Source organism: Poecile atricapillus, chromosome 15 (assembly GCF_030490865.1).
Source record: "Poecile atricapillus isolate bPoeAtr1 chromosome 15, bPoeAtr1.hap1, whole genome shotgun sequence".
NCBI lineage: Eukaryota > Metazoa > Chordata > Aves > Passeriformes > Paridae > Poecile > Poecile atricapillus.
The window spans coordinates 8,322,351-8,428,877 of NC_081263.1; the positions used below are offsets into that span (position 1 = coordinate 8,322,351).

General features: G+C 53.0%; 1 protein-coding gene across 3 annotated transcripts; it reads right to left on the reverse strand.

Annotated features, from left to right (window-relative positions):
* Positions 1 to 14,992: 14,992 nt before the first annotated feature.
* On the reverse strand, positions 14,993 to 91,623 carry CDH22 (cadherin 22). Of its 3 annotated transcripts, none has more exons than XM_058850788.1 (12): positions 91,493 to 91,623; positions 66,437 to 67,397; positions 62,265 to 62,559; positions 52,567 to 52,686; positions 43,338 to 43,505; positions 42,207 to 42,394; positions 41,126 to 41,379; positions 33,978 to 34,114; positions 26,863 to 26,984; positions 26,469 to 26,586; positions 19,283 to 19,534; positions 14,993 to 17,916 (listed from the first exon to the last, which is right to left on the reverse strand). In XM_058850788.1, the coding sequence occupies exons 2-12, from the start codon at positions 66,659 to 66,661 to the stop codon at positions 17,378 to 17,380; spliced, it is 2,418 nt and encodes an 805-aa protein (XP_058706771.1). In that variant the 5' UTR covers positions 66,662 to 67,397; positions 91,493 to 91,623; the 3' UTR covers positions 14,993 to 17,377. The 3 variants fall into 3 exon arrangements, with proteins under 3 accessions (XP_058706771.1, XP_058706772.1, XP_058706773.1); XM_058850789.1 differs by lacking the exon at positions 91,493 to 91,623 and adding an exon at positions 90,956 to 91,069; XM_058850790.1 differs by lacking the exon at positions 19,283 to 19,534.
* Positions 91,624 to 106,527: the final 14,904 nt, after the last annotated feature.

Consider the following 106,527-nt stretch of genomic DNA (forward strand, 5'->3'; position numbering starts at 1 on the left):
GGCTCTTAATTCAGAGCATTTACAGCCTCCCCTGTACCATGGCACAACATCCCTGCAGGGACAGGGTCACTCAGTCTCTCTGGAGGCACCAGCAGCAGCTGCACACCAGGACAGCTGGGCTGGCCCTGGGCCCGGTGAGCCGTGTTCCAGCCCTGCCAGTCTCCTGACCCCATTGCAGTCAGACTGGTGGGTGCTGGATGAGCCAGCTCTGCCTCCTGCATCCCCTGTGCAACTCTGGCACCTCTCACTGCCCCAGCAGTGGTGCAGGAGTGTTCTGATGGCCTTGTCAGGCTATCATGTCCCGTAGATTAAAACAGATTTATATAAAGTCCTTTTCACCCCATTAGATTACTCTGGATTAACCTTGATCTCAGTAATAGATGCTATAAATGTAAGTCCCGCTCAGGGGGATTTTATCCATATGTTCTTGGAAGGCAGAAAGTAGATAAATTCTTAGAGAAGGTCTTACTGAGCGATTAGAAAGATTTAACCTCTTCAGAGTCAGCTGGAGCCTCTGCAGGGCGAGTACTCAGCCCCAGGCAGTGTCCCCCAGATCCAGCTCCCCCAGACCGGAGCTGGGACACATCCTGTGCTGTCTCTCAGGGCTGGGGACACAGCGTGTTGTGCTGTGTGACCTGACACCCTGCTGCTGTGTGGGGCTGCCCTGTAAAGCCTGGACTCTGCACCCACCTGAGAGTCCCACTGCAGTCACCTGGAGGGGCTGGTGGCCACCAGCACCTGAGCTGTGCTCATGAGCCCTGCACGGCCCCGTCAGAGCCAAGGGCTGCCTGATGCTGCTGCTGCCCTTGATTTATGGCCAGTGCTTTCCTTGAGAGCTTTGTCCTTCTCCATCAGCAGAAGGGCCAAGCCTGTTGGGCAGAACCAGCTGCAGCCCTTCAGTGCCTTGTGGCTGAGAAACAGTTAATGCAAGGAGGGATGAAGGCAGGACAAGGAAATTCAAGCAGCTGTTCCAGCAGAGGAAGGGGGGAGCCAGCACATTGCACTATCCAGCACACGTAGGTGTGGCCTGAAGGGGTGGCAGCAACCAAAATTAATTCCCCATCCCCTCCTGCTGCTGATATTAAATTGCTCTAAGCGCAGGCTGGAGACAGAGCCAAGCTCAGCTCTTCCAGGAGGGTCTGACCAGCAAGTTGTCTTCTGCTTGCTGATCAGAGAAGCACCTAATGGAGGAAGAAGAATTTGGCACTGGGCTGGGCTGCAGAGAACTGGCCCTGCTGGAAGCCACTGCTGCGATCATGCAGCCCGTGCAGGAGAGAGGAACAGGCTGTTGACAGCAGGCACAGGAAAGAAGAGGAGTCAGCTCTGTGGAGCAGGGCAGTGCTGAGGAGCCACAACATTCAGGGTGGTCTGTGGGGTTCCCTGGTGGGAGCTGCAGCGCTGCTGCAGAGCACTCTGAGGCTGGAGCTGGTGGAAGGGTTTGACTTCAGTGTTAATCATTGACTGCCTATCAGGCTCCTGGCAGAGCTGGACAGTGGCAAGAAGGGGCTGCAGTTTCACCTGTTCACTCCAAAGCCAAGGTGCTTTGCCTTGCTGGGGCATGGGAGACAGCCCTGATAGACACAGCCCTCTCAGTGCTGCCCACCCTGTGGGTTGCATGACCAGCCTGGACTGCGAACCTGTACTGCAAGGGCACCACTCCCTGGGCTGGGGGGAGGCAGGGAGGTTACCCAGACCTGCCTGCAGCACAGGAGCACCAGGGGGATCATGCCATCCCTCTGCTCATGCCCCCAGCCAGGCACCTCTGCACACCTGGTGGAAGTGCAGGAAGATCTGCACTGTTAGCAAAGCTTGGTGTGTGTGGTTGCACCTGATGAGCTGTGGCACAGGGACAAGCCAATCCAGCTGGCATGAGCAGAGCTCTCTCTGAGGCAGCAGGCACAGGGGATGCAGAGTCAAAACTTCAGCCCCTGTCCTCAAGGGCCAGGGTGTTCATTACTGCAATGACCTTGCTGCCTTCCTCCTGCCAGTGGCCACAGCCACACATACCCCCAGGGAGGGGAAGCTCCTTGTCCCTTGGATCAGCCAGGACCCCACACTCCATCCTGGCTCTGCACCTCTTGCAGCAGGAGACATTTCCTGTGCTGGCTCTGCAGGGCCATGTCCATCCCACATACCTCAGGGGTCCTGAGCGGGTACAAGGCAGTTTTTGAACAATGACTTGTGCCTCAGGAAGAAGCACCAGCAAGAAGTGACTGGTCCTCATAACCATTGGTGGGACCCAGGCTGATGGCAGCAGCTGTGGAAGGCATCACTCCCAAGTCTGCCCTGACCTGCTGCACAGCACTGCAGCACTGGTCCTGCCTTAGTGCTGCTGCCACTGGCAATCTGCAGAGCACCTGTATGCAGCCCAGCAGGCACCCTGCTCCCTGTCCAAGTTCCATCTCTCTTCCTTGCTGACCCAGCTACTTTACATGCTCAGCTGAGCCTCCCACACCCCTTGCACCACCGGCCTGCCCAGACTCCTGTTCTCCCTGCCTCAGGAACCTCCTTCACACTGCCCTTTGCAGGGCCTCTCCTCAGAATGTGGCTGCCACGGCCATCACCAAAGGGCTGGGGAGTGCCAGCTCTGGTGTGGAGCTGGTGGGAGCCCCCAGTGCTCTCGAGACACCCCAATGCACTGGTGCTGACACAGCGGGGTGGCTGCAGGCAGCACAGGCACTACCTGCATGCTCCAGCTCGCAGGGAGCAGCTGGAGCAGAACAAGCAGCAGCCTCCTTCCTGCACCTCCACTGGGTCACCAGCCACGGGGAGCACGGGGAGCCCTGGCCACGCACACCATGCTCCCAGCCTGCGCTGTCCCCAGCCACTGCCGCGAGGTGCCGGGGTTTGTCCTGCTGTGCCCCCCCTCCCAGGGGGCCAGGAGGTCTTACCGAGACGTACAGAAATTCTGCCTGCTGCCATGAGCTGTCACCTCCGATTCTGCTGAATATTTAAAAACCGCCTGAATCTGAAGTGACAAATCCATCATTGACCATCTGCCACTCTGCACGGTCACCCTGCAGCAGTCCCTGACATTTCCAGCTCTGCCCTGACACGAGCCAGTAACTCAGAGATGGAAGGCATCAGCCTCAGCAGGCTGACAGGCGCTGCCCCCCGCCTGCCCCAGGCCCCTCGGCAGCCCACGCACAGGGACAGCCGGGCTAAGGGGCCCCTCCTGCCCCTCCCTGCCACAGACTCGGTGTCCGTCTGCTGCTGCTGCCGCCGAGCACGCGGCTCCGCGCACACCGACCCCACTGCCAGCACAGTCTGGGGACAGAGCCAACGGGACACCCTGCTGAGGGCACGGCCATCCCCAAAGCTGGCTGTGAGCATCCCCCTGCCATCCCTCAGAGGAGTGTTGTCCTGGGGAACAGGGATTGCTGCAAGCCCCACAGGCACCACTGAGTCCTCCTGCACCTGTGCCAGAGGTTTCCTCAGCACAGCTGAGTGAGTGGGGCTCCACTATGGGCCCCTAGAAGCCTGTCCCTCCCTCGGACTGCACAGGAGTCCTGCCACGTCTCCATGGCCAGCTGGAGCAGCCAGGCTGCCTCATACTCTGCACAAGGGTTAGGGTGGGTGACTGCTTGGACATAGAAACAGCCTGTTCTGGGGTCCCTTCCTATTCCTTGACAGTGCCTGTCCTGCACACCAGGCAGGACAGCATGGATGGTGCAGGGAACAGGCTGCTTTGAGGCAGTCATTGCCAAGAGAAGTGCATGTGCTCATTGCCACACATCCCCGTGGCAGCACAACTGCACTCACTGCTTGGCTGTAGGTGGTTGTCCTGCAAGCTGAGCCCATGCTCAGCCACCCTCCCTGCCCCACAGGGACAGGTCTGGGGGTCTCCCTCTGAGAGGTGGTCTCCCCTGTGGCTGCTCCCCACACAGGATGCAAGAGGAGTGTTACAACTACCCACTTTCCAGCAAGGCTCCTGCACCCTGCACACCTGCTCTGGGGACACATGGGTGGCACTGCTCATTTGGGCTCCGAGCCAGTGGCAGTCCAGGCTCCAGCATGGAGCAGGGGAGGCCCAGGAGCTCTTCTGGAGCAAGGGATGCTCTGGGAAGGCAGCATGGCTCTTATACCCTGTGGCCCCAAGAAGGGCCAACAGCTCCTCTCTGCAGAGCTCCTCCTGGCAGCTCTCCGTAGAAGAGCTGCACTAGCAAGGCCACAGGGCTGCTCAGCAGCTCTCCTGTGTCTGCAGCAGCTCGAGGGGGAGGCTGTGGGGCCAGGTGCCAGGAGACCCCCACAGGGGATGCTGTGGGCTGTGACCCTACACCTCCTGCTTGGCTCAGACCCGAGCAGAGACAGCCGGGCTGACAGAGAGCTCCCGCCAGCCATTCGCTCCGAACTTGTAGCTGGCACAGAGCTGCAATTTACAATCAACCTGCTGTTTGAGCTAATTGTGCTGTAATTGCTGAGCTGTGCTCCCTCCTGTTCCACCAGCGAGAGGCGGTTCTCACACATCTCTTGGCAAGCTGGCACATCCATGGTCAGCCCCGGCGCTCAGCTTGCGTGCTTCCACCCCAGCCATGCCCCAGGCAGAGGCAGTTTTCCTCTCACTCCTCTGCCAGCAAACACCACCCCGTGCTTGGCAGCTGCTGGTCTCTCTGCAAGCCCTCATTGGAAGAGCTGCTGGAGGCCACAGGATGACCAGGACCACGATGCCACGTACACATGGATGGGCAGGCTCTGGGCACTTCACCGAGATGCCTCTGCCCCCTGGGAAGGCATCTTGCCAATGTTTCCTTTATATTGGATAAAATGTGGGCAATTGGAGAAGCAGAACAGGCTGTGCCTGGGTTCAGGGAGCGACTGGGTAGGGCCTGGGGTCCTATTGTCCTGCTGCGAGGCAATGAGCTGATGAGCACTAGGGAAGGCAGATGCCAGGTCATCAATTGTAATTAAAGGACACTGTCACTGCCGGGGTTGGGCTGGTTCCCAGCAGCTCCTGTCACTCCCCCGTGCTGACACGGCAAAACTCGTACATCCTCTGTGCTATTTAAAAATCCCATCTTTAATAACTTCGAGACATCAGGAACCTGCATGACAGGCACTGGGGGATGTCAGACACCAAGGGGACAAGCCCAAGGGGAAGCGACTCCCTGGGGAGCAGGGGGTGCTGCAGGTGGTCCCAGCCCCATGTCAACAGGCAGGCGGCCCCCAGGCTCGGTGTCCCCTCCAGGCTCGGTGTCCCCTCCAGGCTCAGAGCCCCCGGGCTTGGTGCCCTCGGCTGTGCCCTGGGGTGGGGCTGGTGCGGGGTGGCGGTGGGGCAGAGCTGCGGGCAGCCCCGCAGGCAGCACCGCCAGCTCCCGCCGCTGCAGGCGGCGTGTGCGCAATCAGCGCTAATCAGGTCGCTCACTAATTGCGGGGCCTCCCGCAGGGTGGTGAGGGCTGGGGGGCGCAGAGGGGGGTGGCACTGCCTTCCCCATCCTCTCTCCTGTCCAGGGCAGGTGTCACATCTCTTGTCAAAGGCATCTATGGAGAGTGGGCGTTAAAACACTCACAAAGGCGCTGGGATTCTTTCAAGTGAGAAGGGTTTGAAAAGTCAATTTTCCTGAGAAAATTTGTCCCTCTTCACACCCCAGCAGTTTTCTCCAAGGACACTGTACCACTGTGTTTTTCCCACAAAGAGTCACTTCTGATCCCAGTAGTGGGCAGCCTCATCCTGTCTGCCTGGTGCCCATCCTGCCTGCCTGGTGTCCATCCTGCCTGCCTGGTGTCCATCCTCACTGCCTGGTGTCCACCCTCACTGCCTGGTGTCCACCCTCACTGCCTGGCATCCATCCTCACTGCCTGGCATCCATCCTCACTGCCTGGTGTCCATCCTCACTGCCTGGTGTCCATCCTCACTGCCTGGTGTCCATCCTGTCTGCCTGGTGTCCACCCTCACTGCCTGGTGCCCATCCTGCCTGCCTGGTGTCCATCCTCACTGCCTGGTGTCCATCCTCACTGCCTGGTGTCCATCCTGCCTACCTGTTGTTCCCACGGGATTCCCAGCTGGGAGGCAGAGGAGATTGGCTGGGCACTGACCCTCCTGGCACGGACTCCTGCCCAGCACATCTGGCTTGTCAGGAAATCTGCAGCATGTCCTCATCATGGATTTGTGCTTTCAATCCCATCCCCATCTGACAGGCTGAGGCCTATGTGAATTCCCACCATAGTCACACTGAGAGCTATCAAACTATCTAATTTAATTTCTTTGTGAAAATAAATAGCTAAAGTGGCCCTAGGTACATGCATAAATACTTCAGCTTTATGTTGGGCCTGTTATTACTTCTCCCAGCTCGTGCAGTTGTAATGCACACTTAATAAGTACATATTTATTGCATGTCTCGTCCTGGTGGAAGAGTAAGGAATTTTTGCTGAATAAGCAGGAAAACAGCTTAGTCTGTAATAAAAAAGGGAGGGAGTTAAACAAAAATATGCTGGGTAATTAATGATTGAGCTTTGAATGGCCGTAATTTTTTATTAAGCAAGTATGCAAATATGGCATAAGTGGCTGTGTTAGTATTCAATGGCTTTTTTTCAAATATTGATGGCTGATCTCTGGTAAGACTATCTCTCTTTCTTCATGCCTGTATGCACGATGATGAGCTAACGTGAGCACTCCTGTGTGTCCATGTGGGAAGCTGGGAGCATGTACCCAGGGAGGTGTGCTGCTCCTGTGCAGCCCTGGCCAGCATCCCTGGTCCACACACCCCCTCATCTCCCTCCTGCCTGCTGCCAGCCGCTGGCTCTGTCTCTGCTGCTTTCTTTGCCTCCCCGATCCGTTTGTTGCACGCTTCATTAATCCTGATAAATGTGTGGGTTAGTGCTGGGAGAAGCAGCTCCAGGGATGCTGCCACCATGGAGCTCCCTGTGCTCCGCTCCCGCTCCGTCGGGTCGGTGCTGGCACCCTCAGGCAGCCCCTCGGGCAGCCCTGGGACAGTGTCCTGCTGTGCAGCTGGCACGTGTGGCTGTGGGGCAGGGAGAGCTGGGGACAGGCACAGAGAGAGGGAAAATGAGCCCCAGCCCTGTGGAGCAGAGATGTGCCATGCACAGCTGCCCTGTCCCCAAGCACCAGCCCCACAGCCATGCCAGCCAGGATGGGCATGCAGGTGACAAAAAGTTACTGAGCTGTGGCCAAACCATCACTCCACTAGGTACCAGCAACTGCTGTACCCTGTGCAGACCCTGGGTCACAGCATGAGGGGTGACACAGACCCCATGGCTGCCCCTTCTGCAAGAGGAGGGTCCCCAGGGTGTGTGTGGCTGTCCTGGGGCTGCAGAGATGGGAGAGGATATGGCAGCACTGTGGGTGTCCCAGCCACAGGGGCCAGTCGAGCTTTTGGCACTGCTGCTGCTGTGACACAAAGGAGCCCTGGAGATCCTGGGGGGTGCCCATGGACAGCACCTGGAGGCTCTGCTCCCCAAATGAGTCCTGCTGCTGTGTGGTCAGAGAAGTTGGCTTGGTGGAATGGTTTTTGACATGCCACACGAGCTCCAGACGGAGCAGACCCCGAGTCCCTCTTCCCATCAGAGCAGCAAGGCAGGGAAAGGCACCAGCCAGTGAGGACATCCAGGCTGCAGGAGTGACAGGGCCATGGCAATGCACACAGCAACGCTGGCAAACAGCAAGCTGATCTTCCCATTAGCCCTCATTAGCACGTGGCTGAAAGACAACACGAGTTTAAATTAAGAAGACATCACAATGGTCCCAACTGTGTTACTGCTGTGCTCGGGAAGAGCCCGACAGCTGCTGTTTAATACACCTTCATGATCTGTCAGGGCACACACGCTGCACAGCACAGCATCTGCCTCAGCACACACATGCTTCTGCATGGCTGCACACCTCCATACGCACACAGCACCTGCCTTGGCACGTGCCCAGTGCCCTGCACATGTGTGTGCAGGGGCAGGACAGCCATGCTCAGCCCAGGATGTGTCCCTGGGGCAGGAGGTGGTTCCTCCATCACCAGAACACCTTGCTGTGGCTCCACGTGTGCTGTGCTGGCGATAGATGAGCCTTCGTGTGAGGCCACGACACAGCTCTCTCGCACTGTGCTCTCCTGAACCCAGGGAGCCAGAAGGAGCCTGTGGATCTAAAGAACATCCAGAGTCAGACTGATGGGTGGGAGCTGCCAGGGGAACAGCGTCAGTCTGGGGTTGGTGCTCCCAGCACGGCAAAGTGGGATATCAGTGCTCCATATTTACACTGCGCGTTGCCAGCGTGATGCCTGCTAATGACTCCCACTGGTACGGGGGAGCTGGTGGCTGTCATGAGAAGGAAGGAAAGAAAAAACCTGTTTGTGGGCATGAAGGGAGACAGAACCATGTGATGGGAGGTGTAGGGAGCTGGTGCTGAAGGTGTGAGCTTGCCCTTCTCAACAGGGACAGAGCAACCTGCTGATATCCCTCACAGGTGTTCCACATGGGTGTCCCACAAAAGGAAGCCTTGCCTGTAAGCTCATCTGCCATTCCACAGCTCATACCTGATGGCCTGCAGGAGCCCCGATCAAGCACTGCACTTGTCCTTTGTGCCAGGACTTGCAGAAGGGCTGGAGGGGTCTGACTGGTGAACAGAAGGGGTGGCAGGTACTACACCGTGGTGGGACTCACAAGGGACAGGATGCTCCCACCAGTCTTGGCCAGGTGAGTGGGGAAAGCTGAGTTCAGGGATAGGTTATGCTTCCAAGGCCATGGCAGCAAGCAGCATTCTCAGCCATGGATTGTGAATTTCCCACACATTTAGTGACAGTATTGGAAATGCATCTGAGTCCATTAAACTCTTTCAGATAGCATTAACTATGTGGGCCATGTGTTGGCACAGGGAGACCTGCAGGTGCTGCCCTGTGCAGCTCTGGAAACTTCAACAGATTGGGAAGTGGTGGGCACTGACAGCCGGGAACTGCTCCCGACTCACTGAGATCACTGGGCTCCTCTACCCACCTGCCAGGTTCTGCCCACACATCCACATGTGGCAGTGCCCCAGGCAGGAGCCAGGCACTGCTCATGGCCCATAAAGCCAAGGTCTGGAGCCCAATGGTCTGCACTCACCTCCCTGCAGGGAGCAGCCCAGATCCCAGCCCTGGGAGCATGGCCTGCCAATGTCTCAGAGAAATTAGTGTGGGGTGAGTGTCTGGTGCCCCTTCATGTCTGAGAGGGCGAGTGGGAGAAGGAGAGGTCATCTCCCCAGGCCAGCTCACTGGAGGAGCAGAAAGCTGCAGCACAGTGCAGACCTGCTGTCTCAATTATTTATAGGTACCATGGGTAGAACATGTTTTAATGACATTTGTGCTGGAGCTCAGCAGTGCGGATCCGCACCGAGCCAAAAGGAATATGTCAGAGGCTTTACGGCCAGCAAAAGCAGTGTGTCAATCACAGTGGCATGCTCACCTCAGCCCCTGGATCCGCTCCCCCTGCCCTGCGGAGAGCTGCTGCTGCCGTGATGGATTGATGGGCAAACCCACAGACACACCGGCATAAGTCACCGGGCCTTTTTATGGGTAAATCACAAGTAATAAGCTTTCTCAGTAGAATTAGAATGACATCCTGGAAAATTATGCTCTGGTTTTACAGTTTATGACGGAAAGGCAATGGACTCTTTGGAAGGGGATGCCTGTCCTACCATCAGGCAGCCATGGCTCGAGGCTGGGCACAGATGAAGCAAGCGCTGGTTGGCGCAAACTTGAGCAGGAGATGAAGGGGATAGGACAGACCTGGGAATGTGATCTGCACTGGACTGCACTAGCTCTGTGCACAGGACCCATCCCAGGCCCCAGAGGCTCTGGGTGATGGCTGGGTGCTGCTGTGCATGGGCAGTGCTGGCTGTGTGCAGCCCTGGATGGGACAGCCTGGAAGGAGCACGGCTGCCTCCGGATCCCAGCAACGTCTGCAGTGACAGGAGAGGGATGTGTCTCTGCACAACCTTGTAATCTTGCAGCCAACTTCTTTGTGCAGCTGATGGGCTAGGGGTCCACAGGCCAGGGCCTTGGCAGCCAGACCTGAAAGCAGATGAGACTCCAAATCAAGCCATCTGGACACAACACGCTCCAGCACCTCCAGCAGCTTCCCAGAGAAGAACCTAGGACACAGAGCTGTGAAGCTGAAACACCTCCAGCTCACCAGTGTGTCTGACAGCATGCCTTGTGCTGGGATTCAAAGACAATTGGCCCTTGTGTCTTTATGCATTTCTGCTTGCAGAGTGTAATTTTCTTCAGAAAATGCTCTTTTGCAATTACTGTGAATTACACATGAAAAGCAAGTGACCACATATTGATTGGAGCCCAAGAAAAGCACCAGAGCCATTTAGAGTAGATTAACTTTTTCTGGAAAACGGCTTCACAGTTATTTAAAGAGATTAATCAGTTCCTTTTAGGTCATTTACTATTGTTTCCATGGCCTAGCCTGGAATATCCCCCTCTCCGTTGTGGACAGAGCTGAGACCTTCTCAAGAGGAGGAGTGCCAGGAGGAGGAAGGAGGGGTACAAGCAGATGGTGCTGCTCTCTGGGTCTCTGTGGAGACTGTACCACAGCTGCCTCAGGGCAGGGCACAGGGGAACCCTCCTCAGCCAACCCAAATACCTGCCTGCTCCATGCCAGGTGCAGCCAAAGAACAGGAGAGCAGCATTCCTGGGATACATCCTGGGACATCGCTTGTGCACCCTCACTCTCCTCCTGCCAGCTTGCTGCAGGCAGAGCAGGCGCCTGCCCTCCAGTATTTCAAAGCATTTTTTTCTTCAGGAAGAAAGCATTGAAGTCAAATAGCTCCTGTGGTGGAATACTTCCCAAATGTCAACACAATCTGTGCTACATTACGGGTAAATGTGATAATCTTAACGCCTGGCTTCTTAATGTCAGTGGCACTGAAGTCTGATGGATTGACAGACAGCCAGAATGACACGCAGTCGTAGCTGATAAGGGCTCTCTCCGGGGAAATCACAGCTTTTTAAAGATGTTGGCAGCTACTAGCAAGTACCTTTTTATTTAAAAGGATTACAAGCATTGATTGCACTTCCTGTTTTCTTTTTATCACATTCCTGCACCAAGTGAAGCTTGTGCTTCGAGCTGAGCTTTTCAGACAATTATTCTGGAATAATGAAGGCGTGTCATGTTGCCTGTAATGAGTGTTTTCAATGCCTAATTTGCGTGCAGTGTGAAGGGATTTCAACAGCTGCCTGGCTCCTGGCTAAAGGTGAGTGACTCCTGACCGCCGTGGAGGCTGCCGTGGGCTGCCTCTGCCAGGGTGGATGGCAACGCGTGCTTCCCTCAGCAGAAGAGGGATTTAAACTCCACGAATTACCGTGGTTAAAACACAAGCTAAGGGGATCTGTTCTGCTTAGAAATGGCTGGTGGCTGTTCCTCCAGTGAAAAGCTGGACCAATTCGTGCTCACCTGAGCAGCTCCTCCACAGCAGCGAAGGAGATGAAAAATGGATGTCTATAAAGCTGCAGTGTAGCTGGACAGGGCAGTTAACAACCCCGAGCCACAAACACTTGCTGGCACTGACTACAGATGAGGGATGTCTAAGAATCAGCACTTGGCCTCCCAGCCACGGCCGATGGCACACGCAGCAGCAGAAGGGGTGGCTGGATGGTGTGGCTCACTCTGCAGCCTAGGGGAGACAAACACCAGGGCACTGGGCTCCTGCTCCTGCTTTTACCTTTTCTTTCTTGCCCAATGTCACGCTGGTAAGTGCCAGATTTGACCCCTCACAAGGGTGGGATGGACCATGGGAAGGCCAGGGCTGTGTGATTGCTGCATGGGGAACCCTGGCTGTGCTTTGCTGCGTATCCCAACTACTTCAGACTCTGCCCATCCATGCTGGATTCAGCTTTGCAAAGCCCAAGGTACTTCCATAAAAATCTGAAGAACAGTCATTAAATCCACACTCATCTGGAAAGGGATTGTGAGGCTGGAGAAAGCCCAGGCTGGGATGTGTGAGTGACAGATGATGGCCAGCCTGGCTGCTGCACCAGCATCCCAAGAGGACAGCCCCACTGGCAGCAGGAGCACCAGCTCTCCACCACACCGCCCTGGCTGCTCAGCAAGGTGAGGGGTGGTCTCAGCCCCACTGGCTGCACAGAAGCACCATTCCAGGACCAAGTGAAATTCAATGATTTTGTTTCTCTCCAGCTTCTCTGGCTGTAGTGACAGAGCTGTGACAGCTGTCTGGAAACACAGCTCCATTCCCAGCAGTGAGAGGGGAGCAAGAACTGCTGCTGCCAAGCACCAAGCCAGGTCATCTCCAGATACTGGAACACTCCTGGGATGGGCTGGGAGGCAGCAGAGCCACAGCAAGCAGAGAGCACAAACCAGAGATCTGTGGCACAGAAAGAGAGCCCTGACAAGACAGAGCACCAAGCACAGGGCATAGAGGTAAAACAGAGATTTTGCTGAGCAGGGAGAGTCTGACACCAACCCTGAAAGGAGCTCAAGGGCTTGGTAAATGAAAGAACGTAGCGGGCTGGGATATTAGCCGTGGTGGAGGTGGTTAAAGGAGTCAGCTTTCTGGTGATAAAGCAGCTTCCTCAGAGGATATAGGGGGAGAAGGGATCACCTTCCAGAGCAAGATATTGCCACTGGGAACGAGAGGTAGAGGTTGACACAGCCTTGCTACATTCAGTTACCAGAGATAGATTTTCCTCCTGGGGGTGAAGGTATCACTGCCCTTTTTTCACTTCCCCTTAATGATCCCAGCAGATCACATCCATCTTTTGCAAATACCTCTCTAGAGGAGACCTGGACACCTTGCCTTCTGGAGCTTGCCATGGCTCAGTGCAGGCATTGGAGGTGACTGATGCAGTTTCCCTGTGCTGGGGATGAAAAGGGGCTGCAGAAGCCCGTGGCTGATGGGACACAGCAGCACCAGCCCTGTAGGACCCGTTCAGAATGTGACAGTGGCAAGTGCCACTCGGCCAGCACTGCCAGTAGACAGCCACAGGTCACGTCCCATGTGGTGAGAGCCATCATCTGCAGAGCAGGACTGGCTTCCCCTCCTGCCCTTACCCTGCTCTGCAACAAGGCTGTTGTGCAACTGCTGGAGAGAGAGAAGCTGCTATAGGAAAATTTCCTCAGAAGGAGCTGTGTTGAGGAGGCATGGAGCTATTCAAGCATCTTCACAGATGCTTCTGCAATCAAAGCTCTCAATAATTCTCCTCTTTTGTAGTGAAGGGTCTGGTTCTGACTGGCAATTTGTTGCTTTGAGCTCTCTCCATTTCCCACAATATACAAGAAGCAAATCCTCCTGCACAGCGCAGGCTCACACTCAATGCCAGGCACTTGTCACCTCCACTGCAATGAGCACAGTGACTGCAGACACCTCCTCCTCCTCCTCAACGTGGAGCTCCCAGAACACTCCAGGCCCCAGCCTCTAGAGTCCCAAAGTGTTTGGGTGCCTGAAGTAGGACAGCAGGACTTGAAGAGCTGCAGCTGGATGAAAGTTCTTGTTGCCAAGGACCTGGGCTGGAAACCTGGGTACAAACACTCATCAGTGCTCAACTCTCTGCAAACAGCAATGGGCCAAGTGTCCAGACCTGCCAGAGCAGGCAGCTGTGACCACAGCACTGACAGACTTGCTGTGAGGGGGCAATTAATGTGATGCTGGCAGAAAGTCTTTCTCAAGGCTGGCAGCTGTAGAGGGACTCACTGTAAGTGTGAGAAGGAAAACCGTGTGGACACTGAGGTCGGACAGCACACCTTGTGCCTCTGGAAAACCCTCCGGCCTCAAGACTTCCCCCTTCTGTCACAGCATCCCACTAACTGCTGTCATCAAAGGTCACCAGATGCTTCTGCCATAACATTTAGTGAATAATCAAGGGAGCAGGATGGTGTGGAGGCAGGGGGATGGTGAAGGATAAGGAAACACTCAAAGACCTGGGGGAACAATAATCCTGTTTTGGAGCCAGGACTGCAAGATGCTGTTTAAATGACTGTTGCCTTATGGAGCAGTTTAAAGTCTGCCTGTTCTATGTGCTGACCTACACTGAGGCCACCACCGTGCTCAGCTGTGTCCCCTCTCTCTGTGCCTGCTCAATCCCTCCATGGTGTGTCCTTGTCACACTGATGGCTGCTGGAGCATTTGCAGCCACCTCAGTGAGGTTTCCCAGGCCTTCTTTGCCATGAGCACCTTGATCCTTCCCCAGCCCCTGGCCAGCAAGGGAATCACCAGCAATTGATTTAGCTGTGGTCAGGCCAGAATGTAATTTATTTGCATAATTTCAGTATTAAAACTGAGTTTGAAGGAGGGTTTTTTAGCTGCTGCCAGTAAATGAACACTGCTGTAACACACGACATCACCAAAATGAGAATGGGTCAGGTTCCAAAACTGTTGACAATGCTCAGCTGCACTGAATCTATGAAGAATTAGAGAATCATAGAATAGTTTGAGCTGCTCAAAGCACAACCCAACTGTCTCCTGAAAGGATGGAGAAAACCAAGGGCATTATTTTTCATTGTTCATTTTCATTTCCTTCAAGTTCAGGAGAAAAAAATTGACCCTTCTCTTGAAGAAGCTTTTTCTGATGAGCATTTCATGAGAAATGAGAAGAAGCCAGAGATACAGCATCCTGCCAGTGGGAACATGCTGCATCCTGTCAGCCACCCAGCCCCTCGTGGAAGCCACCAAAGGGACCACAATGACAGGGCAACGTAAGGAAAGAAAAAAAGACAAAAAAAAGCACATAAGACTCAGGCTAGACGACAAGGAAATAATTTATTTCCAGGTCCCAGAAAGACCTTGAAAAAATAACAAGGGTGAGGAAATCAACCTTCTAATTTCATCTGGGTAGAGAAACAAAACCAAAGTGACTCCATCAGACATGGTGGCAGCTGCCAGCTCCTCCTGCGGGGGCGGGCAGGGGGCGCGGGCAGCGCGGCGGGGCCGGATCCCTCGGTACCGGATCCCTCGGTACCGGATCGTTCAGCACCGGATCTATCGGCACCAGACCACTCAGTATCAGATCCCTTGGTACCGGACCACTCGGTACTGGATCCCTCAGTACTGGATCGTTTGGCACCGGATCCCTTGGTACCGGATCCCTCGGTACTGGACCACTCGGTACCACGCTCCTCCTGTATTTACACGTGGGATAGAAAGTAAAACGCAAGCGTGCGTGCATGCGCGCCGGGGAGCACGGGCTGGGCAGGGGTGGTCAGGGATGGGGAGAACCCGCTGGGAGGGTTGCTAAACACGTACCCTGTCAGACCCCATCTCCTAGGACAGAGCCCTGCTATTGCACAACACTTGGCTAGAGGAAGGGCCAGTGCCAGAGGGGCTCAGGCACAGCTCTGCAGCCCAGAGGGAAAACACGAACACATTCCTGAGGAAAGAGAGGGCTTTCTCTGTTCTCCTGCTGGGAGGTGCGGGGTGCCACGTGCTTGAGACGGTGTGGCCAGAGCTGGCACTCGAGGGCCCTGCTGCCTCCCCAGCATCATCACAGTGAACCAGCAACACGCTGGGCACAGGTGCCAGCCACAGCACCATCGCCTCCTCAGAGGGACCCTGGTCCCTCCAGGGGCTCCTGGTCCCAGTATGAGCCAAGCTGGGGCTTTGCACAGGGGCTGTGGTGGCAGTGGGCAGGAGCAGCTGAGGGCAGGCACCGTGGCAAAGACAGGTCCTGTCCCTCTCCGCTGCCGGGTCTCGTGCTGCAGCCAAAGGACCAACGCCAGCAGCCGGGAAGCAACACGCGGTAAAAAAATGGACACGCATGTACATTTACAGTTAAACCTTCTCCAAGGAGAGAAAACAGTGTCTGTGGTTAAACTAAAAAGGACAAACCCAATGACAAGCCCAGGATGTGTCAGGCCTTGGGAGACTGTATCAGTTACCTATCAATGATATAATTGATTTTTTCCCAACATGAACAGATAAAGAGCTGCACCAGCCAGGATGGCCTGAGGTGCTGTGCAAGGACATCACTCTACAGGCTGTTCAGTTTTCCCTGTGGTAGTTGGCAGGCTGGGAAGGCACTGGGCACCCAGTGCTTTTCTCCAGCATCATCTGCAGCCTGAAGAGCAATGGCACATCCCACTGGCATCCTCATCACCTACCTCCCAAACCCAGGAATTGCATGCAAAAGCAGTCCCGCTGGGAACTCATGCTGGTTTGCTGTGGGATACTGTGCTGGGGTGGGGACACCCTGGGTACCCCGTGGTGTCACAGACGTGCTGCCCAACCTGCAGCCAGCTTGGCCCCAGAGCTGTGCCAGCAGGTTCTGGCCTCACAAACATCTCCTGGGGATGACTGTTCTGTTGCTAATGGTGATGCTCTGCTGTCAGCTAGGTGCAAGCAGGAATTATTCTTCCCAGCCAGGGGTCCAGGGTTCTCCCTCACCCTGCAGCAAAGTCCTCCATGGGATGCAGCTCTCCCCCAGCCACTGTGGGCCAGGGAGCACTGATGCCCTGCCTGCTGCCCTGTGCAGCTCACACCATTTGGTGACAGCCAGTGCCTGGCTGGGAGCCCTGCAAACCCCAGGTCCTGTGTGAGGGGCTGGCAGAGCCCACCTGGGGGTGCTGCTCTGGGCCCCTCCGATGGCATTCCCCAGCAGCACAGCTGCTCCGTGGCCCAGGCCATGTTGAGCCTCGGTGACAGGTGGGACATTCCTGTCTGTCACTGGGCCGTGGGGCACACCAGGACTTCACAGACACTGTCTGCTGTGCAGGGAGTGTTGGGGATCCCCTTCACATCACCAGCACCTCTGTGACCACAATACAGGGGTGAAGTGATTGCAGCGATTGAAGGGAAACCTGGTTTGAGGAGAGCAGCCGTTCTGTGCAGGATGTGATCCCAGCCTGGCATCCTCCCTCCAACACCATGCCCGCAGCCAGGGGCTACTGAGAGGCCCACGGGGAGCAGCGAGAAGGAAGACTTCAAAAAGCACGTAAACTTAGGAGGGAAAAATCTGAACAGAAGTTAAAAGCTTGTTTCCCTCAGCAAGGAAAGCTCTTAAAGAAATCAAAGCTCTTTAAATGCTCTGACTCAAGTGACAAAAACAATTTAGACAACAAAAGGCTCCCGGTTTGCTCTTCCTCTCCTGGATAGGGATCACTGAACAGATCTATTTAAATTATAATTTGTGGGGGAGAAACCCTCTCCAAACCCTCTTGAATTAGATTTTCTCCTTCTTAAGTCAATGCGTAGTGCTTTAATGGAGACTGGCTTTGAGGAGATGAGGATAGCCCGGTGGCTCCTCTGGGCTCCCCAGCCTCCCCACGTGAGTGTGGAGCCCACTCGAGCCAAAGGCAGCTGCAGAGGAGCAGTGGCCCGGTGGCCGTGGTGCAGCCTCTGGCCGGCAGCCGTGGAGTCCAGCCAGGAGCACACGATTCCCGTGTGGCACCTCACAGCCTGGAGCCCCAGTCCAGGAGGTGTCCGGAGCCCACAGGGTTGGAGGGGCAGCTAGGACTCCTCGCCGTCCTCCTCGCCCCTGCGCCCCGCGTACAGCGCTGCCAGCTGCCGGAATCGTGGCCCCCAGCCCCCCAGGTAGGAGAAGTCCTGCTCCGAGCCGCTGGACCAGGTGTTGATGGAGCTCAGGGAGGGCACTGGGGAGTCCGAGCCCTCGAAGGCATAGGTCTGGAATGAGTCATAGGGCGGCACAGAGAGGTCCTCATCTGCCTGCTCCACCTTCCTGCAGATATAGTCTCTGAACACAGAGAAGTCCAGGTCTGGGCTCTGCACCCACTGTGGGAGGGCATGGAGCTCCGAGGCTGGGTTTCTGCCTGGGCCCCCCTCTCCTGGCCCCCCACCTCCATCACCAGCTTTGATCTCACTGAAGTCGTAGAGGCTGCGCAGGGCTGACATGTCATAGGCCTCTGTGTCCTGCTCACCACCCCCTTCATCGTTGTATTTGATGACATTGTCCCTCATGTCCTCGTCATCCTCAGAGGTCAGGTGGCTTTTGTGGTGTCGCTTCAGCGTGAGGATCAGAAGGACCAGCACTGGGAAAGGAAGAGACAGTCAGATGGGCGCAGAGTCTCGGGAACGCCGTGCTCCTGCAGGGTGAGGATGACTCCTGCTTGGTGGCAGGTGTGGAGGCACAGCACCCCCGGCACAGGGAGCCCTGCCGGCATGCCAGACGGCTCCCATCAGCCAGGCTCATCAAGCAGCAGCCGTGCTGTGTACTGGCTTGGAGAGAGGCTTGCCCAAGCTCCAGGGCAGACTGGGAGCTTCCTTTGCCATGCAGCGTGACCACCGAGACAGGAGGGAGCGATGGATAAACACACAGCTGGACAGACAAACGGATGGGTTCTGCAGATGAGTAGGAAAACGGGGTGCATGATTCACAGTAGCAGGCAAATGTTGGGTGGGTGAATGTGGAGCAGATGGCACAGAGCCCGAGCAGCGAGCCACAGCTGTGTCCTGGATCATCATCCATTCAGCCCATCACCTTTAAAGCACCGATTTGCACTTTATTCATTTGGGCAATTAGGCAGAAATTTGTTTGCACTGCGTTGGAAAATGAAACCAGTGTAAAGTGCACCCTGTGGGAAAGGGTTTTCTGAACGGAGATGCTGCAGGAGACACGGAGTGGAGCCATGCCAAGGAGAGGAGACCTCACCAAACAACGTGCTGCCTCCCACAGGTGTCTGAACAGCCCCTGGAGCCAGTCAGGAGCCAGCTTTGGGGCCAGAGAGGGCTTTCAGCAGCTGCATCCATCAACTGTCCTGTGCTAAACCTGATGGCACTCCAACATCCCTTGTTCAGAGCCCCTTCCCACAGGCACAGAAGCACACACTCCCCATGCCCAGCACAGCTTGTGCCAGTGTGCCCCTGGCAGGCAGCAGCACTCTGGGGTACAGGTCCTGACCTAGGCAGCACATTGGTTTGACCACAGCCCAGCTCTGCATCCTGCCCACACACTCACACACGCTCTAATACTGACCTTCTCAGGTAAGGACACACCTGTGTGCCCCACACCTGCCAAGCCTTCCCACATGCTGGGAGCACACACCCCATCTGCTTTGAGATGCCTGCTGTGGGCACAGCATGACAGCTGGCAAGCAGCTCTTGGCTCCTGCCTGTCCTGGCAGGGAGTGAGCCAGCAGCTCTCCAGGCTCTGCTGGGCAGCATCACACACTCTGCTCTGGCTGCCTTGTGGAGCCCCAGCATGCCTGAGCTGGTCCCCCCATCAGGGGCTGAGGGCCATGCCCCCCATGCTGCAGCTACCAGGGAGGAGACAGATGCAGAGAAGCCTGCTCTGTGCCCACAGCACCTGCCTGCACACATTCACGTGATGCTGATGGAGTGGAGCTGGGACAGGACAGGACAGGACAGGAAGGACACAGGGGACAGGCAGGCACTCACCAACCAGAATGAGGACACAGACCAGCAGCGCGATGAGGGCGCCGGGGCTCAGCGTGGCTGACACGACGTAGGCTGTGCTGTTGCAGGACTGGATGGCCCCGTTGCTGTCACAGCCGCAGACACGGATGGTCAGAGTCCCCGTGCTGCTCAGGGCTGGGGGGCCGCTGTCCACCACCAGGATGGGGAGCAAGTACACATCCTGCTCCTGGCGATTGAAGCCCACTCTCTGTGTGTGCACCGCTGCCGTGTTGTCTGCAGGGAACAAGAGAAGCCACAGCCAAGTCACCCCCACATCACAGCCTGCAGGACCTGCCAGGAGCTGCTCCATGCTCTGGAGCTATTCCTGCACCACCTCCAGCAGCCATCCTGAGAGAGCCTGGGGCCTCCCCCTCCTCCATCACATAGACTCAGCTCATGGACCCTGGCACTGCAGCCCCCTGCAGCCTGAGTGTCTGAACATGGCCAGCTCCATTCCAGCACGTTCCCCTTTGCCAGCAGCACCTCAGGGCTAGCCTGGCATCTCCTTTGTCACCACACCTGGGAATGAGCCTGGCACAGAAGCAGCAGCACATGAGTCTCTGAACCAAGCTGACAAACAATGTAGGTGGCACAGAGAGAGGGGAAAAACTTCTCAAAGACCCTGTGGCACAGAGTGAGAATCAGGATAAAAATCAATCAATGACATGTACACAAGAACAGAAAAGATCTGCAGGTGGCAATGAGGCTGCAAGAGCAGACACTGCTTCTTCCAAAGCCAAGAGCCATGAGTGAATGGTCCTGCCTCAGCCAGAGGGCCAGATACCCCTGTGATCCTCTGTAACTCCTGAAGGAGTAGGTAGAGCTTCTTCCAAGCCTCTCAGCCAAGTCAGGCATCCTCCTCCCCATCTGCTTCCACCCTGCTGCTTCAGGGGCTCAGCTGGCACAGCACAACTCATTAAGATCCCATTAACACAGCCACTTCACGGGACCCTCCAGGGCCCTGGTGCCAGCAATGAACCCAAGGAGCAGCTGCTGCCGACCAGGAGCAGGCAGGGAGGGCAGGGACAGGGACTGACACTGGGATTGACTCCCTGCTCAGGGGTGCTGCAGGCTGCCAGCCAGCAGCAGTATGGGCAGGATGGGGCTGAACAGCAGGTGACAATTGCAGCCAGGTGTCACAAGCTGCTGCTGACTGTCTGAAATCTTCATCTAATAAACCATAGATTGGCCCACTCATGGCAAGGTGCTGCTGTCTACAGACTCTCTTCATTGGACCTGATTTATGCCACACCATCCCATTTCTCTGTGAATCAGCTCTTCCATTGGAAAAGACATCTACTGTAACTCTGGCCCTTGGGCTGCTGCCATCACGGAAATTGCTGTATGGATTGGGTGCTGCATGAGAGCACACAGGGCATGGTGGGGACAGGAGGTGAGCCAGGATGGAAGATCTACTGGTCAGCCAGGAAGCAGGTCCCAAAGGCTCTGTCTGGCAGCCAGGGCACTGCAGAGCACAGACTCCTGTCCTGTGGGACACCTGCCACTGTGTCTGAGACTGCTGGAGCAGCATGTGGCAGCAGCACCATGGCAACTGGGCAGAGGTGTAGGGAGGAACAGGGGAGCACTGGCCCCTGGGTGCAAGGAGGCTGAACCAAGTGTGGTGGCAGCAACATCTGAGAGCTGCCTGTGGCCTACCAGGGATGAGCTAGGGAAAAAAAAATATTGTTATGCTAATCGTTTGCACAAAGGTAATGAGATCTCATTTGGTGCTGGTCCCCCCTCCTTGCTGTAGTGTATTATTATTATTAACATAAATAATGTTAATGGCACCATCACAAGAAGCCAGGACTAGCTCCTAGCTAGCCCAGCTAAAAGTAAGCCACAGACACCTGGATTGAGTGGAGATAAAACCACAGGACAAAAAGGACAGACCAAAGCGCTGTAAGAGAGCGAGGCTCTGGCCACAGCCCAGGAAGGCCACCTTTGCTGTCACTGTCACATCAGTCAGATCACCAGCCTGGGGTTGGGGTCAGATCCTGGTTCAGAGGATCCCTGAGCACACAGTCCTGCCCCTCCACTGCAGCTCAGCCCAACTCTTACACAGGGCTGATGGAACATAGTGCTTGGGAACTCCCCCAGCTGCTCTTCAGCCCTGTGTAAACACAGGGGTAGCACCAAACCTCTCTGGAAATGCAGCAGGAGGCTGGCAACTCCCTTCTGTTTACAGCCAGCTCCAGCTCCTGTTAGGGACCTGCGACAAGGCGTGCTGTATTTTTAGAAACAGTCTCTAGAAACCAAGGGGAACTAAACATGCAAGTGGCAGAGGGGCAGGCACCAACCTCAGCTCAGCCCAGACAGTTTAGGCAACCTGGCACCACTGAAAAAGAAATATTGCCACCCACCAAGTCAAAATAAAGAAGCTGATACTTAAATCTAACAGCAGCATGACACACAGCTCTGCTCAGAGAAATCTTGCCTCAGGAAGGGGATGAAGGTTTGCCCTGTGACCCAAAACTTGATGCAAGGGAGCAACAAAAACCACAACTACAAACACTATTTTAAACATCATGAAACTGTATTTTATCTCCTGAACAGGGTGACAGGCACCCTTCATCCCAGGAGGGAGATCCACAGAAATTTCACGTGTACACCAATGAAACTGCTCACCAAGGCTCGACAGCCAGAGCCCAGCCTGGCAGGGATCACCTGCCTCCAGCACTGAAATGGCTCCACCACCTGCCCACTACCCCCTGCTCCCCACCACCATGAGCTGCTGGGTGTTTGCACTCACAAACTTCTGTCTTCCCCTCTGAGATACTCCAAAAAAAGCAGTGCTTGGCCATATGACTGTAGTCCTTTTGATCACAGATCTGGGAAAATTTCGCCCAGATCTTGGAACGTGTATCCTGGAAAATGCATCCAAAGCAACCTCCTACAAAACAATTGACATTTCTCTTGGTGCAGTTGTTTCTTTACGTGTAGCTGACCCACAGCAGCTGCTTTGGGATGTGTCTTGGTGCAGATTTGTTTGCATTGGCACAGCCCAGGCAGCCCTGGCCTCGCAGCCCTCGTGTCTCTTCCTCCGCAGCAGCTTCCTGCCAAATCCATTTCTGGGGTGATGAGCTGAGGAGCAGTGCATCTCAGGAGCAGCACTGGAATGTGAGCAGACGTTAATCCACAGCTTTCCTGAACAGACGAGTCTGGGTCTCCACACTTGGTTTCGTGCCCAGTCCCCACAAAGCTGCACCTTCTGCTGCGGCTGTGCTGAGTGTCCTCTGATGCCCCAACAAAAACCTTTTATTATCACTGCTTTCTTGCTGCACAAATTGACATTTTCTTCATAGGTTTCTAGTGCCACCCTCTCTCTGATCACGCAGTGACATTATTCTGTGCTACATCACATCACCTTGTGTGACAGGGCAGGAGAAGGCCCCTCTGTCCACCTGAGGAGCAGGACACCGGACAAGGCAGGAACTGACATGAGCTGAACACACAGGGACTCATCAATACTGCCCTAAGAGGAAAGTTTGGAAATGCAATATACTCTGGTGGTAGCTTAACGTCACTAGGAATAATAAAATAATTAAGTCTCCCAGACTCCCTCTCCAAAGAGGCTCTTGGCAGCCTCAAAGACCGAACTGATAAATCCTTCTCATAACTCAATCTCAAACAGCGCTAGGAGAGATTTTGATGTCCCTTCCCTCTCCCACACTCACAGGGCCCTGTGAGCATCAGTCTCCCCCTTCTCCAGCAGCTGCTGTGCCGTACCAGAGCCTGGGAACACGGGCTCTGGGGAGGAGCACCCGGCTGGGCCTGCGGGCACACTGCTGCCAGAGCTGCCCCGAGGGAGCAGACCTCCTCCAGCCCCAGATGGTGCAGCTGGTAGAAGAAACATCCTGTTTTTCCCTTCTGCCTCTTCCTTCTCTCGAGTTCTCTGGATACCAGGCCACAGCACCACTGCTGCTCTGCTGTTTGCTCAGCCCTGAGGAGGTTTGATGCTCTTTTACACACACACCCCATCCCCGGTCAAACGAGCATCTGCGCTGCTTGTGCTGAGAGGGGCATCCCTGCGGGGCTGGAGGAGGCTTCCTCTATCCTCAGGCAATCCTCAAATCCTAACATTTTGCTTTTGATTGTTAGGATTTTCAGATCTTCTATCACCCATTACATGCTCTTAATGAGACCTGCAGAGAGTTCAGACATCTGCTTGCTGAGCCCTTGAGCCCTGGAGTCAGTAGCTCCATGTGTCACTCCATATTACCTGGCATTCCTTCCAGGTTGCCGGGCTTGGATGCTTGTTACCATCCCTTCCAACACAATTAGCATTTCTTGGAGAACACGATTTCAGGCTTTAATTGCCTTTGATCCTGCTGTAATCAATTTTCTCAGGCCAGAAAGACCCAGCAAAAGGCAAGTTAGGAAACAGAGGATGGTGAATGTCTTTGGAATGGTACCAGTTGGATCTTAACACGGTCAGCTTCTCTAATTCCATCTCTTCCTTTAGTCACTCCTTATGATGGGTATCTTCTTCCTGGATGGGTGCTGTTGTTACCACAGGTGACATTTACTCCTTGTCTGATGGATCAGGAAGTGTGTGAGCACTCCCTCAGACAGAGCAAAAGCACGGAAAGAGAGACACCAGTAGGCAATGGCGCTGTTTCCAAAGCCCAGCTCTTGCCAACCACCCATAACTCAGCTGTGTGGTCACCTGCAGGGACACCCTTGGTTTTTGCATCTCCAACCCGGAGCACTGGAGTCAGCAGCTCTGTGTGCCACAGCCAGGACCCCAGAGGGAGCCCAAATACTGCTGCCAGCTCACAGCCCCACAGGCTCTCCCACCATTCCAGGTGCTCCTGCCCTGCCTGACTGCAACAGGAGTGCTCTGAGCCAGTGCTGGTCCCCACCCTGCTGAGAAGTCGCCTCCCAAGGTGGCTTTCTGGTGCCACGAAGGAGCCAAGTGAAGTAGGTGCAAAGCAAAAGAGAGGATTTAAGCAAGAGCTTAGAGAATCCATCTGTGCTGACATCCATCAGTGTCACTCCTTGGCTGCAAAAGCAATATTTATAAATCACGTTTCAAAACTGGCTACAAATTTGTACAAAGAAACAGATGGGCTGGTGGTAGCAGTTTGTCACCACTGATATTTATACGGGGGAGTAGAGACAAGTGCAAGAGGGGTGAATGCAGGAGAGGGAAGCAAAGGGGGAACACAAGGGAGGATGCAAGGACACCTACGAGAGCAGGGGCAAAGGTGAGTGTACCCAGGGCAGTCGATGGACTGGAGAAGGGGGCAGAAATCAAAGGGAGGGAGATGGCACCAAGGCACTCTCTTAGAAATGAGGAGTGCCTCCATCTGCCACAGGCAGCCATCTCCACTTGCTGTAGAAGACAGTACTGTTCAGCAATTGGGAGGGTCTCCAAACACTCTGGGAATAACCCTGCAGCAACAACATTTGTTTTCCCAAGAGCAGGAGGCGGGAGGTGATGCCAGCTTTTACTCATTTTATGCAGTGTTACACCACACAAAAACTCGAGGGATCATTTAGCACAAAGAATTACCCTGTGCCACAAGAGCCTCGTCCCACTCAAGAGAGCAGCAGCTCCGGAGGGGATGGTGGCACACACATCCTGCATCTACTGTAATGCCAGCTCTTAGGCCACTGCTGTGGATCCCCACACAGAGCCAGGGAGCCAAGCAGCCCCTGCTAAGCTCCATACACCCCCAGCCACGTGTCCTGCCAGACGAGCAGAACAGTGGTGGTGGCTCTGGGATGGCAACCTGGCCATGGCAGACACCCTGGCCCAGAGCTCAGAGCCTCATGAGGGTCTGGGCAGGGATGGATACCCGGGTGTAGCTCAGTGTGTCTGAGCACATTTTTATAAGATCCTTCAAAGAAAGTGAGGGAAGTTAATCGCTGGGTGTGGGGAAAAATCTTGCTGAGGATTAAAGCCTGTTTACATGATAAGAAGCAAAGGTCTTCCGAACAGCTGCCCTTGAGCAGAGGGGGAGGGACTCAAGTCAGGGACATCTGTGCTACTCAGGACACAAAGCAATATCCAGCTGTGCTACCACCACATTTGAAGCTTTTCCATTTTGACTGTCCCTAATAACGCTGAACCAAACTGAGCAAGCAGGATCTTACGTCAGCACAGGGCTCCTATGATAAGCTCAGAACAAACTAAACCAGGCTTTTGACAGATAAAGCTGCAAAAGCAGAAAAGAAAATGGTTTTAAAAGAAAACCCAACCAAAACCAAAGAAGAATTTCAATGTGGTCTGCTGGCCCCTGTGACAAGCACATGCACATATGGCTGTAGAAGGTCCCAGTATCTGCAGGGGACCCTGCTGTACCTACTGCTACAATCAACACCTAAATTCACCCTAAACACCAGCCAAAAATAGGAAGCATCTAGTAACTACCGGTAACTACTTTTCTGGATTGTTACTGTCCACACAAATGCAGCCTGCAAAGTCCAACAGCAGCCAGGCTCAGCCAGCAGAGCCTGCATAGCACCCCATCACTCACAGCAGCATCACGTCACCCAGGATGAGCTCCTGAGCTCAGGGATGCAGAGAGCCTCAGAGCTGCCCAGAGGAACAGACAGTTCTGCCTGGCTGCATGTCCCAAAAGAGAGGATGAGCCTCAGGAAACAGAGGAACTCCACACTCCAGAGCCACCACACCACAGGGACTCAGGCTCTGCATGCTGTGTCCCAGAGAACCCATTGTGGCTATGGGCTGGCTACAGTGTGGCCCCACTGCCTCTCAGGGCTCTGGAGCTGGTCCCCTTCACTGGGGGCACAGGGCTGGCCACCACATGGCAGCCGCAAAACAACCCATGCTCCAGGATTTACCTTGGAGAGGGATCAATCATAACGTTTAAAATGGGAGTGTGTTCATCTATAAATCCATATACTCTCCTTGCCTGCAGGCAGGTTGGAGATTTCCCATCAAGAAAGGGAATGAGAGCCCTGAAAATACCAAAGACTTAACCAGACAGCATGAGAGGAGCTTTGTAGCTGCTTGCAGCAAGGGATAAAGCTCGCAGAGCCTCCTTGAGGAAATCCAAGCTGTTAGCTGACCAGTCCCACCATTTCAGGTTGACAAGAAGCTCGGCAGCATGCCCGAATCACCCAGAGCTGGCACAGAGAGACCATAACCCACATCCCTCTCCATGGCCAGAGGTGCTGCTCAGCATGAAGGACTTACCCTGGATATCCAGCAGAGAGAAGTGGTGGTTGTTGGTGGCTTCAGGTGCCAAAGTGAAGTAGAAACGGTGGCCGCTCTGAGGCTCATCCCGGTCCACAACGCTGATTGTCTGGATCAGCTGTGGGGAGAAGGCAGAGGTGAGCACCAGTGCTGCTTCCACAGCCTCTCCTTGGGTCCCACATGCAGGGTCCAGCCAGCAGCAGTGCTGGCTTGAAGCCAGAGAGGGACAAGCCTTCAGCCCTGCAGACAGGCTCAGTGGGACCAGCAGAGTGACTCCCACTGCCACGGGGGCTGCACAGGAAGGCTCTCAGGCAGAAGGGGACAGACGGGAAAGCTGGCACTGGTCCAGATTGCTGCCTGCAGCCTGAGACCAGGGCTGGGGGACTCTCGCTACCTGGCCTGGCTTGGCATCCTCACACACAGAGGCTTCATAGGGGGTGGCAAGCTCAGGTGGATTGTCATTGACATCCAGGATCCGGATCCGGAGAGAGGCCCTCGACACCTGGGAATGGTTATCTGAAACAGAAAAAGAAGCAGAGCTTCAGGACAAAGGACCAACTGTTGCTATCAGGGAGCAAACACCCTCCTCCCCATCTGTCCAGAGGCCATTGTGGCTGCTGCCAGTGCTGCACCTCTGCCCACCTGTAGGACAGCAGCACCTCTAGAGCATGCTTCAGCCTCACTGCACCCTGCAAAAGAAGCCCTTCCAAAACTGCTGAAGCCTGAGGCTCATGCTCACCACTGGACTGTGTGCCAAGGACTCCTGAAACACCACCTGATCTACCCCTGGAAAATGGGAACAGGCCAAAGCTAGTCCCAGCCATAAGGGTCAGCCATCCAGTGGTGAGGATCTGTGCTGCAGCAAAACAGCACCCAGATGGAACAGAAAACTTGAATGTGAGATCACCCTCTGACCTGGATCCTGATCCATAGGCGCTTGAGACTGGCAGCAACACCTGAGGGCTGAACAATGGAGCTGGGATGTGAAACAGCTGCGATCAACTGAGGGCACAGGTTGGTGGTGAGATGTGTCCATCCATCTCTGCCGTGCCCAGGTGACCTGGGGCCAAATGTACCCCATTGAGGCATGAGGCTCTTGCCCAGGGACTCAGGCCTCTTGTGCTGACACGGTTTTTGTTGCCAGTGCAGCTTAAACACAGCAACATCCACCAGCTGGCATGAGGGGCTCACACAGTAAAACTGAGGGCAGCCCTCTCACCCTGGCACTTCCCAGCCCAGCCTCACACAGGCAGTGGTCCTGGGGACCCCCCCTCCCTTGGGGTTCACTCTGCACGTGGGGTGGGGCAGCATTTACACCTCCACTCACTGCAACATCACTGAGCTGCACACACACTGCCGAGGGACACTGAGCCTGTGCCATAGGATTATAAATCACTCTGGAGGGCCTGATGTTTGCTGAAGCACCTCATATATCTCCAGAAATGAGAACTCCCTCTTACTCCATCTCCTTTGTTTTACCCAGAGGCTGCACCTGTGACAGAACTAATGCTTCTCTCCACGCTCAGGCAGGAGTTCTGCTGCCTGTTTGTCTATAACATTAATACTGGCCCCAACAGATCAGGTGGGGGAGGACCCAGGGGAGAGGAGATTTAGCGCTGCTCCATAATTAGCCAGGAATCTAAGCCCCCTCCCCAGAGCTGCCTTCACCCGGTTCTCATGTTATCACTCCCTCTCACCCAGACCAGCTGCTCTGGTGATTAGATAGTTGTTTTTGGGGGAGGGAGGCTGAAGTCGTGACTGAAAGCCTAGAACTATGTGTTATTTTAAAAGGCATATTGGTGCAGTGAAATAAACTGCAATTGCTTGCAGGAAGAAAGAAAGGGGGAGGTAACGGGGTGAGAAGGGAGCCTGGGGAGACAGCGGGGTGTGTGCTTGATGCCCACAAATGAGCAGGAAGAAAAAGGGTTCAGTTCCTGCAAGAAGCAGGATGACAGCATTTCATCACCCCCTCCTCAACCCACAGGAAGATGGATAACCATCCCCGCTGCTCAGCTCTGGAGCAGGCTGGGATTGCTGAAAGATGAGGAAAAGCAAAAAGAGAGGAAAGGAAGTAGATCCTAAAAGGAGGAAGAATCCAGGACCCCAGCTCTCCCCCTTCTTAACTGTAACCCAGAGGAGGAGCTCCTCCCTTAGTGCCCCACAGTGTGGGAGCCAGCTGTGAGCAGGAGCCAAACCCAGCGCTGCCGAACCCTCCCCAGGACCTGTTGGGATCCTGCGTGCCAGGTCTGCACATCCAGGTGATCCTGAGCAAAGCAGCTTCTCTTGCAGAGCATCTTCCCCAGCCCCTGAGGAGGGATGTGTGTGCCAGAGCCGGGCAGAAGCACAGGGCCATGCTGGTCCAGCTCCAGCTGCAGAGCCAGGAGCGCTTGGAGCCGCACATGGGAGCGGGGTCACGGCCGCTCCTCGGATCAGAGCTGAGCACCTGCAGCCATCCCCTCCTGAGCCAGGGGTGCGTCCTGCATCCCTGGGCACGGCTCTGAGACAGTGACCTTTCTAAATGCACCCTGTCATATTAAAGCTCTCCTTCTGCCCTTCTAAAACTGCTGAAGCCTGAGGCTCATGCTTACTCCTGGCTCAGTGACGGGGTCAAAATTTGACGTGTCCAGGAACATCAAGGTTAGAAAGGCAACTGCTGCACTCTTGTCTACCTTTCCAGTGAGGCACACATCAGCTTCTTTTATTTTTTTTTTTTATTTTGGCTGTAGAATGTATATTTGAAGGTTTCTTAATGCTTTATCAACTTTCTCCTTCCTTTGAGCCAGTACCTGGGTTTACAGGTGGAAAAAATGAAAAATGGTTGGATGTATTTGAAAGAAGTTATCTTCAAAACTTCTGAAATATGTTTTTTGTAACAGTGGCATAAACTGATATTATGATGGTCGGAAGTGAGATTAAGATTGTTGGAGCACATTTGTGATGAAAGGCACAAAGCACTCAGCTAACACAGGACTCACATCTGTGAGGTCAGAAACTCTGGCCTGTGCTTTCTCTACCTGTGTGCATGCACCCAAAATGCCCCAGCACAGCAGCAAAGGCTCAGCAGGCAGGTCCCAGTGCCAGGAAGAGAAGCAGAGGGTGGATGAGGCTGTAGCATGGGTGCTGCAGGCACCTGCCCTCACAGAGCTGTGTGAGGAGCACCTGGCCCATGATTGAGGCGAGGGCAGCACGTGCTGGCTGAGGGCAACTGGAAGGGAAAAAGCCATCTTCCATTTCAGCGTCTCTCCTCGGTATTCCAGCTCAGCTGACTGACATGCAAATTAGTTTAATTATTTCTTCTTCTAAAATAAATTATATTTTGCAGTGGCTGCAATATGTTGTGTCAGGCAAAATTACATTCAATATTTTTAAACTAATTGATGTCAGCCTTGAGAAAACCTGATTGACAGCAGCGAGAAAACTAGGCTGCTACCTAAACGCTTTCCTAAATTAAAATTAAACATGCCGTTTTTCTGCATTTCCTTCAGGAGTTGGAATGCTATTAATCTGAAAAGACTGAGGAAAGAGACATGGAAAATACACAGAACAAGAGGGAGATGCTGGAAGCACAGCCGTGCAGTATGGGAGCTCCAGGCTGGTGACTGGCAGCTGCCTTTGCCAACATGGGAGGAATTATTTCAGAGCCACTGGAGCTGCCGTGCGTGGGGGACAGAGCTGTGCCCGGTGCTTCCACGCTGCTGCTCTGTGCCTGCCTTAACACAGCCACCAGCGTGGCTCAGGGCGTGCCACCCCTGCCCAGGTGCCATGTAGCAGAACAGGCTGCACTGGGACAGGACTGGCAGGGATGGGACAGGCAGTGCCAGGATTCTGGAGCGTGAGATGGTCACAGTCCTGCTGCATGGCAATCATCAGGCCAGGAGTCAAATGCTTCAGGGGAATCTTCATCCACATCCCAGAGTATTTCCTTATTTAATTAATCATGTAAGTAAGTAATCTGAACAGTACAATATTCTCCTCTTAAATATTCAGATGCAAAACACCAACTTGCCCTCTCCCTGAGCTGCAGACAGCTGAGTGCTCACAGGACTGACACTGAACAGCTCTGGGCAACTGCTCAGCAATTCTGTAGCTCTGCAGCAGCTCCCAGGGATGGGAAGGGATTGACAGTGCTTGGTCACCCCTGCTGTGGCAGGAAAGGAGAGGACTTGTGGTTTCTGCGGTGCCAGGATCCAGCCCTTACTTCTCCAGACCCTCACATGATTTCCCAATAAAACACTTTACATTTTTACACTCAAACCTCTCCTGTGGAGCTCCAAATCCAGCAAATGCCATTTTGCCTCCTCCCCACACACACCCAAAAGTGCTCAGCAGCTTCCCTAGGTCTGAGGAGAGCACAGGGGACCATGGGCTGCCATGTGCAGCTGCAGTACCTGGAGTAGACCAGCTCAGGGACACTGCTGGGCACAGCATCCAACCTGCTCTTCTGTGTCAAGACCAAATTGGTACAATACTGAATTCCAAATTTTTACATTAGTAAGGAAGTCAGAAGAGGCAGGAGTGGAATTTACTCCTCACTATCTCATCAAATTGGGTGAACAAAGTGCAGACCAGAAGACTGGGATGTGCCACTCTGCTCCCCAGCCCTGATGCCACGGCTCTGGGGCACAGGGTGGGTTTGTAGCTGTCAGTACAAGTCCTGCCTACAGACCAGAATGCTGATGCCAAGGACAGAGCAGGGGCATGCCAGGGATATGACTCGTCTGACAGGTGGCTATATCAGAGGCTGGAGCTGAAAACGTGGCTCCCAGCTGAGGGGAAGCAAAGTGGAAGCAGCAGTTAAGCCAAGTAACATATAAATGGCTCTCACCTCTCCTGAGTCCTGACCAAACTGAGCAGCATGAGAGTCATTAAATTGCATCCAAACACAATGCTCTGATTAAAGCCAGTCTCCAGCAGGAAGATTTATCATCTCAATTACCAGCAGTGGACACAGCAGTCAAGGCCTCATCATTTTACATGAGCAAAGAGGAAAACAGGAAGAGAATCACTAATATTAGCCCAAGGAAGGTAAACAGCTTGCGAGGGAGATGAAGATTTATCTGTGGAAACGCTTGGCCTGGTCCCAGGCCAGATTAGCTGAACAGCCCCCATGCTTCCTGCTGGCTGCCTTGCTGCGAGGCCAAACACTCTGCTGGTGCCTGGCTGGCCAAGGCAGCTCCTGCTGGGGTGCCTGGATGGGGGGACAGAGCTGCCCTTGCTCCTCATGGCAGCACTGGGAAGCCCAGACAGCTCATGGGCACAGTTGGGCACCTTCTGCAGCTTTTCTGACTGCTTTCAGAGAAAAATACACTCTGGTATCCGCAGGTGGGAAATAACCTGGACACGGTCTCTGCTGCAGCGGGTGCCAGACAGGGCTCTCCAGGGTGGGGGCACAGCTCCTGTTGGGAGCCCCACAGGCTGCCCGTGGGAACAAGTGCTGTCCTTCAGCCTGCAGCAGTCAAACCCTGCCCAGGACAGCCCCGGCAGCAGACCAGGAGGGCAGCTCAAGGAGGTCACAGGAATGCAGCATCTTGCTGCAGCACACTCCAGGCTGTGTGACTGGTGCCATGGGAATCTAGCGGGCCCTGGCACCATGGGAATACAGTGGGCACAGTTTCCCACCAGCCCCAATGAGCTGATGCACCAGGCACAATCTTGGGTAGCAGGACTCCCACTGGGTTTGTTCCATTCCTCCTGCCAAGTTTACATCTCACTGAGGAAAGAGAATGTACGACCACTTGCCTTTGGTGGAGCTGGTGATTTCCAGCCTTGTGGCATCCAGCTGCACCCCACATGCCCGTGGTGAGCACCACAGAGCCCTGCCAGCACCCCTGGCCCCAGAGAGCTGTGTGCCAGGAACTGGAACTGCACTGCTGGATGTGCTGCTGCCAGCCTGGAGGCTCCCAGCTGCCCTGCATTCCCTGTTCCCACTGCCATGGCTGATCCCACTGCGCCAGGCACAGCCTGACAGCTGCTGCACAGCCCCGCTCCCAAACCCCTCCATCACTCAGAAGGCTGTACCTTTACAACTGCCCTTTCCGCCAGAGGATTCAGACATAAATTGTACTTTAAATTCAATATCAGTCATTAATATTTCATGATTACAAAACGTTAAGGATAATGTCACTGGGAAGAATGTCTGGGCAGCTAAAATGGATGAGTCAGAGCTCACCATGGGAGAAGTCAGAGCACTGAAGAGTCTCCCTGGCTTTTGAAGCGATCCAGCCTGACAGGCTTCCCTGCCAGAGGGGAGCTGCAGCATTTACTGACTTGTTCTGAAATCCTAGCCACAGCGTGTAAATATTGTCCTTCTGATTCTTGTCACCTCACGTTTCCTCTGGATGCTGAGTTGTGCTGCAATGCCACCATCCCCTCCTCCCTGCAGAGCCTCCCCATGGAGCCCCCAGTACAGGCCACAGCCAGAGAGTGCAGAGGTCACTCCCATCACCGAGCATTGGCACAGAGAGAGACTGGGATGCACCACGGAGACAGGGATATCCCCTCGGGGCAGTGGGGGTCATGCCAGGCCCACTGACCCCTCCTCTCCCAGGGCCATGGGGCCTGTGCCCTTGCCTGGCCAGAGCGGGTGGCAGGATCTGACCTCTGGGACCTAAGTCAGGCCTTGAGCTGGATCCTTGAACATGAACAGCAGCTTCAGCTCTCAAGAATGAGCAAAGAAACACTCAGAGTGAAGCCTGGGGAAGGCTCCTGCCCACAGACAGACAGGCCTTGGCACATGTCAGCAGGGATAAGGAGGTGCTCTGCAGCCACAGCAGCTCCCTGGTACCCACTGCAGGGCAGAGGCAAAGCACAGCGGGGCCCAGGCTACCCTGGTGACTTGCACATCCAAAATATGGAAAACTTTGAAGAATACGGCAACACCTTTCTGTTTCCCAGCACGGTGCCTGGGACATTCTGCTCCCACAGTCCCTTTCCACTGCTACAGCCCCAGGACCTCCCATCTGTGCCAAGCCTGCACCACCCCAAGCACACAGGAGGCATCCAGAGCTACAAACCCTGGTGCAGGTACAGTCTGTGAATCTCAAACACTGGGAGCTGTGGCAGAATCAAGTGCTGATGGTCCCGCAGTGCCACAGGGCTCCAGCTGACGGGACATCCACACACAGCACGTGACTGATCGGGGGGAGGCAGGTGATGTGAGCACAGCCCCCCGGGAGCCCCCGGTGCTGCTCAGCAGGTGTGAGCACAGGCAGCAAGCTGTGCAGGGATGACTGGCAGAGATGGTGCAGAGATAACACAAATTTGATTAGTGTTCATCAAATATACTATTCGACCATGCTCCCTTATTAATGCTCAACTCAGGAAGAGTATTTTTAGGTTGTCTAGGGAGATGTCAAACTCAGCGCCGCTGCATTTATTTTTCTTTTTTACTTCAGTGTTGATTAACACTCATGTTTTGGCCACCCCTGCAATGACAGCACCCATATTCCTCCTCCTGCCCCAGTCCACTTCTGCTCAGACTCTGCTCTGCACAGCATTCCTCCATCTCACCTGCTTCCATTGCCAGGACAGTGATGTTGTGCCACCCTGCTGTCTCCCGGTCCAGCACCTTTCCTGTCACAATAGCCCCTGTTTTGGCGTCGATGTCAAAGATCCTCTCGGCATCTGTGCTGCGGTCGATGGCGTACCTGTGACCAGGCAAAAGGGGAAACCATGAGCAGCTGGATGTGCCAAGCCCACCCTTACCACCAGCCCCAGGAGTACTGGAATCTAACACCACAGGCCCTGTATCACTGCTCTCCTCATCCTGTGTTGCAGCACGGTACAGGGATGCCATGTTTCTACCAGGCTGCAAGCTCAGAGCCTTCAACTAAAATTACAGTGTGGCTTTTGGTGCATAAAGTGGAACTGTGCACAGACTTTGGGCAAGGGGAAAAACCTGCTGTGAGGGGAACCTTATGTTCTGGATAGACAGAGCAATACAGAAATTTTAGGCTGTAACTTCACTTGTGACTCTGGGAAGCTTCAGTGCTGTAGCTTCAGGAAAAGCATAAACCAAACTGAAGGTGGGCACCCCTGCTCGAGGAACCCATCTCACCTACTGCCCTCTCTCCTGCTCCTGCATCCACCCAAGTGAGACACCCAGAGGGCAGCACACAGCAGGCTGTAAGCCAGATCTGCAGACACCTCAACTGCAGCTACAGCTGGCACAAAGCACAGGGACTGAACACGTGCAACTGGTGCAGCAATCCTGCCAGCAGAGCAGTGGGCAGCAGCCAGCTCCCCCCCATCAACACAGCACATCATGCCAGCAGCTCCAAGATTTGCCCTATTTTGAGCTTCCCAGTCCCAAAAGGAACAGGCTGATATGCTCCTCCAGCTCTGGCTGTGTCCAGCTGCTCAGCAGAGACCCATCACAGGTGGCTCTCACTCTGCTCATTCAGCTGCTTCAGCGCTGCCCCAAGCAGCCCCTCCTGAGGGTGGAACCCACGTACTCCCTGGGCTACCTCCAGAGAGCACGGTTCCACTTCTCCCCAAGGGCAACCCCACAGCTCACAAGGAGTCACACACCAGGTGTAGCCCTGAGCCTTCACCAGGACACCACAAATCCATGCATGTCCCAGTGGCATGTCCTGCATTTCCAACCATTACACGTGGAATGGAGCAAGCCAACATTAAATCAGGGCACAATGAGATGTGAGCTCCTGAAGAAAAGGGCTGGAAGGGAAGTCTGATCCAGCTGAGGCCCTCGAGCACAGCCATAGCACAAATAACACAAACCACCACTGCAATCAGAATTAGAAATCCAGAAGGCCTGCAAATCACAAACAATACAGCATAATGTTATTGTGTACAGCATCTTTCACACACACTGAATCCCAGAGTGCTTCACAGAATTAAATAATACAAGACAGCAAAGAGTACAAAGGATAAATTACCAGAAGGAGGGCTGTGAATAAATTAAAGCCTTCAGTCACATGTCCAACCACAGAAGGAAGATAAATGTAGAGACAAAGCAAACTGGAAAGCTGGTGAGGTAGGACTGAGAGGCCACATTGGACAGGAGCAGAGCAGGACAGGCTCCAGGCTAGAAGTATGTTCAGGACTGGGGAAGTGCTCCATGTGCTGCAGAGCAGTTTTCCAGCTGTGGGTCCATGATCCACATGGCTCACAGCCAAGGAACATCAGCTCACCTTCATGCACAGGTGACCATAGATGGCCCTGTGCTGTTCTGCCCCGTGCCCTGGGATGGGACCAGCTGCAGATGGGAGTGCCTCTGGCAGAGCCCCTGTCCACCCACACAGCTCCATCTCTGATGGAGGCACACAAAAAGGCATTCCTACACTGTTTAAGATGTTATACAGTATCAGATTACATTCCCTAGCTCTCTCCCTTTCAGACAGATGGGGAGATGAGAGTAAATACAACAGCACTCGCTTGTAGCCAAATAAAAACATTAAAAAGTCACTAAATTCACTTGCACCCAGCCACCATCTAGTACTTATGTAGCTGAATTCCTCTTCCCCCCTTGCATCTAGAGGTGATTGACATTTCTCACAGAAAGCCAGGTGCAAGCTCATGTATCTCAGCACCAGCTACTAGGGACTGCCTGCATTTTCTGCCCCAACTCCCAGCTGGCAGCAGAGCTTTTACAGGCACACAGCCAGCTCCAAAAGGGACAGTGACACTGTCTTGGCATGTACTGCAGCCTCTCATCCACTCTGTTCACTCACTGCAAAGGAAAAGGAGAGGTATGGCCACTCTGAATTGTACAAATCAGTCCAATGTTCTGTTGGAAAGAGGAACAGACACTGGGATGACAACACCCAATACCTTTCCAGTAGCATAACTAATTCTACATAACTGCTTCCATTGTTCTCCCACATTACCTGACCTTGAACATGTCCTGCCTTCCACTCTATTCTTTCATGCTGTTAAGTTCAAGATGGTACTTCACCCTCCCCACAGCTTCCCTGCCTCTTGGATAAGCACATGCCTGTTTTGATCACACTTCTGTCACTGTTGCATAAACAGAGACATCTGCAAAAAAAAATAATCTACAGAGAAAAAGCCAGCTAGTGATGGTAGACACCCCCAAGCCTGGACACATCTGACAGGGCTGCCTGCCCGGCCAGAGGGCAGGAGGATGGCAGGGAGTGTTCAGTGTAATGCCACTGGGAACCTGTTCTTATGCTTTTCCTTGCTTTGCTGCTGAGCTTGTCTTCTGCCCCTTCTGAATGGTCTGTGAAGGACATGCTGACTGTACTCCATGGCCAGGCACAAACCAAACCACAAGTCTGACTCCTTTGTCACAACTGCTACAGAGAACTGTCACCTTCTCAGTACTGCCCCAGGGAAGGAGACAGAGCTCAGCACACTGCCTTGGCAGGGCTGACCCTGCTGCCACTCACTGTGACTGTGGAGGTGGCCAGTCCAGGTGGGTCTGCAGCTCTCTGCAGGTGCCAAAGGCCATGGATGCTCTGGAGCACTCGGTTGGCGTGGGAACTGGGGACTGGGAGGGTGGCACAGGGATGTCCATCCACCCCTGAAAGCCACAGCCATAACCTGCTCAGAGCTGCAGATCCCACAACAGACCTCACCTTCCAACAGCTTCCATCTCATCCCACTCTGGAGTGAGCAACGCTTTGCTGTGCTCACTCACATCATTTTATGCAATACAACCTTTACCACCAGCCTCTCCACCTCTACTCCAGCTTCATATTCATCCATCCCACTGAAGTCAAACAGTGCTTCTCACCTGGGAAGAGGCAGCATTTAATCCCTCGTCCTCCAGGTACTCAGAGACAGGACCTATGCTCATCTCTCCTGCAGCTGGCTGGTGCTCCGTATCTGGAACCGCAGTCCCCAGCTCTGATTGGGATGCGGACCTTGTACTCCATTTCCCTCTCTTCCTGCTGGCACTGCCTGTTGGTTTGGATGTTACAAGTGACTGTTTAATTTTGACAGCTTTCTTGGTGCTCATCTTTCCCATCAATGCATTTTTCAAGCAGTTTGTTTCACTTCTCCCCCAACACAACAAGAAGCACATTTTATGCCATGTGTTTTGTTAATAGGGAGCTTTTCAAACACTGTATGAAAAGCTTTTTGTTGTGTTTGTTTTTTCCTCCTCTCCCTTTTGTATTGAAGCAGGTTGTAGTTCTTGCTGTGCTGTTGGAGTCTATAAAATGCCCATGTCCAACACGTGTCTCTGGATTTTGTGAATGCCAAACAAGAATATCTCTGAGAACCTTAAATCCCAAGCAACATCTTCCCAGTGCTGATAAAGCCTGGAATGCACACAATCAGAGCACAGGCTCCCACTGCAGAGAGAGAAACAAAAGGCTCCCATACAAACAGCCTCATACACACAGACAGTCTATCACTGTATTACTTCATACAATGCCTCAGCTGAGAAAAACTGCACTACGCCCAGAAAACACACAGCTAAAGCCAAAAAGCCAACTGGAAACTAATTTTTTTTTTTCTGAGAAGGAACAGTTCCAGCCTTTGATAGGCAAAAAACCAAGGATGGAATAAAATTAAAAGGAGCAGACCTTTAGGGGGGCATTTCCCACACTGGTACCACAGAAGGTTTTGTGCCCCGCAGAGGGTTCATACAGCTGCCTGGCCATGCTGAGCTCAGCACAGCACCCTGCTCATGCACTGGTGTCACTGGGAAGGTGTCCTTCTCTGAGAAACAGGGTGATGTCCAGGTGCCTCCTCACAGCCAAGGCAAGCAGCTGTCAGGGGCTCTGCAGCCGATGTGCAGCTGGAGTGAGGCAGTGAGGAGGTGCCGCAGGGACACCCCTTCAATCCTCACGTCTTTGGAACAGGTCACTGTGACCCAGTCCAGCTTGTGGGAAGGATTTATTCTCAGACCAAGTCGCTGCATCCTGTGGGGCACATGGATCACCAGGAGGGCAGGGGAACATCAGGCTGGGATGTGCCTCTAGCAGCTGTTTTGGGCATTGCAGCAGGAGTCGCAGAGAATTGTTCGTGCTGGCCTGGGGCTGAAAACAAAAAGCCAAGGGCACCTCCCTTCCCATTTGGCTAAAAATATCTCCCAAACCTCGTTACTGGCAGTCCGGCGTCAGCAGGACCTGGAAACCCTGACAGAGCTGATTTCTGCTCTGCTGTCTCTGGCAATCCTTGTTCTTTCCCACCTCAAGGGGAGAGTGCATCTCGACATGATGGGAAGCGGTGGCTCTCCCCTGTGCCCAGGCAGAGCCAGCACACAGACCCGAGTCCAGGAGAGCAGCCACTGCAGAAGCACAGCCGTGCCTCTGCTCCCACCTCTGGCAGATGAGGAGCAGGAAGTTAAAGGGATCCACTGAACTGCAGCAACTTCAAAGGATTCTTACCAGCTTCAAGGCGACGAGGATCAAATGCTGGTCATGCCGTCAGGACCAGGTGCTCTCTAATGTATCAGAGGTGAAGTACAAGTGCTGGCTTCTTGTGACTGTACTTCCGAGCAGCACACTTGAAAGGAGAGGTGACTTGCTGCCGTCTCCTGCTGACGGGTTAGTGTCACATCCTGCTGCTGCAGGGTGCTGGCATTAATGTCTGTGCACTGCTTTGAAGCTGTTAACAGCTGCCTACGCAGCAAAGAATTTTATTAAATTACCTGGCTAGCCAGAGGACAGGGAAGCAGGAGGGATCCAACTGTACTTTCCTCTTGCATTGGTGCTGCATCAGCACGACCAATATCGAACTGCAGGTCCACTTGGTACATGTCAAAATGTCTGTGAAGGCTCACCCAGCTGCACTGTCACTGCCCATGACAGCAGGGACTGAGCACAGAGGGAGTGAAGGATGGACCAAGTCCCACAGGGCAGCGTGGGGGACACAGGATGAGCTACCTGCCTGGGGATAGCTAGAGGCAGGACACGTCTTTGAATGCATCAAGCCTGACAAGGGAAAACACATGGCAATTCCCAAGCTGCAGCAGATGCCTGGGAGTCCTGTTGGCTGAGTCCCTGTCTCTGAGCATGAGGCACTGCCTTGCCAGCACTGAGCTCACTGTAGGAGAGACTCCCAAAGTGAAGTTAGGGCTCCCACCATCTCTCTCCTGCCCAGTACTTGAATCTGCTTCTCTCTGGTCCAAGTCTCCATCACCTTCTGTATAGCATGAAGAGACTCCTTCCTTTGCTTTCTTTTTGGTCTGTATGCAAACAGTGCAGCAAGCTCCACAGGGAAGCAGCACAAAGAACAAGAAAGAACAAGAAAAAGAATAGTTCTGTCCCTTCTGTCCCCAGGGTCCTTTTTCTACAATTACAGATCAGAAAATAAAATCTATGTTCTGCAGCACTGCTGGAAACAGTCAAGTGAAAAAGCACATGCACCTGTGCAGACACACAGGTATGTGGACACACCACTCTTCTGTCTGTCTCCCTGGCAGATATGTGCTCAAGGACAACAAAGAAAGAAATCAGACAGGTAGCCTGACTGGAGAGGGACTGAAGAGTCACAGGACAACGTGAGCAGATGTTGAGAACACATTCAGCACCCACTAGTGCAAGCGGTGCAGCACTCACATACACAGTTCCTGGCACACCAAGGCTGATTTCATTCACATTCCCCCCCAAGTCAACTCCGAGCATCCAGCTTTGTGACACAGTACTCTCTGCTAGCTGCCAGGCATCTGTAGATGGCAGCTTTCCATGTGTAAATGCATTTCTGAGCTTTCTAACCATCACAGTGTTTGTTTCCATGAGGATCAGGAGATCTCCTCACCCCACCACAAAACAGAAACCCATGGCTGCACAGCACCGAGCAGGGTGCCCCAAACGGGCATTGGAGGACATCACTGAATGCAACCACGTGCTGTAACCAAGCCCTGTCCCCCTCCACCCCACATCCCTATCCCTGTCCTTCCCAGTCTGTTGCTGTGGGGCTGACTCCCTGCAGAGCTCTCAGCCAAAGCCCGTGCTGCTCCCTGGAAGTGAGCGGCTCCACAGGCGCCTGCAGCCCCGCTGGCACCTGGCACCAGAACACACATTTCAAGGAAATTTTCCACACATTGAGGATGTTTTCTGAACACCAGATTTTCAACCCAACTGCTCATGACTCAGGCCAGTTGGCAGGGGCAGAAGGCTGCTTTGTGCCTTAGGTAATAACAATTTAACAAGGTAACAATCTCTTTAGCCACAAATTAAATGGAAATGGGAAATGTCCTGTGCAGATAAGCTGCTGCCTGGATTATGTCCCCTGCCCAAATATAAACTCCTCTGATCTTTGATCCTATGCACACATGCACGCACACACAGACAGGCTGTGGCTCTGCACCTCCCAAGCCTCACCTCATTTATCACCCTTCACCACTGTCCTCCTGCCACTCCCGGTGTCTAGCCTGTGTCAGGTACCACTGCAGATACCTTGCTGTCAGCAGCAAGGACACACAGGCATCCCCCAGCCACCTTCCCTGACACTCCCTTGCACTCACAAAGCCATCACCTGCCAGTGACGTATCTGCCACCGAGACCGCTGCGCTTGCTCGTGCACAGGCTGCCACTCACCTGCCAGCTGCCTGTCCCACGAGACACTCACACACATGCAGCACCTGCCACTTTTACCTGCACTCTCCCACCTCCTCTGTCCCTGCCATGGCCACAAGCCCTCCCAGGCCACATGTTCCTTGCAGATGACCCCGTGCCCACTGCTGGAAGGGGGATGATGTCAGGTTTGGACGGCTGCTTTACCGGACAGGGTGGTTTGCTGTGTCCGGGTCCAGGGCAGTGACCACCCCCACGATAGATCCAACATGTGCATCCTCCTGGACCTCCATCAGGTTGGAGGGGGGCCGGAACTCGGGGGGCTCATCGACGTCCAGCACTGAGACTCGAACAATGGTCTGGTCCCGAAAGGTGCCCAGGTCCACGAACCGTGGGTCCACGAACTTGTTGAGGGCCTCCACCACGACAGTGTGCACTCTTTTTGACTCGTAGTCAAGAGGCTGGGACAAGGGAAGAGGGTAAGCCACAGCCAGCCAAAGGAGCCCCTCTGCTTCCCCTTCTTTCACCAGAGACATCAGGGCAGCACTAGAGCCACTAAAGCCAGCTGCTCTCAAGTAGTGCCCTTGTAGTAGCCTGGGAGCTTTTGCTTTGTCCTTCTGCCAGCAGCACCCAAACCAAGGGAGCAGGAGGAAGCAGAAACCCTCAGTCCACTCCCCTCAGGGCCCCTAACAGGGTGCCTGGGCTGTGAGCAGCCAGGATTCACTGGGAAGACAGCACAGTGTGTGCTGCACATGAGCGAGTTTTCATCATTAATCACCCCACTCTTATTTCTACAAGGGAGGCAAGCTGCATACAGTGGCCTTGAAGAACAATCATTCTTTTCTGCCTGCACCAAGTATTTGCTTGATTGTTTTTGCCACCAAAAGCAGATATAGTTAAAGTGCTTCTGGTCAGGTACAGGAATTAGGTGGGCATTTTTCTCCTGTAACAGGTGCTATCAATAACAGCTGTAAGCATTCCTCTTTATAGTCCTATGCATGGTGTCTCCTCTGCACAGCTCACTGCTTCACTGCCACCCCCAAGCCACCCTGGGGGACTCCAGCAGGCACTCTGTGCTGCTCCTTCTCAGTCTTTCCTCCCTGTGTTTTGCCATGCAGGCAGAGCAGAGACAGGTCTCTCCCTGCATCAGCAGGGACAAAAAAGCAACTGCTGCTGCTAGAACAGCACTCAGAGCATTTTCTTCAATTCAGATTCAACAGTAGCAGTCCCCACAGGAAAGGGTCCTCCTAGGGACCTGTGCCCTCCCTACTCAATCAAGACTTCTCACCTTCTGTACCGTGATGACAGCCTCTTGGGTATTGCTGTCCGTGGTGACTTTGAACATCTCCACCCCCTCCTCATCCTTCACTTGATATGTCATGTCCGTGTTCTCTCCGACGTCGGAGTCCTCTGCCTTCACCCTCCCGATGGCAGTGCCCACGGGGGCCGTCTCAACAATGCTGAACTGATACATCTCTGGAGGAGAAATGGGTACCAGGGTCACTTCTTCTGCCTTTGAACCAGCCCCAGCCTTCACAAACTTCCCTGGGGCACCTTCTGGCTGTGAGGGTTGCTCAAATCCCACTGTGTCCACAGTCCAGAATGCCCCAACAAAAGAAGTAAATACACCAGCCAAAAACAAGGGCTGAGGGAAGATAACTGAGGAGCACTGACATTCCAGGTGCTGTGTGAAGGGCTAATTTCTCTGCATGGACACTGCCCTGCAATCAGTGCTCTCTGATTCCTTGCAAAGATTCCTTTGCAATTTCTGATTTCTAGGAGATGCAGCCCAAGAGCTGAGCCTCCTCCAGCTGCAGCCCCTTCCCTGGCCTGCCAGCCTGGAGAGGCCAGGCCACAGCTGAAGTGCACGGCAGAGCCCTCACAGCCCACTCCTTGCAGCAGGATCACCCTGCACCTTGTCTGGGGAGGGTCCCAGACCAGACACCAGCACCAGCCACAGGCTGTTAGCAGCAGGTTGGAAAACAGAGCTGTGCTGTGACAAGGCTGCTGTCCCTCAGCAGTGTCACTGTCCTTGCACTCTCACATTCTCACACAGCAGCCAGGAGGGGCTAGGCCAGCAGCCAAGTTCCAGCCCAAGCTCCCAGAGGGGACAGCAGCATGGTGGACCTTGCTGGCTTCCAGCTGCTTGGAAGGGCTCAGGAAAGGGCTGGCCAGGCTCTCCTACCACACAAGCCATGCTTGCTTCCAGGACCTGCACTGGAGCATTGATCTGGCACCCACTGTGCTGCCAGCCAGGGACAAATTCACACCCAGGCCAGGAGCTGCCGTTGCCCTTTGGTATTGTCACCCCGCCAGCAGCTGGAGTGGCCAGGCTGGCTCAGCCTGCAGGTTCCATCCCACCACCCACGGGGAACCAGGACATGCTCCAGCACTCGCCCCCACGGCCAGCAGGACTTACTCTGAGGGAAGCGTGGTGGGTTGTCGTTGACATCAGTGACCACGATGGTGACCGTGGTGGAGCCAGACAGGCCACCCAGCTGTCCTGCCATGTCTGTTGCACGGATCACCACCTCATAGCGGTCCTGTGTCTCGCGGTCCAGGTCTGCCACGGCTGTCCGGATCACACCTAGAAACCAGCAGGACAGCTGAGCACAGGCAGGTCACAAGAGCCACAGACAGGGTGAGGCTGGAAGGGGTCACTGGAGATTACTCTGGACAAGATCCAGACCTAAAGAGGATCAGCTGAATCTCCCTCTTCACACAGGGCAGTTCCTCCAGTATTTCACCAGCCTTCATGGCTCTTCCCTGGACTCACTCTGGTATGTCCACAGAATCATATTTGGTGTCAGATACGGCACTTGCATCTCAGCAGTGCACAATAGAAGGGACTGTCACCTCCCCTGACTGCTGGGGACACTCTCCCCAAGCACAGCCCTAGTTCTGCTGGCTGCCTCTGCCACAGGAACTCACTGCTGGCCACAAACAGTATCTGCTCGACCCCTTTGCAAGAGGTCACATCAGCATAAGCCAGCTAAGGGGAGACAAGGCCACTGGGGAGAAGAACAAGACCAGGGGGTTGTCAGCCAGCCAGAAACATCCCAAAAATCCTCCTGAAGCCCAGGAATGGCCACAGGCCCAACCTGCTCCCAGCAAGTCTCCTCATGAAGCGTGAAAGAGTCCCAACTGCTGCTTTTCCTGTGGGCTACTTGCAGCTCCCACTGGGTTAAACCCTGGCACAGAGGAGGTTTGTGCTTTGAGGGTGACCGTGAGGTGGGTGAAAGATCTGCTCAGAGGATTGGTGGGGGCAGGAGTCACAGGAAGAGAGGACTCATCCTCACCCCCATCCAAATGCAGGGGCTGTGCTGGGGCCAGCCTCAAGGTCCACTCTGTAAAAACCCAGGCTGAGTCACAAATCCCCTTTGGCACAGATCTGCAACAGCCCACTTATCCTGATCTGCTGAGAGGGGTCAGGCTTGCTGCAGCACCCCTTACAGAACAGGGGTGCCCCTGCCCAGGCTCCATCTACCAGGCACATCTCGGGGGGACTTGTGTGATTTGGAGAATGGGGGAAGCACATTTCTAAAAGTCTGTCTGCACAAAACCCCTCATTTTCAAGTGTCCTTCTAAGTTAAGGAGACAAGAGACGACAAAACACATGCTCTGTGTCAGAGAATGCACTAGAGCTTAACAAAATGAATGGTATGGTAGTACTTCTTACACAAGTAAGTCTCTTAAAAACAATGTTTATAGGTCTCCAGTATTCATCTGGGATTGGGGAAATGACCAGGACTAAAATATCAAGGTTTGTAAAACAAGAAACAAAGAGCAGTAAAAGCCTGAAACCTCTGTGAAATGCAGAAATTACCAGTTACCCACAACTGTTTAATTTATAGGGAAACAAAGTAGGGAAGAAAAATTTTGAGGACGAAAGAAAGAAAAAAAGAAACTACTCTGCCCTGACGTGGCACCAGGGTCAGGAAGGAAGGAGTGCCTACATGGATACAAGGTCATTAGCACCACACTCCAGTCTCACTGTACCAGCAGCATCCCATAACACACAGGCATCAGCTTAAAATCCCTCCTGCTCAGATTTTTAACATTCCCACAGATTTAGACATTGGTTTATGCTTTTGTAAATCCTCTCTCTTCCAGGGTTTTCTGTTTAACTATCAGCTTTACCTCCTCCTGCTGTGAACTGCAAATTCATCTCTGCTTTGTTTCACCAGCAATCCTGCCCAGTGCTAGGGACAGTACTGGAGGAGGCCGCTGGAATGGGTCTCCAGTGAGGGATGTGACCCAGGGGGAACAGGGAGCTCCCTTCTTGCTGAGCAAAAAGCAGAGAATCACCCAGTGGTCTGAGCACCTTGCAATCCATTAGCTGGATGTGCAGCACATCAAGCAGTGGTAGAGCATCAAGGCTCCAAGTCACCAAGAGCACAGCATAGGGGGAGCCGAGTTCCAGCAGGCTGCAAGGAGCCAAGAAATGGCTACAGGGATAGACCCCAAGGCTACCAGGCATCTGCACTCCAAGGCCAGCAGGTTTCCAGTTTCCCTGTTCATGTGTCTGGTGTGGCACTGTGCACCTCCAGACAAGGGCTCACACCATGGAGCCACCGGCGCTGTGGCCCAAAAGCAGCCAGAAATGCCACGGAGCTGGGAGGATGAAATTCCTCCCCCTCGCCCTTTGCATGACATTACAGGTGCAGCAGGAGCTGGCAAAACTGTTCAGGAGACATTTATCATTCCTTCCTCTCAGAAACTAGCAATTATTCCAATGATTAGCATTGTTAGGATTTATTATAAAGACATAACCACCATTTCAGATCGCTGCCATTCTCCAGCTCTCATGGATAGGCACAATTAGCACCCAGCTTCCCTTGTCCATCTGTCACTTCAGGTTCTGTAATTACCTGCACTCTCCTGCCTTCAGCCCCATGGATAAGGGAGCAGGAGATTACCCTGTGATGGGGCCCAGGGTCTGCTCTGACCCCCTCATTCATCCTGGCTCTGCTCAGAGGAAGCCACTCAGCAAGGAATCCCACCAGAGGCAGAGGGAATGAAGGAAAGGGAGGCAAGAACATATCTGTGGGCACCCATCCCAGCAAGGATGGCACCCTCCCACGTGGGCAGCAGGGCCAGCCCTGCACAAACACCCAGGGCTCAGGGAGCAGCCCCAGCAGCTCATGCTGACAGGCCTCTCCTGCCACTCCACTGTGAATACAAAACTGCTATTTCTGGGCAAGCACTATCTCATTGAAATTTAAGCAATTCTGTTAATTAACGGGGTCTGAAGCATTTTATAATGAAAATGATTCATGTCAGCACAATAGTGATGAATTGGGATGAGAGGAAAAAAGCTCATGCATTCACCAAGGCTGTAATGACTTAACTGAGCTGCTCGTAATGATATAGCTCATAATACGCCATGCAAGATGGGAGGAAAGTGCTCAGGCACTTCCCAGAACACCTCCAAGGTCACTTGTCCCAACAGGGAGCAAGTCCAGGCCGTTTGGCACATGCAGAGTAGGACAAATGTCCCCAGCCAGCTCCTGTTCTTCCAGCAGCACAAGGCAGACAAAATCTCTACCTGTGGCAGGGGTGGAGACTGATGAGAAACTCCCTCTCATGGTGTTGTGTGTCCAGTCCATCCTGCAAAGGTGGGGATCAGCTGCAGACAGACTGCCAGACCTCCAGGAGCCCCATCAGGATTGTCACTGGCACGCTGTTCCCAAAATGCATGGGCCACATCAGGCCACCAGCCCAAGAGTAAGGCTGCTTTTGTCTTCCAGGCCGAGGTACCACTCACTATTTGCGAATGGCTGTGACCAGTCAGGGTCTCCACACATGCTCCACATCCATGTGGCACTAAGGGCACTGCCTTAAACATCCACCAGCTGCAAACCTACATGGACCCACCTTTCAGAGCCAAGATAGTCTCTACTCCCAAAACCTGACCCCCAGGGACTCTGCAAAGAAGCTGCAAGGGATGGAGACAGACCTTCCTCAAGGCTGTACAGAGAGCACAGAAAAGTCATTGCTATCATCTCCCAAGATTCACCTTCTTTCCAGCCGGAAAAACTGACAAACTTTGTCTTTCCCAGATGCTGCTAACAAAGCAAGAACAACCTCGAGCTCAGACTTGTCTCCCCCGCTCTTGTCAGTATCTGTTATAGCTGAATAATGTGGACACATGGTGGCATACCCTCTGGTACAAGGCACATGTGGCTTTCCAGCATGATCCAGATTAATCAGTATAATTACCAGACAAGGGGACACTAACAGCATCACATAAATACCACTGAATCTGCTCCAAAGGCAGACTCTCTTTGGGTGATAAAAAAGCAGGACAAAGCACTCAGCAGGTAACTGCCTTCCAGGAATCCCATCATTATGGGCTTTGCTCTGCTGGGTCAGATGTCCACATCCTCAGAGACTGTCTGGACAAGGCACCTTCCAGCTGAGGGTTGGAGGAGCAATAAGCCAGAAAGTCATGGAGTAAGAAACAGGGATCCTAAAGAGGTTGCCAATCCATCTAGAGCTCAAAGCAGGCATCTTCAAAGGCAGATTAGATTACCCTCAGCCATAAAGAGTCAAGTGTTTAGTATCTCCAGGGATGGAAGTGCCACCACCATGGTGACAAGCCTTGTCTTCCTGCCATTTGGGTCTTTTTACTGTGCATGCTTGAGAAGAAACCGGGTCTGTCTCCTCTATCCCTCTCCTATTTAGCTGGATAAAACAGATTAATTTCTGCCAGCAGCCTGGTCAGTTAGATCAAACCCATCTCTGCCTCAGGCCAGGAATAGCAAGGCACCTGCCAAACAGACTGCAGATTCCTCACCTGTGCCCTCACCTGCCTTCAGGGACACAGAAATACCAGTATATCTGCCAAGACACGAGTCCTGCTGGAAGCACACATCCTGGAGGAGGTCAGCCCTTGCAGAAGAGGTCTTGGCCCCAAGAACCAGCACTTCAGTCACCCTCCAGCCCCACATCCTGTACTTCAGCTCAGCACAATTTGAGAGGCAGAAGCTAAAGATGCTCTGAGTGAAGAATGAGGCACAAAGGGTCACGAGGTTCATGGAGCACCTAACAAGGGCTTGTTCCAGGCTGCAATCAGCCTTGCCCGTGCCAGAGACATGTGCAGAGAGCACACTCACCCTAGCTTTGTCCCTTCTTTTAGCAGCTGAGTCCCTCATCACTTAACATTAATTCCCTTGGCACTTTAGTAGATACACTCTAATTTCCTCAAGATGACCAAACATACAATTTGGTCCCAAATCAGCTGAAGTTCCTGGACCAGTCTCAGAAAAGAGCTGTTAATGCTCAATCTCGCTAACAAGAGGAATCCCCTTACAGAAATGTGGCTTCTCTGCAGACTCTTGTGCCTTAGCCTCTCTTGTGCCTGTGGACAGCTCTGGTGGATAAGAGACAGGGATGGGGAACAGATCTGCACAACCCCCTGGGCACACAGGAACACACACATTCTGATACATCTGTGTTTCCAGGCACCAAGGAGCATTTTTAACAAACTGGCAAGAGCAGCAGAGAAACGTGTTCTGCCTCCCACCACCACATCACACAGATCAACAGCTCATCAGCCCAGCTCAGTGTGCAGCAGGCTCCCAGACACAGCTCCTCTCCCAGTCCAGCCTTACTGCCCCTGGACCAGGGCTGTGGTCTGTCTCCAAACACAGCAAGGCTGGCAGGCAGGGATGAAACAACTAAGGACTGCACACAAATAACCATCAGCTTCATCCCAGCAGGCTGGTATCTCCATTCTCCTTGGCATAAAAAGCTCCAAGTTCTTACCAGCTCAGTCTTTAAATCAGGACACAGGCTCTAGAACTCAGGAGCTGGTTTAAGTCATCACAAATGCCAGACTGCATTTCAAATACCTTCTGAGATCGTCCGCCTTTTCCCTGCATTCAGCAGAGTGACAGTTTTGAAGAAGAGCTTCTTCCTCACGGTAAAAAGCCAGGTTCCCATGCACAGCCCCAAACTGACAAGCTAGCTTTTAAGGAAAGCATCAAACATCACAAAACCTATGGTGTTACATGCTCTGGTTGCTCTATAGCACTCAATATCCCTGAAAAGGGATGAACAAGACTGCTGGAAACAGGGGCACCAGGTTGTGGGGTGTTTCAACTTCCCTCCCAAGGAAAGCTGTCTGCAAGGGATCACAGGCAGCAGTGAGTCTCCAGCCACACTGCCCAGGGATAAGAAAGGGCACTGCAAAGGACACGGGAACAGACAGGAGCAGGCAATCACAGCTGCCTGCCAAAAGAGAGATTTGCCCCTATAAAGGTGAATAATCTGCAGTGGTACAGAGAATGCAGGGTGATCTAAAGCAGCATGAAAACACAGCATGAGGATTGAAATGCAGAGATTTCTCCTCTCATGCAAATGCACTGAGAGTGCCCACACTCAGGTGCACATCTCCATATTGGAAAAGCATAAGCTTGAAAGATTTTAGCGAGGATGAGATTCCTGGAGCTGGAACAGGAGCTGCCACTAAACCTCCCACCCTGTGTAACTCTGGGCAGAGCTGGGCTCGTGGCCCAGCAGCAGCGAGAGGGATTCTGCTGTCAGATTAGTGCTCTCACCTAGAGCCAACACCCACCACAGCAGCAGAAGAGGCTGTTTCCCACTGGAAGCAGCAGGGCAGAGCTGTGTGCTGGTCGCCATGAGAGAACAGCCTCCTCAGGAGATCAGGGCAGCCACAGCACAGGCACTGCTGCTCACCTGCTGCAAGGAGCAAAGACTGGCTGCACCCTGTCTGAGTGAGGAAGGCAGCACAAAGCTTACAAAGCTTAATGCCTGCAGGCTCTTGCAACAAGCCACGGGGATATTCTTACAGTTGGCAAGAAAACCTTGCCTCAAAAGCTTACGCATACAAAGCTCCCCACTCACACGGAGAAAGCCAGCCTAGACCTTCAGCACACACAGGTGAAGTTCTTGAACCTCATTTGGTGTACACAACACAGGTTTCAGTCTGTGAAACTAATCTCAATGCATGGGAGTGGCTGGTGTATACGGACGAAAGAAAAGCTCATGTGTATCAGCTGTGCTTTCTCTTCACCATCATTCGATTCTGGAATCTTCCTACAGCATAAATGCCATCCTGCAGCTCCCAGTATTCCAGTGGAGCCATTTAGATGCTTGTCTCCCTCCAAAAAGACCCGAGATGCTGCAGGCATTCAGGGCTTACTGAGTGGCAGGACTTGGCACAGCACAGCATCCAGACAGTTTGGGTCTGCCTGTGAAAGGTCCATTGAATACGAAATCCCAGCTGAACACTACAGCTGGTAACATCCAAGAACAGGAGACAAAGTCAGCTGCACATGGTCCATGTTCTGTACTCAAGCATGGAAACCACTTTTGTACATGCCACACCTGTGCTATGAAGGAGGGTGTGAAAAGCGCACAAGGCAAAGAGGGAAGAAAGAACCTGTGCTGGAAGGAGTCGGGGGCTGAGGTGGTGTGCAAGGCAGCACATGCACGCATGGACTTGCAAGAAATGGCAGAGAAGGAGGTCAAAACCAAAAAGGGAAATCAAATTGTTCTTCATTATCATATATTATAAGAAATGTAACATGCCAGGTTTTTATGGTTCTTTTTATGGCCATTAATAACAATGGTGGCTCTGAGAGCTACGCTGCTGCTATGGATAATTAAATCTTATGCTCAGGGCAGAAGCGGGGCCACCCCAGGCTATCAGACCTGGATTCCCTTGTGCAGCATAAAGACTTATTCTAACAAAATAAGAGTGGGAGCAGGTTGGGGTGTGCTTGGATGGATATGATGACACCATGTGCCCCCGCAGCACTGCTGCATCCACATGGGCCAGTGCTGACAGAGGGGCACAGGACAGGCTGCAGCCACAACTTGAGTGACTGATGGGCAGAGCTGCAGCCCTGCAGTTCCTGCAATGCTGGTGAGGCAGCTGCCACAGGCCATTTGCAGCTCAGACACCACCAGAGTCAGCCCCAACACCTGTGTTAGCAGCCAGATATCCTGGAAACAGACGTGCTCAAGAGGGGCCGGAGTCTTCTGCAGACTGTCAGCGATTTTGCCTTTATGAAACACAAGCAAGTAAAACAGTAAATCAACCCCCCAGTGTAGGAAACAGCCAGCTTGAGAATTAAGATACAAAAAGTCAAGGAATCAAGAAGCTTGGATTCCCAGAGTGACATTAATTTTCACCACAGTCCCACAGGGCACATTTTAGTTTATGCCTTAATACAGAACATTAATGTGGCAGGAAGCTGAGCCTCTGCACGTCCTGGCTTGTGCAGTTTGCTCCCAGTGGTCCCTCTCCATTCTAGCAGCCAGACTTCCACTCGCACAAAGCTGTCTCAGATTAACAGGATCTCATGTGCACCTGAATTTTCAGTGTTTAGCCTATTATTCCTACACACACATTATAGAACAAAGCAAATCTGGGAGAGAAGAGAGCCCAGGTGCAACAGCTCCTGAGCAAGGGGTGGGTACAGCCCCAACCTGCTGCTTGTGCCCTCTCCCCACTGCACCAGCCTCAGTCCAGAAAAAGGCATTTCCCACCACATGCCACAGTGCTGATGTCAGGTGTGTGTAGGAGCTCCCAAACTCCAAATCTGAGTGTTCCTCCAGCAGCAGCCAGGCTGGTGGCAGAGCCAGGGCTGGGACCACCTTCCCCATGTGTACCAGAGCATTGTCACAACGTGCAGGGTTTCTTACAGATGCAGAGGCTCAGGCACACAGACCTTCTTTTACACTCTCCCTGCACCAGCATCTCCAAACAAATTTAACTCTGACTTACACAAAAACAGCCTTAGAAAATATCTATCAGCACAGACACAGATCAGCCTGACAGAGGCTTGGTACTTCAGCCCAGGGGCTGATCTCAGTCCATGCCACTGCAGTTCAGCAATAGGGTGGGGAAGACTTTGCTGTCCAGTTTTCCGATGCAAGCTGCAGCTTCTCAGCCTGCTTGTCATTTGACAAATTTTCCTTAAACTACGGGCACTTTACTGCATGCTTTGTGCCTTAAATATCACTTATTAGCATTTGAGTGTCTTCCCTCCTTAGCAAGCTTGTGAGGCTCCCATTAAGGGTAATGAGAGTCAAACTCCTGGGAGGCAAGGAGAATATATACCCCAACATCTCCTGGTTATGGTCTACTCTAACCAGTATGTCAGAGCATCATCTGCCACGGATTTATTACGGAGGCATTTTACAACAGGCTCTATTATAAGTTATTAAGGAATGGAGCAGCTTCTACTGTTCTTTCATTAAATATTAATAGAACATTTATAAACCTATCCTTAATTTAAAGTGTTACCTTTAATCAAAGCCCCGGTGATAATGATGCAGCCTTTGGTAAGGCCCCTTTGGTAGTATTTAAACCTTCTACACTGAAGTTTTATGTGCCTGTGGGGGCATTCCAGCTCCAGGCAGAGAGGAGCTCTGGCCAGAGCAGGTGCAGACCAGGCACTCTGGGCTGGCAGCTGCAGATGCTGCCTGCAGGCAGGGCATGGAGCTGGGCAGCAGCCTGAACAAGGCTGCTGAGCTTCCTCTCCAACACCCCTGCCAGGAGTATCCAGCATCAGTGGCCAGCAGGGAGGCACAGATCTGCTGGCTCACACTCGTGCCCAGGACACACAGCCACTCTTGGGTCTCCTGGCCCAGCCCAGCTGGGTGCTGCTCACCTGTTTTGCTGTCCACAGTGAAGTGCTGCTCCCCCTCCAGCACACTGTAGACTACCCGGGCACTGCTCCCGTAGGTGGGGTCGTCGGCATCGGAGGCCATCACCTGCATCACAGAGGTGCCTGCAGCAGGGACAAGGAGGAAAACAGAAAGTCAGGAGTTTAGAAGAGCAACACAGACCTCAGTGCAAGGCCCAACACTGATTGCTTGCAAATGATGAGGGAAAAGAGAACAGCTGGGTGCAAATGCAGCATCACCTCCCCACCAAAAGCCTGAAAGCCAGGATTGCAGACACTGCTGCAAATGCCTCTGGTGTGCTGCACAATGGCAGCAGGGACATGATCCTGGGCCATCCTGGGGCAGGACCTACTCTCTAGGAGATCACTGGTCTGAACAGCTGGGAGCTTTCCTCCCAGTAGCCTTCTACTGGACCATCTGGGAAGGAGCTGGGGATGTCATACTCACACCTGCCCTTCCTGTCAGCACACAGTGACATGGTCACCTCCAGACCACACAGAGACCACCCAGCTGGGGCCTGATCCACGCTGCAGCACCACTGCAGCAGGCAGAACTGCACAGGGACAACAGCCCGAGGAGAGGAAAGGCTTTCACTTGCCCAGAGCCAGACATAGCACCAGGTACTCATGCTCTACACGTAGCAGGGCAGGAGGACTATAAATTGGATGAAAGTCCATCAAATGTCTGCAATTAAGTTATTGATTTTCAAGGCTGCCTCATTAAACTGGGTACTTCACTCCAACTGTCCCTGTGATGGCTTTAATTTGACATCATGTTCAATTTAACAAAAGCAGGACGCAGGACATGAGGGTGGGGGCAGGAGCAAAGGGGCTGAGATCCACATAGACAACAGAAGGGAGGAAGGAAGGAAGGAAGGGAAGCCTACCCCTACCTACAGACACCTTGAGAAAGGAGGTGGTGTGACTAAAGCACTGTGAGGACAGGCTACCCTGTTTCATGTCCAGCACCACACTCGGTGCATCCCTGCCCAGAGGTCAAGCACTGGCACCAGTCAGTCAGAAGCAGCCTCTGCTCCTATGTCACAGCAGGCAGATATGGAGCTGAAACCATCCAGAAGGGGATGAGCAGCTTCAGTCCCTGGTGCTTTCCTCCTCCTTTGTCAGGAGACCACAAGCCCAGAGCCTGCAGGCAAGCCAGGGATTTCCTGCACCAGCCCTGCCTGGACTCAGGCACGAGATGAGGCAGCATAGACAGCAGTGCTGCTGTGAGCAGCTGGGATGCACACGTTCCCCCCAGTCCAGTTCACTCTGATCTCCTGGAAAGGGTGTTCACGGAGGGAAACGAGCAGTTACCATGGTTGCTTTTCATTCTCCCTAGCAGCCTTCTCAGAGCTGCAGCTCTGCTGATAACAGGAGAATCCCCCTCATCGGTCTTCAGCAACAAGCTAGTTTGAGTCAACTTATTTATGCTTTGCTGTCTCCAGTGAAGTTATGGTGCATCCCTGCCAGGCACGTCCAGATTTTACACCACGGCAACACTGGCTCTCTGCCTTGCAAACAACTGTTTAAGAAATACTATTGCTGCATTTCCTCCTCCTCTCCCTGCCATAACACAACTCCTTCAAGCAGGTATGAGCCAAGGCAGATCACCCCCACACCAGCACTGAACATACCCTCGGGCATCCTGGCACATTCCCTTGGGAAGTTTTTGATCAGAAAGCAAAAAAAGGGACCAGAGAAGGGAAATGACACGAGGGTCTCCAAGCATCCTTCTCTCAGCTTCAGTAGAGAAGCCTGCTAGGGATGCTGGAGGTGCCAAAGTCTGAGAATCACAGAAAGCAGTACCTGCCCCTGAGAACAAGAGAGAACTCCCTCTGCACAGCCTGGCAGCAATCAGCTGAGAGCCTGGTGTCCACAGCAGCACCCACTCTGCACCTGCAGCACAGGCAGAGCCTGCTGACTTCACACAGACATCCCACGCTCCAGAAACCACTTGTTCCTGCTGAGGAGATTCAAAACTCACCCACAGGTACCCAAGCCCATCAGTTATTTCCCTGGCCTTGCCCTGTATACCCTGTGTCAGGACTGCACATTTGCACACAGAGCAGGTGCCCCGAGGAGCACACCACAGCCTGCTGCTCCTGCCATCTTTCAGCAGTCATCCCAATCCAGGGATCATTAGAGGCAGGGTGGCCACTAAACGTTTGCACCAGACTGCATCTCATGCTGCATCCCCCAAGATGCATTCACTCCATCCATAACTGACCTCCTAATCCATCCCTGTCAGACACAGCTGTACTCCCTGTGTTCCAGTATTTACCTGAATGCTGCAAAACTGCAGAGTCTGAAGAGGAGGCAGGACCTGTGCCCACCCAGAGCACGGTTTGTGTCACCATTCTAAGACATGCCTTGGACAGGTGAGGTGGGCTGCTGCTCTCAGGCTTCCTGTGCCAGCACTGAGAGCTCCTGGCCCACAGCTGCTGGGCACTCCCAAGAACTGGGCAACAGGGCAGCAGATCCACCTCCAGGTCCCAGGGCTGAGCCCCATGTTTGGGACCAGAGTTTTCTGCTCTAAGGCCAGGGAAACCAAGGAGCACGAGGAGCATTGCAGCAGAGATGGGGCACAGTGCCCTTGGGCTGCAATGCCAGAGGTGATGAAGGCTTTGCCCTTCCCCACCTACTCTCACAGCATCTCATTAACAAAAGAGCAACATCAGCCAGGTAGGGAACACTGACCCCACTTTGTGCCTTCACTTCTTGTCTGTGAAGGTGCACTGCAGCCTGCTCAAGGTCACCTAAAGGGTACCAGGAATTCACTAGTTCAACTTTCCAGCATCCTCCCCTAACCTCCACTTATCCCTTTCCCACCCCTCCCTCCCACTCTCTTTCCATGTGAAGAGCAATGGTATTCAATTTCAGCTTAACCTGGTCCCCTCCTTCCTGCAGACAAGCTTTCCCTGGCTCCCACCCTGCTCCAATATTAGTCCCTGCTCTCCAAGCACAGCACTGCCCACAGCAAGTACAGCGTGTACAGCTTTTATTTAGTTTTCTGGCACATGCCTTAGCCATAAAAGATACACTAAATAAAATCTAAACATCCATCATGTACTCTATCACCCGCCTCCCATAACCAAGAAGCCTGAGCCCGTATCCAGAGAGATAATTAGACATGTAAAATAAGATAAGACCTTGGTCCCACCCCCGATAAGCTCACTCCACAGATCAGAGGAAACCAACAATTTTACATAAAAATTAACAGGTCAGAATCCATCTCTTCTTCTCCCTCTGCAAAGGTGAGATCTGGCACAGCAGATCAAACAAAACCTGATTTGATCTGATTTGATTCTCCTTTTCCAGAAGAAAGGGGGAGCAAGACCCTCACTTCCAGAGCAATACTTCCCTCAGCCTAGCTGTTTCTGGCTGCCCGCCAGCCTCTGTCCCCATGGGCCCTGCTTGGGCTGTCCCCATTCCACACCCTGAGCCATCCTGGAGACCTGCCAGGGACAGCAGCCAGCGCTCAGCTCTGCCAGCAGCATCTCCTCTGTGCTGTCAGCAGGGTCAGCAGGGCAGCGAGGGGCAGCACCCCGAGCGGTGCCCGCCATGCCCCGGGAGCTGAGGGGTGTCGGAGCCGTGTCTCCACAGGGCCCCTGCCCGTGAGCGCAGAGCTCAGCCCCCACTGCCACCCTGCCGTGCTGAGTGTCCCCAGGGCTGGCAGGGCACAGCAGCTCAGCCCAGTGCCCTGGATGGGATGGATGGGACTCTCAGGCCACCTTTGGAATACCAAAGCAGGCCTGTCCTGGCACCCATGACTGCCTTCCCACAGGCCCCAGAGCCTCTGGGGCCAGTCCCAGCGACCCTGCATGAGGAAGACTGATAGCTCCAGACCACTTGCTGTGCCACTCACTCCAAACACGTTTAGCTAAAAGAAATGTTGACAGGCAAACTCCAAACAGATCCACGAACAGAGAAGCCCTGCCCTGAATCCACAAACAAGTGGCTGGGCCCTGTCCCTTCCCCAGGGACAGAAGTACAGCCAGGCTCTGGGCAGGCAAAGAGGCACATGAGCAGCAGGAAAAACCAACACTTGCTAAATCTGACTGTCCCTCCTCAAGGCAGCAGTCACCCTTCTGTGGTGAAACTGGTGAGACCAGCTCCGGGGCTCAGTTGCCACCTTCAGCTCAGGCAGAGACCAGGGACATTTTCTGGCCACGCTGAGACCCCTTTGTGTGGATCTGGCCAGCTCCAGGACAGCACTCGGGCACTTTAGCCCTGCAAAACATCAGGGACCCTGCAAGGAGTGCTGTGTCATTCAGAGCCACATTCCCTGGCCTGATGCCAGTGTGCAGCACTCCCATCCCAGGTGCCTGGGTGCCACGGGGCAGGAGGCAGGTGGGATTTTATAAACAATGCAATTTACAGCTTTTGTCTGGCCCCAAACACCCGCAGAGGCTGATGTACCTCAGACACATTCAGGCAGGACTTCAGGGAAAAAAATGAACTACAGGAGCTTAAAAAATTACTGGAGCAGAAGTGAGTTTCTTGCAATCTTGTGAACATTCTGACTTGGTAGAAAGCCAGGCCCAGAGGAGATTCACTGCACAGCCCTCTCACAAGGGGGTCCTCGCAGGACAAGCACAAGGACAGTGCCAGTAACCTGGCTGGGTGCAATTGCAAAGAAACTTCTTTTGGGGTGTCTGGCCAGAGAAAACCACTGCACAAAGCACCCCAGCCCCTGGCATGAGGCAGGTAAATGTGGTGCTGTGGGGAGCATTCCATGGAGAGGCTCAGGTTCCCTGAATGGGGTCCTTACTTGGGCTGGACAGTGTTTGGAGCCTGTCTCGTGACCTAGAGTGCAGTGCCAAAGGGAAGGACTCATCTCACTAAGGACAAACAGACAGGACAAGCTCCAGCTCCCAGCCACTTGCTGTCCCAGAAGCTTCCAGGTACACACAAAAGACTTAAGCACTTTCTAGCAAGGGGGGGAAAAAAAAAATCAGATTGCCTGCAAGTGTTCTGGCTGCATGGTAAACAAAGTGTTTTTCTCTGCTTCCAGCATGGAGATTAAACAATTTCTCTTCACAATAATCACTTCTGCATTCAGCCAGCTTTGTGCTGGAGTCAGGGCTTGACCCCAAGTTTCTGTCTGTACAGCCAAATCGCCTCTAATCTGGACATGGTGCTACACAGAGAAATAAGAGTGAAATGCACCAAGGGAGGAGTGATGCTCTGATGAGAGCATATGCCTTTCCTGGCATGCTCCTCACTCCAGGCCCTGCTTGCTCCCCAAGGACCCCAAGTGAGCTCTGGGCTGCAACACCCACCCTGTGCAACCAACAGAGTTTTCTAACATAAGGCACCATGTGCTGGATTTGGGCTCATGCCTGAGTGCAGCAGACAGCTGTTAAGCAGACCCCAGGGAGATCAGGAAAGAAGCCCAAAATACAGCTAATTTTAGCACCTCCTGTAACAAGGTGAAGCTCCTGCAGTTCCAAAGCAGCTGGCTGTGTCCCATCCTACATTCTTCTGCAGCTGCAGGTCTCTCCTTTTGGTACTGGATTCAACTCTGACGTTTTGGAGAGATCCACAGTGGGGTATCCATAGAGGCTGAACCTCAGGTGCCAGCACAGAGCAGCCTGCAAGCTCATGACCAGCAGCCTCTCCCTGAGGTGACAGGACAGCAGTGAAGCTGCAAACAGGATTTGCAGCTCAGGCCCCATCCTACACACCGGCTGCTCCTCGGTATGCACAGCCCTGGGCACAGGGGAGCCAGTGAAAATACTCTCCAGAGCCCCCACCTTCCTCAGCCTGGGTCACTTCAGGGCATTGCCTCCAGCCCAGCTCCCTCAGGGGGCTGAGCAGGGACCTCTCCACTCCTCTACAGCCCCAGCTGCCCTCCCTGCCAGGCAGCAAACCACCCATGGCGGCTGCACTACTGCTCCTGATGCCCCAGGCCAGATCAGGTTTCTCCAGAAAAGCCAATTGCTGGTTTTGCAGCTGGTTCTGCTGTGCCAAGGGAGGCCAGTTAAAGCTGTAGGGTGAGCTCCCATTTTGGATGTGTTTCTTCCAAATGCAGGATATTCCTGTGTAGAAAACAATGACTTCTCCAACCTGGCTCATAGGCTAGTCTTAGCTCCAGGCACCACCTCTGCCCTTAACAAATCCCAGACTCCAGCCTTATCCTCCTGACCATCCTGCTTCTGCTACTTTTGATCCATTAGATAACAACAGCAACCCCTTTTCTTTTCCCTTTGCAGAGGTTTACAATGATGAGTTCATGGAAGACAGATACTAAAGCTGACTAAACCCCCAGAAACCACCCACAGCCAAAGAAATTTCCAAGCTGAAAACAGATCCTGGCTGGGAGAATATTAAGAGGAGCATCACATGTCCTGTGTGTGCTGCTCCTCCTTCCTAAGAATGCACTCTGACCACTGCCAAGGCAAGATCCTGGAACAAAGAGGCCTTCAGTTCACCCTCAGTCCCACAGTCTTGGGCAGCACGTATGATATCTACCCAGACACACTGCCCTGGCCCCAGCGCAGAGCAAGGGGCAGCTGTGCTGCAAAGCACTCCCAGTTACTCTGAGAGTTTGTGCAGTTCTCATTTGTTATTCCCTCTTAGACACTAGGAAATCAAATGACTTTCCCTCCCAATTAGTACTCCTTCATTATGCAAATAATGTCCTTTGATCTGCTCCTGCTGTCACGGAGCGGATCTGACTGTATTTGGTTTATTCCTCTTCACGCCCCAGGAAGGCACCCACCTCTGGGAGCTGGGACTCTGCTTTTGGCAGGGAATGGAGAGTGCAGCTGAGAGCTGCCTTGAGTGAGAACAAAAACCACCCAAGCACAAACCCCACCAAGGTCTGGGAAGGCAAGACCACAAAAGGAGGAAGAGGGGGTCACCCTTAACTTTTCAGGCTGGGATGCAGAGCAAAGGCTTCAGAGCAGCAAAGACAAGGAATGAGCAGCTCCCTACAGCTCCAAGCTGGAGAGCAGCCCTGCCCATCCCAGCCCCTTCCCCAGCAGAGCACAACTGAATCCAAATGGGGCTGAGAGCAGGCATGGCCACCAGCAGGTCCCCAGGCTTTGATCTTGATACACTAATAACCAACCTAAATTCTTCAGCCTTCATACTCCTGCTTGGCCAGCACCAAGCTTCAATCACCTCCTTCCACCTTCAGGAAGGCAGCAAGGCACACTCTCATGAAAATACCCACAGGTGAGTCAGCAAACATCACTATCAATACCAACCATAACAAAGCCTCATCACAGCTGCATCCAGCCTTGATACCACAAAAGGAACACTCCCACACAAAAAGGGCCTGGCAGGCCACTTCCCACAAGAATATCCTGAACTTCACCTCCCTGGCCCAGCAGCCTCCCATATCCTGAACCCTCAGCCCTTCCTACAGCATCTGGAGCTGAACTTCTCACACCAGGTCCATGACCAGCCCCATCTGCCTCCCAGCTGCTGAGCCTCGGAGGGTTGAGCAGAAAGCTCCTTGTCAGCCTTGCCTGTTTATGCTTTCACAGGATGTGTCCACCTTGTTCTTCGTGCTTCCTGTTCCTGGGCAAAGCACTGGGAAGCCGAGGGAGAAGTGGGAGGGAGCTGGGGACTTGCAGTAGCAGCGTGTGGGTCCCTCCAGCTCTGCACTCACACTGCCAGGGCCTGGGCAGCAGCACCATGGGAAGATGATGTGTGAGACCCTCCCTGGGCCGTCTCCAGGGCAAGGCTGCTCTGGAGGAGCCCGAACACTCCCCAGGATGGCCAGACTGCAGAAGGCTCCAAGGCTGTGGCAGGCAGGTAGCCTGGAAAACAGAACAGGCTCTTGGCTCCAGCTCCCCTCTCTAAGCACACAGCTGGGAAATGCAGCCCACGCCATTCACAGCACTTCTCTTTACTTTTAACTTCCAAGTATTTTAATTTGCAGGAATCGCCTTCTTTCATGTTGTGAAACCGTGTTTCTTTCTCCCTCTGATCTCCAATTTCGCATAGAAACTGTCTCCTTTGATATGTCTTGTTCACATCAGTCTGATCAGGCAGCTCCATAATTGTTAGTGATTTTCAAAGAACTGGGATCCTTGTCTAATACCCAGAGTTGAGAATTCCTTGCTTTTTAAAATGTTGTTCAAGCAAATTAGATTAATTTAATTTCTTTCTTCCCTTTGGGAACAGGATGCCTCTTGCTTTGGTGCCCACATGCTGTCTTTCATACCTCCAGGAGCACCCAGCTATAGTTCAAGAGGTCACTCTCTGACTGAGGGAAGGATTTGCACAGGTAACTGGAAGTGGAAAGAGAGCTTGGGATGCCTCAGGAGAACTTGTTTTCCATACATCAACAGAATCCAGGCAGCAGCAGCTCCTCTGGTGCGGGCAATTCCTGTACATCTGTACCTGCAGGAGGCCATGCACCAGCCTTGCAATATGCTGCACATGAACCATGGAGAGCTGGAACTCTGTCCTGTGGCAGTGCAGACCCGAGCACCATCCCCTGTGCTCTGCTGCCAGGATGCCTCTGCAGCCAGACCTTCCTGCAGCAGCACAGCAGGAGCTGGTGGCTCACCTCTCCAGCCCCTGGTGCAGCTCAGCTGCTGCCCCTGCCCTGGGGGCTCTCTGCACTCCTGCAACTGTTCCTGCTCCTTGTGCTGCTGACTCAGCCCTTGATGACAGTGCTGGGGTCCTGCCTGATCTTTGATGTCAGCCTGTCACAAGCTGTCTTCTACCTGGATACAGCTTTTGGGAACAGAGATTTACAGTTCCTGCTTGCAGCACATGCTGACACACACAGCCTGCTATAGGGGTAGCAGAGTGCCCAGTGTGGACAGGGAATGGCGTGGACAGGGAATGGCATGGCTCTGGGCAGTGCAGCACCAGTCATTCTCCTGAACTCCAGCTGTGCTCAGCAGCGTGGGAACCCAGCAGAAGTGAGGGCAACAGTGCTGTAGCTCACACATCACCTCCCTGCACCCCTCCCAAAGCTTGGCTGAGCACAAAGCCAACTGTCCTGCTCTGTCATCCCCAGGGGGATGGACTTGTGCAGCCTCATCATCCCAGCCTGGCCCTAAGAGCTTCAGTGAGGCTGATCACCAACACACTTAAGAGGGGCCTGGTGCCAAGGGGATGGGCAGTTAAGGCGAACACAGGGAAGCCACACTTCTGTCACAGGGATGTGAATTCCCCAACCTCAGTCAACAAGGCCTGCCCCCTCAGAGAAGGACAGATCCAGCTGAGAAGAGTGTGGCAGTTCTGCATGGGGACACACAAAGGGATGATGCCTGGACAGCCCCAGGGCTCAGAAGAGCATCAAAGCAGCACACAGAAAACGGCCTGGGGGAACAGCACCACCCAGACCAATCTGACCACAGGAAGACATGAGCCCCTTGGTTTGTGAGGGCTTATTCCAACCTCCCAGCATTTAGGAGGGAGGGGGCTGTGCAAAGTCAGAGTCAGTGCACAGCAGGCAGCTGGTACCACCACGACCCATCCCCAGAGCACGGCTTAGGGCTGAGACTGAGCGCTCAGCCAAAGGCTGGCAATCAGCTCAGAGGATTTATCCACTTGTTTTTCTTAAGCCACCTTATTTATTTTTCCCTTTTGGCTCGCTAGCTCTGGAATCCCTGGGATTTGCAAGTGGTTTTTGCGGGGTACATCAGGCTCAAGGTTTGACAGGAGAGAGGTGCAGGTTTCCCAACCCACGGCGTCCCTCGCAGCAGACCTACCGATGGGGGACAGCTCTGCCACGCTGCCGATGTAGGGCCCCTCCAGGAAGCGTGGCTCGCTGTCATTGATGTCCTGCACCTTGATGATGAACTCTGACTCGGGCTCCAGCAGCTGGTCCGTCTGCCGGTCCCGGGCCTGCGCCCGCAGCGTGTAGAAGGTTTTCTGCTCCCGGTCCAGGCGCTCGGTGGCGTGGATGTCACCTGTGATCTCATCGATGAGGAAGATGGTCCCTGCGCCCTCCCCGGAGATGGTGTACTTGATGGAGCCGTCTCCCTCATCTGAGTCCGAGTGGATCTGCCAAGGGAAGAGGGAGAGGGTGGGAGCAGGCTGGGGCTGTGCTCGTACCCAACCCCAGCCACCTGCACCAGATGCCCATGGTCCCCACGTGATGCCCTTCTGCTCTTGTTGGACTGGATGGTGACACAGAGCACCACCAGACAACTCTTGTGCATGAAAGAAGGCCCAATGAACTGGAATTTCAGGCCTGCTTTTACAGCTCTGCAGATTACAGGTTCTGCCTGTGCCCACCCCCACTACAAACCAAGGGACAAACCCCTTTAATAAGGGGTTATGAGATGATGGAAAAGTGAAGAACAACTCAGCTGCACTCCAAAGAAAGAGGCTTCCCTATGGGCAAGGGACTCTGGCAGCATGGGATCACCTCTCCCAGGATGCACAGGTACCTCACCATCAGCATCCCTCCCATTCTACACAACCAATTGCCCAAAGTCCATCTTCATCCACCCGCTTTGCCTCAGCCACAGCCACCCTCCATGATCTGGGCAGCTGACAAGTCTCCCTGCTGAGGAGCTGACACACTCCCTGCACCCCTGAGCTGCGTTTATGTTGCAGGGTAACAGGAGTCACAACATCCCATCATCATGCCCAGAGCCCCACCTGGATAAAACTTCCAAAAGAGTGTGACAAACCGGTTCATGTTCAGGACTAAAAACAGACCCTGAGGAAGATGCCTTTGCAGGCAATCTCTGCTGCTTCATTTTTTAATTAAGACAATGTTTGGCATTAGGAAAAGAAAGGGTAAACAGCAGTTCCCCACAGACCAAGAGCTGACTGGAATCCAGGCCAGACGTCCAGAGATAATTTTATTGGTGGCATTAAACTGAGTTATGAGGTTTTTACAATCCAGCCACTTATGAGAAATCTATTAACAGTAACTGGACAGGCAGAATGCATCTTGACAGAGAGCAGCACGGGCATTAATTGGGACAATCCATACTGGGACAGGCCCCCGGAAAGGTTTCATCAGCTGCTTTCATTTGTTTCCTACAATTTCTGCTTAGAATCAGCAAAGTCATGTCCCCCCCTCCAAAAAAAGAAAAAAGCCGTCCATTAATCGGCTAATGAAATATGAAAATGTTTATGGGCCATTCAATCTTCCAAACTGCAGTTCTATAATCCACCTTTCAGACATACAGCTCCACCAGCAAGAATTTATACCAGAGCTGCCTCTTTTTTTATGATGCCTTCATTATATTTGTCTTGTTAGATACAGTTTATATATTTATTTCACAAGTGAGGGACCCACACGTTAGGCAATTCAATGCGTTTTGCACAACATTCACAAATTACTGCCCATGGTGACACATCTCTCAAGGCTTGCCTGGAAAGAGACCTTCACTCAGCTCACAAATAGGGCAGACAGCAGAGTCTGGGACCACTGTGATGGCTTTGGTTGCAAATGTGCCTATGGGGTGGCCACCCTGCCCCGGCCACCTGGAGCATCCTGCCCTGGGTCTGTGGGGATGGTCACCCCAGCCTGGCCATCCCAGCCTGGCCATTCAGTCCCAACCCTCCCCACTGACTGGTGGAGAGCTTGCTGCCCTCATCACCCTCTCCTCAGTTCTCACTGCTACACCTTGAGCTTTTCAGAACGAAGAAGGAGCACCAGGTCTGTGCAGCGCAGGTAGCAGAAACCTGCATTTTTCTGCTGAACACCGGGCTCATGATTAATAATTAGGCTAGAGATAAAGTATCCAGCGCCACATTGAGCTCTCAGCACATCCTCTTCACATATTTGCTCATTGCTGACTGCTTGGAGCATTCACCAGCATCCCTGCAAACTGGAGTGCTAGGAAGAAAAATGGAGCCTGGGCTCAAGGGGCTGCAGAGATTGATTTACAGGGGAAGATTAAAAGAGCTAAATCTGTGCTGCTTGGCTAAACAACAACTAATGGGGGAGGGCCGGATGGCAGACTACAGAAGCGCGAGGGGAGATGCCTCAGACCCGGACCACATCCCAGGGATGTTCTCTCCTCCCTGTTACAGGAGGCAGGCTTGGGGAGCACCACGCTCCCACGCAGCCTCAGGGCTCCCTCCACCCCTGGGCATGGCAGGAGACTGAAATCACACAGCCCTGCTGGGCCCCAAGAGCACAGGGACCACCCAGCCCTGCCTGCAGCTCAGCCCCAAGCAAGGACAGCAGTGTCTGCAGATCTGGGACATCCGGAGGGCGGACAATAGGCTGATCTGTCCCATTTGTTAAACAGGAAAATTGTTTCCTTGTCCTAAAAGACTACAACCAGAATTCTTACGAAGCCATTAATTACATACTAATAATTAAATCAAAATTAAATATGAACAGAGGTGCACATTCCTTATTAAAAGCAATTAAACAGAAAGCACAGATACACAAATAAAAAATTACTCTAGGGCTAGAAAAGAAAGAAAATCAAATAAAAACTAGCCCGTAATAAAGGCGCACTCTGTTTGCTCCAACTCATAAAGCCCGAGTTCATCAATTTTCTTTAAATATTAGCAACTTAATTAAATCTGCTTTTTTCCCTTTAATCCTCTCCTCTATCTAAAATAGATCTGTCCACATGCAGAAGTTTGTAACTAGTGCTGACCCCATAATTCTATTTAAAAAACCCAAAGAAATCCACATCAAACTGACAGCAGCCTCGGGGGAAATTACAGTTCAGAAGAAGGATTAGCTAGAGAACCCAGATTTTATGGAAATAGTATCGGCCCTTCAGAAAGCACACGTAGGTGTGTGAGAGGCATCCACAGAGGGCAAGCCCCAGCTACCCTGCAGGGTCCCCCCCAGTGCAGGAAGGCTCTGGACCCACAGACTGTGCTAAGAGGGCTGGCACACTGATGGGGACAGTGTCCCAGGCGAGCACTCCATCCTCTCCCAGCACCAGGAAAAGCCTGGCCCTGCTGGCTTTCAGCCCTGGGGATCCACAGGCAGTGATCTCAGCGCTGCTGTTGTGAGCCAGGCGGGTGATGTGGTGGGTGATGTGGAAAGGGGCTGTAAAACGGGTGAGCTGTAGGTTTGGGTTCAGTTGGAGCCGAGGCATTGCCAGGCCTGTGACAGGGCCTGGTGCCTCCGCTGCTCCCAGGGGAGCCATGAATTAGCTGTGCCTGCTCCGAGGGCGGCGGAGGAGCGCGGCTTTGAGTGTCTGCTGAAACGGACACAAATCACCACTGAAATCCCTGCTGGCCCCCAGCCAAGAAACCCATTTTCAAGCTCCTCCAGACTCATGCCCAGACTGCTGAGGCCATCAGACAGCCCTGCTGTACCAGTTCTTGGGCACTTTCCTGTGGGGTGAGCCCATGCCTCCAGCTCTAGCTGGGTTGCAGTGTGTTCCTCTGACAGGTCCCAACAACCAGCACTGCCTTCACCCATATACAAACATCTGCCTGACACATGGGCAGCTGCTTCTCCAAAGCTCCCAGAAAAAGCCCAGCAACCCCAAGGTGAAATGCTCCTTCAGCCTCAGGACACCAGGAGTGGAGAGAGCAGAGGTCGTCCATGTCCAGCCTTCCCAGGAGGTCACACACCAGGGAAGTGTGGTGAGTTCCCACCTACAGACCCAGTCCTGCCCAGGAAGGCATTGTCACCTGCCAGCAGCTCCCACAGAGACAGGGCTTCTTGCACCCACACCCAGACATCACAAGGACCCAGTATACGACTGTAGGAACACAGATGTAAATCTTGGTGTGTCCTGTTCTCATCTCTGGGAGCACATTAATCTCACCACTCCCAGCAGGGACCAGGCTCCTGCCATCGCAGTCCACAGAGTATTTCTCTAGCCAGGCCCCAGTGAACAACCTTCACATGGGCCCTCTCTCTGCTCATCACTGCCAGCATGTCTGTCCACCCTGCCCCTGACTCTGTCAGCCCCATGGAGACATCAGCTCCACTTACCTTCCCCACATACAGCGGCTCAGTGCCCGTGTACTCCTCCACCACAAAGAACTGATTCCAGACCCAGCCACGCTTCACTCGCCCGCCGGCCAGCAGTGCAGGATCCCCGGGCTCCCCGAGGCCAGGGCCCTCCACTGCCGTGTGCATGGCCCAGGTCCCCAGCTCCTGGATGGCGCAGAACAGCAGCAGCATGGTCCACAAGAAGCCCTGCAGACCCTTCGCCATGGCACCCTAGAAGGCTGCATGAGCAGGAGCTTCTGGACGGTCAGCCAGCATCCTTTAGGGAAGAGTAGGAGGAAAGTCCACACTAGCAGCGTGAGGCTGCCCGGTCAGTGCAGAGCAGCCCTGTCCCTGCTGCATGCCGTGCCCTGCAGCTGGAGCGCTCCTGTCCAGCGTGAGTCACATCTGCGACAACAGGCGTCCCAGACCGCCCGCTGCTGCCGTGGGAGCAGTCAGTGCTGGTGCCTCGCAGGCTGCTCCTGGGTCTCCAGAGAAGAGTCTGGCAGCTGGCATTTGTCCCCGGGGACAGAGCTGCAGGGCTCCGTGCTCGGCTGCTGCCGGCCTCGCTGGGGAAGGGGGCGATGCACAGCCTGCTGCCCACCCCACCGGCGGGCAGGGAACGCTGCAGCGGCACACGGGGCACAGACACCCACTGCTGGCATTCACAGGAGGAGAAGGAAAGCTCTTCCACAAATGTTTTCACAGGGGAGTTAACAGGATGAGCTGCTGTGGCCAGCGTCTGCCTATCCTGTGGCAGCCTGGGACTACTGTGCAAGGGGTGTGATGGTGCAGGTGTCTGAGCCACACGTGCAGTTCACAAGGCCATTTGTAACTCCCATCTTCAGGGGGACAACATCCCAGTGCCTGGTGAAGGGTCCTTTGCCCAGATGATTCTGGTCTCTTCCATTCTCTGCTGGCTCACGCAGGGAGGTGCAGGGCAGTCAGCAGCATCTCCAGGAGCCTGGAAAAAGCCAAGGTGTCAGAGCTGGTGTGGAAACATGGCCCAATGTCCCCCTGTGCTGCTCCTGCAGCCTTGGTCAGTATCTCCCACCCTGCCCTGCCCCAGGTGCTCCACAGCAGGGCCAAACCCCACAGGTCCTGCCAGGAACACAACAGAGAGGGCTGCAGAGCTCTCAGCACTGCAGACATCTGCTCCAGCAGGGACTCTGAGACCAAGGACCCTGCTGACAAGGGCACCCCCTCATCACATGGTCCTGGCTTTCGAGAGGAGTGAGGTCTGTGCCTGGAGGGAGTCATTGGTGCTCACACTGTTAGGAGACGTGTAGCAGCACTCCTGGCACAGCACAGCTGCCAGTGCCTGCACAGGACCAGACCACAGCAGCCCTGCACTGGCAGACAAGGCTCACGCTGAGGAATACCAGCCCCTGAGCATGGGAGGTATCCATGCCTATCCAGGCACTCCTGCAAGCTCTCCCTGCAGAACCTTTCTGTCATCTCACCTCTGCAGCCATGGGCAGGAGAAAAGCATCTGTTCATCAAGAATTTGCCACCTGGCTGACTCTAAAGGTAACAGTTTGAAAAAGGGCTCAGGTGTAAGCTTCAAGCCACCTTCAAGGCACGAAGGGCTGAGACACGAGACCTTTAGCCAAAGGTACATTGCATCCAGTGAGCACATGGGGAGAAGCAGTCTGATCAGGAGCTGGGGATGCAGCATCCATCTCTCCCTGCACCAACACCCTGAGCTTCCACCAGAGCTCTGTGATAGCAGCCACAGCCTGATCTACTCATGAAACATGCACCAGTCTGCAGAATTCATCTCCTGTCAGCTGATACTCTGTACAGGAGGCAGAAAAAGGGTGAATGGAAAGGTAAATGGAAAGGTAAATGATCCTGGACTAGATGTTCATCTACTCCCCATAGAAAGGGAACTGAACTGTGCTTTGCACAGACCCTTGCATGAATCTGAACAGTGCCAGCTGTTCAGAGGAGGGACAGCTCCCACATATTTCTCCAGCTCTTTCCCTTGCCATTCCCCTGAGTGACTCCACCAATGGGGCTGTTTCCCAAACAAGGAATGTCTGCTGCACTCTTTCCTGCCTGCATTCACTTGTCTGGACAAACACTTCCCTGAGAACCAAAAAGCATCACTCTACACTGCCTGCTCATGGCTCACAAGCTGTGTGTCCCACAATGTGCACACATCTATTCACCAAAAGGGCTCACACACATCCCGTCCCATGCACAGATAAGATCTTTCATACATACCATCTTCTTTTGTCTATTTGTGCCTCATTTGTGTGCACACACATTTCCTCCCCACGTACACACGCTATATTCCACTCACACATGCACATCAGCTGTCACATGTGCCAGCCCTGTGCACTTCATGCTCCAAGGAAGACAGGGTCTCCAGTGTATTTTTATGTTAGAAATCATGGTACAGAAGCACTAACATTTCTCCCCACCCCTCCTCCTTGCCAGCCCATTTATTATGAAGATATTTCCACACCAGGCAGGTGAGGTTGCTGGCAATGCCATGACTGTGTCTTGCAGCCAGACCTCCCCATGCAGAAGCTCTTCCTGTCCCGGCTCCCAAAGGGCAGGGACAGCTGCACTGCTGGTGAGGATCCCTACCAAACACCAGAGTATTTAACACTGTACACTTAGGGGAGCAAGATGATCTGTAGGTGGGGACAGACCGAGCCATCTCTTCCCACACAGAGGGTGAAGCAACTTCACAGATCAAATGCAGAAATTGGGGTCTCTGCTCTGGAGCAACGGAGCTGAGGCTGCCTGACCCACAGCAGGCTTCTGGAGCAAGACACAAGAACAGCACAAGAGCAAATGTGCTTTATCATGCTCACCTGGGTATATAGAAGATAAATACAAGACATAGTGCACTGCTGTCACAAACAGCACCTCTCCAAATTCTCACACCTAGGAGATCTCTGGTTATTTTGGAGCAGGTTACCAAACAGTGAGGCATGTCAATAAACTGAGCAGCACAAGCTGTACCAGAGCAAGAGTTTCAGGTTAGCAACAGGGGCAAACAGTAAGTGTGGGGAGAACAATCTATCCAGCATCTCTGCCTGACACTCTGCAGCACTTTTGCAGGCAACACCTCCGGTTGCATCCAAAATCTGAGAACAAATGAGTTGTAGCTGGTTAACTCAACTGCCAGAAGGAGAGTTTAAAAAAGAATCCATCTGCATGTGTTCTCAGGACAACTATGTCAGCAGAGCCTTGTGGAGAAGCAGCCACCACCTGCTGAAGTCTCCCATTCTGCCCACCCATAGTCTTCTCCTTGCTATCCAGGAGCAGACCCATCCACACTGATTTATAAAGCCCTGCCAGAAGCCTGAGCAGCAATGCCAGTGCCAGGGAGCAGTTCTGCAACACTGAAGGCCTTCTGAACACATGGGGAGGCTGCAAGAAAGCCAGTCCAGCAGAGCAAGTCCTGACACCACAACTAACATCACATCCAGGGTCTCCAACCAAGCTGGCACATGAAGGCAGCACATTCCCACTGCCTCCAGTATGCAGCACTCGGGGCACACAGCTGGCAGAAAGCACCAGCACTGGCTCTGTGACAGCAGTAGGAGCCACCTTCATTCCCCTCATCACACCATTTCACACCTTAGTGGCATTCTGATTTACTCCACAACACAGCCACACACTGCAGACAGCCCTGTGCACACAGAAATGGCACTGCTCCTCGCTCAGATATGGACACTGGGCCCTCAGCCTGACCAGAGTTACAGCACATCAGTGGAAGCAGCACAATCCCAAATAGTATCCATAAACCAGTAACAATAACAGTTTAAATGCACACACTAAGGCAAGGCAGGAAAGAGGAAGTGAGAGCAGAAGATGCTGCAGTGGGCGAGCTCCACTTGAGCAGAGCTGCTCCCTGGCTGGCAGACAAGCTGGCCCACAGTTCCCAAGGCAACTTGTTCAGCCCTGTTGCATCTGAACACTCCACAGAGCAGATTCTGCCATGGAGAGGAGAGTCCTGCTGAGCACCCATGGGCTGGGCTACGTTGCTGTGGGAAACACAACCTTGTGTATAGTCTCAGCTATTGTGCTGTTTTTTATTTAACAGATCTCACATTTGAGCTAATGCAGTTTGCTGGTGACTGCCTCACGTGTCCAAAGTTCAGCTGCTCTCAGCTGAGTTGTCTGCATGCTCTTCCTGTGGGCAGCAATGCAGGTAACCCAAGTTGCCTCATCCAGGTCCCAGACATCAAAGCCCAACTACAGAACCTGTGCTGACCTCCAGTCCCCTGCACCACAAAATGTGGGCCCAGAGACACATCTGTAGCCAAGCTCACAGCCACAAACCAGATCCTCCTTCTCCAGTGACAAATTCTCAGCCTGTGTTTGTTCTGTGACAGCTTCAGGGTCATGTCTCTCCTCAGTGTGCAGAACCTTTTTTCTCACATCACAGACCTTTTCTAGAGGCTGCAAAGCCAAGAGCCCCAAGTCCTACTCATGCCCTCGCAGCAGCAGGAATCAAGACATCCCAGAAGGTCCCATGCACAGGAACCATGACTAGCACTATATTTATTTCCCTGTTTTATTGAAAACCTTTCACCAACAGCTGGAAGTGCCCCTTCTCTCTGCCACACGTGAGCAGCGGGGCTGTAAATAACCAGTGGGAGCTGCTGCTGCAGCCAGCCCAGCCCACAGCAGCACGCAGGCACCCACATGGCAGCGTGCCCAGCACTCAGCACACCAAGCAGGCTTCCATGCAGAGTGTGAAGCACCATACCCTCACACTGCCCCAGGCCCAGGGTGATGTCCCCTCTCCTGCTGCTCTGCCATCCTTGATTCCAATTATCAGCACAACTCCCCCCTCCCCTCCCGACAAGAGCTTGTGCAGTTTGTTGGTGTGCATTTGGCACAGCTATACTGTACATCATGTTGACAGTAGAAATTACATCCTGAGCTTATGTTTTACACTGTGCTCTGTCAGAACTCACCGCAGCCCAGTGATCAGGACAAATTGAATAGCATCCCGTCCATGTCAATATTTATTTCATTTTACAAATGCAGGCTGATGCAGGAGCAAGTAGGCAGGGGGAGGGGGAAGACATGGGCAGGCAATAGCACACCAGGATAGCACTGCCCAGTGCCCCACAGTCCTGCATTGCTGCCCAACACAGCAGAGCCTCAGGAGCCCAGGGAGGGCTGTCCCACACAGAGGCCAGGGAGCATCTCTGGGAGCTCATGCAGTGCTCCCATGCACACAGCTCTGCTGGATGGGCTGGCACACCAGCACTGCTCCTCTGAGACAAGCCCTAATAATTGGTAGAAAACAGAAATGCCACCAGGTACCAGAAGATGCAAAGGCAGGGAAAGAGAGCCCTCTCTCCTCAACCCCAGTCTGCAGCTTCAGCAAACGTGAGCTTGGGTGTTCTGCTTTGGCTCCCCACTCCTCCCAGCGGGGTGGCACCAGCTACCAGCACAAGCATCAGGACTGCTCTGCTGTTCAGAACAGCCATGAGGATGCTACAAAGACTGCTGAGGAGCAAGGCAAGAGCAAAGCACTGCTTGTGCCACCCTCTAGAATGCAGAGCCACATTGCAGCTTGAATACCAAGCACAAGAGAGGAGTTCCTTAAAGCTTGGGCTTTCTTCTGCTTTACCATAGCCCTTCCACGCTCCAGAGGACACAAGGAAACAAAGGCTGCAGTCAGAGGGTCCCTGGTCAGAGACAATACCTCAGTCCTGACACCCACATCCTCTTGCTGCTGGGTTAGCTGCCTGCAGAACGAGTTCAAACTGGGAGCACCCCTCCTGCAGCTCCTGCCCTGCTACCCAGCAAAGCCAAGGAAGGAGCAGCACAGCAGGGACAGTCCTCAGGGTGGGGACAGCAGTGGCAATGCCACCACCTGCATGCAGAATCCCAACCCCATGGCTGAAAACTGGGAGCTTGTGAACCCTCATGCTGCCAGAGAGCTGCTCCTTACAAAGTGCTCCTCCAAGGGCAGATCACACAGGGACAAAGGGGGCATGAGAAGAGCTGTGCTGTGCCTGCATCCCCAAGGTCTGGAGCAGATATCTCTGACCAGTCACAAGGAAGCCACACAGGTCCAGCACTGTTCTGCCAGCTTTGGCACTGGCCACAGCTGCCTCACAGGGAGGCTGCAGAGAAGAGCATGGGGAGATGTAAGAGGCAGGTTGGACATGCAGACAGAGCACAGTCACAGCTTTGGTAATGGTTTGCTGCTCTGCTTCTAACAGGCAGGACTACAGCACCTTTGGAGACAACCCAGGACAGAAAGTCAGATGGACAAAAGCTCCTACTTGACCCCCAGCAAACAGCCATAAATGCCCCACCATTAGAGAAGCAAAAAGAGCACAAGTTTCACACCAGCTTGTTCCCAGAACATGCAAACCTATCTGGAGACCCTTTCTAAAGAGTGGGGCCAACCTCCACCACCAACCAGCCCTCTCTCTGCCCAGCTCTGACCCCACTGTGCCTTTACCTGAGAGCTCAGAGGGTGTGCTCTGGCTCCAGCACCATCCACACTTGTCAGCTCAAGGGAACAGCTGAAGCCACGTGCAAGCACAGGAGCAGTTCTGGGGGTCAAATTAGCGCCAGCTCAGCCTGCATCCACGGGGAGCCCACCTGCCTCACATCTGAGAGTGTGTGGGCAGCACAACAGCCCAGCCTCAGACAGCCCTTGCTGGGAGAGGGGCAGGAAAAAGCCTGCAATTACTAGAACAGCAATTCTTCTCCAGCACTGCCTACAGTGCAGCACAGGGGCTGTGACCACGTCTCCTCCTGTTAAACAGGATTCAAATCCGCTTAATGCTCCCCTTCCTGGGAAAAGGAACAGCCTGGCTAGAGCACACTCCCCAGATCTGTTGTATGGAAGTAATACAAGCATGGCAAGGCTGCTGCAAAGCTTAAAGATGGTTCATAATCTCCAGGCCTAGGGCTAAGACATGAACTCAGGCTCTCTGGAGCTCACTTTCTCTACTGGATATTGTAAGACAAGATGAGGCAAAGATACTTTTTTTTTTTTTCCTTTTATAAACTTCTCCTCAAAATACAGAGACGAGAGATGAGACAATCTTGCCAGACATAAAATACTGTCAACTCAAGGCCAGCCAGCTGTATCACAATCAAGCTTCCAACATCCCACACACTGTCTCTTGACAAGACATGTCAGACCACACCAAGGCTGGACCACTGCACCTTGGCCAATCCCCCACCCATATCCCCACAGCCCCTGTCCAGCATGCACGAGGCTCCCCAGGATTGCCCCTTTGGGCTGGACAATGGAATGCTCAGGGCATTGAGCCCTCTGCCCCACAGGGAATACTCTGCAGTTTTAGAATGCCAGGGACCAATAACAAAACCTGGCTGCAGCCCCCACAAACCAGTGTTCTTGACTGGAAAACATGAACACACATCACTAATTCTGTAAGGGATCACTGCTGAGAGAAAAGGTGTGGGATGCCCACTCACATCAAGACAGATCACAGCCACTGCACTGCAAGTTCCCAGTGCACAGCAGATCCCATCAGTGTCTTTTATGTCTCAGTGTTCAGACAAAGCTGAACAAAGTACCAGAATACTGGTGCCACTGAGAGCATCTGGAGCTAGACAGGTTTTTGCCAATGCAAGCTCTGGAACCTCCATTGAACCCTCTGCTGAAATGGATCCTGCAGAAGGCAGGCTCTAACTCAGTGTCCTTTCCAGAACACCACCAAATTTTGCCAATTAAGCAAGAGATGGCAAGAGATACTAACCTGGATAGCACATAGCATCACACTGTGTACAAATGCTGGAGATCAGTGGCAAAAGGATTCAAAACTGTAGATGCTTTTGAATTAAAATGTTTAAATTACTTTTGTCTTTAATTGCACAGTGAAAGGGTCATGTAGCCAGTTACTGGACAACCACATCCCAAATGCAGGTTCAGACCATGCAAGGCAACATTTGGTAGCAATCTGCCTTTCAGCAAGTCTTCAGCCCTGATACAGAGCACAGAAGACAAAAGACAGACAGACAGTGATAAAATCAAGTCCTCTCTCTGATGTCATCCTAGCCTCAGCTTTGATAACAGGGCAGAAAACCCATTATCTGTAGTAAAAGTTTGGTCATGCTTATTCTTGAAGTAAATCTCTGGATTTCCTCTTTCTGCTTCCTTGGAACAATTCTCCCAGCAAGGAATTCCTCCATCTGTCTTTCTTCAATAAACTTGCACACAGTCGAGAAAAGTTTTTGCAGAGGAATGTGTATCTACACAATGCTCAGGTCTGTATGACTAACCATGCCTCTTTCTCCCTTCTTTTTAAGTTGATTTAAGTTGAATTATTGTCCCCTTTGATGCTGCCTTGAGAAATTATAATACAAAAATGAGGCAAGTGTCAGAGCAGGAGCCATTCACAACCTTTTGACTTCTTATGTTCAGTCACTTTTCTGCTACCAGACACACTGTGAGGAACAGCATTTGTTAAAGCTCTCACACAAGCATCTGTGATTGTTTGGAAAGAAGCATTTTCAAACTTTAGGAGGTTTTTTTTCCCCTCCAAATCTTCTCTAGTCCAAGTTTCAAAGAAATTTTAATTGCAAAGAAAATCTCAACATTTGCCCTAGGGAAGAGGTTTTTCAACCATAACGGTCTCGCTCTGCAGCAATTCTTCTCCAAATATGGAATTTTCATGCCTTGTCTACATGAATACAATACTTTTAATTTGTCTTTAAAAACAGTCTCGGAGAGGAGGTGGAAGCAGCCACCACAGCATCACTGTCACAACTGCTGAGGTGGATAGAGCTCCTCCTGCTGTGGTGAGAGAGCTCCAGAGCTCAGACCAAATCTTTAATTTTGGATAGAGAGCTGCATCTGAAAGTCATTCTCTTACAAACAGCCTGTATGAAGTCACAAGTTACATTCCTAAAAGAGCCCCAGCACCTCTTGAGGAGCCAGAAGTGCTCTCACACAGTGAGGCAGAGAACCCTCACTACTGCCAGAGCTGCACCTGTGGCACAGCCCAAGGACACACAGGGACCATCATCAATCCCCTCCTTGCCTCCTGCTGCCACTTCTTCAGGCCCTGAACACCACCAAAAAAGGTGGTGAAAGGCATGAGCCCAAAACAGAACAGGTGGAATCAAAGCTGATGGCCCAGACAATGGGATAGGAATTAAAGGACAAGGTAAAATAAAAAAGCACAAAATGGAATTCTTCCGCTCTGACAAATGTGGAGGGAATTGGGTTCTTTTAAGCCAATGTTTGGCAGATGCATGAATTATTTATCATTCAATATTGTGTGATTAAATGGAAAATTGAAGATGTTCATAGCTCTGTCTGCAACTCTCTACCTCTTGTGAAAGGCTCCCCAAATTCCTACACGGAATAACAAGTGGGTATTATACTGAGTCAGAAAGGTTCAAAGAAACCTCCTTCAATTTGCTTCTCAAGGTTCAAGGTCACGTTCAGACTCAGTCCTCTGGTGAAATAAATACTATGACAGGCACACATCACTTTCAGGAAGGTCTCTTGCTGCTGCTCACTCTTCTTCCCTATACATCTTAATCCTCTTAGCAATTTTGTCCTTGGAAATCCCTCAGTCTTCATGACAGGAGATCTGCAACCCCTCTTTACAGGACGCATGAGACCGAAGAAGTCCCTTCCCCTGACAGCACACTGTCATTTTGAGACTAAGACCAAGCCCCCACAGGATCCTCCACAACGAAGCTGAGAGGTTGTGAGGAAGGACAAGAGAGCAGCAAAAAACCAGGGCAAGACCTGGGGGGCTGCACCTGCAGTTTTCACAGTACTTTTCTGCAGTGTAACAAGATCATCTGGTTGAGCACAGCCCAGATTAGAAGCCTGTACCAACTTTCTACTGCAGATACCTCTTTGAGTGCCTTTGGCCCAAGCTAAGTGGCTTCCTCAGCACCTCAGGACAAGCCTGCAGCAATAAACAGCTGTTAGAAAGGTGGAAGAATGAGTGTAATTAGTCTCCTTAATGCCAATTTCAGCCTGATCTCTCACACTTAAGAAAACTGTTACAACGATTTTCTTTTTTTCAGAGGAGCTCATTAAATAAAAATTAGAAACAAGATAGTATAATGGGTAAGAAAATTGTTTCTGAAACAACCTGCTAAAATCCAATGCTGCCCTGTCTACAGACAGGCTTTTCTGGTTTGGAAGAAGATGCTCCAAACCTTCCTGCTCTCCAGGAATTCCTGAGCACCAGGAATAAAAGAAGGAATCTGGGTACCACAGGAATTTAGGAACCTGAACCAGAATGCTGCACAGCCTCATCCCCTAAAGAAGAAGCAAACATGCTTTGCTAAGACGCATCACTGTGCAGAACACCCCACCAGAGCTGGCAGAAATCCCTGGCAGCTGAGTCTCCAACACAGGCAGTACATTTTGGCCAAGTCTGTTTGAAAGTCAACATCTCCAAGAGGAGCACAGCGAGGAGAGGGGGTGCCCAGATGATCAGAGCTCTGCTGTGTCCCTTCCTGGGTCCCTGAGGCTGCACATGGAGCACAAACAGGTCAGCAGTGAGCAGCATTGAGAATGAGCACCAGAGCATCGCAGCCCCACAGGAGCCTCTGGATGTCACCCTGGTAGACCCTCATTCAAATCAAAGCCCATCTCCCCCTCACAAAGAACAACCAGGAGGGACCAGAGCCTCTTGCTGGGCCAGGACCTACACACTGGAGTGGAGATGTGCCAGGAATCCTCAGAGCACAGCGTTTGCCCATGAGCTGCAGATAACAGCCTTTTTTCAAAATAAAGGACTGACCTCCTTGTAAGCAACTTGCAGACAAGAGCAACAGGCTAAATTTTGCATTCAACCATTAATGATTGATGCATTATTTATTTGGAATCATTTGCTTCATTCTACTAATCACATCACCACTACCAGCTCCTGACAATGAACAGTGCTTACAGTCGTGTCCCAGGAGTCAGTCGCTGCCCAGAGCTACTCAAACCGCAGCTCAGCGGCCTCAGGGCTATTTCACCTCCCCAGGAAAACATCCAGCCTTTGCCAAAAGCTGCTCACTGCCCTACAGACACCACTAACCCCACACCCTCTGGCACTCCTGCACTCTGCCCCACGTTCAGAGGGAGCTGCTGAAACCAGCAGCTTCTGTCCACCAAGGGCTCACTTGCAGCCACAAGAATCCAGCACCACACTCACGCTTCTCCTGCCATGAGCCCTTCTTGCACTTTGAGCTCAGCCTCCTGTCATGGTTTAGCTGCACAACAAGGTAACCACTATGAGTTTGTGCCAATTCACATGTCAATGGCCAAACTTGGCCCCCACCAAGAAGCTCTCCCTGCAAGGGCAAACAGCCCCATAAAGAGAACCCACATGGAAACCAGACACCTCCAGAGCAGAGCAGCCCCTTTGTCCCCTCTGTACCACAGCCCAGAACATCCCAATTGTGTCTCCCCAGGCAATCCTGAGCCACCACTGTGCAGGCAAAACACACGCAGCAGAGGGTGCAGACACCCTTCCCCAGAGGAACCAGTCCTTTGGGAATGAACCAAGTCAGGATGGGAGCTCTGGAGACAGGGACAGAGACACCACATGTCCCAGGTCACTTGCATGCAAATGAAGAAGCATTTTAACATCCATTCTGGTAGAATCAAATTTTTATATCCTTCCATGCCTGCTAAATTCTGTTCACAAAGACCAAGGAAAAAAAAAGGAAGTAAAAGCCTTAATAAATGCTGGAAGAGCAGGGAGCTCACACCAGCTCCCAGCCCAGTGTAGCTCAGGGATTATCTAGGCAATAGTTTATTTTTCTCTCCAGTATCATTTTCCCAGCTTGATCTCTACTGTCGCAGTATGATGGTTTCACCCCATTAGCCTTGCTTAAAAAAGTGATCCCAGGACTGTGAGTGTTATTGCCCACATAAATCAGGAGGCTTTGAATATGGAGCACCTTTAAATAAACAGCTGATGGAAGTGAAGTTCCGGGATCATTATTAATAGCTTTTCATTTCTGTGTCCGCTGTGCTGTGACATTCTTTCCCAGCAGAAAGCCTCCGCTTCCTATCCCCAGTACATCTGATCCCATGAGTCCTCCAGTCAGAATGAATGACTGTACCTTTGTGTTAATTGCATCGCCCGTTCCACAAACGGAATACTAATATTAACTAGCAAGAGGAAGAGAGTTTGCAGACCAGGAGTGATGGGACAGTTTACAGAGGGATATACCAGTCCCACTACCCTTTCCAGGGCTGGTCCTTTCTCCTTCTCTCGAGGGAAATCCTGGGTCTTCCAACACACCCCAGTAAATGCTACAACAGGTGACAAGGTCCTGTTCCATTTCTGTCCTGTCTGAAGTGCCTTGTACTGGACAGACACCAATTTTCTTTGCTCTGCCAGCAATATTAGGCCTCTCACAAGTCCCCTGTAAGCAGAATGATGCCAGTCTCCACATTCCAATCAGCTTCAGGATGAGTCCAAAGCAATACACAGCCTTAGAGAAGCAGCACCACAGAGCAGCCCCAACAGAACTTACAGGTACTTTTCAAAAATCTCACCCAGCCAGATCCAGTTTATTTTTCTCCAACATGACCTGCCCAGGGAGAAATCACTCTCCTCCTCCACCTTCAGCTATCAGGGGCTCTCCTGAGTGCTGCAGGAAGGTGCAAGCAACAAGGGGCAGACCTAAGGGCAGCAACAGCTACCACCCACTTCCCCCTTGCAGGGAGGTGAGCCTGGGACAGGACTAGACATCTCATCGAGAGGGACCCTGGCCAACTGCTCTGGGAACCCCTGGCTTTGCTCTCTGCTGCCAGCACTGACACATGAATGGTGCTCCCAGGAATTCCCAAAATCTTCATGTGCAGGACTCTGAGCTGCCAACCCTGCTGCATCCACAAATGACATCTCCCAGTTCTGTGGCTCAGAAAAGAGACCAAGTTTCTCCAAAGAAAATGTGCTCAGGCTCTGTGAAGCACTTTGCCCAAAGAAAGGAGATGATCCTGTTGACAGCCAGCTCCAACCAAGTGACCAATCCAAGTGCTGGTGAAAAGGTTCCACAGTGGTCCACGGTGCCAGGAAAAGGCTGGCACAGGTGTTACAGCCCCTCTGCTCTCTACTGCAGAGAGAAGAACAGAGGGTCCTGCTGCTACAGCCCACTCCCATCTCCTTCTACTGTTCTTGAGTCATGACCCTGCCTACAGGTCATGTTGCTCAAAGAGGAATCACGGGGGAAGCAGATATCCCAAAACAGCCTGTTGCTGTTTGCAGGGACAGACTTTGCAACAGACATTTGCTGTATATAATCCCAAAGGGCTGCAAAGAGCAGGAAACCACAGGAACAGGTGATGGCTTTTGACTTTACTGCTTGCTCTTTTCCCAAATCCAGCTTTCAGCAAGGAGATTCGGGACATGGGCATAAATAGCAGAAAGTTCACCTATGAGAGAGCTGAAGTGGAAGCATCAGAAAACTGGAGTGTGGCTGAACAAGGCTGAAAGAGACCACTACACACAGGATATACATTCCTTGGAGGACTTTAAGAGGGACAAAAAGTGTTAAATGTGTCTCCTGATTTCAGAGCCCTTTGCTATCTTCAAATCGAATCATGATGGAGCAGGACAGCAGAGACACATCCTTATGTCAGTGGATCTCTGGATATGATTCTGCAAGCCAGATACAGTACCAGCCTTCCTTCTGCAATAAACTCTGACCATTTGGTGAGTGAAGAAAAAGATTTGATTCCTCCTCCACCACCCCCCCAGTGCTGTATTTGCAGACTGTGAACCAGCATCCAGCAGCCACACAGGGCCTTCAAGCACAGGAAATATAGTGGGTATCACATATGCAAAGCTCAGTGCATCACTAGAAACACTGCTTTCCAACCACCAGACTTCAGCATCCCATTGAAGCATCACCTCTCAGCAGAGGCCAAATGTGCAAATTGCAGTTGAAAGGGAGAACATTTCTGAAAGCTCGAAGCACGTGAACACAGCAGACTGGAACAGAATTTGCAAGTAGCTTCACTTTAATGTCACTACCAAACCAACAGCACAATGAGGAAGGGACAGACTGGAAGCCCTGGGAATAACCACTCTGCTCAGCACAACTGATAAAGGGAGATTAATCATTCAGCTCCTCCATCAGGCACTGGGGTTCAGGGCTTTGGTGTAAAACTCCATCAAACAAGACCGGCATCTTCACTTCTGACATTCCTGGATGGACAGAGGACACAGCGTGAGGTTTTGCACGGGCCTTATTTCACAATCCAGCCCTTTGCCTCTGACACTCCTGGAAATAGTGAGACTGTGAGAATCTCCTCAACCCAGCATGCAGGCTTTGAAGGGTCTTTCCTCATGTATCTGCACAAAGCAGAGACCTTGGGGCCTTGTATGTAGGTTCTAAAGTTACTATTATCAAAAGGAATAAAGAGGGCCACGGTGAAATATGAGGCAGCAAAGCAGCCCAGGCAACAAAGGGAGAGAGAGAGAGAGAGAGATTACAGTAGCAACAGGGAGGACAGAAAAGCAAATGGACAAAGTGCATGTGAAAGAATGAAACGAAGGAGATATACATACACGTGAGCAAGCAGGATTGTGCCGGAACACGTGAGAGTGTGAGCGTGCAGGAGGGGACACAGACGCTCGCACGGTGGGTGCAGCCATCTGCAGCTGTGAGTCCTCCTGCCCCAGCCCAGGCTGGCACTGCTTCAGCAAGGGATCTCCCTGAGATTGCCCAGAGCACACGCAGGACTCCCTGACCCAGCCCTCTCCATTCAGTACAGCAGCCACTGTCATAGTGAGAGCCTCACAACCAAAGAAGTCGACAGACGCTGGCTCTGAGCACCCCCCACTCTTCCTCCAAGCTTGAAAGAGGGAGAACTGGCAGGACACAGACACTTTCCTGTATGGTTTTGTCCAGCTTTGTCACCCTCACACACGTTGATCCTTTGCATTCTGTTCTGTCACTGCACTGCAGACCCTTGTTGCACTCCCTTTGTCTTCTGGGCTGCTTCACTTCTCCCTTCGCACTCCTTTCTAGCTCCTCTGCTGGCAGTCACGTTTGAACCCATTCACACAGCCCCAAGTCCTCAGTCCAGGGCCCACCATGCCCAGGCCATGCAGTCACTTGCAAAAACTGCACATGCCCCCCCTGTGTGTCGCCACACTGATCTCCACATCCCCACTGCTCCAGATGGACTCTGGACTGTGTCAACCAGGACTGCACCGCAGACAAAAGGTGTCCTCCTCTCCAAACCACCACCTATCTCAGGCTGCTGGGCTGGCAGCAACCTCAGGCAGAGTTTGGGCATCCAAAGCCAAGCAGAATCCAGCCAAGAAGCCATTCTAGCCCCTCCTGGGCCTCTGAGTTGTACATGTCCTGCCTCTCACTGCTCCCATCACACCTCACCGTGGCGTGACACCAAAACTCACACTTTGAACACACAGTCACTGTGATTCCAAAACAGAAACACAAGACACAGCTGCCCTGAGCAGGGCAGATTACAAACCTTTGAGAGGTTCAGGACCCAGCCAGACACAAGCACTGCATCTGGGCAGTCCTTGGGCCCCCATGGACTTGGAGGAGTATTCAGCCATGAAACACCTTTCCACATCTTGGTACAAAAACACACAAAACATACAAAACATAAAAAGTTATCAAAAACTCCAAGCATTGTGTAGAAAAGAACAAAGAAAAGAAAAATGCTATTTCTATATATACTATATATACAGGGAAGCACCAGATAGCACAGTGATCAACTAGATATAAAAAAGACAGAGAGGAGTCTCAGTCCCAGCCTTTGATCGCTCACAAGGGAAATGCATGTGCTGCCTTCTGGAAACCAGGACCAGACATTGTGTCCTACCTCTGCCTAAGCCCAGCTCAGATGAAGTTTAAAGAAAAAGCCTTCCAGCCTGGTGCTTCACAGTCCCTCCCTCTCGTTTCTATTTCACAGCAGCTTTTCACAACCCTGACAGTGCTTACTATAAGCAATAAGTAAGCTATAAGCTCAGCTGAAGGATTTTCTCCTTCTGGGACAGCCTAAGGTTTGGAAAATGCCTCCCTAGAAGTAACAAACTTGACTGGAGCCTGTGGCCAGGAACTGAAGGGAGATGCTGAGCAGTCACAGGTCAGACTCTGTCCTGCCAGCTCCAGCTCTCTGAAGGACTGAGGATAATTTACACCAGCTGAGTGAGCAGCTCACCACTGACACACAGTCCTGCTTACCAAGGCTTGCTTTTCAGCACTCTGTTGTTTCTCCAGCTTCTCCCAACACACACCATGCCTGGCAGCACCCCAGGTTGTGCCATGCCTCTGTCCTGGTCAGCCTGAGTGTGCCTTGGCCATCAGACCCACAGGACAGAGTGGATACCATCTCCTGCTGCCCAGGTCTGGCAGGGACTCTTTGCCAAGGCATCTCCCTCAGTATGAGCACTAAGAGTTTTAACTTTTAACTGTCCAGGACTGTTTAACTGTCCTGGACTGGGTATGGCTGGGAGGGCGTTAATTAGCTTTGCTTGGTGATGAGTTCTAGGTTTGTGACCAAAACAAAACCGGTAACACACTGATACCTTAGCTACTGCCAAATGATGTTTGCAGTGTCAAAGCTTTCTCTGCTTCTCACCATGTCCCCCACTAAACAGACTGGGGGTGCACAAGAGTTTAGGAGTGGATTACTCAGATCTACCACAAAGCTACCCTGTCCCATCTAACATCGTGCTCAGAAATAAAAAGGGAGAAGAGGGATCTTGGGGGGTTTGCCACCCTTAGCTCAGGAACTCCTGGACATCAGCCTATGCACAGAAGGCAGTGAGTGTTTGCCTTTGCATCCCTTGCTTTCTTTCTCTCTTCTTCCACTTTCATTTGTTAAACCATTTTTATCTCAACCCACATGCTTTCTTGCTTTTACTCTTCCCATGACCCATTTGGGAATGAGGGAGTGAGTAACTGGCTGTGTGGGGCTTAGCTGCTTACCAAGGCTATCCCACAACAGGCCCAAAACACTTGGCAGCACTAGTACAGGCCATGTTCACAGCCAGAGCAGAGGAAATCAGACTGAAGCCTTCCAAATGCATTAACCAGAAAGCAGCAGCTGTGGCAGAGTGAGAAGCTGCCATTCTCCTTGCACAATGCTTTGAGCCTCTCAGTCCTGTGACGTGAGCTCACATCTCCAGTTCTGGAGCAGCCAAGCACCACCCCACTTCCCATCCAATCCACTAAAATACATTAGCACTCTAGGTGCAAAACAAATTAAAGCCTCAACTGACGGCTCCAGCATCCTTCCCAGCCAGACACGAGTCTCCTGTTACACAAATACAGCTTTTTCAGAGCAAATTCCATAAATGCTCACCTGTGGTGGCTACTCCAGCTGGGGAAGGCTCGGAGCCTGCATTCACTCCATACGTCCATCGCTTTGTGGTACCGAGGACAGGAGCATCATCTGTCAGCACAAGAGTCAGTCCTCTAGGCAGGACTTCACAGCTCCAGCTCAAAAGCCCTCATCTGCCTTCACTAATCCATTGCCAACTCCTGGGCTAGGCAAGGCCATGTCTTCACCTGCAGAGTCAGCCACAGCCCCTGGTCTCCCAGGCCATGGGGACTGACAGTGGCAACCCCAGTCCTTTGCACACCTGGGGCTCCATCCCTGCCCACACAGCCAGCCGGCCAGGACGCTGGCATCAACCTCTGCCACACCTGCCACAGTGGCTGCTCTTGTCTTGCATGGCCACAAGAAGCTGGGCCAGATCAAACCCACCCAAGGGTTCACCTGAGAGTTGAACCTGGGCAACAAAGCAGAAAAGAGGGATTTGGGAAAGACACGGACACCTCTCAGCCTCAGCGAGACGAGCAGAGCCATTGCCCTGTGGAGGATCCGAGCTCTCAGCTCACCTCTCACAGCACCTTTCCGATTAATTGGTTAATTGTCACGGCGGGCTGTGCAGAGGAAAGGAGGAAGGATGGCTCCCTCTGCCGGCACCGGCCCGAGGAGGAGCCCCCCGCCCGCCCTGCGCCCCCCGGCCCCGGCTCGCCTCGCACCCCGCAACAGCCGCAGCTGCACGGCAACAATTCCCATCCAATTCCCATCCAATTCCCATCTCCTGGGGATGCCCGGTGAAGGGCTGCCCTGCCTCGGGACAGCATTGCCGCAGCGGGAGTTGTTTTGGAAAAAAACACCGTGCCGCTGGGAAACAGCCCGGGAGGGCTGTAGCAAATGGGTGTTCAGCTGAGTTTTAAAAGTTTAAGCAGGGATGTAATTTCTTAAGGACTCTGCTGATGCTCAGCTATTCCTACCTGCCATCAAAAGGTTTAGCTGTATTTCATAAGTGGGAAGGCAGCCAAGCTCAGAAAGCTGGTGAAATCCAGCTCTCAAAGCAACCCCCTCCCTCACCTGTCCGTCCTCGACCTTCCAGACTCCAGTGGCCGGGGAAACAATTCCCTCTCCCACACAGGCACGACACTGTCAGCAACAGCCACACGCCTAGCTGGGGCCATAACAACAGCAAAGAAAGCACATTTTCACTCAGCTGAAACCACTGAATAGTGAAAATACAGAAAGATCCAAGGGTAACTCTGAAGTTTGGTAGTGGCAGGGGTGGGGGACAAACCAGTGTCCTGTTTCAGGTTAATGAGATGATTTTCTCGCTGTTAGATTGTGCACAACTCAAACTGATTCTGTCTAGAAAGGGTGATGAGGAAAGAAGGAGGTGCTCAGAGCTTAGGAGCCACTTTTAATGACAAGAATTACTGGAGAAATAGCATTTTGGGGATTTGGGATTCCGAGAAGCAGCTGCAGTCGGAGCAGAGGGAGATAATCCCAGTGTGACAGACAGAGACTCAAGGAAGCAGGACTGGAAGAGGGAGTGCAGCATCCCCAGGCACACACAGAAGTTAATGTCTGGCACAAGGGAACACCCATTCCAGAGGAGAAGGCTGCCAGAACAAGGACCTGGCCCACAGCTTCCAGCTCTCTTCCCTCCTGGGATGGGCAGACCAGTATGGTTTCTCTGGACCAGCCAAACCTTTATCTGTCCTCGCTGACTCTGGCCAAGAGTGGGGCCTCAGAGCCAAGGGCTCCACCTGCCCCACAGGCTCCCACCAAGATGATCAGGCTCCCTGGGCAGGCTGTGAGCAAACAGCCAGGGCAGCAGAAAGGCACTGAGGGGGCAGACCCAGGGCCAAGAGGACACACACCCAGGGCACCCAGCTCCAACACCTCTCAGGTGAGTATGGGGCCCTCCCCAGGCTGGGTCTGCCTGCACACAGCTGTGCCAGAGCACAGGGAAGGGCAGCAGTGCTCAAGGTGGAGTCCAGAGACAGATGGGTGTCACCTGCAGCAGCTGTGCCGTGTCCCCAGGCTCAGCACTGGGGATGAAGCTGCCCCAAGCCTGTGGCTGCAGTACCCAGGAGGGGCTGTTTGCTTCACAGAACTGGACAGCTCATCTGTGGGAATGAGCTCCCTCCTGCCAGGCCAGTGACCACGTCACACCCTCCTGCTCTGACCCTGTTTTGCCATCAAAACCTCAGGGAAGTGCCAGCCTAGCACAGCAGTGTTCAGATCCTGTGCTTGCCCTTACAGCTGATGTTTCCAAATGTCTCACTCCCAGCCTTGGTCTGCAGGGTGAACACCACTACCTGTACCCACATTCACATGTGGGCTCCTGCCAAAAGGCAGGCAGGGCTTTCAGGGCTCCATTTATTGCCCAAGATGTTTCTATGGCGACTACCTTCACATGCCATCACTGGCTGTGGAAAGCTTCTGGCCATCGGCAGCTTCAGGTGAGTTGAGGGCCTCAAGCTCCAAGTCACCTGCAGCTGTTAATGCCACTGGCCACAGCAAATTGGGAAGAGATTCACAAAACCCCACCTGAAGAGGCAATAGTGAGCAAGGCAGTGTCAAAGAGGAGTGAGCCCATGGCTTCTTCCCCTCGGTGTTCTCCCAAGTGCTGGAGCAGGGAGGAGCGACAAAGAGGGACAGGGGTGTCTGCAAAAGGGTATTGGAAAAATAATTCTGCTTTCACGATTCCCTGAAGGTTTTCCCAATCAGCAAAGCTCATAGAACTGCCATAACCAAAGCACAGAACCACTTCAGCCCATGCAGTGACCAGCCCTGACACACCACTGCTCCAGCCAGAGTCAGGATGCTCCCAGCTCTGCTCCTACAGGGCAGCCACAAATCCGTGGGTGATTCTGAGAAGCTCCAGGCCCAGCACCACCTCCATCACAGTCATAGCTTCCATCATGAGCCAGGCAGGGCCAAATTCAGCACACATGACAGCAGTGACAGTGTGAGACAAGCAAGGTGGCTTTGTCTGGGGAGCAGACCCTGCCCACAACAGTGTGAAAGCAGTGTTAACAGGCACTTAGCCCAGAGCCTCAGCCCTGAGTAGTGTGAGCTAAGGCATGGCTCTCCCACAAGAGATCCAAAATCAGAAAGTGCAGCACTGAGTGGAGTCAAAGCTGAATGAGTCCTGTTGTTTTTTGGTTTTTTTTTTCCTCCATGGATGGCAATGCCAGAGGGGCAAGGCAGTGAGTAAAAGCAGGACAGCAGAACAAGGCACAGCAGGCAGAAAGAAGGCAAGTGCAGATCTCCCAGACAAGAGCAGGAGGGCAGGACTGGGAACACAGAAGTGCTGCCCTTCCTGCAATGAGTATTGCAACCTTGCCTTGTGTTTAGTGAGCTATCCTGAGATGGGGCACCCAGCAGAAAGGAGACACTTTCTGAAAAGCACCTTGGTTTTCATCTTGCAGGTGTAGCAGCAATGAATGGTCCAGCCAGACCTGATCCTAGGGCTGGAGCACAGATGGACCAGCTTCGGGCTGGCTGCCTCTCCTGTGCCCAAGGGCACAAGTACACCTGCTTTCAGGAAGAAAAATGCAGGGGCCTCAGCTTAGCAGGGTCTGTCCCCCGCCTTTCACACAAAGATGCCTTCTAGGACATCTGGGGAGAGCTACCCCAGCTGACACTGGTGTGCACCCTCACCACCGCCGAGGCTGGGCCAGCACAGTGTGGAAGCAGCTGAGACAGCACTTGGAAACCCGTTTGGAGACAAAAGCCATGCCCAGCCACTGAGGCACAGGCACCCCCAGACAAACCACATGCTGAGAACAGTCCCTCCTTTTGCTCCCACCTCCCAGCAGAGTTCTGTGTCCCCGTCTGCTGCACATGCACCAGGAAACATCAAGAGCTAAGGCAGCTCTGAGGCTGCCATGGGCCCCACACCCAGCTGCCAGCTACCACTTTCTCATGCCCACAGTGTCCCACAGGCCCTCAAAAGAAGGTGCTCTAATGCTGTCAAAGAGCTGAGACATCCATTTGCAAGAAGAATTCCAACCACACTGCAAGAGGATCTGAGGAACAGCATCACCAAGAAGCCCCACAGCTAGATCTAGACTCTCTGCAGGCATCCCAGTCAGCCCTATGGGATAACAAAAGGCAGACACAGCTGAAGAAAGATCCACTTTTGCCACCCAGACATTGTCCTGCAGAACCAGTACAAAAATGCCATCCAACAACCATTTCCCAACAGGATAAAACAGAACTCCCTTCTTCCTGCCACAGCACAAAGGACAGTAAAAAGAAAGAAAAATGCAAGACAGAGCCAGGCTAAAGTAAAGTCTGGACTAGACTCTGAAAGCAGAGTTGTTGCAAAGGATAAAATTGAAAATTACTGTAATGTGCTGTATTCCTTTTATGGACTTTGCAAATAATAGAAAGTGATGACTAAATGAAAAAGAAATTGTGAACTAACTGGGAGGATGGGTTTCTGCAGTGGCTGCTGGCAGAAGCAGAGAGCCCCATTCCTGAGCCCTCCACAGCTCTCCAGAGCAGAAACTAACCCAGAAACTGGACACAACTGCACAGACAGATGTCCCACAGAGCTGAGCAGGTAGTGGACACCCAGCTCATGCTGGCTGAACAGCTGAGTCCAAGTCCATACTCCAAGTCTACAGCAAATTTTGCTGCCCAAATCCAGCCACAAAGACTTGGCTTTTCTGCTGGGGTAGAGCAGAAAACAAGTAACACAGCTCACAGGGACACGCAGGCATGAGCTCTGTGAATGCTGGAGTAGCCAAGCCAAAGGACAGAGCTCTGTGCCCTCACCTGCAGCCCAGGGCAGCCACACACAGACCCCTGAGAGCAAGGTGACACTGCTCAGAGCAAGGTGACACGGGTGCTGAGGGCACGGGCAGGACACTCCAGAGCAACAAACAGGCTGAGGATAAGCTGCTGACATCCCTCCCCATCCAGCACCCCTTCCACAAAGAAACACCATGGGATAAACCGGTGGTAGAGACAAAAGAGATCCCGAGAACAACAAGGAGCTGTACACCATGTCCACCTACAACCTTGAGCAAGGAATCTGGTTGGGATTCACACCCACCTCAGCTGTACATGTCATTTGTCAAGAAAGCAGATCACTCAAAATGGCCTGTGCCTCGGGATAGGCATGGACTTATCTGCAGAGAAGTGTCATTGCTTGTAAACCCAAACACAGTTGCATAACCACATGGTTAAAAGATAACAACACAAATTCATACATGGCTTATGCATGAATACTCTTTAACGACGGGATGTTGGAAGAACCCAAGTGTCACCACACCGTTTCTTTTTCAAACTGTTTGTCTTTACTTTTAACATCTGGGCTTTTAAAATATAAAACCTAATTATTTGAAAAAAATATGTAATTGTATTTTAAAGGAATAACAGCAGATTAAATCCCACCTGAAGTCCGGTTTTGTTTCTAAGCTTTCACAAACAATCTAATCCTTCTAATGAAATAAAGTCCATGGGTTGAAAAAGGGGTTTCAAATAAACAAACATTTCCTCTATAATATTTGCAGCCAAATTTTACTGCTATGGGATAGTGACTATGAGCACAAAAGTAAAAATTGCTACAAAAAAAAGCCTTGCTAGTGCAATATTATTTTTAATGTGCAAAAAACCCCCCAAAGCTGACCAGACAATATAAACAGCAAACAGTAAATTGTGACCCTTTTCTCATAATCCTTACACACAAGAAAGAACTATGAATTTTTCAAACATGACATTGCATTTAAATCATGAAAGTATCATATTTTTTGGTATGGAGTGAGGAAGAATAGGATTTTAACTGTTATTTTTAACCCAAAGACAACCTTTTTGTCCTTTTTTTTTTTTTTTTTGCTGAAGGCCTCCTAGCTTCTTTTCAAAAAGAGTTTTAAAACTGACCTTGTTCCAGTAGCCACTTCTCTGTCATAGGTATGAAATAACCATATTATATTATAAAGTGTCAATGCACCAAAAAGCAAAGGGCATTTTTTCTTTTTTTGGCAGGAGCAAAACTGGATTTTTTACCTATGAAACAGCACATACTTTTTCTTTCATAAGCCCACCAATTTCAGCTCTGTATTATTCAGCAACCAGCATTTCATACAGAGACCAAACCTCACATGATCTGACCCTCACCTCACTGGAGCAGAGACGTACAAGAGACAAAAGTCAGCACAGAATCTGGGCCAGCTTATTCAGATTTCAGTGGGCTCTACCCTGTGCTACTCTCAGGGTACTGTCAACATTTCAGAGAATTCATCAATGAGCAGCACAACCACCTTTTGGCCTTGAACACAAACAAACACAGCACCAGCACAGAGAAACCGTTTCAGACTCAAAGCCAGAGAAACAATTTATTTTCAGCATCTGAAAACTGATGTACCAGGACAATGATCTCCAGCCCTGATAATTGTTTGCTGCAAATACTCCTTACCCAGTGCTCTTGAAAGAAGTGGAGAGCATCCACCAGCCTCATAGGGAAAACCTGGCAAAGCCCAGGTTCTGAGCTGGGCATGCAATCTGTGAGTACAGAGACTGCAGGCTTCAGCCATGCTCTGTGCATTGGCTTCTCTGAAGAGACAGAAACAGGTCCCAAAGAAACAGGCATGAGCTGAGATTTCCTCAGTGCAAGACTATGTCACAACACACGGCATTTTAACAGTGCAAGTACCAACCTAGGAGCAGGGACAGAGAGGCACATCCCCCCATTTATTTCCTCAGACCATGCAAGCAAGCTCTGGAGAACCAGAGCCCTGGCAGAGCCACCCATCCTTCCAAGCCCTCTCAGGTCCAAAGGCTTCCCTGAGGTGCACTGCACTGTCTTATGAAGTTATTTCTGAACTCCTGAGCCTGCCCCTCCTTGCCGCTGTCTACACCATCACCCCTGTAACTGGTCTTGTTCATGCATAAAATGAGGTTAGATGAGAAGACAGGGCAGATTTCCCCAGACTGTGCAGGATTTTAAAACTGTCAGAAATCTAATAAAAATGAAGAGGCATGAATTGCATCCCTCCATTCCCGGACTCACCACCAGTGCCCGCAGGAGCCCAGCAGCCACAGGGTGGGCTCCCCGGCTGCCCGGTGAGAGGCACCCGGCGTGGCAGCACCGGGCCAGGGCACGCCAGGGAGCAGATGCGGCTGCAGCTCTCGCTCCCAGAAGGCCTGTGCACAGCCAGTTGGGAACCACATTTTAAATGAGGAAAGTGCTAGTTTTAGAACAGTTATTTTTAGTTTGTTGTTAGAAAAAAATGTGGCTCTGTGAAGAGAGATGTTACCCGGCCGGCTCTAAGGGCTCCCGCTCGGTTCCTCAGGCACAGCAGCCACGCATCCACACGCACCCAGAGCAAATTCCGTGCGGAATGGGCACGGAACGGGCACGAAGGCTCCGGTCTCAGCGAAAGAAACGGGGAGCTGGCTCTTGGGTCGGAAGGAGCCCGAAGAGAATGTTTTAAGATACCACCGGTTAAAAAAGGAGCCGCAGCTCTTCAAGCACCGGACTGTTTTAATTGAAGGGTGTGCTCGGACGCGCCGCTGGCGGGGCCGCGCCGGAGGCACCAAACCTCTGGCTTCGCCCGCCGCCACCAGGAGACCGGGGCACCCCGGGGCACCGCGGGGCTCCGCGGGGCTGCACGGCCCGAGGCGGCGGCGACCCCGGGGCCGGGCCGAGCCCGCGCTCCCCCGCGGGGAGCGCCCGCCGCAGCCCCGCCGAGCGGCGGCAAAGTTTGCGGCGCGGCGAGGGACGGAGAAGTTGGGCTCCCCCGCCGTGCCCGCCCCGCCGCCCCCCGAGCCCCCGAGCCCCCGCCGGCTCTTACCTGGGGCGGCGGCCGCGGCGGCCCCCCCGCGCCGGGCGCTCGGCCTCCCGCGGCATCCTGCGGGATCCACGGCCCCGGCGCGGAGCGGAGCGCAGCCCCCGCAGCCGGGCACGGAGCGAAGCGCAGCCCCGGCGCCCCGGCACGGAGCGGAGCGGAGCCCCGGCAGCCGGGCACGGAGCGGATCTCAGCCTCGGCAGCCGGGCACGGAGCGGATCGCAGCCCGGGCAGGCGGGCACGGAGCGGATCGCAGCCCGGGCAGGCGGGCACGGAGCGGAGCGGAGCCCCGGCAGCAGAGCGGAGCCCCGAGCGGCGGCGGCGAGCGGAGCCGGTGCCGGCACCGGGCGGGCAGGGCGCGAGGCGGGGCGCGGGCGGCGGGAGCGCGGCGGGGGCTGCATGTGCGGCGAGAGCCGCCTTCCTCCCCCTCGCTCCCCTCGCTCCCTGCCTGTCTCCCCTCCTTCCCCGCCAGCCCAGCCCTGCCCAGCCCTGCCCGGCCCAGCCCAGCCTCTGCTGGAGACTCTGAGAATGCAGCGCCGGGTCCGCGCCCCGGACTGGCCCCGGGGCCTCCCCTTGGGACCCGCCCTAGGGACCCGCCCGGCCTCGGGGCAGCGGCCCCGCAACCCCGCGGGCTGGCGCGGCCCCCGGCGGGGCGGTGAGGCTCTGCCCGCGGCTCGGGTCCGCTCCCCACCCCGCCGTGCCCCCGCCCCGGGCGCCCGCATCGTCCCCATCGTCCCCGTGCCTTGCCGGCCGCCCCGGGGGCGGGAGCGGGGCGCGGACAGGGGCAGGGACAGGCCTGGCCACCCCCAGGTCAGGGCCAACCCTCCTGTGCCCGGCGCTGTGAACTCAGTGCATGGAGCGCAGGACTGAGCTGGGGTGCCAAGGCATCAGACGGGTCAGGGACAGAGACTCCAGCCCACGCTTCTGCTGCCTTTGAATGGTGCCAGACATTGGTGGCCCAGTGGCATCGTGGCAGGAGCTCTGTCAGGGACTCTGGGCATCTCTGGGGCTGAGGCTGGGGCTGTCAGACCCCCTCCTGCTCTGCAGTAGAGTGGCCATGGCTGTTGGCATCCTCAGCATCCACCTCAGCTCCTTGGTGCCTTCTCTAGAGTCTTGCTCGAAGCATGGTGGGTGCTGTCCCGGCCCAGCAGCATTTTGAGGGTGCAGGGGCAGAAGTGGAAACACAGCTTGTTGCCTGCAGTAGGGTCACACACCAGCAGCAGGATGTGAGGTGTACAAACCACTTGAGGCATGATCAGGACCTGTGCAAGATGGAAGCAGGGAAAAAGCTCAAGGCTGGTGAGGCTGCAATACTGTATTTGGGGACAGATAAATCTGCTCTTGCAAGTCAGATTTTAGTCACAGCTCAGGCAAACAGACTCCAGTGGGACATTTTCCAGTCTCCACTGCCCAGAGACTCACATTTTACCTGGAGAAAATGCTCTTCTGTTTCCACAGCATTCTCTGTTATTTGGCCTTGGAGCTTGGCCCTGAAAGGAACAGCAGAGAACACCAGAGGAGGGAATGCTGTGTCGCTCCAGTTGTACAGCACCTTGTGTACAAGGCAAACAAATCCTCTGCTTGGCCAGTTTGAAACAGTAGTAACCCAGTAGCAGGTTATCCTCAAACTACCTGGATCCGGTGCTTCCTTTATAGGCAGGTGCCCTGAAAGTGAGGGAGGGGTGGGTGGAAAGCAAGAGAGGCTTATAACCACAGCATGGATCCAGGAGGAGTGGCTTTTCCTTTCCAGGACCAAAAGATGAGCAGGATGCAGATGCAGCAGCAGGCTCTGGCAGCTTTATTTCCCACCTTTGCACTGGCTGGCACAAAGCTTCCCACCATCCTACTGCTGCATGACTCCCACCCTCAGAGGCCAAGGGGGCCCTGAAGACATCCTAGGAAATGTTCCATATCAGCCCCTTCAGACACAGAAGCATCTAGAAATATCCTCAATCCCAGTGTGAGACTGAGAGACCTCCCAGCTGCAAGCACTGCTGCCAAAGTAGATCCCACTTGAGCCTGATGCTCTTGTAGGGAAAGGAGCAGAGCCTGGAGCACAGCTGCTCCTCTGCTAACGCAGTCTGCAAACAGAGACCGTGTGCTCAATGCCAATCTAGCCCTAGGACAGCTGCAAGGCTCTTGTGCCAACTATGACACTGGCACTGGGAACACCCAGATCCTTTCCCTGGCACAGCCAAGAGGCCACCTCACACAGTGCAGGAGGAGTTAAGCCCACCTGGCTGACAGCATCCAATAAGCTGGTGTTATACTGGGAGGAGATGGTCCCAGCACTTGTCTGTAGTCATGGTGTCCTTTTCCAGCCCGTTTTTGCTAAGACCCCCTTGTTCTGAAGACACAGAAGACTTGTATCTCCTACCATTACCCCCTCCCCTGTGGCACAGCAGCTCCATGCTTGATCCAGTTGAAGAAGTCCCTGCTTATCACACGTGAGTTGGACTAGATGACCTTTAAAGGTCCCTTCCAACCCAAACCATTCTGTGACTCCATGATTCCATGCCCTCTTGCTGCTGCCATGCAGGTGCTGGTAAGGCCAGGCAGGCTGTCCCACCCAGCTCCCAGACGAGCCCTGGAGAACACCCTAACGAGGCACTTGATGACAGTCCCTCCATGACACCTGGAATCAGTGGTGCCTCAGAGTATGCCCAGGTGATGTGGCTAGGAGCCGCCCTGGGGAAGGAATGATGGAGGATGCAAAGCAGGAGAACCAAGGACCACCCATGACATGATCAGTCCTGTGGCTCCCCATGAACACCGAATGCAGCCTCCACAGCTGTGTCTCAGCCCCTCTGAGAAGCTGACATGTCACTTTCATGTCATGCCTTGTATTTGCAGTGACAGAAGGATGGACAGGTTATCCTTAGACTTTGCTGCCATTCCCTTTATCTCTGTGAGAATTTAGTCCTCATCTGTCTTCTCTTTTCCTCTTATTCTCATCACTGCTTTACCCCAGCGTTTAAATAGCTCTTTTGTATTTTTTAACTCTCCTCTACCTGCAGCACTGTTCCCTTACTCTGTTATACTCTCCCCATCTCATTGAGCTCTAGGCCCCTTTACTTTGTTCTCTCCCTATCTCTCCCTTTCTTTCTGCTGGTGCCTTGTTCCTTTTCTTGTTGTGATTTGTCTTCTCTGCTCTGTCCCTTTCACTCATCTATTCTCCTTATCTCTTTTTGCTTCTTCCTCTTCCTTTTCCCTGTCTTTGCACTTCCCCCCTTCCTCTCTGTGCCTTTGTCTGTAAGGAGTTGAAAGTTAAAAGCTTTTCCAACTTGATCCTGAGCAGCTTTCCCTGGTGCTTTCATCTCCACAACACATTTGTAAAACTGCTCAGACTGAAGAGCCATGACATGAACAACTGAAGAAATATCAGAAAGAAACAGGACTCCCAACATGGAATGGAAATCTTCCTTTTCCAAAAAACTCTCTGTTTCACTAGTACTGGGATTTTTTTCTCTCCACAGCTTCTTAAAACACAACATAAAACCCATTTACCACAATGTAAAACCCATTTATCAAGATTTCATTTTCCTGGCCTCATCCTCCTTCCTGGAGACTTCAGTTCTGGAGGGGGTAGACACAGGGGTGCTTGAGAGCTCCCCATCATCTGCCAAAAAAGTAGCTGTGACCGTCCTGTTCTTCCTTCCCCACCTCTAACAGATCCTGCCAGGTGTGTCAGTGCTGTATCACAAACTGATATCCAGAGGGAGATGCTGGTCTTACCAGGAAAGGTGCTCTGGCTCCTGTCCAACCCTGCTCCTACTCTTCCTTCATGCAAAGATGGCAGAGACCTGGCAAACTCTCCCAGCTGATGTGTCACCAGCTCCTCTCAGCTGCCAAAAGGAGCTCTTTCTTAACTTCTTGTGCTCTGTGCAAGGTCCAACACTGTTTGTTTTGGGTTTAGCAGCTGCAGACCACTTCAGGGAAATTCAGGGAATTGATGCTTTCATGCCACTTTGCTTGGTGCTTCTGTGCAGCCTGTGCTTTGCAGGGCTCATGTGTGAGCACAGGAGTATGGTCAGTCTCACCTGTGACCAGCAGCAGGAAACTCCAGAGTTACCAGCACAGATCTGTGCTGTGTCACATGGAGCAAGCCCAAGTGCTGTCTGCTTACTTGGAAATTTGTTGCTGAGAAGCCCATGAATCTTGGCTATTCTCACAACTCTATGAGAGATTAATCTTGCTAAATCCTCCTACTCCTTCCCTATTGGAGAAACAGATTCAGCACAGGACAAGCTTTGTGACTCACCTCTCTGTTGGCAGAGCCATCTCCCATTAATCTAACTCCCTGTCTAATGTCCACATTTGGCAGGCAGGCAATCCATCTTCAGTCCAGCTCTGTCCAGGATCCAGCTTCCCTGTCAGTCAGAGCTTTCCTAACGCTGGGTGCCCTGCAGGGCTTCTCCCTGGCAGGACAAGGGCAGCCTGCAGCCCACTGCCCAGAATGACAGCAGGGGACAGAATTTGGGATGGATGGGCACTTGTTAGGCAAAGTGATCCCTGCTGCAGTGGCTGCTGGGCTCAGCACCTGTCTGGCAGAGCTGGGTTCATTCCCTGACCACACCCCACCTCGTCTCAGCAGAGCAACAGAGATGCACACAGCTCAGTCCCAACAGCTTCGCTCTTCTTGGGGGCAGGATTCAGTCTGCTGCCCTCCAAAATTTACCCTGAAAGGAGCTGAACACTGGGTGTCAGGACTGGCAGAGAGGGCTTTGCTCACAGCTGCAGCTCAGGATGCCATGAAGATGCATGGGAACAAATCCCCCTGACACACTCTCTGCAAAGGGTCCCTGGGAGGTCACATTTGCTCCCGTTGTGCTTTTCAGCTGCCTCTTGCCAGCTGCTCATCCTTGCCTCACACTGCCTGTCTTTGGAGGGCTGCAATGTGGCCTGTTAATGCCCAGATTGCCTCCTGCCTTTACCTGGCTGCTGCTCTGGTTTGGGGTGGTTTAGGATGGTTTAGGATGGACCCCACAGGCAGATTGTACCTCATGACTTTCTTCATAGTCCATGGCTGTGGGAGAGGTTCTGCACCCCTTAAGAAGTGCAGCACCATGATTCCTGCTGGAGATAGGGGAATGAGCTGAAGGCAGCAGTCCTGTGCTCACACAAGTGCTGCAGAACTGGGGACACACTGCTCCATAACACAGAGCATGTCCACATGCAGATGGAGGCGACAAAACATGGCTGGGAGGGACACAGCCCAGCACTGCCCTGTTTGCTGAGCACACCTGAGCCAAATGCCCCAAACTCTTGCCCAGAAGCATTTCTCACCTGCCACCCTATTTACTCAGTCAGACAAACCCCCCTGCCTTGCTGAGGTTCTTCTGTGCTGCTGTGGGTCCTTTTCTGGGAACCTCCCCACTGCCCCACAGATTCGGGCGTTGCCTGTCACCACAGCCTGGCAGCTCCCCCCCATCTTTATTCTCTCCAAGTACTGTGTCATTTGCAGACTCCACCGTGTCAGCCTTGTGATTAGATTCCAATGCCTTTATGAATAATTTGTTGCGCAATTATAAAGCAAATATTTAATTGAACTTTATGTAAAATTGCTTCTGCCTCTGAGCACTGAACCCCGGTTTTGGGAGAGGGCGCTGCACGACCCCATCGGGCTGTGGATGCCCTGTGATGAGGCAAGCAGAAAACTGCCAGACCCCTCCCAGCAGCCTGTGCCTGCCTGCAACCAGCTGGTCCTGGTGCCTCAGCTGAGCCTGGGAGGGCACCACGAGGGGATGGCTGCACGCTGGCCCCAGAGACTGCTGCAGATGCAGCAGCTGCAGGATTGCGGTGAGCCTCCCTTCCCTCGGGAGCGTGTCCTCGGGCACAGGCAGGAGATGTGTCTCCCTCAGCTGAGCAGCAGAATGAACCAGCTGGAGCATTCCCACAGTGTGACCAGTGCAATGCTGGAAGAGCTCAGCATGAAGGATGTCACTATGAAAAATGTCTTTGTGACAAGTGGATGGCAGTCAGGTTTCAGCACAAAGATAAGGACAGTTGCAAAAACCCTGGATTTTCTTCTTTCCCACCTGCAAGTCTTTCCCTTCCAGGACAAGACTGGAGTATGCAGGTGGAAACCTGCACTTCAGCTGACTCTTCATGGGAGGGTATTCCTCATTGGCCATGTCTCAGCATCATGGGGCACCAGTCTGAATTGCTAACAGGAGCTTTGGAACCAGGGTGCCCATCCCAGGCGAGGCTGCTCAGCACATGCAAGGGCCAGTGGTCTGTGCAGGAGCCCTCAGCACATGACATCACCCACAGGCTCAGCTGGAAGTGGCTGAACAGGAAGGGTCTGGACACTCCTCAGATTGGCCATGGCATCGCCTCTGCACAGGAAAACACCTATATCAGCAAAACCAACAGAACTGGATGAAATCCTAATTTACCATGGTCTGTAAAAGAGGCTGAAGTGCCTATTTCTAGTGAGGCGAATTTGAAATTGAAAGAGGAAAACGGGTGCATTGAAGAGATCAGAAGCTCCTTTCCAAGCATGTATCTGGTGCAGGTAATTGCTAACTGACCTGGAGGGGCTCTTGAAATCGACCTAATGCAGCAGATTCTGCTGCTCAGAGTGGCTCCAGGGCTGGGGACAGCATGTGCTGGCACTGTCCCTGCCTTGTGCTGGCACGGGAGGACAGGCTAGGCACTGGGGGGCTACAGCACGGGAAAGGAAAGGCCTAAGGCTCCCCCCACAAGTGTCTCAGCCTGGCCTGAGCATGTCCAGCTGGAAGAGCCTGGTCAGCTGCTGGAACTGGACACTTGTCCTTGCACAGGGCAGACCTGTTTGCAGTGATGGGGGACCCAAGGCTTGGAACCTGCCTGGAGCAGCCGTGCTGGCACACTGGGAAAGGAGGGATGGATGGGGAGTCTGGTCAGACCTTGGCAGCTCAGGCACTGGATCTGGACAACCAGGTGGGAGCTGAGTCCCTGGGAGGGTGCAGAATGCCACGTGCCCTGCTGGCACGGGTGTGTGGTTATTGGTTTCTTCACACAAACCACAGTAAAGAATGTCAGTCCCCTGTGGGAGCCTGGGGTTATTCCCTTCCCCAGCAGCACTCTCTTGCCTCTCATCTCGGCTTGGGCAGCCCTTTTACTCAGCTCTTGCTTTTATGGCTACAGATGAAGCAGCACAGCTTACCCTTTGGCTCCCAGCCACACGTCCCCTGCTGACAGCACACCCCAGGACCAGGCCCATTAGCTTTTGCCCCTGGCAGCTTCCCTTGCTTCCCAGCCCTTGTTCCTTTTCACTCATAGGCGTTAAAGGTTCCTTTCAAGATACACCTTTCTGCTTCCTCTGCAATCCAGACATTTCTTTAATAAATCACATCTGTACCGGCTCTGTGATGTCTATTTGGCTTTGAGCTTTCATCTCCACTGCTTGTTGTGCCCAGCGTGAAATGCTGCCACTCTGCCTATAAAAATTGGTGGTTGGGGCAGTTATTTGTAGCAGTCATTCAAGATTTGCTTTACTGGTCCAGGCCCAGACAAGTACTTGGCTCTGCTAATGGGCAGGTAGATGAATTGCCCCTGCTGTGGGATGTGTTCACAAAGTGCCTTCCCTTCAGTGCAACAGGGACTTATTCCAAGTTGTTTGCTCCCAAGACTTACATGATGCACAGCTCACCACCTAGGCATTGCAACGGAGTGGTTAACTGAAACTATGCCCTAGATATGCAATATAAAAAAATACAGGTCAAAGAGAATGAGGAAAGGCAGAGGTTGGTGCTGTCAAGTCTGGGCTGCATCCAGGTATCCCAGCTAGATGGAAATCTTAGGACCAGGGCTAACTGGCAGGAGAACCATGATACAGCCTCCCTTTGTCCTTCTCTCCCTAGTCCACACACATATGCAGGCACACACACACTCTCTCTTAAACACACTCTTCTGTAGCCCCGAGGTCACTCAAGGGCAGAGAAAAATGGGGTTCATTTTTCAAACAAAGCCATGGCAATCTTCCTTGTAATAATGACAGGAGAACTGTGGTGCAGTGAAATTCACTGTCTAGCTGCAAAAAGCAGTGGAGAGGCTGTAAGATGGAAAACAGTTGTTTATTTCTGTTACTGGGATGGTCTTTGGACTCTCATCCCAGATGAGAAGAGTGATGTGAGCACTGCTGGAGCACACCAGTGCTGAGTCCAGCCCTGTGAAGGTTATGCAGTCTGGGCTGGGAAGACCACCATAATGTGTCTGGGGAGGATAGCAAAGCCCTCCTGTACCCAAGATTCAGTGCCTACATCTAGGAGGGGCAGCATCAGTCCCAGCTCTGCTTACATTTCATCATACCCTATTCCCTCTGACTCAAATCCTGCTCAGCCACCACCACTGGTAAATTAACTGGCAATATATGTGCACATGCAGACAGTTCCCTGGCTTCCTTCATCCCATGGCAGTCCCATTGCACTGGGTTTAAAGTTACACTTTCCTTGTGCCATTTATTGTCCTGCTGTTGTGACTGGCAGCCTTCTGTGAGTGTATGACAGGGTTCTGCAGCTTTTCCAAAGTGCAGCTGCAGGAACCTGAACCTGCCAAAGATGTGTTGTAAGTGTGTGATTCTGTGTGTGCAAGTGCTCCCTGTGGGGCTCCTATGCTCACTCAATTACCAGGACCCAAAGAATGATCCTAACTTTATAAAAATACTAGTATTTCCAAACAGTGTACTTGTGTCTTCCCTACCACATTTCAAATGATCCGGTGTAGATATTTTAGGATAGATTCAAACACAGTCCATCATGTCCCTACATAACTAAGTAGTCACCTGCTTAGCTGTTGTATGCCTGCCTTTCCTTTTTCCAGGCATACCGTTCTACTAACCCACCTTGGAATTGTCATTTTTCTGAAGTTAGCTGTGGCACACTCATGGAATTGCATCTCTCAGCTGTTTTCACCACTTCAGAGTGTAAAGGCTATGAGATGCTCTTACTAGCCCAAAATCCTCCAGAGCCACGGCTATGGCAGCTTTTATGTATACACATTCTGAATCACATTTTCGCAGGCTTTTACAGGGATATGGCTTAGGGCCACGTTTGTTGTAACTCTGAGTTTTCTGGGAAATACTCCTGCTTTCTGTAGCTGCAGCTTATCCATTGCCAGTGATGATTTCTCCCCTGCAGTGGGTGTTCCTCTGGGTGGGCAGAGGAGCCTTCTTGCCCAGCAGACTTGTACTGTTGCAGCTTCTGGCTCTTGTACATATGCTGGTCTTTCCTGGTGTGCTATTGCCATATGCAGGATTTCACAGATTAGTCTATGTTCACAATTCTCACAGATCCCCAGCTCCAAGGGTTTACTGCAGGTCTTTAATTCTGTCACATATTGATCGACTGTTTCTGCTCGCTTGAAAAGGATTGGAAATGTTAAAATGATTCATTGTTTTGTGGGATACACAGTAGCATTTTGTTATGTTTCTCTTACACGTTCCTTTCCTCCTCCCACCAGCAGCACAGAGACCAGGGCTTTCGCGTTAGTGCTTCTTTCATCTGCGCTAATTGCTAAGTGGATCTCAAACTGCCTGACAGTTTCCGTTCTCTACTGCATCCCAGCAGGGAAGGATTTAATGCTGGACCCTGTGATATGCTTGTTAGTTCTTCCAAGAGCTCCTGGAAACCACTAAAGTTCATATTTAAATTTTGTCAGAGCCACCTTGCAGAGAGAAGTTTATGTATGAGGAAAGATTGTCTTCATTGGGGCTGAACCAGCGCTGATAAAAGTGACTTAGCTCTAAAGAGTGAATCGCAGGGAGTTAAAAATAATTTCCCAGAGTATCTTCCTGTGGCCCCAGTTCTGAGAATTAGCAACGAGCTTGAAAGGCCAGCCCAGAGCCCGTCAGTGGCAGCACAGCCCCTGGGTGTGGGAGGGATTCTCTGCCCCAGACTGTGTGGGTGGGTGCTGAGGGAGCCAGTGTCTCCTTCCTCCACCAGCAGCTGGAGACAGCAGCCTGGTGACCCTTGAGGCATCCCCAGCAGCCAGCCCAGCAGCAGGGCACGATTGCCCCTCGCCCTCCTGTGTGTGCTGCAGGGCTGCCAGGACACATCCTGGCTCGGCAGGGAACCCCTCCTGGCACCGGGCTGGCTCCCACAGGCAGGGAGGGCAGCCCATGGCACACGGTGATCCTGGGAGCTGCCTCGTGGCACAGCAGAAAGCCTGGACAGGCAGCTGGGTGAAAATGGGCCCTTTGCTCCTGAGGTGCCCTGGGATCCCCCAGCTCCAGGCTGCCAGGACCTGGATGGCCATTCCCAAGCAGGGCCATGCCATGTACAGAATATGGCTCCTTAGGGAATCCTTGGAATTGCCTTTGGAGAAACAGCAGCAGCCTGCACCATGGCTCTGGGGCAGGGATGAGGAGCAGGCTACACTTGCCATTTCCTTTTCTTAAACTTCAAACGTGCCATCAGACGTAAATTATTCACTTGTAATCCCTGGAGCTGGCAGCAGCTCAGAGAGGATCCAGCTCAGGTGATAAGTAGGAGGAAAGAAAAAAGAGGAACCCATTAAATTTAAAAACCTCAGAGAGTCACAAAATGTAGAAATATATTCAGGACCGAAGCCAGGCCAGGATAGGGAAGCTGAGGGTCTGACACTCACAGCTCTCTGAGTAGTGGGGTGCCATGAAAGACAGGGCTTGGTGGTTCTGAGTGCTCAGCTCTGTTACCTCTTCTAACTCCTCATGATGCTTTGTCCTGTGCCTGTGGTGAAGATGGAAGGAGAAAGGAGCAGGAAACACATGCAGAACCCTGCTGGAGTGTCCAGCCCAGACTGAGAGCAGAGCACTGCTCTCCAAGGAGGCATTTGGGGGATGCTCTTTCCCTCTCCACAGCCAGACCCTTGGCTCAGTCTCCCAAGAGAAAGTGTTGAGGATCCCCAAAGTCAAGGTGTGGGAGCAGCTGTGTCACAGCATCAGCAACACTCAGCAGCACTGTCCCCAGGGACATGACCAAGATGCCCAGAGCTGCCTTGGCTCCTGCAGCATGCTTGGAAAGCTTGTTTACTTGGTCCTGATGCAGTTACCATGTTAACTGAAAATAAAGAGCAGCCCCTGGCAAGGCATGGGCTGCAGAGAGCTGGAATGAAAAGCATTTCAAACATTTCACTTCACCAGCCTGGCTGCCCCTTTGCCCACCAGCTTTGGTCTGCTCCTGCAGCAAGTGCTCCATCACCTCTGAAACAAACTGCATCCATCAGGGAGAAACACTCCCATCTCAGGCCTGGAAATGTGTCCTGGCACAGCTCCCCAGGAGCCAGCACCCCTCCCCATCTGCCAGGGACTGAGCAAGCTGCAGGCACGTGAGGGATCACTGCTTCCCTGTGCCCTGCAGGAGTGTCTGCAGGCAGTGGCACGGCTGCAGCTCAGCTCAACCTCCCCAGCACCTCCAGCCCGAGCCCCACACCTCTGCAAGAGGCTCTGATAACAGGGTGCTGGACACCCACTTAGCTCAGCCCTTCCCAAAAGTTGGGGGGACAGCTTTGGGAGACACAGGGATGCTGACAATGTCCTGGCTCAGCCTCAGTGGCTCTGCAGACACAGGGCTTGACAACACCATGGGCAAGGTGTTCATTCTGAGCTCCATCCAGGCTGGTGGGCAGCTCTCCCTTCATTCCACATGCTGCCAGTAGCACATTACAAATGGCTGTGGGGAGGACAAAGAGCTGTGCTGACACAGACCACGTCTGCCAGGAGACCCCTGTGTGCTCAGTGCCCTGGCAGACCTCATCAGGGCTGGGGGGAGGACTCAGCACTGGCCCTCACAGCAGTTGAGAGAACTGGCGGCTTTAGTCTCAAGGATTTTGTGCATCCTCTCATCACTGCACACCAGCTCTCCATCCTCTGTGCTCTGGACTCAGACCCAGACCCAGATCCAGACTGAGCTTTGTGTCTCCAGCCTTTTGCAACACAGCTCAAGCTTCCTGAGCCGACTCAAATCTCAGGACTCCCTGTCAGCTCCCACCTGTGTAACTGAGGTGAGAAGAGGGGCTGCAGATGCTGCAGGGGCTGCACCAGCCTGGGTGGGAGGAGGCAGCCTGAGACCCTGCAAGCAGGCCAGCTGCCCCTCCTGCCTTGGCTGCACCTCCCATGATGGTGAGGGCTGCTGGCACCTGCAGGGAGTGTGGATCACTCCTCAGAAGAGCAGCCAGATGGGAAAGGTCTGTGTGAGTCTGATAAGCGTGGCTGCTTGGCTTCCCTCCCTGGCAGGCCTGCACGGGGCACACAAGTGCCTGTGTCTGGCACTCCAGGAAACGAGGGGGCCACGTGCCCCCAGGCCAGGCTGGCATCTCTGCCCCTAAGAGCCCCCAGCACAGCTTTTCCTGCTGGAACATCCCCAGGGAGTGCAGAGGGAATGCTCATCCCCACGATGAAGGTAGGTGGGAGGTGCATGCCCTCGGTGTGCTCAGACTCTTGGCAGATGCTGGGCCAGGCCCCTAGTGCTTATGGCACGCACAGAACCCGGTGCTGGGGCTCAGAGTGCAAAACCAGCACCTCTTCCCTAACAGAGCTCAAGGAATTCATCCCTGGCCCAAGACTCACTGAAGGGCAGGGAGTTGCTGGCTCTGAACCTCCCAAGGCAGGACAGGAGCTAAAGGCCAGGCAACTGCTTTCTGGCACTTGGATGCCAGCAGACAATGGTGTGAGGGGTAAAGCCAGGTGAGAGAAAAGAACAAGGCAGTGCTTGTTGCAGGAGTGCTGAAATCCATGATTAAACTACTCTTAACTTATTTTTAAAATTCTCTTTCCTCTGCAGATGGTGCAAACAAAGTGCCAAGTAATCTGCCCCCACTTTTCTGCACGGCAAACAAGAAGCCATCGCTGTATCAAACCAGGTGGAAGTGGGCCCCTTCACCAGCAGGCACCAACCCCAGTTCTTTCACCCTCCACCAAAGGCATCTCAGCAAGCCAAGCAGCTTTACCCTGCTTCACCCATGGAAACAACACAGCACCAGAGCAAGGCCAGCATGCTGAGCAGGCTGGGGGAAAGTAGGCAAGGATGAAGGATGGTTTCTGTGTGTGGAAGGGAGAGGAAGGCTTGGGAAAGAAAAGTCTCCAGATTCCCTGGGACCATGGAAACTGCTGGCAACAGGACAAACAGCAGGGTCACTTCTAGTTCAGCAAAAGTTTGTGCATGCATCTGCATCACAGCTTGCTGCCTCAGTGCTGGCAGTTATTGGGATTTAGGTGGAGGATAGATGTGATGGCAATGATAAAACCTGGGCTTTTCAACCCATTTTCACACTTGGGGACAGTGAGATAGGCTTAACTTGTTAGGTAGGTGAAGAGACCACAGTGATGGTACCAGGAGAGGAAGCAGAAATCAAGGCAGAGAGTAGTGTCTGTGATCAGCCACATGACAAACAAAACAGAAAATAAAGCCCAACACCCAGCACTTGGCTTTTGCTCCTGCAAATCTCTCTACACCCTTGTTATCAGCAAATCCGGAATCAGCCTCCATCCCCTGCATGCAGGGAAGGAGGTGACAGGGATCAGCAAGGCATTGTAAAATTGGTTCTATTTTTACATGCACAGAAGGAATAAGGAACTGCCAATCACCTCTGTTTCCCCCTGACAGCAGGACTAGCACTGCCTGGGCAGCAGTGCCCAAACCCTTGGTTTATACTGTCCTTGGCTGCAGAGGCAGTATGGGCCTTTCCTCGGGCATCCTGGCACTTCAGGGCCGTGAATATCCCAGGGACACCCTGGAACCACTGGTTCCTACGTGCTGGAACCTCCCCACCTCTTCTTGGCCTTTCCAGGATTTCTGGGCAGCAAGGCTGCAGCTCCTGGTGTGGCTCCACAGCCACAGCTGTGCTCAGCTCCCTCTCTGCAGCACCGTGGAGGGCAGGAACAGCAGCAGCCCCTTCCCCGAGGGTGGGTGCAGGGGTCACTTGTGCACCAGCCAGAGGCTGATGTTCCTGCCCAGGGCTGGTGCCCCGGTGCACATCCAGCCCCCAGCAGAGCTGTGAAGAGCAGCTCCCCACAGACACTGCAGCCCTGCTCTTTGTCCCCAGCTCTTTGTGGCCTGGGGTTGCACAGATCCCAGCACCCCATCCCGCCCTGGCTGCTCGCTGCGCCACCAGGAACAAAACCCTCTCCCGAGCGGGCTGGGCTGCCTTGCCTACGCTAAATATTCAGAGGCACTATGCACTAGCCCTTTGATCAGCAATTTATCTCTCCGTGCCACAAGTTTCCTGGAGCCTGGCGTTTCCGCCCCGTGCTCAGCCCAGGTCCCAGGAGCCTCGGAGACAGGTGTGAGGAATTAGCTACAGGGACTAACGCTCTGACAGGAACCAGCACCAAAAGCAGGGGACAGAGTGTAATGTTTATTACATTTGAAGCAAAGAAAACATGTGGCCTACTTATGTATCTAGAAAGAATTAATTGGGGAGCTCCACAAAGCAGCAGATTATAAATTAGAATAATTTTCACCAACTTCAGCCCATTCATCTTGTTTCACACCAGGCTTGTCAGCTCAGCCTGACGTGGCCGAGTGCAGCCCCAGGTCCAGCTGCTGTCTGCTGGCACAGGAGGACTGTCAGCAGCCAGCCCCATGGGCACAGCCTGCCAAAACCCATGGGAAGCACGTGGGCTTGAGCCAAGGCACACACCTTTAATGGAAACAAGCCCAGAGCCTTAAGAATGGCTCCAGAGGTGCTGAGTGCCACCAGCTGCCAGCTGCAGGGGTATCTGGAGTGCTCTGCTCCAGGGACTGGCCCAGGGACAGCAGAGATGCTGGGCACCCACCTTATGCTCCTCCACCCCCCTTCACTTGCTGGCAGCCTGCAGAAGGTGAGGGTCTGGCAGGGCTGTGCACACACCCCCTTACATGCCCCACCCTGGTTAGAATTCCAGGTTAGGAATTCCAGGCTTTCCTGCTGTGACATAATGGACAGGCCAAGGTCAAGTGGAGAACCCTTTGCACAGCTTACAGGTCACTCCTGGGGACACCACCCATGATGTCCTGGTGCCTGCCTGAGCTGCTGGAATGCAATGCTCTGCATGCCCAAGGCACTGGGGGCCTTGGACTGACACCTTGAGGAGGGGCAAC

Coding starts and splice junctions, on each gene's coding strand:
- CDH22 (XM_058850788.1), bottom strand. CDS start 66,661: ATGGCGAAGGGTCTGCAGGGCTTCTTGTGGACCATGCTGCTGCTGTTC. Junction 42,395..43,337: donor CCCACCACGCTTCCCTCAGA/GTAAGTCCTGCT, acceptor TTTCTCCTCCAG/AGATGTATCAGTTCAGCATT. Junction 19,535..26,468: donor CTCTCTGCTGGATATCCAGG/GTAAGTCCTTCA, acceptor TGTTCCCTGCAG/ACAACACGGCAGCGGTGCAC.